The 123,741-nt window shown below is 44.5% G+C and overlaps 1 protein-coding gene and 1 pseudogene across 11 annotated transcripts; one reads left to right on the top strand and one right to left on the bottom strand.

Annotated features, from left to right (window-relative positions):
* Nucleotides 1-6,576: 6,576 nt before the first annotated feature.
* Nucleotides 6,577-83,298, bottom strand: LOC110489591 (RAB11-binding protein RELCH homolog). Of its 11 annotated transcripts, none has more exons than XM_036943713.2 (30): nucleotides 82,667-83,298; nucleotides 65,490-65,579; nucleotides 57,717-57,788; nucleotides 57,529-57,581; nucleotides 57,279-57,392; nucleotides 57,003-57,185; nucleotides 56,797-56,891; nucleotides 55,686-55,958; nucleotides 55,465-55,540; nucleotides 55,203-55,298; nucleotides 54,955-54,978; nucleotides 47,346-47,458; nucleotides 43,194-43,284; nucleotides 31,422-31,493; nucleotides 31,089-31,229; nucleotides 30,824-30,988; nucleotides 30,462-30,609; nucleotides 29,914-30,070; nucleotides 27,559-27,682; nucleotides 27,404-27,452; nucleotides 27,086-27,165; nucleotides 25,999-26,105; nucleotides 23,772-23,871; nucleotides 21,753-21,835; nucleotides 20,344-20,407; nucleotides 17,888-18,026; nucleotides 17,672-17,788; nucleotides 15,632-15,720; nucleotides 15,353-15,423; nucleotides 6,577-7,508 (listed from the first exon to the last, which is right to left on the bottom strand). In XM_036943713.2, the coding sequence occupies exons 1-30, from the start codon at nucleotides 83,121-83,123 to the stop codon at nucleotides 7,388-7,390; spliced, it is 3,564 nt and encodes a 1,187-aa protein (XP_036799608.2). In that variant the 5' UTR covers nucleotides 83,124-83,298; the 3' UTR covers nucleotides 6,577-7,387. The 11 variants fall into 11 exon arrangements, 10 of the variants coding, with proteins under 10 accessions (XP_036799608.2, XP_036799609.2, XP_036799610.2 ...); XM_036943714.2 differs by having other exon boundaries at nucleotides 30,462-30,606; XM_036943715.2 differs by having other exon boundaries at nucleotides 56,797-56,888; nucleotides 82,667-83,295.
* A 17,472-nt stretch (nucleotides 83,299-100,770) lies between these two features.
* LOC149977386 (putative G protein-coupled receptor 141) overlaps nucleotides 100,771-123,741 on the top strand; it is a 35,427-nt pseudogene continuing 12,456 nt past the window's right edge.

Genomic DNA, 123,741 nt, shown 5'->3' with positions numbered 1-123,741 from the left:
AAAAGAAGACGCTGACATCATCTCAGAAAATGAGGAAAAAGTCAAGGAGGGAGATGGAGAAAAGCAGACCCCAATGGTCTCTGTGACCCAGCAGGAAGCCCTCAACGTCCCTTTACCTACCTCACCTGCAGCAGACAGAGTCAAGGACATGACAATTTCAATAAGAACACCTGCTATGCAACGTTTCCACAACACCCTCTCTCTAGTCGAAGCAGAGGTCATAGAACTCAGAGAGAAGAAGCTTCAAGAGGAGGACACTGTCCAGAAACTCAAAGAAGAGATGAAACAGTTCAGGGAGGAGAGCAGAGCATCCATAGCTAAATTAGAAAGCAGAATGGACAAGCTGAGTCAGACAAATGATGACCTCAGAGACCATCTGAGCACAACTAGAAAGGAGCTCGAACAAAAAGAGAGGTACATTGACACCCTCAACCGGCAGAGAGTCATTGTGTCCTCTGCATCTAGAAAACATGTCCACCAGCTTGGTACAACACAAGCAGAACCTGAGACCAGCATGGCCTCCACTACACAGCCGGATGACACTGCACCAGCCTACCAGTCTGCTCCAGCCCAGGTCAACCTACCAGCCTCTCAGTCTGCTCCAGCCCAGGTCAACCTACCAGCCTCCCAGTCTGCTCCAGCCCAGGTCAGAATACCAGCCTCCCAGTCTGCTCCAGCCCAGGTTAACCTACCAGCCTCCCAGTCTGCTCCAGCCCAGGTCAACCTACCAGCCTCCCAGTCTGCTCCAGCCCAGGTCAGAATACCAGCCTCCCAGTCTGCTCCAGCCCAGGTTAACCTACCAGCCTCCCAGTCTGCTCCAGCCCAGGTCAGAATACCAGCCTCCCAGTCTGCTCCACCCAGACAATCACCCACAACTGCAATTCTAATTGATTCAAATGGGAAGTTCTTAGTCCAGGAAAGATTATTCCCTAGACACCAGGTGTATAAGTTCTGGTGTCCTACAACTGAGAGTGCAATGCAGCTACTCAGTCAGACCAGGATTGACACCCCTGACAACATCATCATCCACACTGGCACAAACGACCTTCATGCCAAAGGTGAAAATGTATCTGGGGCAGTGAGAAGAGTGGCAGAACGGGCACAGGCTATGTTCCCAACAACCAATATAGTTGTGTCCACCCTCCTACCAAGAAAAGACTTCCCAGAAAAGTTGATCGACAAAATAAATCAACAGATCACTGTGGACTGTGCCTCACTGCTCAACGTCAGAACGGCTCACCACCCCACTCTGACATGTCAACACTTATATGATAATATACATCTTGATCAGGACAGTATCAGAACCTTTGCCAAGGACCTAAAAGATGCAACACTTGGCAGGGACCCACACACCCATCACCCCAGCAACAAAGGTCCCACGCCCCACCTTCTGAAACAACAGTACCTCCACCATCCCGAGGAGAAAAGAGCCAGACATGGCTTATTACAGCACAGCTCTACTAGACCAGGCCCAACACAGCACAGCTCTACTAGACCAGGCCCAACACAGCACAGCTCTACTAGACCCGGCCCATCACAACACAGCTCTACTAGACCTGGCCCATCACAACAAAGCTCTACTAGACCTGGCCCATCACAACACAGCTCTACTAGACCTGGCCCATCACAACACAGCTCTACTAGACCTGGCCCATCACAACAAAGCTCTACTAGACCCGGCCCATCACAACACAGCTCTACTAGACCCGGCCCATCACAACACAGCTCTACTAGACCCGGCCCATCACAACGCAGCTCTACTAGACCCGGCCCATCACAACACAGCTCTACTAGACCTGTCCCATCACAACACAGCTCTACTAGACCCAGCCCATCACAACACAGCTCTGACCACTACTCCAGGGTCGGTCAGAACACTGCCCTTCAGGGAAGTAGACCACATGATGCAGTCCACACCATGTATCAATTAGATCGTCAGCCTACATATGCTGAGGTAACCTCTGGCAGAAGACCCCTAGAACAATCAGAGATAGGAGAGGTGCGCCAACTATTGCAACTAATATGCAGACTACTGAGCTAGACAGTCCCTTTAATTCACACACGGGCACGCACGCGCACACACACACACACAAACACACAGGGTTGCAGATTGCACATAACATAAGTACAATGCAATCTTATTCCATTCTTATTCATTTGTTTACAAATATTCCTAAATGTATTGACACCGGTATTATAATAATTATTATATGTAATGGTGTGTGTGTGTGTGTGTGTGTGTGTGCGCGTGTGTGTGTATGTATGTATGTATGTGTGTATATGTGTATGTGCATGTATGTGTGTATATATATATATATATATATATATATGTATGTGTATGTGTATATATATGTATATATATATGTATGTATGTATGTGTGTGTGTGTGTATGTATGTGTGTGTGTGTGTGTGTATGTATGTATGTATGTATGTGTGTATATGTATGTGTATGTATATATGTATGTGTATGTATATATATATGTATATATATATGTATGTGTATGTATATATGTATGTATATGTGTATATATGTATGTATATATATGTATGTGTGTATATGTGTATGTATATATATGTATATATACATATTTTATTTTTTTTGTTTTTTTCGATGTACTTTACTCAAACCAGTGAATATCACTTATTATAAATGAGATCATTAACTATCAGCTCTTGGAATATCCAGGGCCTATACTCTTCACATTTTGGTTATAAAACAACTAATCCAGAATTGATTAAAAACATCAAGGGACAGGACATCATAATCCTACTGGAAACATGGTGTCGTGGAGACATAGATACTCAGTGTCCCTCAGGCTATAGAGAAAGTTTACTACCATCAATCAAACATAAAAATGTTAAACGGGGCCGAGACTCAGGTGGAATCATCATTTGGCATAAGCAGGACTTAGCACTGAATGAAATGAAAAAAGGTACCACTCACATTTGGCTAAAACTTAACAAAGGTACAATCTATTGTGACAATGATGTATACATATGTGCAGCTTATGCTCCTCCTTCAGATTCATCATATTATGATGATCAGTTTTTTGACAATCTCCAGACAGAAATCATTACATTTCAGGCGCAGGGTAAAGTGCTTCTTTGTGGAGATTTCAATGCAAGAACAGGTTCTGAGCCTGACTACACTGATGCGGGAGGTAACCACCACATATTTGGACACCCCTCCTTGTACAGTAGCCCTATTATAAATAATAGAAACAGTCCTGACCAAATACTGAACAAAAATGGAAAAGAGTTAGTACATCTCTGTCGAGCCTTAGGCCTGTACATGCTTAATGGTAGAATCAGAGGGGACTCTTTAGGTCAGTTTACTTACTGCTCAGCTCTTGGGACAAGTGTAGTCGATTATGCCATCACTGACATTGACCCCTCCTCCATTAGTGCATTCACTGTCAGACCACAGACACCATTGTCAGATCACAGTCAGATCAACGTGTTTCTGAAGAAATTAACCGGCAATATTCATTCAAAAAAACAGCCCAATAAACTTTACAACATAAACCAATCGTTCAGATGGGCTCCAAACAGTGCAGAGGCATTCATTGAAACATTGAACTCAAATGAAATGATGAACTCTATACAGTTTTTCAATAACTCACAGTACCAAAACAATAAAGATGGTGTCAATTCAGCTACCCAAAACATCAACTGCATATTCCAAAAAGCAGCATCGAAAGCAAATTTGAGAAAACCAAAGCAATGCAACATCAGAAGCAAAAATCAAAATGTTTCTGACAAATGGTTTGATAATGAATGTAAAACAATTAGAAAACACCTAAGACAAATGTCAAACAAAAAACATAAGCAGCAAAACAACCCAGAGCTACGATATGAATACTTTGAAACTCTGAAACAGTATAAACAAACACTGAAATGCAAGAAATTGAATTATACCAACAAGACACTTGATGAAATTGAAAACGCAATTGACCAAAATCAGTTCTGGGACATGTGGAACAATTTAAGCACAACAAAGCCACAAGAATTAGCCATACAAGATGTAGGAATTTGGAAAACTTACTTTGATAATCTATACAAAAACATCCCACAAAAAGACTTAAACCAGAACCAATTAGAAATTAAAGAAAAATTGAACATCCTGGAATCAGTCATTAAAAACAACCAAAATCCATTAGATTACCCAATAACCCAACAAGAACTAAATGAAAAGCTAAAATCTATTAAATCAAAAAAGGCTTGTGGTGTAGACAACATCAGAAATGAAATGCTGAAAAACAGCACACCTGAGTTGCAAAATGCTGTGCTTAAATTGTTCAACATGGTTTTAACTTCTGGCTGCTTCCCTGATGTCTGGAACCAGGGGCTCATCTCCCCTATCCACAAAAGTGGAGACAAATCAGACCCCAATAATTACAGGGGAATTTGCGTCAACAGTAACTTGGGAAAGATTTTCTGTAGCATTTTGAATTCAAGAATTCAAACCTTTCTTCAAGAAAAAAATGTAATAAGTAAATGTCAAATTGGCTTTCTCCCTAACCATCGCACTACTGACCATATATACACCTTACACACACTAATTAATAAACACGTCCACCAAAAAAAAGAGGGCAAAATCTTTGCTTGCTTTATTGACTTTAAAAAAGCATTTGATTCGATTTGGCACGAAGGGCTATTCTACAAAATTCTACAAAGTGGGCTTGGTGGTAAGGTGTATGACTTAATAAAATGTATGTACACAGAAAATAAGTGTGCAATAAAAATCAAAAACCAAAGAACAGAATTTTTTTCACAATGTCGAGGTGTGAGACAAGGCTGCAATTTGAGTCCAAATCTTTTCAACATTTATATCAATGAATTAGCAGACATGTTGGACCAATCTCCAGCCCCAGGACTCACACTATTTGACACAGAGGTGAAATACCTGCTATATGCTGATGACTTGGTACTTCTATCACCAACCAAAGAAGGTCTTCAACAAAACATTAATATTCTGGAGCAATATTGCCATAATTGGGCCCTGGCAGTAAATTTCCAAAAAACTAAAATCATGATTTTCCAAAAAAAACCCAGATGTCAGAAACAAAAATGTAAATTCACCCTGAACAACACCTTAATTGAACACACAAAAAATTACACCTACCTTGGTCTGACCATATCTGCATCGGGAAACTTTAATATGGCAGTGAAGGCACTCAAAGAAAAAGCCCGCAGAGCAATGTATGCAATAAAAATGAAATTATTCAAAATCAACATCCCAATTAGAATTTGGACTAAAATATTTGACAGTGTAATCCTACCAATAGCACTTTATGGAAGTGAGGTTTGGGGGCCACTCAATAAACTGGATTTTAAAATGTGGGACAAACATCCAATTGAAACCCTACATGCAGAATTCTGTCGGAAAATTCTACAAGTCCAGAGAAATACACCAACTAATGCATGTAGGGCAGAATTGGGCCGTTTTCCAGTAATAATGAAAATACAGAAAAGATCATTAAAATTTTGGCTACATCTAAATTCAAGTCCAAATTCGAGTCTGCAATTTAAAGCACTTCAAGCCCAAGAGCTGAGCCCAGAAACGAGCCCTCTCAGTCAGCTGGTGTTGGACCTCACCAATCAAGCTGACACCAGCACTGCTTCAAAAGAAAGAATTCCAATAAACAAAATCATGAACCAATCAAAGGAATCATACTTACAATACTGGAAAAACGAAACAAAATCCCAAAGCCGACTAAATTGCTATCTGACCCTAAACAGAGAATATGAATTGGCTGATTATCTCTACTCTGTCAGAGATACGAAGCAGAGACAGATCCTTACCAAGTACAGGCTGAGTGACCACCGATTGGCAATAGAAACCGGCAGACATAAAAAGACATGGCTACCCAAAGAAGAGCGTGTATGTGGTCACTGCATGACAGGGGAGGTAGAGACAGAGATGCACTTTCTCCTTTACTGTGATAAATATTCCTCACAAAGAGATTCATTATTCACAGAAATGACTACATATATTCCACATTTTTACAAATTGAACCCAGAGGAAAAACTAAGAATACTCAAATATGTATTTTCCTGCCATAGCCTGAGGGACACTGAATAATAACATCTGCATAGTAAACAGTAACTTACTTATTATTACTATTATTGTTATTACTATAATTATTAATGTTTACTGTGACTGTTACCATTTTATTGTATTTATTTTTGTATTTAATTTTGTATTATTATTTACTACCATTTTATATTATTATTTGCTATCATTTATAATTTTGTTACAATGTATATTGTATACATTGTTGCTTTGGCAATATTGACACAATGTTTTTCATGCCAATAAAGCAGCTTGAATTTGAATTTGAGAGAGAGAGAGAGAGAGAGAGAGACAGAGAGAGAGAGAGAGAGAGAGAGAGAGAGAGAGAGAGAGAGAGAGAGGGAGGGAGAGAGAGACAGAGAGAGAGAGAGAGACAGAGAGAGAGAGAGAGAGAGAGAGAGAGAGAGAGAGAGAGAGAGAGAGAGAGGGAGAGAGAGAGAGACAGAGAGAGAGAAAGAGAGAGAGAAAGAGAGAGAGAGAAAGAGAGAGAGAGAGAGACAGAGAGAGAGAAAGAGAAAGAGAGAGAGAAAGAGAGAGAGAGAGAAAGAGAGAGAGAGATGGATGCATGGATTAAGTAAGACAATCAGTGTTCTTCTCTTTTCCAACAGAAATACAACAAATCCAATGAAAGGTAGTGATGTGGATGTACATCCTCTATAATAAGACTCTGAAATCAAAACAGAATAAAGAGAAAGTAATAAAGTGAAGTGCAGATTTCTTTGGAGGAAGTAAGTCTTAAATCATTCATAAAATATCAAAACAACGAGAGACGTGATTAAATAAAAGGCAGACGATTTTGACTTCAAGTAGGCAATTTGCCAGAGCCATGAACATACAGACGTCAGTTAGTTAGCTACTCCTCTCCATGTTGACACAAAGGTTCGGGAACAATCACATTCTGACAAAGAACGCCACTAAAATTCTAACTGGACTGGAATGTTCAGAAAGCTTTTGGTGACATTGCATCTGTAAAAATTCTAGAACAAACCCAGTTGGCCAAATCTTAGTGGCTGCATTTCAATAGTATAATAATTCATTTCTCTCCTTGAGACGAGGAGAGGAAACCACTTCAGACTATTGACATACACCCTGGACCTGATCAAATATGTAAAAAAGGGCACCCTTCCTTCCTAGGGCTCAGTGCTGTCCCCTGTCCAGTCAGGGAGGAGTGAAGGATGCATTCAGAAGGCGTTCGAGCAGAGACCCTGACCTGGCCCATCGTTGGAGCCTGGGCTGACGCTCCCAGACAATGGAGGCTCATGGGATATGTAGTATGCTTGCTGCTAGGAGGTTCGGCGGTGGAAGAAGGATCACTTCTTTCTCTGGAAAACGTTGGCCAGCATGGCGCCGGACGTGGTCAGCTGACCCATCTTACTCAGGAACTTGGTCTTGGCGTCTTCCCCAACCAGACTGGCAGCGATGGACACAGATCTACAGCAACACACAGTTTGAACACATGTAAATATGTATTAGCGGTTAAACATAGCATCATCATTGGTCCACAGATACACAATATGGTTATATTGATGATAGCCTGTACAATGGGATATATAATATAGTGTACACGTGGATATAGATTATATTATATAGTGTACACTGGGATATAGATTATATTATATAGTGTACACGTGGATATAGATGTTATTATATAGTGTACACTGGGATATAGATTTTATTATATAGTGTACACTGGGATATAGATTATATTATATAGTGTACACGTGGATATAGATTACATTATATAGTGTACACTGGGATATAGATGTTATTATATAGTGTACACTGGGATATAGATTATATTATATACTGCACACTGGTATATACTGTAGATTACAAACTAAGCAAAAAATAAATGTACATTTTTCAGGACCCTGTCTTTCAAAGATAATTCGTAAAAATCCAAATAACTTCACAGATCTTCATTATAAAGGGTTTAAACACTGTGTCCCATGCTTGTTCAATGAACCATAAACAATTAATGTACATGCATCTGTGGAACGGTCATTAAGACACTAACAGCTTACAGACGGTAGGCAATTAAGGTCACAGTTATGAAAAGTTAGGACACTAAAGAGGCCTTTCTACTGACTCTGAAAAACACCAAAAGAAAGTTGCGCAGGGTCCCTGCTCATCTGTGTGAATGTGCCTTAGTCATGCTGCAAGGAGGCATGAGGACTGCAGATGTGGCCAGGTTAATAAATTGCAATGTCCGTACTGTGAGATGCCTAAGACAGCGCTACAGGGAGACAGGACGGACAGCTAATCGTCCTCGCAGCGCCAGACCACGTGTAACAACACCTGCACAGGATCGGTACATCCAAACACCACACCTGCGGGACAGGTACAGGATGGCAACAACAACTGCCCGAGTTACCCCCCTGAACACACAACCCCTCCATCAGCGCTCAGACTGTCCGCAAAAGGCTGAGAGAGGCTGGACTGAGGGCTTGTAGGCCTGTTGTAAGGTAGGTCCTCACCAGACATCACCGGCAGCAACGTCGCATATGGGCACAAACCCACCGTCGCTGGACCAGACAGGACTGGCAAAAAGTGCTCTTCACTGACGAGTCACGGTTTTGTCTCACCAGGGGAGATGGTCAGATTCGCGTTTATCATCAAAGGAATGAGCGTTACACCGAGGCCTGTACTCTGGAGAGGGATCGATTTGGAGGTGGAGGGTCCGTCATGGACCCTCCACCATGACGGTCTGGGGCGGTGTGTCACAGCATCATCGGACTGAGCTTGTTGTCATTGCAGGCAATATCACCGCTGTGCGTTACAGGGAAGACATCCTCCTCCCTCATGTGGTACCCTTCCTGCAGGCTCATCCTGACATGACTCTCCAGCATGACAATGCCACCAGCCATACTGCTCATTCTGTGCGTGATTTACTGCAAGACAGGAATGTCAGTGTTCTGCCATGGCCAGTGAAGAGCCCGGATCTCAATCCCACAGAGCACGTCTGGGACCTGTTGGATTCGAGGGTGAGTAGAAAGGCCTCTTTAGTGTCCTAAGTTTTCATAACTGTGACCTTAATTGCCTAACGTCTGTAAACTATTAGTGTCTTAATGACCGTTCCACAGGTGCATGAATTGTTTATGGTTCATTGTACAAGCATGGGAAACAGTGTTTAAACACTTTACAATGAAGATCTGTGAAGTTATTTGGATTTTTACGAATTATCTTTGAAAGACAGGGTCCTGAAAAAGGGCTGTTAATGTTTTTGCTGAGTTTAGATGATATAGTGCACAATGGGATAGATTATGCATGGCGTATACCAAACATTAAGAACACATTCCTAATATTGAGGACCCCCCACTCTTTTTTTCCTCTCGGAAGAGCCTCAATTCGTCGGGGCATCGACTCTACAAGATGTCGAAAGCGTTCCATAGGGATGCTGGCACCTGTTGAATCCAATGCTTCCCACAGTTGTGTCAAATTGGCTGGATTGGGTGGACCTTTTTTGATACACACGGGAAACTGTTGAGTTTAAAAATCCCAGCAGCGTTGCAGTTCTTGACACACCCCATTCAAAAGGTACTTAAATCTCTTGTCTCGCCCATTCACCCTCTGAATGGCACTCGTACACAATCCATGTCTCAAGGCTTAAAAATCCATATTTAACCCGTCTCCTCCGCTTCATCTACACGAATTGAAGTGGATTTAACAAGTGACATCAATAAGGGATCACAGTTTCCACCTGGATTCACCTGGTCAGTCTGTCATGGAAGGAGCAGGTGTTCCTAATGTTTTGTATGAGAAAGTTAGACGCACAAATATCCTACCCCAAATACATGCTAACCTCTCACCATTACAATAACAGGGGAGGTTAGCATTTTATAATCACACCCTAAATACATGCTAACCTCTCACCATTACAATTACAGGGGAGGTTAGCATTTTATAATCACACCCCAAATACATGCTAACCTCTCACCATTACAATAACAGGGGAGGTTAGCATTTTATAATCACACCCCAAATACATGCTAACCTCTCACCATTACAATTACAGGGGAGGTTAGCATTTTATAATCACACCACAAATACATGCTAACCTCTCACCATTACAATAACAGGGGAGGTTAGCATTTTATAATCACACCCCAAATACATGCTAACCTCTCACCATTACAATAACAGGGGAGGTTAGCATTTTATAATCACACCCCAAATACATGCTAACCTCTCACCATTACAATAACAGGGGAGGTTAGCATTTTATAATCACACCCCAAATACATGCTAACCTCTCACCATTACAATAACAGGGGAGGTTAGCATTTTATAAACACACCCCAAATACATGCTAACCTCTCACCATTACAATTACAGGGGAGGTCAGCATGTCTTGGGGGGTATGATATTTGTGGGTCTAACTTTCTCACTCATTATTCAGGACTATCCGTAATCATGGTACCATCCACATTAAATGTAAAAGTGTTAAGAAACATATTTCATTCTTATTTACAATAAAAGTGACTCCAAAATAATGTAATCATTGCACTCTAGGAGGAATATGGGAACAAAGACTTAACTTTTGACAACTTTCATACACAAGTGAATTTGTCCCAATACTTTTGGACCCCTGAAATGGGGGGGCCTGTGTACAAAAAGTTCTGTAATTTCTACATTTTTCACCCGATATGGATGAAAATACCCTCGAATTAAAGCTGCTAGTCCGCACTTCAACCTCATAGTCAATGTATCACTTCAGAGTACCAAAACAATATATTTGGAGCTGACTGTAGATAGCCTGAAGAATGGGAAATTATTACATAGGTACACTGAATGGTTTTTACAGGCTATCATTCATCTAGAATGTTTTGTATATAATCTCAATATTCTTGGTCTCCCTAAACATCCAATTCAGAGATGTGTTGCTGTTAACTGTCCGATTATAAAACTCTAATTTCTTTGCCTTGACCATGTGACCATATAACTAGACTGGGAAAAGCAGTCGCTTGAGTGTTAACGATAAAAGTTCCTTCTGTTCTCTACTGACTGACAGTTAAGAGAGTTCCTCTTTTTCTCCCTCTCTGCCTAACTGGGGTTGAACAACAGCAGATAGGACGCAGTAACAACATCACAACGACATATGGTCAATACTGGAATGAAAGTTATGAGCCACCGTAAAATGCTGGAGTTGAGCTGCTTAGTCGTAACATGCTTGTTGAGAGACGTGATAACACAAGCCCATATCGGGGATGGATCCTGTCATTAGACTTCAGTGTTGTCTCTGACACTGTGCATTATGATCACAGAGATTCTAGTTATAACTGTTGTCTCTGACACTGTGCATTATGATGACAGAGATTCTAGTTATAACTGTTGTCTTTGACACTGTGCATTACAATGACAGAGATTCTAGTTATAACTGTTGTCTCTGACACTGTGCATTACAATGACAGAGATTCTAGTTATAACTTGTCTTTGACACTGTGCATTACAATGACAGAGATTCTAGTTATAACTGTTGTCTTTGACACTGTGCATTACAATGACAGAGATTCTAGTTATAACTGTTGTCTTTGACACTGTGCATTACAATGACAGAGATTCTAGTTATAACTGTTGTCTCTGACACTGTGCATTATGATGACAGAGATTCTAGTTATAACTGTTGTCTTTGACACTGTGCATTATGATGACAGAGATTCTAGTTATAACTGTTGTCTCTGACACTGTGCATTATGATGACAGAGATTCTAGTTATAACTGTTGTCTCTGACACTGTGCATTATGATGACAGAGATTCTAGTTATAACTGTTGTCTCTGACACTGTGCATTATGATGACAGAGATTCTAGTTATAACTGTTGTCTCTGACACTGTGCATTACAATGACAGAGATTCTAGTTATAACTGTTGTCTCTGACACTGTGCATTATGACAGAGATTCTAGTTATAACTGTTGTCTCTGACACTGTGCATTACAATGACAGAGATTCTAGTTATAACTGTTGTCTCTGACACGGTGCATTACAATGACAGAGATTCTAGTTATAACTGTTGTCTTTGACACTGTGCATTATGATGACAGAGATTCTAGTTATAACTGTTGTCTCTGACACTGTGCATTATGATGACAGAGATTCTAGTTATAACTGTTGTCTCTGACACTGTGCATTATGATGACAGAGATTCTAGTTATAACTGTTGTCTCTGACACTGTGCATTATGATGACAGAGATTCTAGTTATAACTGTTGTCTTTGACACTGTGCATTACAATGACAGAGATTCTAGTTATAACTGTTGTCTCTGACACTGTGCATTACAATGACAGAGATTCTAGTTATAACTGTTGTCTTTGACACTGTGCATTACAATGACAGAGATTCTAGTTATAACTGTTGTCTTTGACACTGTGCATTACAATGACAGAGATTCTAGTTATAACTGTTGTCTTTGACACTGTGCATTACAATGACAGAGATTCTAGTTATAACTGTTGTCTCTGACACTGTGCATTATGATGACAGAGATTCTAGTTATAACTGTTGTCTTTGACACTGTGCATTATGATGACAGAGATTCTAGTTATAACTGTTGTCTCTGACACTGTGCATTATGATGACAGAGATTCTAGTTATAACTGTTGTCTCTGACACTGTGCATTATGATGACAGAGATTCTAGTTATAACTGTTGTCTCTGACACTGTGCATTATGATGACAGAGATTCTAGTTATAACTGTTGTCTCTGACACTGTGCATTACAATGACAGAGATTGTAGTTATAACTGTTGTCTCTGACACTGTGCATTATGACAGAGATTCTAGTTATAACTGTTGTCTCTGACACTGTGCATTACGATGACAGAGATTCTAGTTATAACTGTTGTCTCTGACACTGTGCATTACAATGACAGAGATTCTAGTTATAACTGTTGTCTCTGACACGGTGCATTACAATGACAGAGATTCTAGTTATAACTGTTGTCTTTGACACTGTGCATTACGATGACAGAGATTCTAGTTATAACTGTTGTCTCTGACACTGTGCATTACAATGACAGAGATTGTAGTTATAACTGTTGTCTCTGACACTGTGCATTATGACAGAGATTCTAGTTATAACTGTTGTCTCTGACACTGTGCATTACGATGACAGAGATTCTAGTTATAACTGTTGTCTCTGACACTGTGCATTACAATGACAGAGATTCTAGTTATAACTGTTGTCTCTGACACGGTGCATTACAATGACAGAGATTCTAGTTATAACTGTTGTCTTTGACACTGTGCATTACGATGACAGAGATTCTAGTTATAACTGTTGTCTCTGACACTGTGCATTATGATGACAGAGATTCTAGTTATAACTGTTGTCTCTGACACTGTGCATTATGATGACAGAGATTCTAGTTATAACTGTTGTCTCTGACACTGTGCATTATGATGACAGAGATTCTAGTTATAACTGTTGTCTCTGACACTGTGCATTATGATGACAGAGATTCTAGTTATAACTGTTGTCTCTGACACTGTGCATTATGATGACAGAGATTCTAGTTATAACTGTTGTCTCTGACACTGTGCATTATGACAGAGATTCTAGTTATAACTGTTGTCTCTGACACTGTGCATTATGATGACAGAGATTCTAGTTATAACTGTTGTCTCTGACACTGTGCATTACAATGACAGAGATTCTAGTTATAACTGTTGTCTCTGACACTGCATTATGACATGATGATGACATTCTTTGAAGAGAAAAACAGCCTAAAAACAATTAAGGCAGAAAACTATTGTGTGTGTGTTGCTAGGCTACAGCCTCAGAGTTCAAATGTTGAAATGTTGATGCACACACATCCCTCCTCCTCTCACCCACACTACGGCTGTACTCCTCCCTAAACTCCCCTCTTATCACCCACACTACGGCTGTACTCCTCCCTAAACTCCCCTCTTATCACCCACACTACGGCTGTACTCCTCCCTAAACTCCCCTCCTATCACCCACACTACGGCTGTACTCCTCCCTAAACTCCCCTCTTATCACCCACACTACGGCTGTACTCCTCCCTAAACTCCCCTCCTCCTATCACCCACACTACGGCTGTACTCCTCCCTAAACTCCCCTCCTATCACCCACACTACGGCTGTACTCCTCCCTAAACTCCCCTCTTATCACCCACACTACGGCTGTACTCCTCCCTAAACTCCCCTCCTCCTATCACCCACACTACAGCTGTACTCCTCCCTAAACTCCCCTCCTCCCCTCACCACGGCTGTACACCTCCCTAAACTCCCCTCCTCCTATCACCCACACTACAGCTGTACTCCTCCCTAAACTCCCCTCCTCCTATCACCCACACTACGGCTGTACTCCTCCCTAAACTCCTCTCCTCCTATCACCCACACTACGGCTGTACTACTCCCTAAACTCCCCTCCTCCTATCACCCACACTACGGCTGTACTCCTCCACACTACGGCTGTACTCCTCCCTAAACTCCTCTCCTCCTATCACCCACACTACGGATGTACTCATCCCTAAACTCCCCTCCTCCTCTCACCCACACTACGGCTGTACTCCTCCCTAAACTCCTCTCCTCCTATCACCCACACTACGGCTGTACTACTCCCTAAACTCCCCTCCTCCTATCACCCACACTACGGCTGTACTCCTCCACACTACGGCTGTACTCCTCCCTAAACTCCCCTCTTCCTCTCACCCACACTACGGCTGTACTCCTCCCTAAACTCCCCTCCTCCTATCACCCACACTACGACTGTACTCCTCCCTAAACTCCCCTCCTCCTATCACCCACACTACGGCTGTACTCCTCCCTAAACTCCCCTCCTCCTATCACCCACACTACGGCTGTACTCCTCCCTAAACTCCCCTCCTCCTATCACCCACACTACGGCTGGGTCCCAATGCTCTTTGAAAGCTTTCTGCCCTCCTCCCTCACCATGGTTTCTCTACCTGTTTTCTGAAGCCAGGAAACCAGAGGGTCATGTGACTGTGACCCGGCAAGTCCCGCGTAGCTCAGTTGGTAGAGCAAGGCGCTTGCAGCGCCAGGGTGGTGGGTTTGATTCGCCAGGGGGGACCAGTACGGAAAACATTAACAAATGTATGCAGTCACTACAGTAAGTCGCTTTGGATAAGAGCCTCTGCTAAATGACAAAATAAATAAAATAAAAAGACTCATGTTTGGGATCAAAACCAGCAGGCTAGGAAAGTGTGTGTGTGTGTGTGTGTGTTTTGAATGCTCTGACATAGCACACAGACACATGGGCGCTGTTTTAATGGTGTGTGTTAGTACTCACCCCTCAGCCTGTCCGATCCCTCTGTTCTCTACCTTGGTTTCCCCCTCCTTGATCATGGAGCTCAGGATCACCTGCAACAAGACACACAGTGGAAAATATGCCAGATTGCTGTGCTGTGGAAAGTATGCCTGGTGAGTCTCCCTTCTGGAGACAACATCACGCTGTGTGGTGAGTGGTCTGGGACAGGGAATCAGCTGGTCTTTAGCTGGCATGGGAAACAGGTCAGTTGATGGAGTTTGGAAGAGCTACTGTATGGTCAATGTGAGAGTGCGTGTGTACCTCGTGTTCAGGAGATAGCTGTTCCATGTCCGCCCTCAGACACCTCAGTCCAGGCAGGAAGTGATTCACCATAACCTCCTCTGAGATGACTGGAACAGGAAGTCAAGGAGAGGACAACCAAACACTAACAGAGTTGAAAAAAACTTACCAGACATCTAAATACTAACACAGGGGTTTAACAACACATATTGGACAACCAAACACTAACAGAGTTTAAATAAATGTTTTACTAGACAACTGATGACTAACACAGAGTTGAACTACACTAATATTGGACAACCAAACACTAACAGAGTTTAAATAAATGTTTTACTAGACAACTGATGACTAACACAGAGTTGAACTACACTAATATTGGACAACCAAACACTAACAGAGTTTAAATAAATGTTTTACTAGACTGATGACTAACACAGAGTTGAACTACACTAATATTGGACAACCAGACACCAACACAGTTTTACAAAACCTACTGACCAACTGAACACTTACAGCACACAGAGTTTAACAACAGTGAACACTTGACCACCACACACTAACACAAGTAGGTAAGATTCGTGAGGATGGTACATGACTACATTACCCAGAGGGCCACAGTACTTCCACTGGCTCGTCGCACACTGATGATGTCACAGCCGCAGACTCTGATAGTGAGCGATCTGTCAGGGGTTTTGCCACTGTGACCAAAGCTACATGAGACCCCCAGTATAACCTGCTATAATCACACAGTACCAAGCCTCAGACAGCTGGTTGAGGCTTGGTACCAAGCCTCAGCCAGCTGGGTGGGTAGTGGGTGGGTGTGGGTGTATGAAGGTCACCAGGTGGTGGGTTTGTGATGGGTGGGTGGTGGGTAAGGGTGTATGAAAGTCACCAAAGAGGAGGTTAGGGAGGTCTCTGAGCTGTGAAATATGCCCTTGTGGAACCACACCATTTTGGGAACACATTCAGGGAAGGACATGCATGCATGCCCACGCACTGAGCCCTATGCTGGGAACTCTGACCAAAGGCTTGGAGCCAGCTCTCCCTCTCTCATTTTCTCTCCTGGCTTCTCCCTCTCTAAGGTGGGCTGTGGTCTCTTTCTCTCTCTCGCGCTCCTTCTCTCTGTGGGCTGTGGTCTGTCTCTAACTCCCTCCCTCTCTCTCAGTCAACCCTGTAATTAGCCTACAGTGCCAAAACAGAGAGAGTTTATGTTCCTTTTTCCACTCACCAACGGGATAGGCTACCACCACACACACACACACACACACACACCTCTGTCACACATATACAAAGATCAAAGCTGATGCCAAAGACTAAAGACCTTTAGCATAGATAAAATGGTTGACATCAGCTAGAAAAGTTTGAAGGCACACAAACATAGAAATAATTTTCTATTATAGCTGTATGTTTGTGTGCCTTCAAACTTTTCTAGCTGATGTCAACCATATATTTATATATATATATAAATAACAAAACAGGGCAGGGTAAGTTAAGCCCAGAACCACAAATAGTGAACTTTTAACCCCCTGTCGCATAGGACCCACTGACTACAGCAACCTAGGCTGACTACAGCAACCTAGTCTGACTACAGCAACCTAGTCTGACTACAGCAACCTAGTCTGACTACAGCAACCTAGTCTGACTACAGCAACCTAGTCTGACTACAGTAACCTAGTCTGACTACAGCAACCTAGTCTGACTACAGCAACCTAGTCTGACTACAGCAACCTAGTCTGACTACAGCAACCTAGTCTGACTACAGCAACCTAGTCTGACTACAGCAACCTAGTCTGACTACAGTAACCTAGTCTGACTACAGTAACCTAGTCTGACTACAGTAACCTAGTCTGACTACAGTAACCTAGTCTTGACCTAGGTCGTGTTATTCCAAAGACAGAATCTGAGAAACGGCTCTAAAAAAGTTACATTAAAAAAGGTTACTCAACTTGGTACATGTAGCTGTTTGCCTAAACAATGAATAAAGGGTGAGCTAAGTTTTGAACACACCGTAGCAGGACACACACACACACACACGTTGGTGGTACAGAAGGTGAAGGACACAGCAGCATGAGAGAGCGCTGTAGGCCTCAAACAGCTGAGTAGCGATGTCTATCCTCTTCCTCTCTGTAGTCTGGGCGTTGTTATCCAACGCCAGCTTGTGGAGGTGGGGGAGCACAACTGAAAGATGAAAAACACACTATTACTCTGTGTGTGTGTGTGTGTGTGAGAGCCACTTTTTTTGCGTGTGCCTTTGCATTAGTGTGTGACAGTACTGACACTCGTCTCTGAAGCGTGGCTCAGTGTTGGGTCCGACCCGGCCAAAGGTCCTGATGATCTCCATGTGTAGAGAGTGTTGGTCCTGGTACTGTGGGTCCTCCAGGAAGGACGCCAGCTGCATCTTCACACGCTCCAATAGCTGGTACATACAAACACATGAATATACACACAGTCATGTATATATATATATACAGTGCCTTGCGAAAGTATTCGGCCCCCTTGAACTTTGCGACCTTTTGCCACATTTCAGGCTTCAAACATAAAGATATAAAACTGTATTTTTTTGTGAAGAATCAACAAACAACAAGTGGGACACAATCATGAAGTGGAACGACATTTATTGGATATTTCAAACTTTTTTAACAAATCAAAAACTGAAAAATTGGGCGTGCAAAATTATTCAGCCCCTTTACTTTCAGTGCAGCAAACTCTCTCCAGAAGTTCAGTGAGGATCTCTGAATGATCCAATGTTGACCTAAATGACTAATGATGATAAATACAATCCACCTGTGTGTAATCAAGTCTCCGTATAAATGCACCTGCACTGTGATAGTCTCAGAGGTCCGTCAAAAGCGCAGAGAGCATCATGAAGAACAAGGAACACACCAGGCAGGTCCGAGATACTGTTGTGAAGAAGTTTAAAGCCGGATTTGGATACAAAAATATTTCCCAAGCTTTAAACATCCCAAGGAGCACTGTGCAAGCGATAATATTGAAATGGAAGGAGTATCAGACCACTGCAAATCTACCAAGACCTGGCCGTCCCTCTAAACTTTCAGCTCATACAAGGTGAAGACTGATCAGAGATGCAGCCAAGAGGCCCACGATCACTCTGGATGAACTGCAGAGATCTACAGCTGAGGTGGGAGACTCTGTCCATAGGACAACAATCAGTCGTATATTGCACAAATCTGGCCTTTATGGAAGAGTGGCAAGAAGAAAGCCATTTCTTAAAGATATCCATAAAAAGTGTTGTTTAAAGTTTGCCACAAGCCACCTGGGAGACACACCAACCATGTGGAAGAAGGTGCTCTGGTCAGATGAAACCAAAATTGAACTTTTTGGCAACAATGCAAAACGTTATGTTTGGCGTAAAAGCAACACAGCTCATCACCCTGAACACACCATGCCCACTGTCAAACATGGTGGTGGCAGCATCATGGTTTGGGCCTGCTTTTCTTCAGCAGGGACAGGGAAGATGGTTAAAATGGGAAGATGGGAAGATGGATGGAGCCAAATACAGGACCATTCTGGAAGAAAACCTGATGGAGTCTGCAAAAGACCTGAGACTGGGACGGAGATTTGTCTTCCAACAAGACAATGATCCAAAACATAAAGCAAAATCTACAATGGAATGGTTCAAAAATAAACATATCCAGGTGTTAGAATGGCCAAGTCAAAGTCCAGACCTGAATTGGGAAAAAATGTCAGTCTCTCGATGTGCAAACTGATAGAGACATACCCCAAGCGACTTACAGCTGTAATCGCTTGCTGGACTTTTTGGGGCGCCCTGAAGCATTCTTCACAACATTTGAACCGCTCTCCTTGAAGTTCTCGATGATCCGATAAATGGTTGATTTAGGTGCAATCTTACTGGCAGCAATATCCTTGCCTGTGAAGCCCTTTTGTGCAAAGCAATGATGACGGCACGTGTTTCCTTGCAGGTAACCATGGTTGACAGAGGAAGAACAATGATTCCAAGCACCACCCTCCTTTTGAAGCTTGGGGCAGCAGGGTAGCCTAGAGCGTTGGGCTAGTAACCGAAAGGTTGCAAGTTCCAATCCCCGAGCTGACAAGGTACAAATCTGTCGTTCTTCCCCTGAACAAGGCAGTTAACCCACTGTTCCTAGGCTGTCATTGAAAATAAGAATTTGTTCTTAACTGACTAGCCTAGTTAAATAAAAAATAAAAAATAAATACAACTCAATCAGCATGACAGAGTGATCTCCAGCCTTGTCCTCGTCAACACTCACACCTGTGTTCACGAGAGAGTCACTGACATGTCAGCTGGTCCTTTTGTGGCAGGGCTGAAATGCAGTGGACATGTTTTTGGGGGATTCAGTTAATTTGCATGGCAAAGAGGGACTTTGCAATTAATTGCAATTCATCTGATCACTCTTCATAACATTCTGGAGTGTATGCAAATTGCCATCATACAAACTGAGGCAGCAGACTTGGTGAAAATTAATATTTGTGTCATTCTCAAAACTTCTGGCCACGACTGTATGTAAACTTCTGACCCACTGGGAATGTTATGAAAGAAATAAAAGCTGAAATAAATCATTCTCTCTACTATTATTCTGACATTTCACATTCTTAAAATAATTTGGCTAAGGTGTATGTAAACTTCCGACTTCAACTGTACACACACACACACACACACACACACACACACACGTTCATGCATGTGTGTAGTATGTACATGTATATCTGTTTGTAAATATCGACGTTGGTACCTCTTTGTGTGTGACCATCTCCATGATGGTACCAAAGGCAGGGATAGTAGAGATCCTAACTGACCTGTAAACCAGACAGGAGTTACAATAGAGACAGCTCTCAGCTTTATAAACACTACAAGGTGCAGCTCTGACAATAACAATATAAAACTGACCAACACCAACCAAGAGGATACGAGAGAGAGAGAGAGAGGGGAGGAAGAGGTTACGAGAGAGAGAGAGAGAGGGAGGAAGAGGTTACGAGAGAGAGAGAGAGAGAGGGGAGGAAGAGGTTACGAGAGAGAGAGGGAGGAAGAGGTTACGAGAGAGAGAGGGAGGAAGAGGTTACGAGAGAGAGAGGGAGGAAGAGGTTACGAGAGAGAGAGGGAGGAAGAGGTTACGAGAGAGAGAGGGAGGAAGAGGTTACGAGAGAGAGAGGGAGGAAGAGGTTACGAGAGAGAGAGGGAGGAAGAGGTTAGGAGTGAAGGTTAGGAGGGAGAGAGGAAGGAAGAGGTTAGGAGGGAGAGAGGAAGAGGGGAGGTTAGGAGGGAGAGAGAGGTGAAGACAATCAGGACCTGAGGGTTGGAGGAGGGATCTGCTAAAAAGTGGGTGAGGAGGAAAGGGGTTAAGATATTACAGCTGAGCATGCTGGGATACCTCGAAATGCAGCCAATCAGAGAACGGGTTGAGTTAGTGTTGCAGACAGATGATGCGACGAACATGATTGGGTAGTTACTAGATGGTTATGCCAGAAAGGACAAAATCACCTATATCTTCAGTACATTAGATATTGTATATTAATTAACTATAGTTAAGCTTTGGGCTTATGAAATGGTTTAGGTTAGAGGTAAGAATTTGGGTTAGTGCTTAAAATCACATTTTATATTTAGAACGCATCCTACTTCCGTCCTTTCACGGTTATATAGTGATGACCGGCTTGTGGTTTAGTGACGCAGGCTGGTGACCCAATAATAACTTGTGATGGGTAATGTCGCACACTGATGATGCGTGGTGTTAGTGACAGTCAACATTAACGTCACAGAACCGGTCGACCGCACCTTAACCTCTACAGGAATAAACCCCAAAGAAGAGTTTTTTTTTTTTACCCAGAGTCAGACAGACTTGAAACCATCTGACAGAGCAAAGAAAATATGCATTTTTAGAGAGAGCACCTACTACTTTGTACTGGGTTCATGCTGTGGTGCCTCAGTGTCTCTATCCCTGAGTTTGAGACACAATTTAGTTCAATTCAGTCAAGTTCACGTTATTTACCTTTGAGTCGTATTTGTTTCGCATTCTGAGCTCTTTGATTGTCTGCCCCAATCAAATCAACTATTAAACAAATCAAAATCTCCTGATGATGTGGGGTTCTTCCTGTGAGGTGGAGGTAGGGTCAAGGTGGCCAGACCAGGCAGCAGGGGGAAACTTACATTTCAGGGTCGCTGGAGAGAGTGATGAGAGCGGGCACCACCCTCTGAGCCACCAGCGTCTCATTCACCCCCTTCACCAGCAGCTGAATGGACAACACAGCCGAAAGGTCACAGTGATGTCACAGCCCAGGGCATGGACAGAGCCAGCAGTGTCATGGCAACACGCCGAAATAGAGGGAGGAGGGGATTAAGAAAAACAGAAAGAAAGTGATAAACAACAAGAAGTAGCAGCATGGCACACACACTATGAGATGGTGGGAGGGGGGAGAGGGGTGTCTATACCAAAATGACAGTGAAGGGGGGTGTCTATACCACAATGACAGTGAAGGGGGGTGTCTATTCCACAATGACAGTGAAGGGGGGTGTCTATTCCACAATGACAGTGAAGGGGGTGTCTATACCACTATGACAGTGAAGGGGGGTGTCTATACCACTATGACAGTGAAGGGGGGTGTCTATACCACTATGACAGTGACGGGGGGTGTCTATACCACTATGACAGTGACGGGGGGTGTCTATACCACTATGACAGTGAAGGGGGGTATCTATACCACTATGACAGTGAAGGGGGGTGTCTATACCACTATGACAGTGAAGGGGGGTGTCTATACCACTATGACAGTGACGGGGGGTGTCTATACCACTATGACAGTGAAGGGGGGTGTCTATACCACTATGACAGTGAAGGGGGGGGGGGGGGGTCTATACCACTATGACAGTGGAGGGGGGGGGGGGTCTATACCACTATGACAGTGAAGGGGGGGGGGGGGGGGGGGTATCTATACCACTACGACAGTGAAGGGGGGGGGGGGGGTCTATACCACTATGACAGTGAAGGGGGGGGGGGGTCTATACCACTATGACAGTGAAGGGGGGGGGGGGGTCTATACCACTATGACAGTGAAGGGGGGGGGGGGGGGGGGTCTATACCACTATGACAGTGAAGGGGGGGGGGGGGGGGTCTATACCACTATGACAGTAAAGGGGGGGGGGGTCTATACCACTATGACAGTGAAGGGGGGGGGGTCTATACCACTATGACAGTGAAGGGGGGGGGGGTCTATACCACTATGACAGTGAAGGGGGGGGGGGGGGGGGGTCTATACCACTATGACAGTGAAGGGGGGGGGGGGGTCTATACCACTATGACAGTGAAGGGGGGGGGGGGTCTATACCACTATGACAGTGAAGGGGGGGGGGGGTCTATACCACTATGACAGTGAAGGGGGGGGGGGGGTCTATACCACTATGACAGTGAAGGGGGGGGGGGGGGGGGGTCTATACCACTATGACAGTGAAGGGGGGGGGGGGGGGGGTCTATACCACTATGACAGTAAAGGGGGGGGGGGTCTATACCACTATGACAGTGAAGGGGGGGGGGTCTATACCACTATGACAGTGAAGGGGGGGGGGGTCTATACCACTATGACAGTGAAGGGGGGGGGGGGGGGGGGTCTATACCACTATGACAGTGAAGGGGGGGGGGGGTCTATACCACTATGACAGTGAAGGGGGGGGGGGGGGGGTCTATACCACTATGACAGTGAAGGGGGGGGGGGGGGTCTATACCACTATGACAGTGAAGGGGGGGGGGGGTCTATACCACTATGACAGTGAAGGGGGGGGGTCTATACCACTATGACAGTGAAGGGGGGGGGTCTATACCACTATGACAGTGAAGGGGGGGGAATGCTACATCTCTTCACCAAGAGTGTATTTTATCTAGGTCTTATTCCATTTCAGTCCTAGGCTTTTCCCTAGCTCCTACCTCTTATGTGTTCACAAGGCTGGCTCTGGGATGGGGTTAAATCTAAATCAGGCCATTAAAGGGAAGGCAATAACAAGCAGAGGCTGCTGCAGGGGAAATACACAGGGAGGAAAACCAGTATAGTTCTGTTTGCATAATGCAACTGAAAACCCTTTAGAATCCATGGTCTGACATTAGCCACTAGAATATAAAGCTTTTTGTTCAGTGAGTTAACGTGTGTGTGTGTGGTGTGTCGCGGCAGGGTGTCATACCTCAAACATGCATGCAGCGGTACAGCGGACCAGAGCCGAGGTGTGGACCACACCATACCACAGTACTGTCAGTAACAATTCATGGTACACTGGGTTAGCTCTAAGAGAGAGAGATGCGGGAGAGGAGGAGTGGAAAAGAGAGGGAGAGTGGAAAGAGGAGAAGGGAGAGAGATGGAGAGAGGAGGAGAGGAGAAGGGAGAGAGATGGAGAGAGGAAAGAGGAGAAGGGAGAGAGATGTGGGAGAGGAGTGGAAAAGAGAGGGAGAGGAAAGAGGGTGGAGACAGATATATGGAAGGAGGGGAGAGAGGAGAGGAGGGAGAGAGGAAGAAGGGAGGAGGGAGAGAGAGGAGGGAGAGAGAGAGGAGGCAGAGAAAGGAGAGTGGAGGGAGAGAGGAAGGAGAGTGGGAGGGAGGAAGGAGAGTGGAGGGAGGAAGGAGAGTGAGAGGAGGGAGGGAGAGTGAGAGAGAGTTAGAAAGAGAGGGGAAGAAGATAGAGACAGAGGGAGATCAAAGTAAATAATACACATTGCATATTTCAAAGGTATTACCCATCATGCCGGTCGGGTCGGGTCTGTCCTGGTCTGTCTGTCTGTCTGTCTGTCTGTCTGTCTGTCTGTCTGTCTGTCTGTCTGTCTGTCTGTCTGTCTGTCTGTCCTGGTCTGTCTGTCTGTCCTGGTCTGTCTGTCTGTCCTGGTCTGTCTGTCTGTCTGTCTGTCCTGGTCTGTCTGTCTGTCCTGGTCTGTCTGTCTGTCTGTCCTGGTCTGTCTGTCTGTCCTGGTCTGTCTGTCTGTCTGTCCTGGTCTGTCTGTCTGTCTGTCTGTCTGTCCTGGTCTGTCTGTCTGTCCTGGTCTGTCTGTCTGTCTGTCTGTCTGTCTGTCCTGGTCTGTCTGTCTGTCCTGGTCTGTCTGTCTGTCTGTCCTGGTCTGTCTGTCTGTCTGTCCTGGTCTGTCTGTCTGTCCTGGTCTGTCTGTCTGTCTGTCTGTCCTGGTCTGTCTGTCTGTCCTGGTCTGTCTGTCTGTCTGTCCTGGTCTGTCTGTCTGTCTGTCCTGGTCTGTCTGTCTGTCCTGGTCTGTCTGTCTGTCTGTCTGTCCTGGTCTGTCTGTCTGTCTGTCCTGGTCTGTCTGTCTGTCTGTCCTGGTCTGTCTGTCTGTCTGTCCTGGTCTGTCTGTCTGTCCTGGTCTGTCTGTCTGTCTGTCTGTCCTGGTCTGTCTGTCTGTCTGTCTGTCCTGGTCTGTCTGTCTGTCCTGGTCTGTCTGTCTGTCTGTCCTGGTCTGTCTGTCTGTCCTGGTCTGTCTGTCTGTCTGTCCTGGTCTGTCTGTCTGTCTGTCTGTCCTGGTCTGTCTGTCTGTCTGTCTGTCCTGGTCTGTCTGTCTGTCTGTCTGTCCTGGTCTGTCTGTCTGTCTGTCTGTCCTGGTCTGTCTGTCTGTCCTGGTCTGTCTGTCTGTCTGTCCTGGTCTGTCTGTCTGTCTGTCCTGGTCTGTCTGTCTGTCTGTCTGTCCTGGTCTGTCTGTCTGTCTGTCTGTCCTGGTCTGTCTGTCTGTCTGTCCTGGTCTGTCTGTCCTGGTCTGTCTGTCTGTCTGTCTGTCTGTCCTGGTCTGTCTGTCTGTCTGTCCTGGTCTGTCTGTCTTGGTCTGTCTGTCTGTCCTGGTCTGTCTGTCTGTCTGTCTGTCCGTCTGTCCGTCTGTCCGTCTGTGCGTCTGTGCCTCTGTGCGTCTGTGCGTCTGTCCGTCCGTCCTCTCGCGCGCGCAGGCCGGTCAGTGTCCGTCCTCGCGCGCGCGCGCCGGTCAGTGTCCGTCCTCGCGCGCGCGCGCGCCGGTCAGTGTCCGTCCTCGCGCGCGCGCGCGCCGGTCAGTGTCCGTCCTCGCGCGCGCGCGCCGGTCAGTGTCCGTCCTCGCGCGCGCGCGCCGGTCAGTGTCCGTCCTCGCGCGCGCCGGTCAGTGTCCGTCCTCGCGCGCGCGCGCCGGTCAGTGTCCGTCCTCTCGCGCGCGCGCCGGTCAGTGTCCGTCCTCTCGCGCGCAGGCCGGTCAGTGTCCGTCCTCGCGCGCGCGCCGGTCAGTGTCCGTCCTCGCGCGCGCGCCGGTCAGTGTCCGTCCTCGCGCGCGCGCCGGTCAGTGTCCGTCCTCGCGCGCGCGCCGGTCAGTGTCCGTCCTCGCGCGCGCGCCGGTCAGTGTCCGTCCATCCACCCGTGCGTCTGTCCGTGTGCGTCCGTATGTCTGAGTGTGTATTACCCCAGCTCTATGAAGGAGGCTTTGAGGCTGTCCAGAGGGGCGTGGGAGAGAGACAGGGTTGTCATGACGTCCTCTAGAAAACCAACCAGCAGCTTACGATCCTCATCCTGGTGGAACACACACGTACGTTGCACGTTACACACACACACACACACACACACACACACACAGACGTTACACACACAGACGTTACACACACAGACGTTACACACACAGACGTTACACACACAGACTATGCTGAGTGTCAGTTGTTTTTTTGTTGTTGTTTATTTCAACAAAATGTAACATTCATGAAGAGCTCATGTTCATCTGAATAAACAAACATGTTTACCAACATCACAAGGTTAAATCACTATTGAAGATTTCATCTTAAAATCAGCCAGGGGAAATGGAACTTGTTTTGTGCAACAGGGAGTGGCAATTGAACACGAGCGTCACATTAATTGTATTGGACAAACATTTCTGTCCTGTCGATCTAACAGTGTTGATGTGTTATACTGGACTCACTCAGTTTTCCACCATAAAGCAGAAATCGGACAAAAAGAGTAGAACCAGATCACCTTCTTTTACACTATGATTTGACTATTAGATGTTCAATGTCTCTTTAAAATAAAATAAAAAAGAAATAGTTTCACCTTATTAAAAGGAGAATTCAGTTTAAGCAACAAGGTTGACCTTAGAATGAGGGACAGCTAGAGGGATTAATAACATAAATAAAAAAACTATCCTGTTCAGAAACGACTTTGTCAAAGCAACAAAATAACTAGGGCCTGACAACGATGGTGAAACATGGAGAGATGTTGTGGTTGAGTGGGTTACATTCTTCCTAGACGTAACAGAGGATTCACGCAGGTGTCATAATGCACTGTTAGCATTTTAGCAAGTCTCCCAAGTCTCCCTTCATATAGAAGCACCTGATTCATTGAATTTTCCATGTGGTCTATACTAAAGAGCACTTAATTTAATATAACAGGCTTTTTAAAAATTCTATTTTGGGCACAATTTCTACCTAAAATATGAAAGTGGAACGACCAAGTTATTAGAAAGATGGATCACTGTCCCGATGCACAAAACCCCACTTGTTTACCTGATTGTAGCATGTCAGTACACCTGTAGCATAGACTGGAACTGTAGCCTTGGTGAGAATAGCATTCCCGGTTAAAGCATCTAGGAGAGAGAGAACAAACACTGGAGAAAGTGACATACGACCGTGTAATTTATTTCCACTTCAGTAGGTTTACAAGACAAGACCCAAACAAAAACACACGGCAGAGGTATTGGCACCACGCGCTCGTTTAAACTTCGGAAATAGTCAGAGGATGAGGAGAGACAAGGAAACACCCAATCCTACTAATCCCAATAAAACAGATTGTTTACGAAAGGTGTGTGTGTGTCTTCCACTTACCAACATTCTCTTCAGAGAGCCGTAGGATCTCCTGGAACTGTGGTTTTACCTGAAAGAGAGAGGACACCCCGCTATAGTCAGCACCAATGTAATGAATCGGAAAGTGCAGATTGTGTCCAGCACGAGGCCAACAGCAGACCAGTACACATTCTTACCTTGGTGTTCGTGAAGATCTTGCCAAACGTACGGCAGAGTCTCCAGAAGAAGCGCGAGAACTCATGGACACACGTAGTGGAGGTTACAGTAATACCACCTACTATCTCTATCAGCTGGGGAAGACTGGAGACAGGGGGGGGTCAGGATTATGTGTGCGTGCCAGCATACATGTGTGTATCTGTGTGTGTGCTTTTGTATATACACTACATGACCAAAAGTATGTGGACACCTGCTCGTCAAACATCTTATTCCGAAATCATGGGCATCAATATGGAGTTGGTCCCCCCATTGCTGATATAACAGCCTCCACTCTCCTGGGAAGGCTTTCCACTAGATGTTGGAACATTGCTGCTATAACAGCCTCTACTCTTCTGGGAAGGCTTTCCACTAGATGTTGGAACATTGCTGCTATAACAGCCTCCACTCTCCTGGGAAGGCTTTCCACTAGATGTTGGAACATTGCTGATATAACAGCCTCCACTCTCCTGGGAAGGCTTTCCACTAGATGTTGGAACATTGCTGCTATAACAGCCTCCACTCTTCTGGGAAGGCTTTCCACTAGATGTTGGAACATTGCTGCTATAACAGCCTCCACTCTTCTGGGAAGGCTTTCCACTAGATGTTGGAACATTGCTGCTATAACAGCCTCCACTCTCCTGGGAAGGCTTTCCACTAGATGTTGGAACATTGCTGCTATAACAGCCTCCACTCTCCTGCGAAGGCTTTCCACTAGATGTTGGAACATTGCTTCCATTCAGCCACAAGAGCATTAGTGAGGTCAGGCACTGATGTTGGGTGATTAGGCCTGGCTAGCAGTCTGCATTCCAATTCATCCCAAAGGTGTTCAATGGGGTTGAGGTTAGGGCTCTGTGCAGGCCAGTCAAGTTCTTCCACACCAATCTAGACAAACCATTTTTGTATGAACCTTGCTTTGTGCATGGGGGCATTGTCATGCTGAAACAGGAAAGGGCCTTCCCCAAACTGTTGCCACAAAGTTGGAAGCACAGAATCATCTAGAATGACATTATATGCTGTAGCATTAAGATTTATTTTACTGGAACTAAGTTGCCCGAACAATGAAAAATAACCCCGGACCATTATTCCTCCTCCACCAAACTTTACAGTTGGCACTATGCATTGGGGCAGGTAGCGTTCTACTGGCATCCACCAAACCCAGGTCTGTTCGCCGGACTGCCAGATGGTGAAGAGTGATTCATCACTCCAGACAATGTGTTTTCACTGCTCCAGAGTCCAATGGCAGCGAGCTTTACATCACTCCAGTCGACGCTTCACATTGCGCATGGGGATCTTAGGCTCGTGTGCGGCTGCTCAGTCATAGAAAACCATTTCATGAATCTCCCGATGAACAGTCATTGTGCTGACGTTGCTTCAAGAGGAAGTTTGGAACTCGGTAGTGAGCGTTGGAACTGAGGACAGATGATATTTACGTGCTACGTGCTTCAGCCTTTGGCGGTCCCGTTCTGTGGGCTTGTGTGGCCTACCACTTTGTGGCTGAGCCATTGTTTCTCCTAGATGTTTCCACTTCACAATAACAGCACTTACAGTTGACCAGGGCAGCTCTAGCAGGGCAGAATAACAGCACCAAGGCAGCTCTAGCAGGGCAGAATAACAGAACCAGGGCAGCTCTAGCAGGGCAGAACAACAGCACCAGGGCAGCTCTAGCAGGGCAGAACAACAGCACCAGGGCAGCTCTAGCAGGGAAGAACAACAGCACCAGGGCAGCTCTAGCAGGGCAGAACAACAGCACCAGGGCAGCTCTAGCAGGGCAGAACAACAGCACCAGGGCAGCTCTAGCAGGGCAGAACAACAGCACCAGGGCAGCTCTAGCAGGGCAGAAATTTGACGAACTGACTTGTGGGAAAGGTGGCATCCTATGACGGAGTGACGTTGAAAGTCACGGAGGCCTTCAGTCAGGCCATTCTACTGCTAATGTTTGTTGGCTGGAGTGCCTTTGGGTGGTGGACTATTCTTGATACACATGGGAAATGAGCGTGAAAAACCCAGCAGCGTTGCAGTTCTTGACACAAACCGGTGAGCCTGGCAACTACCACCATAGCCCGTTCAACGGCACTTACATCTTTTGTGTTGCCTATTCACCCACTAAAATGGCACCCACACACACAATATATGCTTTAATTATCTTACTGCTTAAAAATCCTTCTTTAACCCGTCTCCTCCCATTCATCTACACTGGTTGAAGTGGATTTAACATCAATAAGGGATTATTGCTTTCACCTGGATTCACCTGGTCAGTCTGTCATGGAAAGATCCGGTGTGTTCCTAATGTTTTGTCCACTCAGTGTACATGTGTGTGTAGTGTATAGACCACTCACAGTTGATTGACCACCCACAGCAGACTGTCCCAGCCCGTAGTGCCCTCATGTTCTAGCTGGTAATCGTAGAGGATGAGGAGGCCGCTCAGCATCTCCCGGCTGCCCACGACAGTCGCTACATCCTGAAGAGGAGACGCTGGCCGAGGGAACCGCGTCACTGAGGGGTCAAACAGGAGTCATAGGTTAGGGGTCAGAATATGGTAGTCAGAACATAGCAAGGTTACTGGCTTCCAACTTCCTGTGTGTTTCCTACCCTCTATGGGGGGGATGTCTCCCTGCAGGGTGAGCCTGTGTGTTTCCTACCCTCTATGGGGGGGATGTCTCCCTGCAGGGTGAGCCTGTGTTTCCTACCCTCTATGGGGGGGGATGTCTCCCTGCAGGGTGAGCCTGTGTGTTTCCTTCCCTCTATGGGGGGGATGTCTCCCTGCAGGGTGAGCCTGTGTTTCCTACCCTCTATGGGGGGGGGATGTCTCCCTGCAGGGTGAGCCTGTGTTTCCTACCCTCTATGGGGGGGATGTCTCCCTGCAGGGTGAGCCTGTTTTTCCTACCCTCTATGGGGGGGATGTCTCCCTGCAGTGTGAGCCTGTGTGTGAAGGGAGCGTTCTGGAGCACCACAGAAAACAGAGGAGGGATGAGAGACTGGAGGGCCGACAGGAACATGTGGAGCTTGTGTTCATCAAGACCATGTTCACCCTGCTTGGGGGTTGCGGGGTGGGTAGAGAGAGTAAAATTGGAGAGAGAGAAAGAGGGAGCAAGAGAGAGAGACAGAGAAATGAAGAGCGACAGAGAGAGAGACAGAGGAGAGTTAGAGCTTCTCCATCTAGACTGATCAACCTTATTGATCCATTGAGATCAAAAGCACATTTTTCTTACACATGTCAAATAACCAAAGCCCTGTGGGACTACCTACCTTGAGAAGTTTCTCTATGCGGGCCAGCAGAGAGGGGATGAGAGTGGTCTGGAGGATTCCCAGCTCTGTGGTCCAGGCAGCGAATGCTGGGATGAACACCTGGTGGATAGCACTGACCACCCTCTCCGATGGGTCACCGAGGGACAACAACATCAACTCAAAACCCTGACCGCAACATGAACACAACACAACCACAGTTCATTTAACCAAACACAAGACCGGTTATAAAAGCCTTTTTCTAACGCACGTATACACACACACACACCTGGGAGTACTTGTCAGGGTCGTCGATGTATCCCATGATGATAGCGAGGCTTTTGACCACGGCCTCTCTGACCATGTCTGCCTTGTCTTCAGCCAGCATCTGCTGCAGCATGGACAACACCAGGGAACTACGGATCTCCTTCTGTTAACACAAACACATAGGCAGAGTGAGAACACACACTCAGCTACACGTGTGTGTGTGTCTAACAGGCAGATAAGCTGTGTGATAACATGAGTTTAAGTACCGGTGTGTGTGTATGTATGCGACAGAGAGAGACAGATCGTGTATGTATGTGACAGAGGGAGACAGATCGTGTGTGTGCGCGAGTCTTACAGGCAGGTAAGATGCTAAGGCTCCACAGGCCTCTGCTACCAACAACCTCCTCTCTGAATACTTATGGTTGATCTGGAGGGAGAGGGAGAGGGAGAGGGAGAGAGAGAGAGAGAGAGAGTGTCTGATCACAGCTAAACTACATTGATCCTCAAAAGAATAGACATGGAAACAACCACACATTCACAGCCCAGTAAGATGTACAACATCAACAATGAATACAGCATGCAGACCTGATGGCATCCTAAATGAGATTCTCAAACACACTAGATCAAAATTTCTACTGGCTATATTAAAACGGTTTAATTTGATCCTGAGTGTAGGTTATTTCCCTGACATCTGGAATCAAGGCCTCATAACCCCAATCTTTAAGAACGGAGACAAATTTGACCCCGACAATTACAGAGGCATTTGTGTGAACAGTAACCTGGGGAAGGTTTTCTGTAGTATTATAAATGTAAGAGTTCTAAAATTCCTTAATCAGCACAATGTCTTGAGTAAAAGCCCAACTGGATTAATACCAAAACATTGCACGACTGATCATATTTACACCCTACACACCCTGATAGATAAACATGTCCACCAAAATAATACCAAAATATACACTTGCTTTATCGACTTCCAAAAAGCATTTGATTCTATTTGGCATACAGAACTGTTCTACAAAGTTATTGAAAGTGGTGTAGGAGGTAAAACATGACATAATTAAATCAATGTATACTGGCAATATTGGCAAGAAAATAACATAATTCTTTAACCAGGGGTGGGGCCTTCGTCAGGGTTGCAATCTGAGCCCTGCACTCTTCAATATTTACATCAACGAATCGGACACTATTCTAGAAAAATCCTCAGCCCCTGGTGTTAGTCTCCACAATTCAGAGGTTAAATGCCTACTCTTCACAGATGACCTATGCCTTCTGTCACCCACAGCACATGGCCTACAGCAGAGCCTGGACCTGCTAGAGCAGTACTGCCAGACCTGGGCCTTGGCAGTAAACCCCCACAGCACATGGCCTACAGCAGAGCCTGGACCTTCTATAGCAGTACTGTCAGACCTGGGCCTTGGCAGTAAACCCCCACAGCACATGGCCTACAGCAGAGCCTGGACCTGCTATAGCAGTACTGTCAGACCTGGGCCTTGGCAGTAAACCCCCACAGCGCATGGCCTACAGCAGAGCCTGGACCTTCTATAGCAGTACTGTCAGACCTGGGCCCTGGCAGTAAACCCCCACAGCACATGGCCTACAGCAGAGCCTGGACCTGCTATAGCAGTACTGCCAGACCTGGGCCTTGGCAGTAAACCCCCACAGCACATGGCCTACAGCAGAGCCTGGGCCTGCTATAGCAGTACTGTCAGACCTGGGCCCTGGCAGTAAACCCCCACAGCACATGGCCTACAGCAAAGCCTGGACCTGCTATAGCAGTACTGTCAGACCTGGGCCCTGGCAGTAAACCCCCACAGCACATGGCCTACAGCAAAGCCTGGACCTGCAATAGCAGTACTGTCAGACCTGGGCCTTGGCAGTAAACCCCCACAGCACATGGCCTACAGCAGAGCCTGGGCCTGCTATAGCAGTACTGTCAGACCTGGGCCTTGGCAGTAAACCCCCACAGCACATGGCCTACAGCAGAGCCTGGGCCTGCTATAGCAGTACTGTCAGACCTGGGCCTTGGCAGTAAACCCCCACAGCACATGGCCTACAGCAGAGCCTGGGCCTGCTATAGCAGTACTGTCAGACCTGGGCCCTGGCAGTAAACCCCCACAGCACATGGCCTACAGCAGAGCCTGGACCTGCTATAGCAGTACTGTCAGACCTGGGCCTTGGCAGTAAACCCCCACAGCACATGGCCTACAGCAGAGCCTGGACCTGCTATAGCAGTACTGTCAGACCTGGGCCCTGGCAGTAAACCCCCACAGCACATGGCCTACAGCAGAGCCTGGACCTGCTATAGCAGTACTGTCAGACCTGGGCCCTGGCAGTAAACCCCAAAAATACTAAAATAATGATTTTCCAGAGAAGATCCAGATCCCAGGGAATTAGACCAAAGTTCACAATTGGTACAAAATATATAGAGTACTGCGCACACTACAATTACTGAGGTTTAAAAATAAGCTCAACTGGACACCTTAATGAGGCAGTGAATGAATTGAGAGAGAAAGCATGCAGGGCATTCAAATACCAAACAAATTCAAATACCTGTGGGGTCCAAATGCAAAACAAGATTTCATCAAATGGGACAAACACCCCATTGAAACCTGCATGCAGAGTTCTGTAAGATTCTCCAACCCTCCCCTGGGCACAGTGCTATATTAACACAGACCCTCCCCTGGGCACAGTGCTATATTAACACAGACCCTCCCCTGGGCACCCTCCCCTGGGCACAGTGCTATATTAACACAGACCCTCCCCTGGGCACAGTGCTATATTAACACAGACCCTCCCCTGGGCACAGTGCTATATTAACACAGACCCTCCCCTGGGCACAGTGCTATATTAACACAGACCCTCCCCTGGGCACAGTGCTATATTAACACAGACCCTCCCCTGGGCACAGTGCTATATTAACACAGACCCTCCCCTGGGCACAGTGCTATATTAACACAGACCCTCCCCTGGGCACAGTGCTATATTAACACAGACCCTCCCCTGGGCACAGTGCTATATTAACACAGACCCTCCCCTGGGCACAGTGCTATATTAACACAGACCCTCCCCTGGGCACAGTGCTATATTAACACAGACCCTCCCCTGGGCATGGAACAGTGCTATAAGAGCACACTTCCCCAATGTCAAGAGAGAGGGTATTGGCCCAGGGTGGAAACTCAGAATACTAGACATTGAAGAAATAGAAACAACCTCTCAACGTGTACAAGTCTGGAACAGTAATGGTGCAGGGCCTCCTCTAGCAGATCCAGCAGGACTTTTACGGGATCAAAGACAGAGCACAGCAGGACAATATCTCTCTCTGTGACGAATCCACCATCAGTCTGATCAACTCATCAAACAGTCCTGTATACGAGGATAGTCTCCCCCCTGCACTGAACACACCTCTTCAAACTGTCCTGCAGACGAGGATAGTCTCTCCCTGTAGACGAGGATAGTCCCCCCCCCCAGCACTGAACAACACACCTCTTCAAACTGTCCTGCAGACGAGGATAGTCTCCCCCCTGCACTGAACACACCTCTTCAAACTGTCCTGCAGACGAGGATAGTCTCTCCCTGTAGACGAGGATAGTCCCCCCCCCCAGCACTGAACAACACACCTCTTCAAACTGTCCTGCAGACGAGGATAGTCTCTCCCTGTAGACGAGGATAGTCCCCCCCCCCCTAGCACTGAACAACACACCTCTTCAAACTGTCCTGCAGACGAGGATAGTCTCTCCCTGTAGACGAGGATAGTCTCTCCCTGTAGACGAGGATAGTCCCCCCCTGCACTGAACACACCTCTTCAAACTGTCCTGCAGACGAGGATAGTCTCTCCCTGTAGACGAGGATAGTCCCCCCCCCTAGCACTGAACACACCTCTTCAAACTGTCCTGCAGACGAGGATAGTCTCTCCCTGTAGACGAGGATAGTCTCCCCCCAGCACTGATGACACCTCTTCAAACTGTCCTGCAGACGAGGATAGTCTCTCCCTGTAGACGAGGATAGTCCCCCCCCCTAGCACTGAACAACACACCTCTTCAAACTGTCCTGCAGACGAGGATAGTCTCTCCCTGTAGACGAGGATAGTCCCCCCCCTGCACTGAACACACCTCTTCAAACTGTCCTGCAGACGAGGATAGTCTCTCCCTGTAGACGAGGATAGTCCCCCCCCCTAGCACTGAACAACACACCTCTTCAAACTGTCCTGCAGACGAGGATAGTCTCTCCCTGCAGACGAGGATAGTCTCCCCCCAGCACTGAACACACCTCTTCAAACTGTCCTGCAGACGAGGATAGTCTCTCCCTGTAGACGAGGATAGTCCCCCCCCCCAGCACTGAACAACACACCTCTTCAAACTGTCCTGCAGACGAGGATAGTCTCTCCCTGTAGACGAGGATAGTCCCCCCCCCTAGCACTGAACAACACACCTCTTCAAACTGTCCTGCAGACGAGGATAGTCTCTCCCTGCAGACGAGGATAGTCTCTCCCTGTAGACGAGGATAGTCCCCCCCTGCACTGAACACACCTCTTCAAACTGTCCTGCAGACGAGGATAGTCTCTCCCTGCAGACGAGGATAGTCTCCCCCCAGCACTGAACACACCTCTTCAAACTGTCCTGCAGACGAGGATGGTCTCTCCCTGCAGACGAGGATAGTCTCCCCCCAGCACTGAACACACCTCTTCAAACTGTCCTGCAGACGAGGATAGTCTCTCCCTGCAGACGAGGATAGTCCCCCCCCCCTAGCACTGAACAACACACCTCTTCAAACTGTCCTGTAGACGAGGATAGTCTCTCCCTGCAGACGAGGATAGTCTCCCCCCAGCACTGATGACACCTCTTCAAACTGTCCTGCAGACGAGGATAGTCTCTCCCTGCAGACGAGGATAGTCTCCCCCCAGCACTGAACACACCTCTTCAAACTGTCCTGTAGACGAGGATAGTCTCTCCCTGCAGACGAGGATAGTCTCCCCCCAGCACTGATGACACCTCTTCAAACTGTCCTGTAGACGAGGATAGTCTCTCCCTGCAGACGAGGATAGTCTCCCCCCAGCACTGATGACACCTCTTCAAACTGTCCTGTAGACGAGGATAGTCTCTCCCTGTAGACGAGGATAGTCTCCCCCCTAGCACTGATGACACCTCTTCAAACTGTCCTGTAGACGAGGATAGTCTCTCCCTGCAGACGAGGATAGTCCCGTCCCGTCCCCCCCCAGCACTGATGACACCTCTTCAAACTGTCCCGTAGACGAGGATAGTCTCCCCCAGCACTGAACACCACACCTCTTCAAACTGTCCTGCAGACGAGGATAGTCCCCCCCAGCACTGAACACACCACACTGAGAGGGATACATTCACAGAGCTGGAGAGAGACATGGTGGAGCTCAGAGAGCTAGTCCACACAATCCAGATAGAACAAACCCACAAAACAGACCAGCACAACAACACCCCCCCCCCCCCCCCCCCCCCCCCCACAAGACCCAGAGGGCAGAAGGTGGAGATGGACGACTGTCTAAGAGAGTTGGCTGCTCTACGGACTGAGGTGAAAGAACTTAAAGAGGAGCTAGAGGAACACACGGCCCAGCAAAACAGCAGTGAAGGAGAAGGGAGAGGAACACACGGCACAGCTAACAGCAGTGAAGGAGAAGGGAGAGGAACACACGGCCCAGCTAACAGCAGTGAAGGAGAAGGGAGAGGAACACACGGCACAGCTAACAGCAGTGAAGGAGAAGGGAGAGGAACACACGGCCCAGCTAAATGTAGTGAAGGAGAAGGGAGAGGAACACACGGCACAGCTAACAGCAGTGAAGGAGAAGGGAGAGGAGCACACGGCCCAGCTAAATGTAGTGAAGGAGAAGGGAGAGGAACACACGGCACAGCTAAATGTAGTGAAGGAGAAGGGAGAGGAGCACACGGCACAGCTAAATGTAGTGAAGAAGAAGGGAGAAGAGCACACAGCACAGCTAAATGTAGTGAAGGAGAAGGGAGAGGAACACACGGCACAGCTAAATGTAGTGAAGGAGAAGGGAGAGGAGCACACGGCACAGCTAAATGTAGTGAAGGAGAAGGGAGAGGAGCACACGGCACAGCTAAATGTAGTGAAGGAGAAGGGAGAGGAACACATGGCACAGCTAAATGTAGTGAAGGAGAAGGGAGAGGAGCACACGGCACAGCTAAATGTAGTGAAGGAGAAGGAACACACGGCACAGCTAAATGTAGTGAAGGAGAAGGGAGGGGAACACACGGCACAGCTAAATGTAGTGAAGGAGAAGGGAGAGGAACACATGGCACAGCTAAATGTAGTGAAGGAGAAGGGAGAGGAACACATGGCACAGCTAAATGTAGTGAAGGAGAAGGGAGAGGAACACACGGCACAGCTAAATGTAGTGAAGGAGAAGGGAGAGGAACACATGGCACAGCTAAATGTAGTGAAGGAGAAGGGAGAGGAACACATGGCACAGCTAAATGTAGTGAAGGAGAAGGGAGAGGAACACACGGCACAGCTAAATGTAGTGAAGGAGAAGGGAGAGGAACACACGGCACAGCTAAATGTAGTGAAGGAGAAGGGAGAGGAACACATGGCACAGCTAACATCAGTGGAGGAGAAGGGAGAGAAAGCTGACGTGACAGAGAGCAGGACACTCCCCAAGAGAAGCGGAACTAGAAATTGTGCTCCTCATTGACTCAAATGGCAAAAACATTCAAGAAAATTTTTTCTTGAAACTTTTTCCCAAACACAAAGTGGCTCAGCTCTGGTGCCCAAACACTAGGCATGCCCTGGAGCTGTTGACAGGACAGACTAGGGGCCCACAGCCACATCATAACTCACACAGGCACAAATGACCTGAAGGCCCAGCAGGAAAGAGTGGCCACAGCACTCAAGGGAGTGATTTAAAAAGCTTCTTCCACTTTCCCCAAAGAACAAGTGGTTCCACCACCATGAAAATACATTCACCTTGCCACCATACAGTGGGAGAATGCAAGCATTTCCAAGGTCTGTACCTCAAAACCTAATGTATACCTGCCCACCACTCCACCCTGGACTTGAACAGCTTTTATGACCAGGTCCACCTCTACAAGGCAGCAATCCCAACTTTTGCCAAGACCCTGAAGGACGTCACCCTCAACCGCAGCCCCAGCACCTCACACAGGAGCAACAGAGCAACGGACACCCCACCCAGACCAGCAAGACACCCTCCCAGACCTGCAAGACCCACTCCCGAAGGACCTGCACCGAGAGAACCGATGCCAAGAGGACCTACAGCCAGACCAAAGCTTCACTCGGGCTCCTGAGTGGCGCAGTGGTCTAAGGCACTGCATCTCAGTGCTAGATTCATCACTACAGAGCCTGGTTCGATTCCAGGCTGTACCACAACCTGCCATGATTGAGAGTCCCATAGGGCAGCGCACAATTAGCCCAGCGTCATCTGGGTTAGGGGAGGGTTTGGCCGGGGTAGGCCGTTTGTAAATAAGAATTTGTTCTTAACTGACTTGCCTAGTTAAATAAAGGTTAAATAAAATAAATAAAAATTCAGCCACACCCCAATCAGCTGAGACCACCCCAAACAAACCCCAGCCACACCCTATATAGGCCCCCCCAGATGAGACCTATGCCCCTTCTGTCCCCCCTGCAGCAAGGACCTCAACATGACAGCAGGACATATGCCCAGGCCGTGAGCAGAGCAACAGGCCCAACCCCCACTAATACACCCCCCCCCCCCAAGCCTCATCCTGCGACCTAAGAGGTCTGTATCAGATGCTCAACGTGCTCTGCTCACACCTACTGTGACCTAACCCACTCTATTAAATTAATCAAAACAGGAACATTTTACATCTGGCTAGAAATTAATCAGGAAATGATACCAACAGAGAAAAATGTCCTCCTGTGTGATACCTATATCCCCTCATTAGAATACCCATACTTTATTGAAGACAGCTTCTCCATCCTAGAGGGGGAGATCAATAATTTCCAGACCCAGGGACATGATCTAGTCTGTGGCGACATAAATGCCAGAACTGAACAAGAACCCGACACCCTCAGCACACAGGAGGACAAACGCCTACCTGGAGGTGACAGCATTCCCAGCATTCCCTAACCAACAAAAATGGGTCACAACTCCTGCAGCTCTGTTGCATGCTGGGTATGTACATAGTTCATGGTAGGCTTCGAGGGGACTCCTACGGAAGGTACACCTACAGCTCATCCCTTGGCAGTAGTACTGATTACTTTATCACTGACCTCAACCCAGAGTCTATTAGAGCGTTCATAGTCAGCCCACTAACACACCTATCAGAGCACAGCAAAATCACAGTCTACCTGAACAGAGCAATACTCAATTTTGAGGCATCAAAGCCAAAGAAACTGCACAAAATGAAGGACAGTAGCGTAGAAACCTACCAAAAAAACTATTAGGCAATAACAAATTCAAAGAGAAAACAAGACACTCACAGCCAACGTAAAAATACACCATTCCAACATGGATACTCAGGGAAAACAGGGCGATGAAGGAGACGCTACTAGACATACAAAGTTGTAGTATGTGTGAAAATATTTTTTTTTCTGGTATTCCTGAGGACGCATCCAATAATCCAGAGGGCGCGATCAGAGAATTCATGAAATTCGCATTGAAACTTCCTATATAGACTCTAAACAAGGTGGCTTTCCAACGGGTACACAGACTTGGAGCTCGGAGCAACATGACCAATGGTCCCCGACCTATCATCGCCAAATTTGAACACTACCAATAAAAGGAGCTGATCAAGAGCAGAGGAAGGGAGCTTAAAGGGACCAAATTCAGTCTCAATGACCAAGGGAGATAAACAAACGTTGTAATAGACTGTATCCGGTACAAAGACCGCAATGGATGGATGGTAGGCGTGCCTTTCTCATTGTGGACTAACTCTTTATAGATGGACAGCTATTCCCGAGACAGCTCCACAACACTGTGGCTGTACTAAATTCTACAGGGACTTCAGGTTACAAAAAACTGTTTAAAATATGTGAACACTATGAAGTGGATATGAACACACACGTACTCAACTACATGCTTGCTTACACATGTGGACTTATACATACACACACCTGACCTCGCTCTCTTCTCTCTCTAATGTCGAGAACTGTTTTATAATTTAATGTGTTTATTTTTTGTTTATCTTTTTTATATATTTGTCTACAAGTTTATAACAAGCAAGGGGAAGATATCAGAATAGGGGCATTGGGGAATAATAACATATTGTACGGAATACATTTGTCCTGTAGTGAAGCCGTCTCTAGAGTAATGCAAGGTCTCTTTCGATCATGTGAAACGTCAATTCCTATGGAAATGCTGAGGTGTGTTTTTCAATTATGTTAAAGGTAATTATGATGCAACTATGATGGTGATACGATATTGATTATAATTATGAATATTAATGCTATACGCACTACATGTCACACGCATAGACACTCAAACATGCAAACTGGCAGTTAATATTCATTTGGACATCACACATTATAGTCTTACTCTTATACAGACATCATACACACTCTCATTATATCATATCCAATATCATACACAGCAACCTACTCAGATTTGTTACACACATAATTTGTCTCAATTTTCTAACATCTGTGCATTGACTCACAGGCAAACAGGCAAGGGAATAAAACAAATATTGCTAGAACCTATTTCTTGAACTATCAGACATTTGAAAGCTCTAATTTTGACCTTCATAATACCTCTGATGGCAGTAACTTTACAAGCACTAATTATGGTCAATTTAGCCTGAGAATAGTATCTAGTTATGGTAAGGGGTGAAATAAGTATAGCTAGTTATAATTGTAACGGTTTGGCAGATTATAAAAAAAGATGATCAGTCTTTACATGGCTAAAAGAAAAGGAATATAACATTTACTGTTTACAGGAAACTCAATAAATCCTTAGATGAAGCTGCGTTTAAAAAGGAAAGGGGTGGTGAAATACTCTTCTGTCATGGACAAAGGAACTCAAAGGGTGTGATGATATTAATTAACAAACATTTTGATCTGAACGTGCAAATAATCAGGAATGATTCACAAGGAAGGTGGATTCTTTTGAATATGAAAGTGGACGGAGAAGAGATTTGGCCCATTAATCTATATGGTCCAAATCAGCATGATCCACACTTCTTCGAAAACATTTATACCAATTTATTGAACTTACAGGCAACAAATTATCTAATCATTATGGTAGGAGACTATAACAGTGTTAAGTACCTCAATGGACCGTAAAGGTAATCAGTTTGTAGAGTATCATCACCGTGCCCTTAAGGAAATCACAAATAGTATGGACACATTAGAAATAGTGGATATTTGGAGACTAAAAAACCCAGACCTAGTGAGATATACATGGAGGAAACTTAATCAAGCTAGTCGTCTTGACTACTTTCTTGTCTCTTTCAAAGGTTAAAAAAGTTAATAGGAGAAAGACAGAATGCGATCGGATCATCATCTAATTGGTATTCACATAACTCTTATAGATTTTCCACGTGGACGGGGATATTGGACATTTAATCGAAGTTTACTGGAGGACAACTTATTTTTAACTAAGACAAAATATCTAATAACTGAATTTTTCCAGTATAATATAGGTTCAGAAAACCCCCTTAATGTTTGGGATATGTTTAAATGTACCTTCAGGGGTCATTCAATTCAATATTCATCAATAATAAGAAAGCAGTTTCTGGCTAAAGAGACAAGACTAACAAGGGAAATCCATGAACTAATAGTACAGGTAGATAGAAATAAAAACAATACTACAGAGATACAAAATAAGTTGGAAGAAAAACAAAAAGAACTGGAGGAACTTATTCAAGAACGATCTAATGTAATCTATTACAAAAATAAAGCAAACTGGATGGAATATGGAGAAAAATGCCCAACATTCTTCCTGAATCTCCACTACAGGAACGCTAACAAAAATAATTTCCAGAAACTCGTTACTGAAGACGGAGTCATCTATGATTTTCCAAATGATATTTTAAGAGGAAGCTAATTATTTCAGGTAGATGTTCTCTTTTTCGTCTCATCCTCTCCCACTGAATGAAGATTACGGTAAGGAATTATTTTCAAATAATATAAAAAATGGAAAATTAACAAAATGTACAGAAAGATCAGTGTGAAGGCCAAATTACAGAGGAAGAACTTTGAGGCTATTAAATCGTTTCAGTCTGGAAAAACCCCAGGGCTTGATGGCGTACCGGTAGAGGTATATCAAGTATTTTTTAATATACTAAAAGCTCCATTATTAGATTGTTTTAACTACTCCTATAGAAATTGTAATCTGTCAGGTACTCAGCAGGAAGGTCTGATTTCTCTATTATTTAAACAAGACCCAGATGGCAAATATAAAGACCCGGTCTATCTAAAAAACTGGAGGCCCCTACCACTTCAATGTTGTGATGCAAAAATACTAGCAAAATGCATAGCACTCAGAATTAAAAGGGTTTTTACCAGGTATTGTTCATCCTGATCAGACAGGTTTTTTACATGGACGATACAGTGGAGATAATATACGACAACTACTAGAAATAATAGAACATCATGAAACATATAAGAAGCCAGGACTGGTATTTATAGCAGATTTTGAAAAGGCAATTCTTAAAGTAATACTGGATTTGATTTATAAATGCCTGGATTTTTTTGATTTCAGTAATTCACTTATTAAATGGGTCAAATGTATAGCACAGGTGTAAAATAGTAAATAACAGCTACTTCTCAGAGAGTTTTGAATTGTCAAGGTGTTAAACAAGGGTGTCCGCAGTCACCATATCTATTCGTTATGGCCATAGAAATGCTAGCTATTAAAATCAGATCCAATAACAACATTAGAGGATTAGAAATCCAAGGCTTAAAAACAAAGGTGTCCATGTATGCCGATGACTCCAGTTTTATATTAAGTCCTCAAGCTAGATCCCTGCAATGTCTCATTAAAGATCTAGATAACATTTCTGTACTCTCTGGACTAAACCTAATTATGATAAGTGTACAGTATTACATATTGGATCCGTAAAAAAAAAAAAACTTTTACATTACCTTGCAGCTAACCTATAAAATGGGCTGATGGTGAAGTAGGAGAGAAAGAGAGAGAAAGGGAGGAAGGAGTAGATACCTGTTCCCAGCATTGTGGTAGGAGTTCAGCCTCAACTCTGGTAGGACCAACATGTCTGGCAAACGCCACACAACCTGTTAGGATCATCCGCCTATAGACATACATACACAACCTGTTAGGATCACCTACCTACAGACACAACCTGTTAGGATCCTCTACCTATATACATACAGACACAACCTGTTAGGATCCTCTACCTATATACATACAGACACAACCTGTTAGGATCACCTACCTATATACATACAGACACAACCTGTTAGGATCACCTACCTATATACATACAGACACAACCTGTTAGGATCACCTACCTATATACATACAGACACAACCTGTTAGGATCATCTACCTATAGACACAACCTGTTAGGATCACCTACCTATAGACACAACCTGTTAGGATCACCTACCTATAGACACAACCTGTTAGGATCACCTACCTATAGACACAACCTGTTAGGATCATCTACCTATAGACATACAGACACAACCTGTTAGGATCACCTACCTATAGACACAACCTGTTAGGATCACCTACCTATAGACACAACCTGTTAGGATCACCTACCTATAGACACAACCTGTTAGGATCATCTACCTATAGACATACAGACACAACCTGTTAGGATCACCTACCTATAGACACAACCTGTTAGGATCACCTACCTATAGACACAACCTGTTAGGATCATCTACCTATAGACACAACCTGTTAGGATCACCTACCTATAGACATATAGACACGACCTGTTAGGATAACCTACCTATAGACACAACATGTTAGGATCATCTACCTATAGACATACAGACACAACCTGTTAGGATCACCTACCTATAGACATACAGACACAACCTGTTAGGATCACCTACCTATAGACACAACCTGTTAGGATCACCTACCTATAGACACAACCTGTTAGGATCACCTACCTATAGACACAACCTGTTAGGATCACCTACCTATAGACACAACCTGTTAGGATCACCTACCTATAGACACAACCTGTTAGGATCACCTACCTATAGACACAACCTGTTAGGATCACCTACCTATAGACACAACCTGTTAGGATCACCTACCTATAGACACAACCTGTTAGGATCACCTACCTATAGACACAACCTGTTAGGATCACCTACCTATAGACACAACCTGTTAGGATCACCTACCTATAGACATACAGACACAACCTGTTAGGATCACCTACCTATAGACATACAGACACAACCTGTTAGGATCACCTACCTATAGACATACAGACACAACCTGTTAGGATCACCTACCTATAGACACAACCTGTTAGGATCACCTACCTATAGACACAACCTGTTAGGATCACCTACCTATAGACATACAGACACAACCTGTTAGGATCACCTACCTATAGACATACAGACACAACCTGTTAGGATCACCTACCTATAGACACAACCTGTTAGGATCACCTACCTATAGACACAACCTGTTAGGATCACCTACCTATAGACACAACCTGTTAGGATCACCTACCTATAGACACAACCTGTTAGGATCATCTACCTATAGACATACAGACACAACCTGTTAGGATCACCTACCTATAGACACAACCTGTTAGGATCACCTACCTATAGACACAACCTGTTAGGATCACCTACCTATAGACACAACCTGTTAGGATCACCTACCTATAGACACAACCTGTTAGGATCACCTACCTATAGACACAACCTGTTAGGATCACCTACCTATAGACACAACCTGTTAGGATCACCTACCTATAGACACAACCTGTTAGGATCACCTACCTATAGACACAACCTGTTAGGATCACCTACCTATAGACACAACCTGTTAGGATCATCTACCTATAGACATACAGACACAACCTGTTAGGATCACCTACCTATAGACACAACCTGTTAGGATCACCTACCTATAGACACAACCTGTTAGGATCACCTACCTATAGACACAACCTGTTAGGATCACCTACCTATAGACACAACCTGTTAGGATCACCTACCTATAGACACAACCTGTTAGGATCACCTACCTATAGACACAACCTGTTAGGATCATCTACCTATAGACATACAGACACAACCTGTTAGGATCACCTACCTATAGACACAACCTGTTAGGATCACCTACCTATAGACACAACCTGTTAGGATCACCTACCTATAGACACAACCTGTTAGGATCACCTACCTATAGAAACAACCTGTTAGGATCACCTACCTATAGACACAACCTGTTAGGATCACCTACCTATAGACACAACCTGTTAGGATCATCTACCTATAGACACAACCTGTTAGGATCACCTACCTATAGACACAACCTGTTAGGATCATCTACCTATAGACATACAGACACAACCTGTTAGGATCACCTGCCTATAGAAACAACCTGTTAGGATCACCTACCTATAGACACAACCTGTTAGGATCACCTACCTATAGACACAACCTGTTAGGATCACCTACCTATAGACACAACCTGTTAGGATCACCTACCTATAGACACAACCTGTTAGGATCACCTACCTATAGACACAACCTGTTAGGATCATCTACCTATAGACATACAGACACAACCTGTTAGGATCACCTGCCTATAGAAACAACCTGTTAGGATCACCTACCTATAGACACAACCTGTTAGGATCACCTACCTATAGACACAACCTGTTAGGATCACCTACCTATAGACACAACCTGTTAGGATCACCTACCTATAGACACAACCTGTTAGGATCATCTACCTATAGACACAACCTGTTAGGATCACCTACCTATAGACACAACCTGTTAGGATCACCTACCTATAGACACAGCCTGTTAGGATCACCTACCTATAGACACAACCTGTTAGGATCACCTACCTATAGACACAACCTGTTAGGATCACCTACCTATAGACACAACCTGTTAGGATCACCTACCTATAGACACAACCTGTTAGGATCACCTACCTATAGACACAACCTGTTAGGATCACCTACCTATAGACACAACCTGTTAGGATCACCTACCTATAGACACAACCTGTTAGGATCACCTACCTATAGACACAACCTGTTAGGATCACCTACCTATAGACACAACCTGTTAGGATCACCTACCTATAGACACAACCTGTTAGGATCACCTACCTATAGACACAACCTGTTAGGATCACCTACCTATAGACACAACCTGTTAGGATCACCTACCTATAGACACAACCTGTTAGGATCACCTACCTATAGACACAACCTGTTAGGATCACCTACCTATAGACACAACCTGTTAGGATCACCTACCTATAGACACAACCTGTTAGGATCACCTACCTATAGACACAACCTGTTAGGATCACCTACCTATAGACACAACCTGTTAGGATCACCTACCTATAGACACAACCTGTTAGGATCACCTACCTATAGACACAACCTGTTAGGATCACCTACCTATAGACACAACCTGTTAGGATCACCTACCTATAGACACAACCTGTTAGGATCACCTACCTATAGACACAACCTGTTAGGATCACCTACCTATAGACACAACCTGTTAGGATCACCTACCTATAGACACAACCTGTTAGGATCACCTACCTATAGACACAACCTGTTAGGATCACCTACCTATAGACACAACCTGTTAGGATCACCTACCTATAGACACAACCTGTTAGGATCACCTACCTATAGACACAACCTGTTAGGATCACCTACCTATAGACACAACCTGTTAGGATCACCTACCTATAGACACAACCTGTTAGGATCACCTACCTATAGACACAACCTGTTAGGATCACCTACCTATAGACACAACCTGTTAGGATCACCTACCTATAGACACAACCTGTTAGGATCACCTACCTATAGACACAACCTGTTAGGATCACCTACCTATAGACACAACCTGTTAGGATCACCTACCTATAGACACAACCTGTTAGGATCACCTACCTATAGACACAACCTGTTAGGATCACCTACCTATAGACACAACCTGTTAGGTAGATGATCCTATAGACACAACCTGTTAGGATCATCTACCTATAGACACACAGACACAACCTGTAGTTAATAAACACACACACACCATCAAGATCATCTATGATCATCAGTCTAGAAACACAGAGATAACAGCTAGGTATAAAAACCGACACCTCTGTTCGTCGTCAGGTCTCTTGATGAGGTTGAAGAGGATGTGAAGGAGCTGGTCTCTCTCTTTAGGCTCCGGGTGGAGACATGCTGTACACAGGATGAGAGGAATCAACTCCTAGAGAGACAGAGGGATGGAGAGAGAGAGAGAGCGGGATTAGAGAGGTATATGAGAGAGAGAGAGAGAGAGAGAGGGATGGAGAGAGAGACAGATGGAGAGAGAAAGAGGGATAGAGAGAGAGAGATGGAGAGAGAAAGAGGGATGGAGAAAGAGAGAGAACAGGATTAGAGCGGTATATGAGAGAGAGAGAGAGAGAGAGAGAGAGAGAGACAGACAAGAGAGAGAGAGGGATGAGAGAGAGAGGGATATTAGAGAGGGATGGAGAGAGAGAGAGAGAGGGATAGAGAGAGAGAGAGAGAGAGAGGGATTAGAGAGGTATATGAGAGAGAGAGAGAGAGAGAGAGAGAGAGAGAGAGGGATTAGAGAGGTATATGAGAGAGAGAGAGAGAGACGAGAGAGAGAGACGAGAGAGAGAGAGGGATGGAGAGGGATATGAGAGAGGGATGGAGAGAGAGGGGGATTAGAGAGGGCTATAGAGAGAGAGAGAGAGAGCTGGAGAGAGGGATGGAGAGAGAGGAATAGAGAGAGAGGAATAGAGAGAGAGAGAGGGATGGAGAGAGAGAGAGGAATGGAGAGAGAGAGGGATGGAGAGAGAGAGAGAGAGAGAGATGAGAGAGAGAGAAAGGGATGGAGAGAGAGATTGATGGAGAAAGAGGGGAATGGATAGAGATCAGCTTGGAGTTGTGGCTCTTTGGTTTAAGCAGGGGGCGGGGCAGTCAAACAGCACAGAAAGGGTTTGCAGGCCAGGGGTGGGTGTGGGGGGCAAAGGTTAAGAGAGAGGGAGTTTAACAACAACACTGTAATCCTCAACAGAAACAGAACGATGGTCAAATGAACTGGAAAAGATGTGCAGTTATGTACATCCATGTATCAATGTCTCATGGTTTTATAATATGAATGACTGGTACCCCTTGGTTTAGACCAAGTTACTACTGAACAGTAAAGGTCGTGTGAAGTTCATAGGAGAACCAGCCTGGAGAGAGAGAGAACAAAAACTAAAGCATAGTTCCAGGATGGGACGGGCAGACAGCACTGCCTCATGGTCAAACTGTGGTTAGCTCTACTTTCCTGCCGCACACACAACCAAATTAGAGAGAGAGGATACACTGTTAAAAACACAGTTCAAAATATTGATTTTCTTTTTTGAAACCAGCAGGGTTTTCCAGCAAGGTTTCATATTTTTCCTGCTGAGTGTTGGCAGAACAACCAAATGAAACTAAAGACGGTCTATAGTGAGAGGGGCTGGGGAATGGAGGGGGAGACCTGAAATGATTCCCTCAGCGTACACTGGATGTCTGTAGATGCTGAGTACAACTGTCATTCATTCAAATACATATATGATGTGCTTCACACTCAACACAAGCCCCAGAGACAGATTAACAACTGTTGTGATGTGTGTTCACCAACTGTTAGAGAACATTCTAATTTGAATTTGAGCGAGACAGTTAACCCCAGAACAACTTCTCCCTGGGCGACTATTAAGGCAGCCCACCGGGAGGGGGGGGGGTTGGGTAAAATGTGGAAGACACATTTCGGTTGAATGCATTCAGTTGTGCAACTGACTAGATATCCCTTTCCCCACTTCAACCTTGTTCTATTCCAGAACCAGTGAACCCTATATGACATTGTTCTATTCCAGAACCAGTGAAGTCAAACCTATATTTAAACCAGGGGTGGCCAACTACAACCTATCGCAGAGCAACACCATGGTAACATATTTAAACCAGGGGTGGCCAGCTAGGACCTATCGCAGAGTGACACCATGGTAACATATTTAAACCAGGGGTGGCCAACTAGGACCTATTGCAGAGCGACACCATGGTAACATATTTAAACCAGGGGTGGCCAACTAGGACCTATTGCAGAGTGACACCATGGTAACATATTTAAACCAGGGGTGGCCAACTAGGACCTATTGCAGAGCGACACCATGGTAACATATTTAAACCAGGGGTGGCCAACTACGACCTATCGCAGAGCGACACCATGGTAACATATATAAACCAGGGGTGGCCAACTACGACCTATTGCAGAGTGACACCATGGTAACATATTTAAACCAGGGGTGGCCAACTACAACCTATTGCAGAGTGACACCATGGTAACATATTTAAACCAGGGGTGGCCAAATAGGACTTATTGCAGAATGACACTATGGTAACATATTTAAACCAGGGGTGGCCAACTACGACCTATTGCAGAGTGACACCATGTTCAGTGCAAATTAAGTCATTTTAGACTATTGAGATGCAGCCCAGTCACTTTAATAATGTTTACATTACTCATATCACATCTACAGTGAGGAGAACAAGTATTTGATAACCTGCAAAATCGACAGTGTTTCCTACTTACAACGCATGTAGAGGTCTGTCATTTTTATCATAGGAACACTTCAACAGTGAGAGACGGAATCTAAAACAAAAATCCAGAAAATCACATTGTATGATTTTTAAGTAATTCATTTGCATTTTATTGCATGACATAAGTATTTGATACATCAGTAAAGCAGAACTTAATATTTGTTACAGAAATCTTTGTTTGTAATTACAGAGATCATATGTTTCCTGTAGTTCTTGACCAGGTTTGCACACACTGCAGCAGGGATTTTGGCCCACTCCTCCATACAGACCTTCTCCAGATCCTTCAGGTTTCGGGGCTGTCGCTGGGCAATACGGACTTTCAGCTACCTCCAAAGATTTTCTAATGGGTTCAGGTCTAGAGACTGGCTAGGCCACTCCAGGACCTTGAGATGCTTCTTACGGAGCCACTCCTTAGTTGCCCTTGCTGTGTGTTTCGGGTCATTGTCATGCTGGAAGACCCAGCCACAACCCATCTTCAATGCTCTTACTGAGGGAAGGAGGTTGTTGGCCATGATCTTGCGATACATGGCCCCATTCATCCTCCCCTCAATACGGTGCAGTCGTTCTGTCCCCTTTGCAGAAAAGCATCCCCAAAGAATGTCGTTTCCACCTCCATGCTTCACGGTTGGGATGGTGTTCTTGGGGTTGTACTCATCCTTCTTCCTCCAAACACGGCGAGTGGAGTTTAGACAAAAAAGCTATTTTTGTCTCATCAGACCACATGACCTTCACCCATTCCTCCTCTGGATCATCCAGATGGTCATTGGCAAACTTCAGACGGGCATGGACATGCGCTGCCTTGAGCAGGGGGACCTTGCGTGCGCTGCAGGATGTTTGAGACTGTGGTCCCAGCTCTCTTCAGGTCATTGACCAGGTCCTGCCGTGTAGTTCTGGGCTGATCCCTCACCTTCCTCATGATCATTGATGCCCCACAAGGTGGGATCTTGCATGGAGCCCCAGACCGAGGGTGATTGACCGTCATCTTGAACTTTTTCCATTTTCTAATAATTGTTGTTGCAACAGTTGTTGCCTTCTCACCAAGCGGATTGCCTATTGTCCTGTAGCCCATCCAAACCTTGTGCAGGTCTACAATTTTATCCCTGATGTCCTTACACACTCTGGTCTTAGCCATTGTGGAGAGGTTGGAGTCTGTTTGATTGAGTGTGTGGACAGGTGTATTTTATACAGGTATAGAGTTCAAACAGGTGCAGTTAATACAGGTATTGAGTGGAGAACAGGAGGGCTTCTTAAAGAAAAACTAACAGGTCTGTGAGAGCCGGAATTCTTACTGGTTGGTAGGTGATCAAATACTTATGTCATGCAAAGGGTATATAACAAAGTATTGAGATAAGTATTTGGTCAATAACAAAAGTTTATTTTCCACCATAATTTGCAAATAAATTCATTAAAAATCCTACAATGTGATTTTCTGGATTTTTTTCTCCCTCATTGTCTGTCATACTTGAAGTGTACCTATGATGAAAATTACAGGCCTCTCATCTTTTTAAGTGGGAGAACTTGCACAATTGGTGGCTGACTAAATACTTTTTTGCCCCACTGTATAAGTATTGATTGTAAAGAGAACAGGTGGCAGGCAGTTTTACTGTTACACTAATTCAGTCAGTCATCAAAGTCAAGCGTCTTTTGTTCCTAGTCACGTGTCCATGGTGTGGAGAGTGTAGAACTTAAAAGGTGTGTCTTTGAGCTGGCAGTGGGAGGCCTACAAACAGTAGGAGCACAAAGGTGTGTGTGTGTTGATTCTGGCTGTCTAACGGACACAGAACAAAGTCCATACCCCCTGCCACCGAGGCAGAACAATCTCTTTTCTTCATCTTGTTTTTCCTACATTTTTGGTGGGAAGCCAGATTCTTCATAACTGTCAGTAGATCAGTAAAACAACAACTGTGATATGCAAATCACATGGACTGTGTGGTGAGCCCACCTGACTCCACCAACCATTCCTCCGCACACACCACAGTGTCACACACAAACACACCACAGTGTCATACACAAACACACCATAGTGTCACACACAAACACACCACAGTGTCACACACACCACAGTGTCACACACACCACAGTGTCACACACAAACACACCACAGTGTCACACACAAACACACCACAGTGTCACACACAAACACACCACAGTGTCGCACACAAACACACCACAGTGTCGCACACAAACACACCAGTGTCGCACACAAACACACCACAGTGCCACACACAAACACACCACAGTGCCATACACAAACACACCACAGTGCCACACACAAACACACCACAGTGTCACACACAAACACACCACAGTGTCGCACACAAACACACCATAGTGTCACACACAAACACACCATAGTGTCACACAAACTCACACACCACAATCTCATAGATGAGTCGAACCATAGCGGACTTCAACAAGCAATAGACTAAAGGTGTCCACATGCTCCCAGTCAAAACGGTTTGGTAGAGTTTGTGCGTACAGTTGACGTTGGAAGTTTACATACACCTTAGCCAAATACATTTAAACTCAGTTTTTCACAATCCCTGACATTTAATCCTAGTAAAAATTCCCTGTCTTAGGTCAGTTAGGATCACCACTTTATTTTAAGAATGTGAAATGTCAGAATAATAGTAGAGAGAATGATTTATTTCAGCTTTTATTTCTTTCATCACATTCCCAGTGCGTCAGAAGTTTACATACACTCAATTTGTATTTGGTAGCATTGCCTTTATACATTTGTTTAACTTGGGTCAAACGTTTCAGGTAGCTTTCAACAAGCTTCCCACAATAAGTTGGGTGAATTTCGGCCCATTCCTCATGACAGAGCTGGTGTAACAGTCTGGTTTGTAGGCCTCCTTGCTCGCACATGCTTTTTCAGTTCTGCCCACAAGTTTTCTGTAGGGTTGAGGTCAGGACTTTGTGATGGCCACCCCAATACCTTGACTTAGTTGTCCTTAAACCATTTTGTCATAACTTTGGAAGTATGCTTGGGGTCAATGTCCATTTGGAAGACCCATTTGCGACCAACATTTAACTTCCTGACTGATGTCTTAAGATGTTGCTTCAATATATCTACATAATTTTCCTCCCTCATAATGCCATCTATTTGTGAAGTGCACCAGTCCCTCCTGCAGCAAAGCATCCCCACAACATGATGCTGCCACCCCCATGCTTCACAGTTGGGATGGTGTTCTTCGGCTTGCAAGCATTCCCCTTTTTCCTCCAAAGATAATGATGGTCACTATGGCCAATCAGTTTCATCAGACCAGAGGACATTTCTCCAAAAAGTATGATCTTGGTCCCCATGTGCAGTTGCAAACCGTAGTCTGGCATTTTTATGGCGGTTTTAGAGCAGTGGCTTCTTCCTTGCTGAGCGGCCTTTCAGGTTATGTCGATATAGGACATGTTTTACTGTGGATATAGATACTTATGTACCTGTTTCCTGCAGCATCTTCACAAGGTCCTTTGCTGTTGTTCTGGGATTGATTTGCACTTTTCACACCAAAATACATTCATCTCTAGGAGACAGAACGTGTCTCCTTCCTGAGTGGTATGACAGCTGCGTGGTCCCATGGTGTTTATACTTGCATACTATTGTTTGTACAGATGAACGTGGTACCTTCAGGCATTTGGAAATTGCTCCCAAGGACGAACCAGACTTGGAGGTCTACAATTTTTTTCTGAGGTCTTGACTGATTTCTTTTGATTTTCCCATGATGTCAAGCAAAGAGGTACTGAGTTTGAAGGTAGGCCTTGAAATACATCCACAGGTACACCTCCAATTGACTCAAATGATGTCAATTAGCCTATCATCAGAAGCTTCTAAAGCCATGACATCCTTTTCTGGAATTTTCCAAGCTGTTTAAAAGGCACAGTCAACTTAGTGTATGTAAACTTCTGACCCACTGGAATTGTAATACAGTGAATTATACGTGAAATAATGTGTCTAAACAATTATTGGAAAAATGACTTGTGTCACGCACAAAGTAGATGTCCTAACCGACTTGCCAAAACTATAGCTTGTTAGCAAGAAATGTGTGGAGTGGTTAAAGAACTAGTTTTAATGACTCCAACCTAAGCGAAGGTAAACTTCTCACTTCAACTGTATATTATGATGACATTTTGTGAGGGTTCTGTTCGTTTTGGACATCGGTGGTTTTTTTTGGGGCTGTTCGGACACATACATTTTTTTCTGGATACAAGCTAAAGTTCAGAACCGAAGTCCACCTCCACTCGTCAGTGATTGGTCAACAGTAGGGATTCTTCAATAAAGTATTTGTTGTCATTCCACAAGGAGCGACTCATTTTTCATGCACATTTTTTTCTTTGAGAAATACTGCACCAAACATCTTAGTTAGATGGAAAATTACACAACTAAGATCTCCTCTGCAAAAACATCCAAATGAATGACAACTCCAGAAATCTATCTTAGATTAATTCAGACTATTTTAAGGAAGTGTTTACTGGCTACTGCACATCAAGATGGACAAACAGTACTATTGCCTCTTTTTCGGTGGTGGAAGTTGGAGTCTTGTTTTAAAGTGTAATGCAGTTGATTGTTGATGTCATGAACATGTAAAGGGGCTGATATCCATAACAGTATATTCCTTTTTTTTTTTTACCTCAACATAGTGTGAAATACATACAAACAGTAGCCTAAATGTAGGATCATTTTGCTGCGGGAGATTCTGGATCTATCCCCCACGGGCATTACAATTACAATGGCGTTTTCATTGATTTGGTCGAGTTCGATTGATCCCTTTACCGCATAAATCTTAATTACTGAAACTAGCCATTACCCCTAACGGCAGGTAGCCTAGTGGTTAGAGCGTTGGACTAGTAACCGAAAGGTCGAATCCCCGACCTGACAAGGTAAAAATCTGTCGTTCTGCCCCTGAACAAGGCAGTTAACCCACTGAATTTGTTCTTAACTAGTTAAATAAAAATAAATAAATAAAAACAAATTTTAAAAAACATAAGCTTTTTCATACATTATCAAAATACTAGCATGGCTTTGTCCTGCTCGACTTTCAGATGAGACTGATGTGTGTTTGTAGCCAGTGACGTGGGCCTGTGTTACACTTGGATGTGAGGTCAGGTGAGGTCATGCAAATGTGGGCGTGTCCAACTCACCTGGCACAGGTGTGCAACCATTCTCTAGGAGCAGAGAGGCATGCACAGAGCGAGACAAAGAGTGAGAGAGTGAAAGAAAGACAAAAGAGAAAGCAAGAGGACAAAAAAAGTGGAAGAGAGGGGGAAGGAGAGATGAGAATTTGTGAAAAACAGTGGAGACAGACGTTGAATTCCAAACTAAAGACAGAAAGAAGCCCGTGTTGATGGGAGGATGGGGGAGGGGGGGGGGGGGGGGGTGAGGGCGGTACCTCTCGTTTGGCCAGGAGGACATTGGGGACGATGTGAGGGAGACAGCGACCCAACATCAGCATCACACTCTCCTCATTGTCTGCCATCCTCGACACCTAAGCGGGGGGAGAGAAGGCTAATATTAAAGAGCGAAATACACATTTTGATATTTCACTGCTCTGAGGACTACATAGTTCAATGGATTCAATAGTAATATAATATACTCTTAAACATAGAAAGCTGACACTATGGTCATGTGACTGATTAGGGGTGACCTCTGACCTCTTCCCCCAGACGACTGTCAGCTGACATCTTACAAAAGGACAACAGGGCCTGCTGGAACGCTGGTGACAACTCCCTGTCAATGAACACAAGGCGAAAAGACGAGAGTGAACGACAATCAAGCTCATTCCAGTCGAGAGAAATAGAATGAGTGTTTATTAAAGGCCACTGGCTCCATCTACAGGTCACACTGAGAAACTACACTATATCTTCAGACTAACCTGTTGGGCTGGTCAAACACCACCGTCCCTCGGCACTTCAGCTTGGCATGGGGTTGTGTAGAGGTGTGTGTAGGGGAACTGACGGTCTGAGTGGGGGGGTTGCCCTCAGTGTGGGGTTTGTCAGGTTCTGAGGCTCTCCTGACGTCCAGGTACTGACCGTTGTCCAGGGGGGACCGGGGAGGGGGAGGTGTGGATGAGGAGGAGAGGGAGTTGAGATGTGAGCCCTGGTCAGGAGGAGGGGGGGACACAGTCCTTCTCAGGCTTTGGATCTCACTGGAGGAGAGAGAAAATAAATCAGAATAGCTGTAAAGTTGTAAGGATTGCAGCCTCCTGAATAGGAGCGGCAGGTAGCCTAGTGGTTAGAGGCAGGTAGCCTAGTGGTTAGAGGCAGGTAGCCTAGTGGTTAGAGGCAGGGTAGCCTAGTGGTTAGAGGCAGGGTAGCCTAGTGGTTAGAGGCAGGGTAGCCTAGTGGTTAGAGGCAGGGTAGCCTAGTGGTTAGAGGCAGGGTAGCCTAGTGGTTAGAGGCAAGGTAGCCTAGTGGTTAGAGGCAGGGTAGCCTAGTGGTTAGAGACAGGGTAGCCTAGTGGTTAGAGGCAGGGTAGCCTAGTGGTTAGAGGCAGGGTAGCCTAGTGGTTAGAGGCAGGGTAGCCTAGTGGTTAGAGGCAGGTAGCCTAGTGGTTAGAGGCAGGTAGCCTAGTGGTTAGAGGCAGGGAGCCTAGTGGTTAGAGGCAGGGTAGCCTAGTGGTTAGAGGCAGGGTAGCCTAGTGGTTAGAGCGTTGGGACAGTAACTGAAAGGTTGCTAGATCGAATCCCCGAGCTGACAAGTTAAAAATCTGTCGCTCTGCCCCTGAACAAGGCGGCTAACCCACTGTTCCTAGGCTGTCATTGTAAATAAGAATTTGTTCTTAACTGACCTGGCTAGTTAAATAAAAATTAAATAATAATAATAAATAAATAGGCCCTGGGTGGACAGAGAGCTGATTGCTGAAATGCCAGTTCAAAGTTCAAGGGATAAAGGTCACATGCTGTGGCAGTGACATTTTCAAATCTAGCATCTGTGACCACATAGGGTGGAGTGTAGAGCCATTACCCATCCTCTCTCAACACACACCTCTGTAGTTTCTTGATCTGGTCAGCCAGACTCTGTTTTTCCTCGTTCAGTAGACTGATCTGATACTCGAACTCCTCAACCATCTCAGTGTGCTGCTGAAAGAGAGACAGAGAAGAGGATTTAGTAAACATTGTGAATGGAGAGAAGGTGTATAGACTAAATCAGTCTGAGTGGATTGTTTAGAGCTCTCCATCTCGCTCTCCTACCTGCTGCAAGAGATCAGGTTTCTGGACAATGTAGTTCCCAGTGAGCTCGCCTGCCTCCACCCCCACGGATACATCCACTGTATCCCGCGGCGACGGAAGGGCGGAGCCACAGTTCCTGTAGATCTGTAATAGATCGGGAGGCTTCGGAATGTTCAGGCCCACGTCGTCCCACAACTCAAAGTCCTGAACGACCGTACAAGATGGGCTGATATGTTTATATACTGTATAGAGTCTTAAATGGCACATTAAATACTTGAGCGACAAATCAAACATTACCTGGTCATCATTTTCATCAGAGAATGTGATGGCCGACAGTTTGTACTCATTCTTTAATAAATATTCATTCACAAGAAAATTTAAGGCTCGCTTCTCCAGTGGGCGGATAGGTTCCTAAGAATATAGAGACAGATGGAACATCAATCAACTCGAAAAGTCACGTTTTTCAACAAACTGTAGTTTTGAAGAAACATTGTGTTCGCTGCAGTGGTACAGTGACTAACGACGTGTAGGAGAGAGTCCGGCCTACCTGAATCTCAGGATTTGATTTGTAGTTCTTGTTTCTCTCCCGAGTGTCGCTCTCTAGAAAGACAAAGCAACAGAACAGATGAACCCTTCCATCCCAGTGAAAGAGGGGAGGAGCTAGAGAGAAGCTCCATAAAAAGAGAGAGATGATAGAGGGATGACATGGAGGAGTAGAAGTGTTAAGTACGCCACCTGCTGCCTGAGTCAAGTTGGCGCGTAGAGCCTGAATGGTCTCCTTGGCTTTCCGTAGCTCAAACTCCAGCACTGGACAGGAAGTGACATCACAACACACAGGAAGGAAGTGCATCCAACCAAGGAGCAGGAACAAACAAACAAAAAGATGGCCATGAAAAAAAAATTGAACAAAAAAATGACCAAAAGAACAACATGTATTGTAAGAAGCTGAGGCAAAAAAATAAATAAAGAGATTGATAAAAAATAAAAACAGGAGACAAACTATGGGGTCTAATGAACGCATGCAGCAGAGGATCCTGGGATAGCTGACTAATGGAGAGTCCTTCAATCTATATGAGTGTCTAAGGCTGCATCCCAATAGTCTAGTGGCTTCCTCTCCTCGTCTCCTTTACTTCATCTGCACTGATCTGAATACACAGGACAGGTGAAAGCAACATGGAGGATACCTTCTGGGAATCTGCTTTCACCTATCGTGAGACAGGGAGAGGAAACCACTCTTCTCTATTGGGATGCAGACTATAGAATATGCTAATAGCTGTCTGACCAGGGATTTTACAATCAATAGATAAAAAAGAGAGTTTGGAGTGGCGCTTCTGGCATTGTGGTTGGTCAAACAATTAGTGTTTTAATAGGATATAATATTAGGCCTATGCATGGGAGTGGATACGATAGCCGCTAATTACCCTATGCATTAACAATACTAACAGGAGAAAAATACATGTATATGAATTGTAATTACATACGCTACATTGAGAGGCGTCTAAAACCTCAAGTCATTTCCCAGTTCAAGTTTGTCTTTAGACAGGAAGAAATCCACACGGGAGGAAGAGAAGCAATGGAGACCAGAGAGGACATGTTGCATGGCTGTGAACCAAAGAACTGCCGCTTCAGTAGGTCAAGTCTGTCCCAGTTCAACAGGAAGCGGTCCAGACAAATGTTCCCACTGCTGATCAAGAGCGCACAGGATGCAACAAAACGGAAACAAGATGAAGAACAAAAGTGACGAAGTAAAAAATGAAAGCTAAGCTAAGAAAGAAGAAAGCAGAGAGCTGCTAGCCTAGAGGAGTGTTGTCCAGTATTGGAGCCACTGGGATGGGATCATAACAGACACAACACCCAGAGTCAGACAGCTGGGGGAGACATGTTGGGACGAGGGATGGAGGTGGTGGTTTAGGGGGGAGATGCCAAACCACAGGGAGGAAGGGATGGAGGAAGGGCAGGGGTGGAGGAGTAGAGGGTATGTGGTTGTGGAGAAGGGACCACAGGGAGGGAGGGCAGGGGTGGAGGAGTAGAGGGTATGTGGTGGTGAAGAAGGGACCACAGGGACGGAGGGCAGGGGTGGAGGAGAGAGGGTATGTGGTTGTGAAGAAGGGACCACAGGGACGGAGGGCAGGGGTGGAGGAGAGAGGGTATGTGGTTGTGAAGAAGGGACCACAGGGAGGAAGGGCAGGGGTGGAGGAGTAGAGGGTATGTGGTTGTGGAGAAGGGACCACAGGGAGGGAGGGCAGGGGTGGAGGAGTAGAGGGTATGTGGTGGTGAAGAAGGGACCACAGGGACGGAGGGCAGGGGTGGAGGAGAGAGGGTATGTGGTTGTGAAGAAGGGACCACAGGGAGGGAGGGCAGGGGTGGAGGAGAGAGGGTATGTGGTTGTGAAGAAGGGACCACAGGGACGGAGGGCAGGGGTGGAGGAGTAGAGGGTATGTGGTTGTGAAGAAGGGACCACAGGGAGGGAGGGCAGGGGTGGAGGAGAGAGGGTATGTGGTTGTGAAGAAGGGACCACAGGGAGGGAGGGCAGGGGTGGAGGAGTAGAGGGTATGTGGTTGTGAAGAAGGGACCACAGGCTTGCTCTGCTGCATGGTTACTGGAGAATCCTCCAGAACTCTCATCTTACAAAGCTAAAGGGTTGGAATTGACATTTGGCACTTTGCCATTCAGAAAAGGAAAGATAACAGGCCAATTATAAGTCACATAAAGAGATGAGTTTAGATGTGGAGCTCATGGTCCTGTTATCAGCCACATATAAACAATAAGACAGAACAAATTCTGAAGAAATAAAATCCCAATAGTACTTTGCATTTTATTCACAGTACTTTCTAGTCATCATATATGTTCTGAGGTGAGGAGAACAAACACTAGAATAGGCTAGGCTATATCAGCCTACATCATAACACAGGTCTGTGTAGTGGACAGACACATTGCTCCTCTGCCTCCTCTACTAGTCAGTGTATCCTCTCTGCTCGTATTCAGTTCACCCTCTCTGCTCTTTAACGTATTCAGTTCATCCTCTCTGCTCTTTAACGTATTCAGTTCACCCTCTCTGCTCTTTAACGTATTCAGTTCATCCTCTCTGCTCTTTAACGTATTCAGTTCATCCTCTCTGCTCTTTAACGTATTCAGTTCACCCTCTCTGCTCTTTAACGTATTCAGTTCATCCTCTCTGACCTTTAACCTATTCAGTTCATCCTCTCTGCTCTTTAACGTATTCAGTTCACCCTCTCTGCTCTTTAACGTATTCAGTTCATCCTCTCTGCTCTTTAACGTATTCAGTTCACCCTCTCTGCTCTTTAACGTATTCAGTTCATCCTCTCTGACGTTTAACCTATTCAGTTCATCCTCTCTGCTCTTTAACGTATTCAGTTCATCCTCTCTGACCTTTAACGTATTCAGTTCATCCTCTCTGACCTTTAACGTATTCAGTTCATCCTCTCTGCTCTTTAACGTATTCAGTTCATCCTCTCTGCTCTTTAACGTATTCAGTTCATCCTCTCTGACCTTTAACCTATTCAGTTCATCCTCTCTGCTCTTTAACGTATTCAGTTCATCCTCTCTGCTCTTTAACGTATTCAGTTCATCCTCTCTGCTCTTTAACCTATTCAGATCATCCTCTCTGCTCTTTAACCTATTCAGTTCATCCTCTCTGCTCTTTAACGTATTCAGCTCATCCTCTCTGCTCTTTAACGTATTCAGTTCATCCTCTCTGCTCTTTAACCTATTCAGTTCATCCTCTCTGCTCTTTAACCTATTCAGTTCATCCTCTCTGACCTTTAACGTATTCAGTTCATCCTCTCTGCTCTTTAACGTATTCAGTTCATCCTCTCTGCTCTTTAACCTATTCAGTTCATCCTCTCTGCTCTTTAACCTATTCAGTTCATCCTCTCTGCTCTTTAACGTATTCAGTTCATCCTCTCTGCTCTTTAACGTATTCAGTTCATCCTCTCTGCTCTAATGTATTCAGTTCATCCTCTCTGCTCTTTAACCTATTCAGTTCATCCTCTCTGCTCTTTAACGTATTCAGTTCATCCTCTCTGCTCTTTAACCTATTCAGTTCATCCTCTCTGCTCTTTAACGTATTCAGTTCATCCTCTCTGCTCTTTAACGTATTCAGTTCATCCTCTCTGCTCTAATGTATTCAGTTCATCCTCTCTGCTCTTTAACCTATTCAGTTCATCCTCTCTGCTCTTTAACGTATTCAGTTCATCCTCTCTGCTCTTTAACGTATTCAGTTCATCCTCTCTGCTCTTTAACGTATTCAGTTCATCCTCTCTGCTCTTTAACGTATTCAGTTCATCCTCTCTGCTCTTTAACGTATTCAGTTCATCCTCTCTGCTCTTTAACGTATTCAGTTCATCCTCTCTGACCTTTAACCTATTCAGTTCATCCTCTCTGCTCTTTAACCTATTCAGTTCATCCTCTCTGCTCTTTAACCTATTCAGTTCATCCTCTCTGCTCTTTAACGTATTCAGTTCATCCTCTCTGACCTTTAACCTATTCAGTTCATCCTCTCTGCTCTTTAACCTATTCAGTTCATCCTCTCTGCTCTTTAACGTATTCAGTTCATCCTCTCTGCTCTAACGTATTCAGTTCATCCTCTCTGACCTTTAACCTATTCAGTGCATCCTCTCTGCTCTTTAACGTATTCAGTTCATCCTCTCTGCTCTTTAACGTATTCAGTTCATCCTCTCTGCTCTTTAACGTATTCAGTTCATCCTCTCTGCTCTTTAACGTATTCAGTTCATCCTCTCTGCTCTTTAACCTATTCAGTTCATCCTCTCTGACCTTTAACCTATTCAGTTCATCCTCTCTGACCTTTAACCTATTCAGTTCATCCTCTCTGACCTTTAACCTATTCAGTTCATCCTCTCTGCTCTTTAACCTATTCAGTTCATCCTCTCTGACCTTTAACCTATTCAGTTCATCCTCTCTGCTCTTTAACGTATTCAGTTCATCCTCTCTGACCTTTAACCTATTCAGTTCATCCTCTCTGACCTTTAACGTATTCAGTTCATCCTCTCTGCTCTAACGTATTCAGTTCATCCTCTCTGCTCTTTAACCTATTCGGTTCATCCTCTCTGACCTTTAACCTATTCAGTTCATCCTCTCTGCTCTTTAACGTATTCAGCTCATCCTCTCTGCTCTAACGTATTCAGTTCATCCTCTCTGCTCTTTAACGTATTCAGTTCATCCTCTCTGCTCTTTAACGTATTCAGTTCATCCTCTCTGCTCTAACGTATTCAGTTCATCCTCTCTGCTCTAACGTATTCAGTTCATCCTCTCTGCTCTAACGTATTCAGTTCATCCTCTCTGCTCTTTAACCTATTCAGTTCATCCTCTCTGCTCTTTAACGTATTCAGTCCATCCTCTCTGACCTTTAACGTATTCAGTTCATCCTCTCTGCTCTTTAACGTATTCAGTTCATCCTCTCTGCTCTTTAACGTATTCAGTTCATCCTCTCTGACCTTTAACCTATTCAGTTCATCCTCTCTGCTCTTTAACGTATTCAGTTCATCCTCTCTGCTCTTTAACCTATTCAGTTCATCCTCTCTGACCTTTAACCTATTCAGTTCATCCTCTCTGCTCTAACGTATTCAGTTCATCCTCTCTGCTCTTTAACCTATTCAGTTCATCCTCTCTGCTCTTTAACGTATTCAGTTCATCCTCTCTGCTCTTTAACGTATTCAGTTCATCCTCTCTGCTCTTTAACGTATTCAGTTCATCCTCTCTGACCTTTAACCTATTCAGTTCATCCTCTCTGCTCTTTAACGTATTCAGTTCATCCTCTCTGCTCTTTAACCTATTCAGTTCATCCTCTCTGCTCTTTAACGTATTCAGTTCATCCTCTCTGCTCTTTAACGTATTCAGTTCATCCTCTCTGCTCGTAGTCAGTTCATCCTCTCTGCTCTTTAACCTATTCAGTTCATCCTCTCTGCTCTTTAACGTATTCAGTTCATCCTCTCTGCTCTTTAACGTATTCAGTTCATCCTCTCTGCTCTTTAACGTATTCAGTTCATCCTCTCTGCTCTTTAACGTATTCAGTTCATCCTCTCTGCTCTTTAACGTATTCAGTTCATCCTCTCTGACCTTTAACCTATTCAGTTCATCCTCTCTGCTCTTTAACATATTCAGTTCATCCTCTCTGCTCTTTAACGTATTCAGTTCATCCTCTCTGACCTTTAACCTATTCAGTTCATCCTCTCTGCTCTTTAACGTATTCAGTTCATCCTCTCTGCTCTTTAACGTATTCAGTTCATCCTCTCTGCTCTTTAACGTATTCAGTTCATCCTCTCGGCTCTTTAACGTATTCAGTTCATCCTCTCTGCTCTTTAACGTATTCAGTTCATCCTCTCTGCTCTTTAACGTATTCAGTTCATCCTCTCTGACCTTTAACGTATTCAGTTCATCCTCTCTGACCTTTAACGTATTCAGTTCATCCTCTCTGCTCTTTAACGTATTCAGTTCATCCTCTCTGACCTTTAACCTATTCAGTTCATCCTCTCTGCTCTTTAACGTATTCAGTTCATCCTCTCTGCTCTTTAACGTATTCAGTTCATCCTCTCTGCTCTTTAACGTATTCAGTTCATCCTCTCTGACCTTTAACCTATTCAGTTCATCCTCTCTGACCTTTAACCTATTCAGTTCATCCTCTCTGCTCTTTAACCTATTCAGTTCATCCTCTCTGACCTTTAACCTATTCAGTTCATCCTCTCTGCTCTTTAACCTATTCAGTTCATCCTCTCTGACCTTTAACGTATTCAGTTCATCCTCTCTGCTCTAACGTATTCAGTTCATCCTCTCTGCTCTTTAACGTATTCAGTTCATCCTCTCTGCTCTTTAACGTATTCAGTTCATCCTCTCTGACCTTTAACCTATTCAGTTCATCCTCTCTGCTCTTTAACCTATTCAGTTCATCCTCTCTGACCTTTAACCTATTCAGTTCATCCTCTCTGCTCTTTAACCTATTCAGTTCATCCTCTCTGCTCTAACGTATTCAGTTCATCCTCTCTGCTCTTTAACGTATTCAGTTCATCCTCTCTGCTCTTTAACGTATTCAGTTCATCCTCTCTGCTCTTTAACGTATTCAGTTCATCCTCTCTGCTCTTTAACGTATTCAGTTCATCCTCTCTGCTCTTTAACCTATTCAGTTCATCCTCTCTGCTCTTTAACGTATTCAGTTCATCCTCTCTGCTCTTTAACGTATTCAGTTCATCCTCTCTGCTCTTTAACGTATTCAGTTCATCCTCTCTGACCTTTAACGTATTCAGTTCATCCTCTCTGCTCTTTAACGTATTCAGTTCATCCTCTCTGCTCTTTAACGTATTCAGTTCATCCTCTCTGCTCTTTAACGTATTCAGTTCATCCTCTCTGCTCTTTAACCTATTCAGTTCATCCTCTCTGCTCTTTAACGTATTCAGTTCATCCTCTCTGCTCTTTAACGTATTCAGTTCATCCTCTCTGCTCTTTAACGTATTCAGTTCATCCTCTCTGCTCTTTAACCTATTCAGTTCATCCTCTCTGCTCTTTAACGTATTCAGTTCATCCTCTCTGACCTTTAACCTATTCAGAGAAGATTAGCTGGTGGGGGTTGTGAGAAAAGCTCAGGAAAAAAAGTGTGAATTTTACAACATCCAGTGACATCGACAGCTCCTGTGAGAGAAAATAACACGGTTTCAATTACATTTGAAGAACATGGAGGTAAATCTCTCTAACGCTGTAGCCTCACTAGACAGGCCCATTGAAAGCTATGTAGGTTACTGACAGGGATATTTGAATGGGTAGGTAAATCTGGAATGGAACCATAGTGACGTCATCCTCAGTGAGCTCTACTGGGCTGGTGTGGCCTTATGATGCCACATCATACACGGCTGGAGTACTACTATGATGTCATAAATGGCTGGAGTGCTACTATGACATCATAAAAGGCTTTAGTTACACCGAGACACCATACAGGGCTGTAGTTACACCGAGACACCATACAGGGCTGTAGTTACACCGTGACACCATACAGGGCTGCAGTTATACCGTGACACCATACAGGGCTGTAGTTATACCGTGACACCATACAGGGCTGTAGTTATACCGTGACACCATACAGAGCTGTAGTTATACCGTGACACCATACAGAGCTGTAGTTACAACGTGACACCATACAGGGCTGCAGTTATACCGTGACACCATACAGGGCTGTAGTTATACCGTGACATCATACAGGGCTGTAGTTATACCATGACATCATACAGGGCTGTAGTTATACCATGACATCATACAGGGCTGTAGTTATACCGTGACATCATACAGGGCTGTAGTTATACCGTGACATCATACAGGGCTGTAGTTATACCGTGACATCATACAGGGCAAGGAAAGGTCCAGTATACTCTGTCTGTATTTCTATCCCTTCCCCTGCTCTTTTTTGTCTGTTGTCTGTTTTGTCTCTCCTTCTTCATGTCCGTCTCTCGATCTCTGCCCGGTCAGGACAGGTACAGCTTGTCTTACCTGCCACCCTCTCATCCGACTCCCGGTTCCCGTCGTCAGAGTAACGGGCGAAGTCCAGAGAGTCCAACGTGCTGATGCTGCCCGCTCGGTCTGTCAGGAGAAAGGCACAGAGAAAGCAATCAAATCATTCAGCCCATTCATATAGTGATCATTACAGTATTCACCACATCACCCTGGCTATAAACAACAGCTTGGGAGAAATCACAACAGACAACATAACACTATATGTGGAGAGTGGACAGGAGAGGACATGGTAGTAGACAACACCTAAACAGGTTTGTTTTCTGGGTTATACATCGTCCTGAGGGGTTTCCTACCAAGCAGGGTTGAGGAATTAGCGAGGTACAGTGGGGCAAAAAAGTATTTAGTCAGCCACCAATTGTGCAAGTTCTCCCACTTAAAAAGATGAGAGGCCTGTAATTTTCATCATAGGTACACTTCAACTATGACAGACAAAATGAGATAATTTTTTTTTTTTTTAATGAATTTATTTGCAAATTATGGTGGAAAATAAGTATTTGGTCAATAACAAAAGTTTCTCAATACTTTGTTATATACCCTTTGTTGGCAATGACAGAGGTCAAACGTTTTCTGTAAGTCTTCACAAGGTTTTCACACACTGTTGCTGGCATTTTGGCCCATTCCTCCATGCAGATCTCCTTTAGAGCAGTGATGTTTGGGGCTGTTGCTGGGCAACACGGACTTTCAACTCCCTCCAAAGATTTTCTATGGGGTTAAAAATCTGGAGTCTGGCTTGGCCACTCCAGGACCTTGAAATGCTTCTTTGTGTCAAGAAGCAGTGCGGCTTGGCAGGGTCGTGTTTTGGAGGACGAATGGCTCTCGACCTTCGCCACTCCAGAGTCCGTTAGGGAGTTGCAGTGATGGGACAAGACTAACTACCAATTGGATATCACAAAAATTGGTAGAAAAGCAGGGTTCAAAAATTTAATTAAAAAAAATACACATTAGTGAATACACATTAGACGTAGTAAAATGTATAGATTTGCAAGAATATTTCCTTTAAAACCGCTTTATTTTCTTTGCACCTCAAGACAAAAAAATTCAGGAAATAAGCATTAAACCTGAAAAAGCGGCAATAGTACCATTTGTCCATTTTGAGACGCCGTAGCCGGTATACACTTCCTCAAAATAGTCTGAATTCATCCAAGATAATTCAAGAACTCTGTCATTAATTTTGACATTTTTGTAGAGATCTTAGTGGCACACTTTTACATCTAACTATGATGTTTGGTGCAGTATTTCTCAAGTGAAAACATGTACATGAGGACCAGTCATTTCTCGTTGAATGACAACAGACATTTCACGGAAGAATTCCTAATGTTGACCAATCGCCGACAAGGGGGGAGTAGACTTTGGCTACCGGCTTCCTTCGAGAGAAAAAAATCTTGTGTGCCCGAACAGCCCAAAAAAAGCCTTGCTGAAGTCCAAAACGAACAACAACGTCAAACCGGATGTGATGCTACAGTAATGAATGTGAGTCACATGGTCAGATCTGTGGCCACACAAAGCACACACACTCAGTCCTGTGACTGCCAAGGGAGGGTGTGTGAGAGTGTGTCACTGCCAACTTGTTTGGAACTCTGTATGTGTGTGTGTGTGTGTGTGTGTGCGCGCGCTCAGGTCTGTGCCCATGGCTTATATTGTCCTCTCTTGTGTTTGAAAACCGACAGCCTGAGGTTTCATATGGCCCCATCTTTCCAGTGTGCTCCCTCCCAATCAATGAGCGCAGTACGTTGTGGGACTCTAATTGCAACAACATTCTCAGTGTCTATTTGGCTGGGGGGTGTTGAGGACACTCTGGTGCTTCAGACAGATCTCAGAATGTCTGGAATCTGTAGGGGATGACAGGATCTTTCACAAAGGAAAGGAGAGAGAGACAGTGAGAGAGGGGAGTGAGAGCGAGAGGCACAACAAGTGTCTGACTGTCATCTCCACAGTGACCGTACGTACATATCCCAACCAGAAGCCATGGATTACAGGCAACATCCGCTCCGAGCCAAAGGCTAGATGCTCCTTATAGGACACATCACTGCACTCGATACGCTTCTGTAAACTGATCATCTCTGTATACCCGTCACAAGACCCACTGGTTGTTGCTCATTTATAAAACCCTCTTAGGCCTCACTCCCCCTATCTGAGATATCTACTGCAGCCCTCATCCTCCACATACCAAACACCCAGTCACATTCTGTTAAAGATCCCCAAAGCACACACATCCATGCAGCTAGCGACTGGAACGAGCTGCAACAAACACTCAAACTGGACAGTTTTATCTCAATCTCTTCATTCAAAGACCTTATCAGGGACACTCTTACTGACAGTTGTGGCTGCTTTGCGTAATGTATTGTTGTCTCTACCTTCTTGCCCTTTGTGCTGTTTTCTATGCCCAACAATGTTTGTACACTTTTGTGCTGCTGCCATGTTGTTGTCATGTGCTGCTGCCATGTTGTCATGTGCTGCTGCCATGTTGTTGTCAAGTGTTGCTACCATGTTGTTGTCATGTGTTGCTACCATGTTGTTGTCATGTGTTGCTGCCATGTTGTTGTCATGTGTTGCTGCCATGCTGTGTTATCGCCTTAGGTCTCTCGTTATGTAGTGTTGTCTCTGGTTGTGATTTGTCCTATATTTTTTGTTTATTTATTATTAATCCTGCAGGAGGCCTTTTGCCTTTAGGTAGGTCATCATTGTAAATAAGAATGTGTTCTTAACTGACTAGTTAAATAAAGGTTAAATAAAAATCTTAACTAAATAGAGCTGCCGCCTTAAAGGAGCGGGAGACTTATAAGAACTACTGCTATGCTCTCAGACGATCCATCAAACAGGAAAAGCACCAATACAGGACAAAGATGGAATCGTACCATACTGGCTGTGACGCTCGTCGGATGTGGCAAGGCTTGAAAAATATTATTGACTAAAGGGAAGCACAGCCACAAGCTTCCCAGTGACACGAGCCTACCAGACGAGCTAAATGCCTTTTATGCTCACTTCGAGCTAAGAAACACTGAAGCACGCATGAGAGCACCAGCTGTTCCAGACAACTGTGTGATCACGCTCTCCGTAGCCGATGTGAGCAAAACCTTTAAAAACAGGTCAACATTCACAAAGCCGCGGGGCCAGGCGGATTACCAGGACGTGTACTGCAAGCATGACCGGACCAACTGGCTAGTGTCTTCACTGACATTTTCAACCTCTCCCTGATTGAAACATGTTGGTATTACAGACTCAAACAGATCACCATAGTGATCTGAAAGTTCTGTAGCACTCGCGTCGGATAGCCATGAAGTGCTTTGAAAGGCTCACATCAACACCATCATGCCGGAAACCGTAGACCCACTCAAATCTGCATACCGCCCAAACAGATCCACAGATGATGCAATCTCTATTGCACTCCACACTGCCCTTTCCCACCTGGACAAAAGGAACACCTATGTGAGAATGCTGTTCAGTGACTACAGCTCAGCGTTCAACACCATTGTGCCCACAAAGCTTATCACTAAGCTAAGGACCCTGAGCCTAAACACCTCCCTCTGCAACTGGATCCTGGACTTCCTGACAGGCCGCACCCAGGTGGTAAGGTAAGGCAGCAACATATCTGCCACGCTGATCCTCAACACTGGGGCTCCTCAGGGGTGCATGCCCCTCCTGTACTCCCTGTTCACCCACAACTGCGTGGCCAAGCACAACTCCAACACCATCATTAAGTTTGCTGATGACACAACAGTGGTAGGCCTGATTACCGACAACGATGAGACAGCCTATTGGGAGGTCAGAGACCTGGCAGTGTGGTGCCAAGACAACAACCTCTCCCTCAATGTGAGAAAGACAAAGGAGATGATTGTGGACTACAGGAAAAAGAGGGCTGGATAGGCCCTCATTAACATCGACGGGACTGAAGTGGAGCAGGTTGAGAGTTAAGTTCCTTGGTGTCCACATCACCAACAAACTATCATGGTCCAAACACACCAAGACAGCTGTGAAGAGGGCAGGACAACACCTTTCCCTCCTCAGGAGACTGAAAAGATTTGGCATGGGTCCCCAGATCCTCAAAAAGTTCTACAGCTGTACCCTCGTGAGCATCCTGACTGGTTGCATCACTGCCTGGTAAGGCAACTGCCCGGCATCTGAACGTAAGGCACTACAGAGGGTAGTGCGTAGGGCCCAGTACATCACTGGGGCCAAGTCTCCTGACATCCAGAAATTCTGTACCAGGCAGTGTCAGAGGAAGGACCTACAAATTGTCAAAGACTCCAGTCATAAACTGTTCTCTCTGCTACCGCATGGGAAGCGGTACCAGAGCGCCAAGTCTAGGACCAAAAGGCTCCTTAACAGCTTCTACCTCCAAGCCATAAGACTGCTGAACAATTAATCAAATGGTCACCCATATTGACCCCCACCGTCCCTTAGCAGAAGTGTAAAAACAATTTGTTGTTTATCATCTATGCATAGTCACTTTACAAATGACCTGGACTCACCTGTATCCCTGCACATGGACTTGGTACCGGTGCCCCCTGTATGTAGCCTCGTGATTGTTATGTACATGCACATGGTACCGGTGCCCCCTGTATGTCGCCTCGTTATTGTTATGTACATGGACTTGGTACCGGTGCCCCCTGTATGTCGTAATACGTTATTGTTATGTACATGGACTTGGTACCGGTGCCCCCTGTATGTCGCCTCGTTATTGTTATGTACATGGACTTGGTACCGGTGCCCCCTGTATGTCGCCTCGTTATTGTTATGCACATGGACTTGGTACCGGTGCCCCCTGTATGTAGTAATACGTTATCGTTATGCACATGGACTTGGTACCGGTGCCCCCTGTATGTAGTAATACGTTATCGTTATGTACATGGACTTGGTACCGGTGCCCCCTGTATGTCGCCTCGTTATGTACATGGACTTGGTGCCCCCTGTATGTCGCCTCGTTGTTATGTACATGGACTTGGTGCCCCCTGTATGTAGCCTCGTTATCGTTATGCACATGGACTTGGTACCGGTGCCCCCTGTATGTCGCCTCGTTATGTACATGGACTTGGTGCCCCCTGTATGTCGCCTCGTTGTTATGTACATGGACTTGGTACCGGTGCCCCCTGTATGTAGTAATACGTTATCGTTATGCACATGGACTTGGTACCGGTGCCCCCTGTATGTAGTAATACGTTATCGTTATGCACATGGACTTGGTACCGGTGCCCCCTGTATGTAGTAATACGTTATCGTTATGTACATGGACTTGGTACCGGTGCCCCCTGTATGTAGTAATACGTTATCGTTATGTACATGGACTTGGTACCGGTGCCCCCTGTATGTCGCCTCGTTGTTATGTACATGGACTTGGTGCCCCCTGTATGTCGCCTCGTTGTTATGTACATGGACTTGGTGCCCCCTGTATGTCGCCTCGTTGTTATGTACATGGACTTGGTGCCCCCTGTATGTAGCCTCGTTATCGTTATGCACATGGACTTGGTACCGGTGCCCCCTGTATGTCGCCTCGTTATGTACATGGACTTGGTGCCCCCTGTATGTCGCCTCGTTGTTATGTACATGGACTTGGTACCGGTGCCCCCTGTATGTAGTAATACGTTATCGTTATGCACATGGACTTGGTACCGGTGCCCCCTGTTTGTCGCCTCGTTGTTATGTACATGGACTTGGTACCGGTGCCCCCTGTATGTAGTAATACGTTATCGTTATGTACATGGACTTGGTACCGGTGCCCAATGTATGTAGTAATACGCTATCGTTATGCACATGGACTTGGTACCGGTGCCCCCTGTATGTAGTAATACGTTATTGTTATGTACATGGACTTGGTACCGGTGCCCCCTGTATGTCGCCTCGTTGTTATGTACATGGACTTGGTGCCCCCTGTATGTCGCCTCGTTGTTATGTACATGGACTTGGTGCCCCCTGTATGTCGCCTCGTTGTTATGTACATGGACTTGGTGCCCCCTGTATGTCGCCTCGTTGTTATGTACATGTACTTGGTACCGGTGCCCCCTGTATGTAGTAATACGTTATTATGTACATGGACTTGGTACCGGTGCCCCCTGTATGTAGTAATACGTTATTATGTACATGGACTTGGTACCGGTGCCCCCTGTATGTAGTAATACGTTATCGTTATATACATGGACTTGGTACCGGTGCCCCCTGTATGTAGTAATACGTTATTGTTATGTACATGGACTTGGTACCGGTGCCCCCTGTATGTAGTAATACGCTATTGTTATGTACATGGACTTGGTACCGGTGCCCCCTGTATGTAGTAATACGTTATCGTTATGTACATGGACTTGGTACCGGTGCCCCCTGTTTGTCGCCTCGTTGTTATGTACATGGACTTGGTACCGGTGCCCCCTGTTTGTCGCCTCGTTATTATGTACATGGACTTGGTACCGGTGCCCCCTGTATGTAGTAATACGTTATTGTTATGTACATGGACTTGGTACCGGTGCCCCCTGTATGTCGCCTCGTTGTTATGTACATGGACTTGGTGCCCCCTGTATGTCGCCTCGTTGTTATGTACATGGACTTGGTACCGGTGCCCCCTGTATGTAGTAATACGCTATTGTTATGTACATGGACTTGGTACCGGTGCCCCCTGTATGTAGTAATACGTTATCGTTATGTACATGGACTTGGTACCGGTGCCCCCTGTTTGTCGCCTCGTTGTTATGTACATGGACTTGGTACCGGTGCCCCCTGTATGTCGCCTCGTTATCGTTATGTACATGGACTTGGTACCGGTGCCCCCTGTATGTAGCCTCGTTGTTATGTACATGGACTTGGTACCGGTGCCCCCTGTATGTAGTAATACGTTATTGTTATGTACATGGACTTGGTACCGGTGCCCCCTGTATGTCGCCTCGTTGTTATGTACATGGACTTGGTACCGGTGCCCCCTGTATGTCGCCTCGTTGTTATGTACATGGACTTGGTACCGGTGCCCCCTGTATGTCGCCTCGTTGTTATGTACATGGACTTGGTACCGGTGCCCCCTGTTTGTCGCCTCGTTGTTATGTACATGGACTTGGTACCGGTGCCCCCTGTATGTCGCCTCGTTATGTACATGGACTTGGTACCGGTGCCCCCTGTATGTCGCCTCGTTGTTATGTACATGGACTTGGTGCCCCCTGTATGTCGCCTCGTTGTTATGTACATGGACTTGGTGCCCCCTGTATGTCGCCTCGTTGTTATGTACATGGACTTGGTGCCCCCTGTATGTCGCCTCGTTGTTATGTACATGGACTTGGTGCCCCCTGTATGTCGCCTCGTTGTTATGTACATGGACTTGGTACCGGTGCCCCCTGTATGTAGCCTCGTTGTTATGTACATGGACTTGGTACCGGTGCCCCCTGTATGTAGCCTCGTTGTTATGTACATGGACTTGGTACCGGTGCCCCCTGTATGTCGCCTCGTTGTTATGTACACGGACTTGGTGCCCCCTGTATGTCGCCTCGTTGTTATGTACATGGACTTGGTACCGGTGCCCCCTGTATGTAGTAATACGTTATTGTTATGCACATGGACTTGGTGCCCCCTGTATGTCGCCTCGTTGTTATGTACTTTTATGTTACTTTTTTGATTATTATTATTTTTTATTTGACTTTATTTAGTAAATATTTCATTAACTCTATTTCTTGAACTGCATTGTTGGTTAAGGGCTTGGAAGTAAACATTTCACAGTAAGTTCTACACCTGTTGTATTCAGCATTTCACAGTAAGTTCTACACCTGTTGTAATCGACACATGAGACAAATAAAATTGGTTTTGATTTGACTGACAGGTAGGGCATTAGGGTGACGATTAGGGAATTTGGGGTATTAATTAATTGTCCTGCAAATAGCCACGGTTATTGTCATAAATTGTCATTTTAATTTAAAAAAAATATATGTTTTGAGCTTGTAATGCATCTTAGAAAAGTCGCTACGAAACACCTAATGAATACAACACAGCTCTGGTGATGCCCAGCTCCAAAACTAATGGTTCTGTCTGCCGGGAACTGTTGGAAATGAAGGTTCTCCTCCCAACCGTGCCCATCTGCTCCTAATATGATTACCAACTCTGCCCAATTCATGTCAAACTTAAAACTGCTTTGGGTAAACTTTATCTACTTGAATATTAAGTTGAATCCCTCCTTCCTCTGAAAATGTATGTTTTAAGACAGTTATTACAATCAGTTCACGATTATTGTCCGTAATTGTCGGTTACATAATTATACAATAATTGTGCCAGTCCTACTGACAGTAAATCAGAGTCAATATTATGATAGATCTATTCTACAGCATGATAGCTGAATTATCAAGTACAGACAGTGCAGGCCTATTGACTGAGATGCACACACACAGAACAGAAACAGGTGGAGCAGACCCAAATGTCCCACAGTGTGATTAAATCAGCCTCTCCCAGCCCTGCAGCAAATCTGTGTCTGTGTGTGCTTTTTTCTTACTGTGTGCATGTTTATGTGTGTTATTTCTTCTTACCTATTAAGTGTGTGTGTGTTATTCTTGCTCTGAGTGAGCAAGTGTGTGCTTGACTGCGTGTTCCTAGCGCCCAAGAAAGCAGGGTAGTAGGCTAGGCCTTGGCTAAGTCTTTTCAACGAACAGAATGGCTAGCTAAAACAGAGCGCTAATGCTAACAGCTTAGTCTCTGATTGAACTGGGCGTTGAGCAAGCAGATTGTAGCGAGATGCTAATCAGCTAGCCACTGAGGAGAAAACAATGAGCTGGGTAGAGAGGGAGAGTGGGCAAGAGGAACATTGTGCAAATGGGTGGAGGGGCTCATCCAGCTCAATGAGCAGCCTAACCTGAGAACTTGTATTAACTCCTGGAATTAGGCCTAAATGTTTAGGCTTCAGCTCAGTGGGCTATGGTGTTGAGTTGTGCAGTGGCCTGCTGCAGCAAGTGAACAGAGCACCATGCTAGCTGCTAAGTCTGTTAAATTAGCAGGGTGGTGGTGACCGAGAGCTAGCCAGATCATAGTGTTAACAGCAACAAGTGACCCTTTTGATGCCTAGCCTATGAGACGGTTTCTTTACTCTGACCGTTTCCTACATGGTTTTCCACGTGGTGCAGGACACCTCTGTTAGGTCTACATGATGTGCCACCAATGGAGCAGCTAATGCACAACGTTAGAACATAATACAACCATTTCTAGATTTTTATGGGCCCTAAAACTCCTCTCTCATTCTAGTTGTTCAGCCTGCTTGAAACCTGGAAAGAGTGAGCAGAGGCGGCAAGGGAAACCCTCCCCTGGGCTGGGTGTAGGCCCCGTTGACCCTAGGGGCAGACCCTCAAGCTGTCCCCCTCTCGGTCTTCTCTCGCCTCCTGTTTATCAGTGAAGTAAACACAATAGAGGACAGGTGGAGTTCCTCTCAGCATCCTGTTCCTAACCATAACACTGTGGGGTGAAATGCTAAGCTGACCATAGATCAGTGTCTCAGAGCAACTTCATCCAAGCCCTCACCCATCCTTAGAGATCAAATTTTTAAAAATCCAATCAAATTGTATTTGTCACATGCTTTGTAAACAGACTAACAGTGAATAATAACTTACAGGCCCTTCTCAACAATGGAGAGAGAAAAAATAAAATAATAACAACACAAGCAATGCCCCCTGGGATACCTCAGTCCTCCAGCTCCACGGCAACCAGCGAGGCGCCACAGACAGAGGCCATTAGGCTTAGCCATGAGCTGAACAATGTCTGCTATACATAGAGGCTAGTAGGCTATCATGACAAGCATCCTTACGTCCTCCCTCCCAAGACAGCCTAATAAGCACTGATTTCACATGGCTGTACAGGTGCAAGCTGTATAGTGGAACCCCTGCTTTCACCTATCCAGTTGTGTTAGATCGGGAAGGACTAAGTACGGCGAGTGGGAGGCACATAACACAATCATGGAAATGCAGTTTACACAGCTCAGGCTTCTATTCTTATCGTAGCTCTTATCAGTAGAAAGGGATGGAAATAAGGTCACCAGCCTTGATTGTTGCTAAAACAGTACGACACAGAATACAGATCAGAACTAGGAATGCATTCCTGTGTTCATTGGTGCAACATGTCGAAGAACCCATGCCCCTAAGATTTGGGGCAGTTGAATGTTTGGTTTGCTGATGTAGAAGCAGTCCATTTGTGTCAGCATACCATTGTGTTGTGTGTGTGTGTGTGTGTGTGTGTGTGTCAAATCTATTCTAGAAAATGGGGGAAGGGGACTAATACCACAGAAGGAGACAACCATCTTCCTACCCATCTACTCCACTTTCCTCTTCAGCTTTTAGGCATGTAGGCCATGTGAATTATCCTGGTCCCATACACTATGTATTTCTCTTCTATCGTTGTCATGCCGAGGGGACACAGAGAGGAGTTATAATAGAGCGATAGAGACAGTCAGAAACAGCAAGAAACCGCTACAGGCAGCAAGACACCGCTACAGCTACAGACAGCTTGAGAGAGTTGAAGGCAGTAAGAGACAGCTACAGACAGCTTGAGACAGTTGAAGGCAGTAAGAGACAGCTACAGACAGCTTGAGAGAGTTGAAGGCAGTAAGAGACAGCTACAGACAGCAAGAGACCGCGACAGCTAGAGACAGCCAGACAGCTTGAGACAGTTGAAGGCAGTAAGAGACAGCTTGAGAGAGTTGAAGGCAGTAAGAGACAGCTACAGACAGCTTGAGACAGTTGAAGGCAGTAAGAGACAGCTTGAGAGAGTTGAAGACAGTAAGAGACAGCTACAGACAGCTTGAGAGAGTTGAAGGCAGTAAGAGACAGCTACAGACAGCTTGAGACAGTTGAAGGCAGTAAGAGACAGCTACAGACAGCTTGAGACAGTTGAAGGCAGTAAGAGACAGCTTGAGAGAGTTGAAGGCAGTAAGAGACAGCTAGACTGCTACACAGACAGCTATAGACTGCTACACAGACAGCTACACAGACAGCTACAATGACTTCAGAAATTATTCACACCCCTTGACTTTTTCCACATTTTGTGCTGTTACAGCCTGAATTTAAAATGGATTAAATGTAGTTGTCACTGGCCTACATACAAGAGCCCATACTGTCAAAGTGGATTTTTTTTTATGTTTTATTTTCCCCCACCTTTATTTAACCAGGTCGGCTAGTGGAGAACAAGTTCTCATTTACAACTGCAACCTGGCCAAGATAAAGCAAAACAGTGCAACAAACAACAACACAGAGTTACACATGGACTAAACAAAAGTGCAGTCAATAACACAATATATATTTAAATAAGTATATATACAGTGTGTGCAAATGGCGTGAGGTGGTAAGGCAATAAATAGGCCATAGTAGCGAAGTAATTACAATTTAGCAAATTAACACTGGAGTGATAGATGTGCAGATGATGTGCAAGTAGAAATACTGTTGTGCAAAAGAGCAGAAAAGTAAATAAAAAGCAATATGGGGATGAGGTAGGTAGATTGGATGGGCTATTCACAGATGGACTATGTACAGCTGCAGCGATTGGTAAGCTGCTCAGATAGCTGATGTTTAAAGTTAGTGAGAGAAATATAAGTCTCCAACTTCAGCAAATCTTGCAATTTGTTCCAGTCACTGGCAGCAGAGAACTGGAAGGAAAGGCAGACAAAAGGAGGTGTTGGCTTTGGGGATGACCAGTGAGATATACCTGCTGGAGTGAGTGCTACGGGTGGGTGTTGTTATGGTGACCAGTGAGCTGAGAAAAGGCAGAGCTTTACCTAGCAAAGATGACCTGGAGCCAGTGGGTCTGGCAACGGATATGTAGCAAGGGCCAGCCAATGAGAGCATACAGGTCGCAGTGGTGGGTGGTATATGGGGCTTTGGTGGCAAAACGGATGGCACTGTGATAGACTGCATTCAGTTTGCTGAGTAGAGTTTGAGGCTATTTTGTAAATTACATCGCCGAAGTCTAGGATCGGTAGGATAGTCAGTTTTACGAGGGTATGTTTGGCGGCGTAAGTGAAGGAGGCTTTGTTGCAAAATAGGAAGCAGATTCTAGATGTAATTTTGGATTGGAGATGTTTAATATGAGTCTGGAAGGAGAGTTTACAGTCTAGTCAGACACCTAGGTATTTGTTGTTGTCCACATATTCTAAGTCAGAGCCATCCAGAGTATTGATGCTAGTCTGACAGTGAAAAGGTTGAAAAGCATTTAAGAGCAGTTGGAGGCACCGGAAGGAGTGTTGTATGGCATTGAAGCTCGTTTGGAGGTTTGTTAACACAGTGTCTAAAGGGGCAAATGTATACAGAATGGTGTCGTCTACGTAGAGGTGGATCAGAGAATCACCTGCAGCGAGAGCAACATCATTGATATATACAGAGAAAAGAGTTGGCTCGAGAATTGAACCCTGTGGTACCCCATAGAGACTGCCAGAGGTCCGGACAACAGGCCCTCCGATTTGACACACTGAACTCTGTCTGAGAAGTAGTTGGTGAACCAGGCGAGGCAGTCATATGAGAAACCAAGGCTGTTGAGTATGCCGATAAGAATACTGTGATTTACAAAGTCGAAAGCCTTGGCCAGGTTGATGAAGACGGCTGCACAGTACGGTCTTTTATCAATGGCAGTTATGATATTGTTTAGTACCTTGAGCGTGGCCCGTGACCAGCTTGGATTGCACAGCGGAGAAGGTACGGTGGGATTCGAAATGGTCAGTAATCTGTTTATTAACTTGGCTTTCGAAGACTTTAGAAAGGCAGGGCAGGATAGATGTGGGTCTATAACAGTTTGGGTCTAGAGTGTAATCCCCCTTTGAAGAGGGGGATGACCACGGCAGCTTTCCAATCTTTAGGGATCTCGGACGATACGAAAGAGAGGTTGAACAGACTGGTAATAGGGGTTGCAACAATGGCGGCGGATAATTTTAGAAAGAGAGGGAATTTTGTTTGAAATTATTACAAATTAGTTCATGAAAAGCTGAAATGTCTTGAGTCAATAAGTATTCAACCCCTTTGTTATGGCAAACCTAAATAAGTTAAGGAGTAAATATGTACTTAAGAAGTCACATAATAAGATGCATGGATTGTGTGCAATAATGGTGTTTAACATGATTTATGAATGACTGCCTCATCTCTGTACCCCATGCATACAATTATCTGGAAGGTCACTCAGTTGAGCAGTGCATTTCAAACACAGACTTAACCACAAAGACTAAGGATCTTTTCCAATGCCCCAAAGGAAGCATTGAATATCCCTTTGAGCATGGTAAAGTTATTAATTACACTTGACTATAAAGATACAGGCATCCTTCCTAACACAGTTGCTGGAGAAAAAGGAAACCACTCAGGTATTTCACAATGAGGCCAATGATGACTATAAAACAGTTGCAGAGTTTAATGGCTGTGATATGAGAAAACATAGGATGGATCAACAACATTGTAGTTACTCCACAATACTAACCTAATTGACCAAGTGTAAATAAGGAAGTGTGCATCCTGTTTGCAACAAGGTATTAAAGTAATACTGCAAAAAACTATTTGTCCTGAAAACAAAGTGTTGTATTGGATTTGCCCCAAACATAACACATTAGAGTACCACTCTCCATATTTTCAAGAATAGTGGTGGCTGCATCATGTTATGGGTATGCTTGTAATCATTCAGGACTGGGGAAGTTTTCAGGATAAAAAAAATACATGTAATGGTGCTAAACACAGGCAATTTCAGTCTGCTTATCACCAGACACTGGGAGATTAAATGACTTTTCAGCAGGTGAATAACCTAAAACACAAGGCCAAATCGACAAAGAAGTTGCTTACAAGAAGACAGTGAATGTTGCTGGGTGGCCAAGTTACAGTGTGGACTTAAATCTGCTTGAAAATCTATGGCACGACCTGTCTAGCAATGATCAAAAACCAATTAGACAGAGCTTGAACATTTTGAAACAAATAAAAAAAATGGGCAAATGTTGCACAATCCAGGTGTGGAAAACTCAGAGACTTACACAGAAAAACTGAATGCTGTAATTGCTACCGAAGGTGCTTCTACAAAGTATTGACTCAGGGGTGTGAATACTTACAGTACCAGTCAAAAGTTTGACACACCTACTCACTCAAGGGTTTTTCTTTATTTGGACTATTTTCTACACAGTAGAATAATAGTGAAGACATCAACACTATGAAATAACACATATGGAACCATGTAGTAACCAAAAAAAGAAAAAAAAAGTGTTCAACAAGTCAAAATATATTTTAGATTCTACAAAATAGACACCCTTTGCCTTTGACAGCTTTGCACACTTGGCATTCTTTCAACCAGCTTCATCTGGAAAACTTTTCCAACAGTCTTTAAGGAGTTCCCACATATGCTGAGCACTTGTTGGCTGCTTTTCCATCACTGTGCGGTCCAACTCATCCAAAACCATCTCAATTGGGTTGAGGTCAGGTGATTGTGGAGGCCAGGTCATCTGATGCAGTACTCCATTACTCACCATCTTGGTCAAATAGTCCTTACACATCATGGAGGTGTGTTGGGTCATTGTCCTGTTGAAAAACAAATGATAGTCCCACTAAGTACAAACTAGATAGGATGGTCGTTCTCGCTGCAGAATGCTGTAGTAGCCATGCTGGTTAAGTGTGCCTTGAATTCTAAATAATCCATCACTGACAGTGTCACCAGCAACGCAGCCCCACACCATCACACCTCCTCCTCCTCCATGCTTCACGGTGGGGTTCAAACCAAAAATCTCAAATTTGGACTCATCAGACTAAAAGACAGATTTCAACCGGTCTAATGTCCATTGCTCGTGTTTCTTAGATCAAGCAAGTCTCTTTTTATTATTGGTGTCCTTTAGTAGTGGTTTCTTTGCAGCAATTCGACCATGAAGGCCTGATTCACGCAATCTCCTCTGAACAGTTGATGTTGAGATGTGTCTGTTACTTGAACTCTGAATCATTTATTTGGGCTGCAATTTCTGAGGCTGGTAACTAATGAACTTATCCTCTGCAGCAGAGGTAACTCTGGGTCTTCCTTTCCTGTGGTGGTCCTCATGAGAGCCAGTTTCATCAGAGCTCGACTGCGCTTGAAACTTTCAAAGTTCTTGAAATGTTCCGTTTTGACTGACCTTCATGTCTTAAAGTAATGACGGACTGTTGTTTCTCTTTGCTTATTTGAGCTGTTTTTGTCATAATATGGACTTGGTTTTTTACCAAATAGGGCTAATGTATTTTCTGTATACCCTCCTTACCTTGTCACAACACAACTGATTGGCTCAAACGCATTAAGGAAAGAAATTCCACAAATTAACTTTTAACAAGGCACACCTGTTAATTGAAATGCAATCCATGTGACTACCTCATGAAGCTGGTTGAGAGAATGCCAAGAGTGTGCAAAGCTGTCATCAAGAATCACAAATATAAAATATTTATTTAACCATTTTTTGGTTACTACATGATTCCATGTGTTATTTCACAGTTTTGATGTCTTCACTAATATTCTACAATGTAGAAAATAGCAAAAATAAATTAAACCTCTTGAATTAGTAGGTGTGTCCAAACCTTTGACTGGTACTGTATGTAAATTTGATATTTCTGTATTTAATTTTTCACTAAATATGCAAAAATGTCTAAAAACATGTTTTTACTTTGCCATTATGTGGTATTGAGTGATGGGTGAAAATGTGTTTTATTTATTTATTTTGAATTTAGTCTATAAAACAAATAAAATGTGGAATGAATCAAGGGGTATGAATAGTTTCTGAAGGCACTGTATAGGCAGATAATGACAGCTACAGGCAGTTAGAGATAGACAGAAGAAAGATAGGCCTAGTTAGTGTTTGAGTAGCCTGTATAGCCATCTTCAGCAGCAGCCTACATGACGCCAAGATGCAAATATCTCAATTACTAGACTGGTATAAAGAAGGTTGTCTGATAGGCCTTTTCAGGTCGCCAGCTAGCTGTTCATAGTCACTACTATTCTGGTTCGTGAACTCCAGGAAATGGAGTGCCAAGCACGTCTCCATTCACATCGACAGGCTGTAGAGGAACGGGTCACAGGCTTCATGGTCCTCTGTGTCTACGTCACTAAGGATTTATCATGGTCCAAACACACCAACACAGTAGTGAAGAGGGCACGACAACGCCTCTACCCCCTCAGGAGGCTGAAATTATTTTGCATGAGCCCTCAGATCCTCAAAGAGTTCAACAGCTGCACAATCAAGAACATGCTGACTGGCTGCATCACCGCTTGGTATGGCAACTGCTTGGCGCTACAGGGTAGTGGGTACAGACCCATACCTCACTGGAGCCAAGCTCCCTACCATCCAGGACCTCTATACCAGGCGGTGTCAGATGAAGGACCAAAAAAAACTGTCAAAGACTCCAGCCACAGACTGTTCTCTTTGCTACCACAGGGCAAGTGGAACCAACAGGAACCTGAACAGCTTCTACCCCCACGCCATAAGTATTCTAAACAAGACTGCTAGTTAGCAAATCAAATGGCTACCTGGACAGCCTGCATGTACCTTTTTAAGCACAAACTCTCTTGCATTGACTATGCACACACTGGACACCCCAACACACACACAACATGCACACACATGCATACTGAAGCCACACACACGTTCACACACACTGCTGCTAGTCCCTTTAGCCCTACCTATATGTACAGTACATAACTACCTCAGTTGCCTTGCTCCCCTGCACATCGATGTATTTATTTGTCTTCTACTCCCTATTTACAGCCATGTTATTTTTACTCGTTATTCACCGTGTCACTATTTCTATTCTTAATTCAAATGTTTTGTATTATCTTTAACTCTGCATTGTTGGAAAAGGACCCATAAGTAAGTATTCCACTGTTAGCTTTCACCTGTTGTCTACGAAGCATGTTTTATTTGATTTGGTTCCATCTGTTCCAAGCCAGCTGGCACCTAGGGGAGAAACTCTTCTCACAGACTAACACGGGTAGGTGAGATAACTCTGTATGGTTAGTAAATTATCCGTTGTTTCCACTGCTATTGTCTAATCCAGTTAGCTAACGAGAGAGAAAAACAGGTGTCGTATCGAATTTCGTTTATTCTACATAGCCAGAGCAATGTTGGCTGACAAGCACAGTGCCAACATTGTTTCCCCATTGAATAACAGGCTGTCTGCTAACTAGCTAGCACATAAAGCCATCTAAATTATAATTCATTTAGGTTATACATGAGCAAATAGCTATTTACTTACTTAGCGGTCCACCTGGCCCCAGTCCTTGGTCTTTACAAGCTGGTGGAGTGCCGCTTTGCCTCTCGAAATTGCCCGGGTTGGAGAAATAGTCCCGCAACCGGGGAAGCTCCCTCCCTGACTCCAACAATTCGGTATGAAATTCAAGAGCGGTGAGGATGTATTGATCCCGTATTAGTTGAGCAGCAATCACATCTACAGATACCCGAGTCTCTGCCAAGCCGCTTGGCATTGCTGCGGCTGCTACCGAGATGCCTTCCACACTTGGGCTGGTCCGGGTGCTGGACAGCAGAAGGGCCGGGGGCTCGGCGTCCGCCTGCGGGGAGAAGGGGTTGTTGGACGGGAGCCCTGGCGCTCCATCGCTAAGGCTCCTTTCGGCATCAACCCCGTCCTCTGCTCTCTGCTCTGCCTCATCTTCAGAATCGCTCAGATTAAACGGGTTGACGCTATCCGCCGCCATTTTTCTAATATGAAGATTTAACCTGTTTCTAGCTAGCTAGAAAGCCATCCGTCCAGGAAGAGGGGTCCAATTTTAAGCTATCTGCCCGTCTTTCCCCGATCAGCTGAAATGGGTTGAATGCAGGGAAGGGTTTGGTTGAATGTCATTCCAGCGCCCGCCTCTGCCATTGAATAGTGGGATTAGATTGGATACGGGAGAGGTTAGGAAGAAACTACGAGAAGGGTGGGCGGCAATTCGGGGCGTTCCTGCATGTGGTCATTTCTGCGTCTGCAGGAACACCTCGTTATACTTGCATTGAACCCTCATTATGAAAACATTTTATTTAACCTTTATTTAACTTGGCAAGTCAGTTGAGAACAAATTCTTATTTTATATTGATGGTATACCCCGGCTAAACCCTCCCCTAATAATTTAAAGCTGCAATATGTCACTTTTTGGGTGACCCGATCAAATTCACATAGGAATTTGAGTTATCGATCAGTCATTCTCATTGAAAGTAAGTCTAAGAGGGTGTAGATCTGTTCTATGTTCTCTATTTAAGTGATAATGTCAGAGAAGCTGGTGTTTGGAGGATATATTGGCACTGGTGTTGTTCATCTCCAGCAAGTAAATTGTGCCAATACAGTGAGGGAAAAAAGTATTTGATCCCCTGCTGATTTTGTATGTTTGCCCACTGACAAAGAAATGATCAGTCTAGAATTTTAATGGTAGGTTTATTTGAACAGTGAGAGACAGAATATCAACAAAAAACTGAAAAATGCATGTAAAAAATGTTATACATTGATTTGCATTTTAATGAGGGAAATTGTCCTCGTCAACACTCACACCTGTGTTAACGAGAGAATCACTGACATGATGTCAGCTGGTCCTTTTGTGGCAGGGCTGAAATGCAGTGGACATGTTTTTTAGGGATTCAGTTCATTTGCATGGCAAAGAGGGACTTTGCAATTAATTGCAATTCATCTGATCACTCTTCATAACATTCTGGAGTATATGCAAATTTCCATCATACAAACTGAGGCAGCAGACTTTGTGAAAATTAATATTTGTGTCATTCTCAAAACTTTTGGCCACAACTGTAGTTCTCAGCCCCTTCCTCTTCGATGTGCACAACTCTGAAAAGACTGGATACGTGCAAGCAATATGGCAAGAGTACGAAGCACTGTAAAATGTAAATGTGTCATCTCTCTCTCTCTCTCTCTCGTCGGTGAGCTGGGTCGTTTGTTTCTGGCCACGTTTCCCATGATGCCACTTGTGGGGAGAGAACCCAACGTTCACATGGTGTAAGTATTCTAACCTCCCTACGACATTACACTAATGCTTCATGGCACTCTTTCTAAATCAGCATTCTATCCATCTATCCATCCATCCATTCATCCATCCATCTATCTATCCATCCATCCATCTCTCTCGTTCCTGTGCAGGTGTTCTCTCCCTGTTCATCTCTGTCTTTTACCTCTGGTCGGCAATGAAACAGACTACACTACACCTGACTGACCTTTACCTCTTCATCTCCCAGGTAAAGTGTGTATGTGTCTGGATGCCTGTGTGTGTTAATTAGTCTTGTTCCTCCTATATCTCTAGATGCTTCATGTAACAGTGTGTGTGCCTATGTACCGACCAGCATACACTCCAGTCTGCAGCTGAAACAGGGTCTGCCTCTCATCAGCTGGACTAAACTGGGTGGGTACCATCTCTCTCTCTCAGCCACCTTCCCTACTACTGAGTACTGGGTAATAGAGAGTCACCCCTCACAGCCACCTTCCTACTACTGAGTACTGGGTAAGAGAGAGTCACCCCTCACAGTCACCTTCCTACTACTGAGTACTGGGTAATAGAGAGTCACCCCTCACAGTCACCATCCTACTACTGAGTACGGGGTAATAGAGAGTCACCCCTCACAGCCACATTCCTACTACTGAGTACTGGGTAAGAGAGAGTCACCCCTCACAGTCACCATCCTACTACTGAGTACTGGGTAAGAGAGAGTCACCCCTCACAGTCACCATCCTACTACTGAGTACTGGGTAAGAGAGAGTCACCCCTCACAGCCACCTTCCTACTACTGAGTACTGGGTAAGAGAGAGTCACCCCTCACAGTCACCATCCTACTACTGAGTACTGGGTAAGAGAGAGTCACCCCTCAGTCACCTTCCTACTACTAAGTACTGGGTAAGAGAGAGTCACCCCTCACAGTCACCTTCCTACTACTGAGTACTGGGTAATAGAGAGTCACCCCTCACAGTCACCATCCTACTACTGAGTACGGGGTAATAGAGAGTCACCCCTCACAGCCACCTTCCTACTACTGAGTACTGGGTAAGAGAGAGTCACCCCTCACAGTCACCTTCCTACTACTGAGTACTGGGTAATAGAGAGTCACCCCTCACAGTCACCATCCTACTACTGAGTACGGGGTAATAGAGAGTCACCCCTCACAGCCACCTTCCTACTACTGAGTACTGGGTAAGAGAGAGTCACCCCTCACAGTCACCATCCTACTACTGGGTAAGAGAGAGTCACCCCTCACAGTCACCATCCTACTACTGAGTACTGGGTAAGAGAGAGTCACCCCTCACAGTCACCTTCCTACTACTGAGTACTGGGTAATAGAGAGTCACCCCTCACAGTCACCATCCTACTACTGAGTACGGGGTAATAGAGAGTCACCCCTCACAGCCACCTTCCTACTACTGAGTACTGGGTAAGAGAGAGTCACCCCTCACAGTCACCATCCTACTACTGAGTACTGGGTAAGAAAGAGTCACCCCTCACAGTCACCATCCTACTACTGAGTACTGGGTAAGAGAGAGTCACCCCTCACAGCCACCTTCCTACTACTGAGTACTGGGTAAGAGAGAGTCACCCCTCACAGTCACCATCCTACTACTGAGTACTGGGTAAGAGAGAGTCACCCCTCAGTCACCTTCCTACTACTAAGTACTGGGTAAGAGAGAGTCACCCCTCACAGTCACCTTCCTACTACTGAGTACTGGGTAATAGAGAGTCACCCCTCACAGTCACCATCCTACTACTGAGTACGGGGTAATAGAGAGTCACCCCTCACAGCCACCTTCCTACTACTGAGTACTGGGTAAGAGAGAGTCACCCCTCACAGTCACCTTCCTACTACTGAGTACTGGGTAATAGAGAGTCACCCCTCACAGTCACCATCCTACTACTGAGTACGGGGTAATAGAGAGTCACCCCTCACAGCCACCTTCCTACTACTGAGTACTGGGTAAGAGAGAGTCACCCCTCACAGTCACCATCCTACTACTGAGTACTGGGTAAGAGAGAGTCACCCCTCACAGTCACCATCCTACTACTGAGTACTGGGTAAGAGAGAGTCACCCCTCACAGTCACCTTCCTACTACTGAGTACTGGGTAATAGAGAGTCACCCCTCACAGTCACCATCCTACTACTGAGTACGGGGTAATAGAGAGTCACCCCTCACAGCCACCTTCCTACTACTGAGTACTGGGTAAGAGAGAGTCACCCCTCACAGTCACCATCCTACTACTGAGTACTGGGTAAGAGAGAGTCACCCCTCACAGTCACCATCCTACTACTGAGTACTGGGTAAGAGAGAGTCACCCCTCACAGCCACCTTCCTACTACTGAGTACTGGGTAAGAGAGAGTCACCCCTCACAGTCACCATCCTACTACTGAGTACTGGGTAAGAGAGAGTCACCCCTCAGTCACCTTCCTACTACTAAGTACTGGGTAAGAGAGAGTCACCCCTCATTACAGTTGTCACACCCTGTTTCACCTGTGTTGTGCTTGTCTACACCCCCCACCAGGTGTCTCCCATTTTCCCCATTATCCCATGTGTATTTATACCTGCGTTTTGTGTTTGTCTGTTGCCAGTTTGTCTTGTCTTATCGTATCAGTGTCTCCAGTTTGTCTTGTCGTACCAGAGTGTTTCAAGTTTGTCTTGTCGTATCAGAGTGTTTCCAGTTTGTCTTATAGTACCAGAGTGTTTCCAGTTTGTCTTATAGTACCAGAGTGTTTCCAGTTTGTCTTGTCTTATCGTACCAGAGTGTTTCCAGTTTGTCTTGTCGTACCAGAGTGTTTCCAGTTTGTCTTGTCGTACCAGAGTGTTTCCAGTTTGTCTTGTCTTGTCGTATCAGAGTGTTTCCAGTTTGTCTTGTCTTGTCGTATCAGAGTGTTTCCAGTTTGTCTTGTCGTACCAGAGTGTTTCCAGTTTGTCTTATCGTACCAGAGTGTTTCCAGTTTGTCTTGTCTTGTCGTACCAGAGTGTTTCCAGTTTGTCTTGTCGTACCAGAGTGTTTCCAGTTTGTCTTGTCTTGTCGTACCAGAGTGTTTCCAGTTTGTCTTGTCGTATCAGAGTGTTTCCAGTTTGTCTTGTCGTATCAGAGTGTTTCCAGTTTGTCTTGTCGTACCAGAGTGTTTCCAGTTTGTCTTGTCTTGTCTTGTCGTACCAGAGTGTTTCCAGTTTGTCTTGTCGTATCAGTGTTTCCAGTTTGTCTTGTCGTATCAGTGTTTCCAGTTTGTCTTGTCGTATCAGAGTGTCTCCAGTTTGTCTTGTCTTATCGTATCAGGGTGTTTCCAGTTTGTCTTGTCGTATCAGTGTTTCCAGTTTGTCTTGTCGTATCAGAGTGTCTCCAGTTTGTCTTGTCTTATCGTATCAGGGTGTTTCCAGTTTGTCTTGTCGTATCAGAGTGTCTCCAGTTTGTCTTGTCTTATCGTATCAGGGTGTTTCCAGTTTGTCTTGTCGTATCAGTGTTTCCAGTTTGTCTTGTCGTATCAGAGTGTCTCCAGTTTGTCTTGTCTTATCGTATCAGGGTGTTTCCAGTTTGTCTTGTCGTATCAGAGTGTTTCCAGTTTGTCTTGTCGTACCAGAGTGTTTCCAGTTTGTCTTGTCTTGTCGTACCAGTGTTTCCAGTTTGTCTTGTCGTACCAGAGTGTTTCCAGTTTGTCTTGTCGTACCAGAGTGTTTCCAGTTTGTCTTGTCTTACCAGAGTGTCTCCAGTTTGTCTTGTCTTGTCGTACCAGAGTGTCTCCAGTTTGTCTTGTCGTATCAGTGTTTCCAGTTTGTCTTGTCTTGTCGTACCAGAGTGTTTCCAGTTTGTCTTGTCGTACCAGTGTTTCCAGTTTGTCTTGTCGTACCAGAGTGTTTCCAGTTTGTCTTGTCTTGTCGTACCAGAGTGTTTCCAGTTTGTCTTGTCTTGTCGTACCAGTGTTTCCAGTTTGTCTTGTCGTACCAGAGTGTTTCCAGTTTGTCTTGTCGTACCAGAGTGTTTCCAGTTTGTCTTGTCTTGTCGTACCAGAGTGTTTCCAGTTTGTCTTGTCTTGTCGTACCAGAGTGTTTCCAGTTTGTCTTGTCTTGTCGTACCAGTGTTTCCAGTTTGTCTTGTCTTGTCGTACCAGAGTGTTTCCAGTTTGTCTTGTCGTACCAGAGTGTTTCCAGTTTGTCTTGTCTTGTCGTACCAGAGTGTTTCCAGTTTGTCTTGTCTTGTCGTACCAGAGTGTTTCCAGATTGTCTTGTCTTGTCGTACCAGAGTGTTTCCAGTTTGTCTTGTCGTACCAGAGTGTTTCCAGTTTGTCTTGTCGTACCAGTGTTTCCAGTTTGTCTTGTCGTATCAGAGTGTTTCCAGTTTGTCTTGTCGTACCAGAGTGTCTCCAGTTTGTCTTGTCTTGTCGTAACAGTGTTTCCAGTTTGTCTTGTCGTACCAGAGTGTCTCCAGTTTGTCTTGTCGTACCAGAGTGTTTCCAGTTTGTCTTGTCGTATCAGAGTGTTTCCAGTTTGTCTTGTCGTACCAGAGTGTTTCCAGTTTGTCTTGTCGTTCAGTGTTTCCAGTTTGTCTTGTCGTACCAGAGTGTTTCCAGTTTGTCTTGTCTTGTCGTACCAGAGTGTTTCCAGTTTGTCTTGTCTTGTCGTACCAGTGTTTCCAGTTTGTCTTGTCGTATCAGTGTTTCCAGTTTGTCGTGTCGTATCAGTGTTTCCAGTTTGTCTTGTCGTATCAGTGTTTCCAGTTTGTCTTGTCGTATCAGTGTTTCCAGTTTGTCTTGTCGTATCAGAGTGTTTCCAGTTTGTCTTGTCGTACCAGAGTGTTTCCAGTTTGTCTTGTCGTACCAGAGTGTTTCCAGTTTGTCTTGTCGTACCAGAGTGTTTCCAGTTTGTCTTGTCTTGTCGTACCAGAGTGTTTCCAGTTTGTCTTGTCTTGTCGTACCAGAGTGTTTCCAGTTTGTCTTGTCTTGTCGTACCAGTGTTTCCAGTTTGTCTTGTCTTGTCGTACCAGTGTTTCCAGTTTGTCTTGTCTTGTCGTACCAGAGTGTTTCCAGTTTGTCTTGTCTTGTCGTACCAGAGTGTTTCCAGATTGTCTTGTCTTGTCGTACCAGAGTGTTTCCAGTTTGTCTTGTCGTACCAGAGTGTTTCCAGTTTGTCTTGTCGTACCAGTGTTTCCAGTTTGTCTTGTCGTATCAGAGTGTTTCCAGTTTGTCTTGTCGTACCAGAGTGTCTCCAGTTTGTCTTGTCTTGTCGTAACAGTGTTTCCAGTTTGTCTTGTCGTACCAGAGTGTCTCCAGTTTGTCTTGTCGTACCAGAGTGTTTCCAGTTTGTCTTGTCGTATCAGAGTGTTTCCAGTTTGTCTTGTCGTACCAGAGTGTTTCCAGTTTGTCTTGTCGTTCAGTGTTTCCAGTTTGTCTTGTCGTACCAGAGTGTTTCCAGTTTGTCTTGTCTTATCAGTGTCTCCAGTTTGTCTTGTCGTACCAGAGTGTTTCCAGTTTGTCTTGTCGTATCAGTGTCTCCAGTTTGTCTTGTCGTACCAGAGTGTTTCCAGTTTGTCTTGTCGTACCAGAGTGTTTCCAGTTTGTCTTGTCGTACCAGAGTGTTTCCAGTTTGTCTTGTCGTATCAGAGTGTTTCCAGTTTGTCTTGTCTTATCAGTGTCTCCAGTTTGTCTTGTCGTACCAGAGTGTTTCCAGTTTGTCTTGTCGTATCAGTGTTTCCAGTTTGTCGTGTCGTATCAGTGTTTCCAGTTTGTCTTGTCGTATCAGTGTTTCCAGTTTGTCTTGTCGTATCAGTGTTTCCAGTTTGTCTTGTCGTATCAGAGTGTTTCCAGTTTGTCTTGTCGTACCAGAGTGTTTCCAGTTTGTCTTGTCGTACCAGAGTGTTTCCAGTTTGTCTTGTCGTACCAGAGTGTTTCCAGTTTGTCTTGTCGTATCAGAGTGTTTCCAGTTTGTCTTGTCGTACCAGAGTGTTTCCAGTTTGTCTTGTCGTATCAGTGTTTCCAGTTTGTCTTGTCGTATCAGAGTGTTTCCAGTTTGTCTTGTCGTACCAGAGTGTTTCCAGTTTGTCTTGTCGTACCAGAGTGTTTCCAGTTTGTCTTGTCGTACCAGAGTGTTTCCAGTTTGTCTTGTCGTACCAGAGTGTTTCCAGTTTGTCTTGTCGTATCAGTGTTTCCAGTTTGTCTTGTCGTATCAGTGTTTCCAGTTTGTCTTGTCGTATCAGTGTTTCCAGTTTGTCTTGTCGTATCAGTGTTTCCAGTTTGTCTTGTCGTATCAGAGTGTTTCCAGTTTGTCTTGTCGTATCAGTGTTTCCAGTTTGTCTTGTCTTGTCGTACCAGAGTGTTTCCAGTTTGTCTTGTCGTACCAGAGTGTTTCCAGTTTGTCTTGTCTTGTCGTACCAGTGTTTCCAGTTTGTCTTGTCGTACCAGTGTTTCCAGTTTGTCTTGTCGTACCAGAGTGTTTCCAGTTTGTCTTGTCGTATCAGAGTGTTTCCAGTTTGTCTTGTCGTACCAGAGTGTTTCCAGTTTGTCTTGTCGTACCAGAGTGTTTCCAGTTTGTCTTGTCGTACCAGAGTGTTTCCAGTTTGTCTTGTCGTACCAGTGTTTCCAGTTTGTCTTGTCTTGTCGTACCAGTGTTTCCAGTTTGTCTTGTCTTGTCGTACCAGAGTGTTTCCAGTTTGTCTTGTCGTACCAGAGTGTCTCCAGTTTGTCTTGTCTTGTCGTACCAGTGTTTCCAGTTTGTCTTGTCGTATCAGAGTGTTTCCAGTTTGTCTTGTCGTACCAGAGTGTCTCCAGTTTGTCTTGTCTTGTCGTACCAGAGTGTCTCCAGTTTGTCGTGTCTTGTCGTAACAGTGTTTCCAGTTTGTCTTGTCGTACCAGAGTGTCTCCAGTTTGTCTTGTCGTACCAGAGTGTTTCCAGTTTGTCTTGTCGTATCAGAGTGTTTCCAGTTTGTCTTGTCGTACCAGAGTGTTTCCAGTTTGTCTTGTCGTATCAGTGTTTCCAGTTTGTCTTGTCGTATCAGTGTCTCCAGTTTGTCTTGTCGTACCAGAGTGTTTCCAGTTTGTCTTGTCGTACCAGAGTGTTTCCAGTTTGTCTTGTCGTACCAGAGTGTTTCCAATTTGTCTTGTCGTACCAGAGTGTTTCCAGTTTGTCTTGTCGTACCAGAGTGTTTCCAGTTTGTCTTGTCGTACCAGAGTGTTTCCAGTTTGTCTTGTCGTACCAGAGTGTTTCCAGTTTGTCTTGTCGTATCAGTGTTTCCAGTTTGTCTTGTCGTACCAGAGTGTTTCCAGTTTGTCTTGTCGTATCAGAGTGTTTCCAGTTTGTCTTGTCGTACCAGAGTGTTTCCAGTTTGTCTTGTCGTACCAGAGTGTTTCCAGTTTGTCTTGTCGTACCAGAGTGTTTCCAGTTTGTCTTGTCGTACCAGTGTTTCCAGTTTGTCTTGTCTTGTTGTACCAGTGTTTCCAGTTTGTCTTGTCTTGTCGTACCAGAGTGTTTCCAGTTTGTCTTGTCGTACCAGAGTGTCTCCAGTTTGTCTTGTCTTGTCGTACCAGTGTTTCCAGTTTGTCTTGTCGTATCAGAGTGTTTCCAGTTTGTCTTTTGTACCAGAGTGTCTCCAGTTTGTCTTGTCTTGTCGTACCAGAGTGTTTCCAGTTTGTCTTGTCGTATCAGAGTGTTTCCAGTTTGTCTTGTCGTACCAGAGTGTTTCCAGTTTGTCTTGTCGTACCAGAGTGTTTCCAGTTTGTCTTGTCGTACCAGAGTGTTTCCAGTTTGTCTTGTCGTACCAGAGTGTTTCCAGTTTGTCTTGTCGTACCAGTGTTTCCAGTTTGTCTTGTCTTGTTGTACCAGTGTTTCCAGTTTGTCTTGTCTTGTCGTACCAGAGTGTTTCCAGTTTGTCTTGTCGTACCAGAGTGTCTCCAGTTTGTCTTGTCTTGTCGTACCAGTGTTTCCAGTTTGTCTTGTCGTATCAGAGTGTTTCCAGTTTGTCTTGTCGTACCAGAGTGTTTCCAGTTTGTCTTGTCTTGTCGTACCAGAGTGTTTCCAGTTTGTCTTGTCTTGTCGTACCAGTGTTTCCAGTTTGTCTTGTCGTACCAGAGTGTTTCCAGTTTGTCTTGTCGTACCAGAGTGTTTCCAGTTTGTCTTGTCTTGTCGTACCAGTGTTTCCAGTTTGTCTTGTCGTACCAGAGTGTTTCCAGTTTGTCTTGTCGTACCAGAGTGTTTCCAGTTTGTCTTGTCTTGTCGTACCAGAGTGTTTCCAGTTTGTCTTGTCTTGTCGTACCAGAGTGTTTCCAGTTTGTCTTGTCTTGTCGTACCAGTGTTTCCAGTTTGTCTTGTCTTGTCGTACCAGTGTTTCCAGTTTGTCTTGTCTTGTCGTACCAGAGTGTTTCCAGTTTGTCTTGTCTTGTCGTACCAGAGTGTTTCCAGTTTGTCTTGTCTTGTCGTACCAGAGTGTTTCCAGATTGTCTTGTCTTGTCGTACCAGAGTGTTTCCAGTTTGTCTTGTCGTACCAGAGTGTTTCCAGTTTGTCTTGTCGTACCAGTGTTTCCAGTTTGTCTTGTCGTACCAGAGTGTTTCCAGTTTGTCTTGTCGTACCAGAGTGTCTCCAGTTTGTCTTGTCTTGTCGTAACAGTGTTTCCAGTTTGTCTTGTCGTACCAGAGTGTCTCCAGTTTGTCTTGTCGTACCAGAGTGTTTCCAGTTTGTCTTGTCGTATCAGAGTGTTTCCAGTTTGTCTTGTCGTACCAGAGTGTTTCCAGTTTGTCTTGTCGTTCAGTGTTTCCAGTTTGTCTTGTCGTACCAGAGTGTTTCCAGTTTGTCTTGTCTTATCAGTGTCTCCAGTTTGTCTTGTCGTACCAGAGTGTTTCCAGTTTGTCTTGTCGTATCAGTGTCTCCAGTTTGTCTTGTCGTACCAGAGTGTTTCCAGTTTGTCTTGTCGTACCAGAGTGTTTCCAGTTTGTCTTGTCGTACCAGAGTGTTTCCAGTTTGTCTTGTCGTATCAGAGTGTTTCCAGTTTGTCTTGTCTTATCAGTGTCTCCAGTTTGTCTTGTCGTACCAGAGTGTTTCCAGTTTGTCTTGTCGTATCAGTGTTTCCAGTTTGTCTTGTCGTATCAGTGTTTCCAGTTTGTCTTGTCGTACCAGAGTGTTTCCAGTTTGTCTTGTCGTACCAGAGTGTTTCCAGTTTGTCTTGTCGTATCAGTGTTTCCAGTTTGTCTTGTCTTATCAGTGTTTCCAGTTTGTCTTGTCGTATCAGTGTTTCCAGTTTGTCTTGTCGTATCAGTGTTTCCAGTTTGTCTTGTCGTATCAGAGTGTTTCCAGTTTGTCTTGTCGTACCAGAGTGTTTCCAGTTTGTCTTGTCGTACCAGAGTGTTTCCAGTTTGTCTTGTCGTACCAGAGTGTTTCCAGTTTGTCTTGTCGTATCAGTGTTTCCAGTTTGTCTTGTCGTATCAGTGTTTCCAGTTTGTCTTGTCGTATCAGTGTTTCCAGTTTGTCTTGTCGTATCAGTGTTTCCAGTTTGTCTTGTCGTATCAGAGTGTTTCCAGTTTGTCTTGTCGTATCAGTGTTTCCAGTTTGTCTTGTCTTGTCGTACCAGAGTGTTTCCAGTTTGTCTTGTCGTACCAGAGTGTTTCCAGTTTGTCTTGTCTTGTCGTACCAGTGTTTCCAGTTTGTCTTGTCTTGTCGTACCAGTGTTTCCAGTTTGTCTTGTCGTACCAGAGTGTTTCCAGTTTGTCTTGTCGTATCAGAGTGTTTCCAGTTTGTCTTGTCGTACCAGAGTGTTTCCAGTTTGTCTTGTCGTACCAGAGTGTTTCCAGTTTGTCTTGTCGTACCAGAGTGTTTCCAGTTTGTCTTGTCGTACCAGTGTTTCCAGTTTGTCTTGTCTTGTTGTACCAGTGTTTCCAGTTTGTCTTGTCTTGTCGTACCAGAGTGTTTCCAGTTTGTCTTGTCGTACCAGAGTGTCTCCAGTTTGTCTTGTCTTGTCGTACCAGTGTTTCCAGTTTGTCTTGTCGTATCAGAGTGTTTCCAGTTTGTCTTGTCGTACCAGAGTGTCTCCAGTTTGTCTTGTCTTGTCGTACCAGAGTGTCTCCAGTTTGTCGTGTCTTGTCGTAACAGTGTTTCCAGTTTGTCTTGTCGTACCAGAGTGTCTCCAGTTTGTCTTGTCGTACCAGAGTGTTTCCAGTTTGTCTTGTCGTATCAGAGTGTTTCCAGTTTGTCTTGTCGTACCAGAGTGTTTCCAGTTTGTCTTGTCGTATCAGTGTTTCCAGTTTGTCTTGTCGTATCAGTGTCTCCAGTTTGTCTTGTCGTACCAGAGTGTTTCCAGTTTGTCTTGTCGTACCAGAGTGTTTCCAGTTTGTCTTGTCGTACCAGAGTGTTTCCAGTTTGTCTTGTCGTACCAGAGTGTTTCCAGTTTGTCTTGTCGTACCAGAGTGTTTCCAGTTTGTCTTGTCGTACCAGAGTGTTTCCAGTTTGTCTTGTCGTACCAGAGTGTTTCCAGTTTGTCTTGTCGTACCAGAGTGTTTCCAGTTTGTCTTGTCGTATCAGTGTTTCCAGTTTGTCTTGTCGTACCAGAGTGTTTCCAGTTTGTCTTGTCGTATCAGAGTGTTTCCAGTTTGTCTTGTCGTACCAGAGTGTTTCCAGTTTGTCTTGTCGTACCAGAGTGTTTCCAGTTTGTCTTGTCGTACCAGAGTGTTTCCAGTTTGTCTTGTCGTACCAGTGTTTCCAGTTTGTCTTGTCTTGTTGTACCAGTGTTTCCAGTTTGTCTTGTCTTGTCGTACCAGAGTGTTTCCAGTTTGTCTTGTCGTACCAGAGTGTCTCCAGTTTGTCTTGTCTTGTCGTACCAGTGTTTCCAGTTTGTCTTGTCGTATCAGAATGTTTCCAGTTTGTCTTGTCGTACCAGAGTGTCTCCAGTTTGTCTTGTCTTGTCGTACCAGTGTCTCCAGTTTGTCGTGTCTTGTCGTAACAGTGTTTCCAGTTTGTCTTGTCGTACCAGAGTGTCTCCAGTTTGTCTTGTCGTACCAGAGTGTTTCCAGTTTGTCTTGTCGTATCAGAGTGTTTCCAGTTTGTCTTGTCGTACCAGAGTGTTTCCAGTTTGTCTTGTCGTATCAGTGTTTCCAGTTTGTCTTGTCGTATCAGTGTCTCCAGTTTGTCTTGTCGTACCAGAGTGTTTCCAGTTTGTCTTGTCGTACCAGAGTGTTTCCAGTTTGTCTTGTCGTACCAGAGTGTTTCCAGTTTGTCTTGTCGTACCAGAGTGTTTCCAGTTTGTCTTGTCGTACCAGAGTGTTTCCAGTTTGTCTTGTCGTACCAGAGTGTTTCCAGTTTGTCTTGTCGTACCAGAGTGTTTCCAGTTTGTCTTGTCGTATCAGTGTTTCCAGTTTGTCTTGTCGTACCAGAGTGTTTCCAGTTTGTCTTGTCGTATCAGTGTTTCCAGTTTGTCTTGTCGTATCAGTGTTTCCAGTTTGTCTTGTCGTACCAGAGTGTTTCCAGTTTGTCTTGTCGTACCAGAGTGTTTCCAGTTTGTCTTGTCGTACCGGAGTGTTTCCAGTTTGTCTTGTCGTACCAGAGTGTTTCCAGTTTGTCTTGTCGTATCAGTGTTTCCAGTGTGTCTTGTCGTATCAGTGTTTCCAGTTTGTCTTGTCGTATCAGAGTGTTTCCAGTTTGTCTTGTCGTACCAGAGTGTTTCCAGTTTGTCTTGTCGTATCAGTGTTTCCAGTTTGTCTTGTCGTACCAGAGTGTTTCCAGTTTGTCTTGTCGTACCAGAGTGTTTCCAGTTTGTCTTGTCTTGTCGTACCAGAGTGTTTCCAGTTTGTCTTGTCGTATCAGTGTTTCCAGTTTGTCTTGTCGTACCAGAGTGTTTCCAGTTTGTCTTGTCGTACCAGAGTGTTTCCAGTTTGTCTTGTCGTACCAGAGTGTTTCCAGTTTGTCTTGTCTTGTCGTACCAGAGTGTTTCCAGTTTGTCTTGTCTTGTCGTACCAGAGTGTTTCCAGTTTGTCTTGTCGTATCAGAGTGTTTCCAGTTTGTCTTGTCGTGTCAGTGTTTCCAGTTTGTCTTGTCGTATCAGTGTTTCCAGTTTGTCTTGTCGTACCAGAGTGTTTCCAGTTTGTCTTGTCGTACCAGAGTGTTTCCAGTTTGCCTGTTCTCAAGTTTTGTTTCTAGTCTTCTTGGTTCTGACCTTTTTGCCTGTCCTGAGCCTGCCTGTCCTGATCCTGCCTGTCCTGACTCTGAGTCCGCCTGAGCCAGCTTGCAATCCTGAGTGCCGTCTGGTACCTGCCTGACTTTGCCCTGGATTACCATCCTCTGCCTGCCCTCAACCTGCTGTTTGCCTGCCCCTTGTGTTTATAATAAATGTCTGAGATTCAAACTATCCGCCTCTTGTGTCTGCATCTGGGTCTCATCCTGATCCATGATAGCAGTGGTGTAAAAAGTTCTCAATTGTCATTCTTGAGTAAAAGTAAAGATAACCTTAATAGAAAATGACTCAAGTAAAAGTTAAAGTCACCCAGTAAAATACTACTTGAGTAAAAGTCTACAAGTATTTGGTTTTAAATATACCTAAGTATCAAAATTAAATGTAAAAGCTAAAAAAAAGGAAAAGTATAAATCATTTCTTATTTTAAGCAAACCAGACGGCATCGTTTATTGTTTTTAAAATGTATGGATAGCAAACACTCAGACATGATATACAAAGGAAGCGTTTGTGTTTGAGTCCTCCAGATCAGAGGAAGAAGGGATAACCAGGGATGTTCTCTGTTTAGGGAGTCCACCAGATAAGAGGAAGACGGGATAAACAGGGATGTTCTCTGTTTAGTGATTCCACCAGATAAGAGGAAGAAGGGATAACCAGGGATGTTCTCTGTTTAGTGAGTCTACCAGATCAGAGGAAGAAGGGATAACCAGGGATGTTCTCTGTTTAGTGAGTCCATCAGACCAGAGGAAGAAGGGATGACCAGGGATGTTCTCTGTTTAGTGAGTCTACCAGATCAGAGGAAGAAGGGATGACCAGGGATGTTCTCTGTTTAGTGAGTCCACCAGATCGGAGGAAGAAGGGATGACCAGGGTTTACTCTTGATAAGTATGTTCATTTAACAATTTTCCTGTCCTGCTAAGCATTCAAAATGTAACGAGTACTTTTGGGTGTCAGGGGAAATGTATGGGGTAAAAAGTACATCATTATATTTAGGAATACATTGAAGTAAAAGTAAAAATTGTCAAAAATATAAAATAGTAGAGTACATATACCCAAAATGTACTTAAGTAAAAATACTTTAAAGCAATACTTAAGTACTTTACACCACTGTCTCACAGCCACCTACCTACTACTGAGTACTGGGTAAGAGATTTACTCTACACACTAACCCTTACATTCTACATACTCCAGACGTCAATATGTTCTCTAGCTAGGTCCATAGCTAGCCATAAACGCTTTTCAAAGATCCAGTATCAAGTCGAGCACCATACTAATTCTGTGTATGGTTTGCGTGTACATGTGCCTGTGTGTGTGTGTGAGTCCGGTCTGAGGCTGTGGATCAACATAAAGCAGGAAGCCATGGACTCTCAGGGCATCTCTGGGAGACAGGAGATACTTACCTTTACACTGTTGACTGTTTAGTACTGTTTTGTTCTTCACTTTACTTGAATGTTCCTATTGCAAGTTGATCTGGATAAGACTGAGTGCTAAATGACTGAAATACGCCTGAAACATAAACGTGAATCTACATGTATATCAAATCAAATCAAATGTTATTGGTCACATACACATGGTTAGCAGATGTTATTGCGATTGTAGCGAAATGCTTGTAAAAGTATCCAATAGTTCTTCCCGGCTGTATGTAATAACACTGAAGATTTTCTGGGCTAACAATGTAAGAAATAATACATGAAAAATCTAAATACTGCAAAGTTTCCAAAGGACTAGAAGTGAGGCCGCCCTCTCTGTCGGCGCCATCTTGTCCTTTCAGAATCGTTGCAAACAGAAATGTGACTATACTGTACACAACAACCTCTATGCACTGCCACATTATCAAGTGTCAGTATCATGTTAATCACCCCATCTAATACAGCTACTTCCTGGTAAACAAGGTAACCACTAGTTCCTCTGCTCGGCATAATGCCATGGTTTATCCTCTGAGTGTAGGGAAAAACCCTATTGGTGTAGAATGTCTGGTCTAGCCTTTTACGGTGCAGTGTTACACTGCATTACATCAATGTGGCTTTATTATTATTATGAAATGAATGTATGTCATTGTCTTTCAGCTGTCCACCCTTGACTTCAGACAACTGAAGCTGGATGACATCAGAAGATCCAACTTCTCTGAGTCTTTTTCCCAGGTGACACTGCTATGTCTGTTAATAACCTGTAACCTGTTAGGTGATGCTAGTTTAATCCTGGTGATAGTCAACTCATCCATTCTTAATAGTATTTGTCACGTAGACAACAGGTGTAGACTAACAGTTAAACGTTTACTTATGGGTCCTTTTCCAACTATGCAGGGTTAAAGATGACAAAATAAATATAAAATAGGGACATGAGAAATAAATACACAGTGAATAACAATAACGAGTAAAAAATAAATAAATTATTATTTCCAAATGATGCAGAAAAATAATCCATGCTTTTGTTACTTGTAGGTTAGACTACTGCAATGCTCTACTTTCTGGCTACCCGCATAAAGCACTAAATAAACTTCAGTTAGTGCTAAATACGGCTGCTAGAATCCTGTATCATATTACTCCAGTGTGAGCCAGTGTGAGCCTTCCTACACTGGCTTCCTGTTAAGGCAAGGGCTGATTTCAAGGTTTTACTGCTAACCTATAATGCATTACATGGGCTTGCTCCTACCTATCTCTCTGATTTGGTCCTGCCGTACATACCTACACGTACGCTACGGTCACAAGACGCAGGCCTCTTAATCGTCCCTAGAATTTCTAAGCAAACAGCTGGAGGCAGGGCTTTCTCCTATAGAGCTCAATTTTTATGGAATGGTCTGTCTACCCGTGTGAGAGACGCAGACTCGGTCTCAACCTTTTAAGTCTTTACTGAAGACTCATCTCTTCAGTGGGTCATATGATTGAGTGTAGTCTGGCCCAGGAGTGTGAAGGTGAACGGAAAGGCGCTGGAGCAACAAACAGCCCTTGCTGTCTCTGCCTAGCCGGTTCCCCTCTCTCCACTGGGATTCTCTGCCTATAACCTTATTACAGGCGCTGAGAAACTGGCTTACTGGTGCTCTTCCATGCCATCCCTAGGAGGGGTGCGTCACTTGAGTGGGTTGAGTCACTGACGTGGTCTTCCTGTCTGGGTTGATGCCTCCCCTTGGGTTGTGCCGTGGCGGAGATCTTTGTGGGCTATACTCGGCCTTGTCTCAGGATGGTAAGTTGGTGGTTGAAGATATCCCTCTAGTGGTGTGGTGGCTGTGCTTTGGCAAAGTGGGTGGGGTTATATCCTGCCTGTTTGGCCCTGTCTGGGGGTGTCAGACTGGGGCCACAGTGTCTCCTGACCCCTCCTGTCTCAGCCTCCAGTATTTATGCTGCAGTAGTTCATGTTTTGGGGGCTAGGGTCAGTCTGTTATATCTGGAGTATTTCTCCTGTCTTATCCGGTGTCCTGTGTGAATTTAACTATGCTCTCTCTAATTCTCTCTTTCTCTCTTTCTTTCTTTCTCTCTCTCAAAGGACCTAAGCCTTAGGACCATGCCTCAGGACTACCTGGCATGATGACTCCTTGCTGTTTATGAACATTTGAACATCTTGGCCATGTTCTGTTATAATCTCCACCCGGCACAGCCAGAAGAGGACTGGCCACCCCTCATAGCCTGGTTCCTCTCTATGTTTCTTCCTAGGTTTTGGCCTTTCTATGGAGTTTTTCCTATCCACCGTGCTTCTACACCTGCATTGCTTGCTGTTTGGGGTTTTAGGCTGGGTTTCTGTACAGCACTTTGATATATCAGCTGATGTAAGAAGGGCTATATAAATACATTTGATTTGATTTGATTCATGCTGAGGATGGGAGTCATTGAGGATTCCACACAGAAAATGGTGCAGGGGGTGAACAACATAAGTTTGTTCGACTCCTACCCCATGCCGAGAGTGGACGAGCTCATCAACCGGTTGGGAAAGGCCTGGTACATCCGCACCCTGGACCTGACCAAGGGATATTGGCAGGTACCCTTCTCCGCTTGGGAGACGATGGCATTCTCGACACCGGACGGCTAATATCAATACCAAGTCCTCCCGTTCGGTCTACTTGGAGCCCCACCCACGTTGCAGCTCCTGATGGACCGAGTCCTCCGACCCCACCAACAGTTCCAGTGGCCTATTTGGATGACATCATCCTCCACAGCCAAGGTTGGGAAAGCCACTGACGCCAGGCAGTACTGGACATGCAAGCCAGGTTGACAGCAAACTCCAAGAAATGCAAGCTGGACGGGGGAACATCAATCCCCAGGAGAGGAAGGTCCAGGCGGTTCGTGACGTCCTCACGGTCTGCTCGAACAGATGTGCTCTGTGTTCTACCCCAGTGGAGACAGCATTCCCCGGCGGTAACCCGGAAGAGGTCTCCTGGAGGAGACCTGTTTCTTTTCCTTTATCGCTTTAAATAAACACTCTTGAAACTGAGTTATCACACTTGTGTCCATGTCTGATCTGTGTAAAAGTCTAGATCAAACCCCCTGGTCTGCCACAACAGGCATAAGCCATGGACAGCAAACACAATTGCATTTTATCAATGGAAATTTGAAAACACAGAGATACCGTGACTAGATCCTGAGGCCCATTGTGATGCCATTCACCAGTACATCACCTCATGTTTCAGCATGATGAGGTAGAGGTAGTTAACTGTGTTCTACAGGTAGTTAACCACCTTCTAGAGGTAGTTAACTGTGTTCTACAGGTATTTAACCACCTTCTGGAGGTAGTTAACTGTGTTCTACAGGTATTTAACCACCTTCTGGAGGTAGTTAACTGTGTTCTACAGGTAGTTAACCACCTTCTAAAGGTATTTAACCACCTTCTAGAGGTAGTTAACTGTGTTCTACAGGTAGTTAACCACCTTCTGGAGGTAGTTAACTGTGTTCTACAGGTAGTTAACCACCTTCTGGAGGTAGTTAACTGTGTTCTACAGGTAGTCAACCACCTTCTAGAGGTAGTTAACTGTGTTCTACAGGTAGTTAACTGTGTTCTACTGGTAGTTAACCACCTTCTAGAGGTAATTAACTGGGTTCTAAAGGTAGATAACCACCTTCTAGAGGTAGTTAACTGTGTTCTACAGGTAGTTAACCACCTTCTAGAGGTAGTTAACTGGGTTCTAAAGGTAGTTAACCACCTTCTAGAGGTAGTTAACTGTGTTCTACAGGTATTTAACCACCTTCTAGAGGTAGTTAACTGTGTTCTACAGGTAGTTAACTCTGTTCAGAAGTAGTTTACTCTGTTCCACAGGTAGGTAACCATGTTCTAGAGGTAGTTAACTGTGTTTTACAGGTAGTTAACCATGTTCTAGAAGTAGTTAACTGTGTTTTACAGGTGGTTAACCATGTTCTATAGGTAGCTAACTGTGTTCAGAGGTAGTTAACTGTGTACTCTAGGTGGATCACGATGTTCTAGAGGTAGTTAACTGTGTTGTACAGGTAGTTAGCCATGTTCTACAGGCAGTTATACAATTGGTCGGTATAATCCTGGATACTGATTGGTGAAAACCCGATTCCAGTCGGTGTCTATTCCACAAGTTACCACCGGCTAAAGCTATGATTTTGAAATGCCTACTTACTCTGTTCCATCTCATTGCACAATCTACTGTCTCATCAGCCCAGACAGACTATTTATCAACTTGATCTCCACTGTAAACCGCATCTAGACATCACCCCCCATTTCTTTTAGACTAGCAATTGGTTTTCAATAGCAGAGATTTGTATAAGCCTTGCTGTCTGGGGCTCTGACATTTGCAACATTGTTTCAATATTGAAATTCAATCTCCAGGTGTCCCATAGTAATGAAGGCGAGGGGTGGGAGTCGGGAGGAGACAGACAAGCAGTCAGCTTTTCTCAGCCAGTCAAAATCATGAATCAGCATAATCTTTATGGATATATACAGACTAGCTCCTCTGAACAACAGTGTACTGACGAGAGAGCACATTTTCTATGCCAGGCGAAATCACTCATCATTAGCCCATTGTTATCCAAATAAATGTCACGAGAAAACAGCTTAAACAAATGCAAATCCAGCTACTTTGCTATTATTCTGGCTGCACTGTTTGATGTGACTGTGTTAACAAAAGCTGGCTAGCTACCAAGCAAGGGATAGATTCAGAACAAAAAGACTTAACGACTGGGTCGTGTCTCTGGCAACCGAACCGATAAAACGAACGACCAGCTGGCTTGGGTAGCAACCCTTGATTTGTGTCGGGACTATATCTTGTGGAAGGATGAAATAGTAAGAATAAATTCACCAAAATATTTTTTTTTTAATGAAAATGTCAATCATTATTTGAATATGTTGATAACCTGTTGTCTCAGGCCTAGCAACACCCTTGCCAATACACTGCATTTGGAAAACAGTCAGACCCATTCAAAATAACCACATTTTGTTACGTTACAGCCTTATTCTAAAATGGATTAAATCAATGATAAAAAAATTGGGCAATTTGATTTTGGAATGTAGTTACCCTTTAGTTCCCCTTGGCATGCACCTAGCACTGTTGGTTGGCTTGCAGTGTTTGTGTAGCACATGAGATGGAGTTTGCAAAAACAAATGGCTGCTGGATTGATGCAAATAATCATGATATCATTCTGACAGGAAGAAATAGGCTACTTTGTAGCTAGTTTATTGATAGAGAAGGTTTTTGGGCTCGATGCCCAGTCTTTCCATCTACCAGAAGACGGTTAGGTCTGTCATTAGCATCACTATATTTTTCCTGTTCCTGAATTGTTTGAAACCTGGACGTTTTACTTCATATTATGAGGTATGTCTTACCTTGATTCAAAGTAGCCTATAGCCACAATCCCACCATAGAAACAGTGGATTTGTATATATATATATAAAGACGTATTCAGATGCATTCCCCTGTTCTATTGGTTTTCTTTCCACTTTGGTTAATTGTCTAGCAGCCAAATGCATTATCCTAATCATATTAGCAAGCATTGATATTTGTTGCATCTTCAAATCCCCCCTCTTTCTAGCAGATGTTTCCATCTCTGTCCAGAAACCCACTTACCTGTGCGGTGCTCATTTTAGAACTGTGTTTTCGCACAAATTGCATTGAGAGACATTGAAGCGTACGGCCTACTGCCGTGTATACATTTCTGCACCTAAAAAGTTAAGAAATAATATTTTATCAACATTCCGATCTGTTCCATCAACCCTGTTAATTTATGCGGCCACTACTTTGATACTTATCAGTGGGTTATAAGAAGTAGTAGAAGTATACACAATGCCCACTACAAAAGAAGTGGTTATACGATATATACTGGCGTATACCCTCCATTACACCACTGGCTGTGACCATCATAGCATTCAATGATCAATGAATTGCATTCATTCTTGCACCATGCCATCAATAATCAGTTGTAAACATGCCTGCAGCGTGATCGATTTTGCCTGCGTGCATTCAGCACCTTCGGAAAGGACTCAGACCTCTTGACTTTTCTTCATTTTGTTACGTTACAGCCTTATTCTAAAACGGATTATATAAATGTTTTTCCACATCAATCCACACACAGTACCACATAATGAATAAGCAAAAACACATTTTTAGAAATGTTTGCAAAATTATAAAAAATAAACAGAAATACCTTTTTTTCACGGTGGCTTGCAAAAGTATTCACCCCCTTGGCATTTTTTATATTTTGTTGCCTTACAACCTGGAATTAAAATAGATTTTTGGGGGGTTTATATCATTTGATTTCTAGAACATGCCTACCCCCTTGAAAATACAATGTTTACATATGTAAATTGTGAAGCAAACAAGAAATAAGACAGAAAAACTGAAAACTTGAGTGTGTATAACTATTCATCTCCTCAAAGTCAATACTTTATAGAGCCACCTTTTGGAGCAATTACAGCTGCAAGTCTCTTGGGGTATGTCTCTATAAGCTTGGCAAATCTAGCCACTGGGTTCTTTTCCCATTCTTCAAGGCAAAACTGCTCCAGCTCCTTCAAGTTAGATGGGTTCCTCTGGTGTACAGACATCTTTAAATCTTAACACAGATTCTCATTTGGATTGAGGTCTGAGCTTTGACTAGGCATTTCCAAGACATTTAACTGTTTCCCCTTTAACCACTTCAGTGTTGCTTTAGCAGTATACTTAGTGTCATTGTCCTGCTGGAAGGTGAACCTCCGTCCCAGTCTCAAATCTCTGGAAGACTGAAACAGGTTTCTCTCAAGATTTTCCCTGTATTTAGCGCCATCCATCATTCCTTCAATTCTGACCAGTTTCTCAGTCCATGCCGATGAAAAACTTCCCCAGGTTGATGAGAGTTATTGGGTTTGTGCCAGACATAGCGTTCTCCTTGATGGCCAAAAAGCTCAATTTTTGTCTAATCTGACCAGAGTACCTTCTTCCATATGTTTGGGGAGTCCCACATGCCTTTTGGTGAACACCAAATGTATTTGCTTATTTTTTTCTTTAAGCAATTGCTTTTTTTCTGGCCACTCTTCTGTTAAGCCCAGCTCTGTGGAGTGTACGGCCTAAAGTGGTCCTATGGACAGATACTCCAATCTCCGCTGTAGAGCTTTGCAGCTCCTTCAGGGTTATCTTTGGTCTCTTTGTTGCCTCTCTGATTAATACCCTCCTTACCCGGTCCGTGAGTTATGGTGGGCGGCCCTCTCTTGGCATGTTTTTTGTGGCGCCATATTCTTTCAAAATGTTTCTAATGGATTTAATGGTGCTCCGTGGGATGTTCAAGGTTTCTGATATTTTTTTATAACCCAAACCTGATCTGTACTTCTCCACAACTTTGTCCTTGACCTGTTTGGCGAGCTACTTGGTCTTCACGGTGCCGCTTGCTTGGTGGTGCCTCTTGCTTAGTGGTGTTGCAGACTCTGGGGCCTTTCAGAACAGATGTATATATACGGAGATCATGTGACAGATCATGTGACACTTAGATTGCACACAGGTGGACTTTATTTAACTAATTATGTGACTTCTGAAGGTAATTGGTTGCACCAAATCTTATTTAGGGGCTTCACAGCAAAAGGGGTAAATACATATGCACGCACCACTTTTCAGTTGTACATTTTTTTTGAATTTTTTCATTTAATAACTTCACCAATTTAGACTATTTTGTGTATGTCCATTACATGAAATCCAAATAAAAATATATTTAAATATATGTAATGCAGCAAAACTGGAAAAATGCCAAGGGGGATGAATACTTTTGCAAGGCATTGTACATAAGTATTCAGACCCTTTGCTATGAGACTCGAAATATAGCTCAGGTGCATGCTGTTTCAATTTCTCATCCTTTAGATGTTTCTACAACATGATTGGAGTCCACCTGTGGTAAATTCAATTTACTGGACATTATTTGGAAAGGCACAAACCAAGGTCATGTGATCGAAGAAATTCTCTGTCGAGCTACGAGACAGGAGTGTGTCGAGGCGCAGATCTGGGGAAGGGTACCAACATATTTCTGCAGCATTGAGGATGGAACAAGAACATTGTTAAATGGAAGAAGTTTGGAACTCCCAAGGCTCTGTCTATATCTGGTCAACCGGACAAACTAATGTTCAAACATAGACATCAAACAGTATCAAGGTTCTGATCTAATGCTTAGGCATAACCATGTTAATGGAAAATAATAATGGTAAAGTGGCTGTCCTATATTTAGGAGATATAAGAAGTCTCAGGAAATATTTAAGTTTTTTTGTAAACATATTTGACCCTTTATTTTTGTTGGCACAACACTACCTCCATTCGTTAGTATGGGTTACCTTCAGACGGGTCCTAAACTACCTCCATTCGTTAGTATGGGTTACCTTCAGACGAGTCCTAAACTACCTCCATTCGTTAGTATGGGTTACCTTCAGACGAGTCCTAAACTACCTCCATTCGTTAGTATGGGTTACCTTCAGACGAGTCCTAAACTACCTCCATTCGTTAGTATGGGTTACCTTCAGACGAGTCCTAAACTACCTCCATTCGTTAGTATGGGTTACCTTCAGACGAGTCCTAAACTACCTCCATTCGTTAGTATGGGTTACCTTCAGACGAGTCCTAAACTACCTCCATTCGTTAGTATGGGTTACCTTCAGACGAGTCCTAAACTACCTCCATTCGTTAGTATGGGTTACCTTCAGACGAGTCCTAAACTACCTCCATTCGTTAGTATGGGTTACCTTCAGACGAGTCCTAAACTACCTCCATTCGTTAGTATGGGTTACCTTCAGACGAGTCCTAAACTACCTCCATTCGTTAGTATGGGTTACCGTCAGACGAGTCCTAAACTACCTCCATTCGTTAGTATGGGTTACCGTCAGACGAGTCCTAAACTACCTCCATTCGTTAGTATGGGTTACCTTCAGACGAGTCCTAAACTACCTCCATTCGTTAGTATGGGTTACCTTCAGACGAGTCCTAAACTACCTCTATTCGTTAGTATGGGTTACCTTCAGACGAGTCCTAAACTACCTCCATTCGTTAGTATGGGTTACCTTCAGACGAGTCCAAAACTACCTCCATTCGTTAGTATGGGTTACCTTCAGACGAGTCCAAAACTACCTCCATTCGTTAGTATGGGTTACCTTCAGATGGGTCCTAAACTACCTCCATTCGTTAGTATGGGTTACCTTCAGACGAGTCCAAAACTACCTCCATTCGTTAGTATGGGTTACCTTCAGACGAGTCCAAAACTACCTCCATTCGTTAGTATGGGTTACCTTCAGACGAGTCCTAAACTACCTCCATTCGTTAGTATGGGTTACCGTCAGACGAGTCCTAAACTACCTCTATTCGTTAGTATGGGTTACCTTCAGACGAGTCCTAAACTACCTCCATTCGTTAGTATGGGTTACCTTCAGACGAGTCCTAAACTACCTCCAGTCGTTAGTATGGGTTACCTTCAGACGAGTCCTAAACTACCTCCATTCGTTAGTATGGGTTACCTTCAGACGAGTCCAAAACTACCTCCATTCGTTAGTATGGGTTACCTTCAGACGAGTCCTAAACTACCTCTATTCGTTAGTATGGGTTACCTTCAGACGAGTCCTAAACTACCTCCATTCGTTAGTATGGGTTACCTTCAGACGAGTCCTAAACTACCTCCATTCGTTAGTATGGGTTACATTCAGACGAGTCCAAAACTACCTCTATTCGTTAGTATGGGTTACCTTCAGACGAGTCCTAAACTACCTCCATTCGTTAGTATGGGTTACCTTCAGACGAGTCCAAAACTACCTCCATTCGTTAGTATGGGTTACCTTCAGACGAGTCCTAAACTACCTCCATTCGTTAGTATGGGTTACCTTCAGACGAGTCCAAAACTACCTCCATTCGTTAGTATGGGTTACCTTCAGAAGATTCCTAAACTACCTCCATTCGTTAGTATGGGTTACATTCAGACGAGTCCTAAACTACCTCCATTCGTTAGTATGGGTTACCTTCAGACGAGTCCTAAACTACCTCCATTCGTTAGTATGGGTTACCTTCAGACGAGTCCTAAACTACCTCCATTCGTTAGTATGGGTTACCTTCAGACGGGTCCTAAACTACCTCCATTCGTTAGTATGGGTTACCTTCAGACGAGTCCAAAACTACCTCCATTCGTTAGTATGGGTTACCTTCAGAAGAGTCCTAAACTACCTCCATTCGTTAGTATGGGTTACCTTCAGACGAGTCCAAAACTACCTCCATTCGTTAGTATGGGTTACCTTCAGAAGAGTCCTAAACTACCTCCATTCGTTAGTATGGGTTACATTCAGACGAGTCCTAAACTACCTCCATTCGTTAGTATGGGTTACCTTCAGACGAGTCCTAAACTACCTCCATTCGTTAGTATGGGTTACATTCAGACGAGTCCTAAACTACCTCCATTCGTTAGTATGGGTTACCTTCAGACGAGTCCAAAACTACCTCCATTCGTTAGTATGGGTTACCTTCAGAAGAGTCCTAAACTACCTCCATTCGTTAGTATGGGTTACCTTCAGACGAGTCCAAAACTACCTCCATTCGTTAGTATGGGTTACCTTCAGACGAGTCCAAAACTACCTCCATTCGTTAGTATGGGTTACCTTCAGACGAGTCCTAAACTACCTCCATTCGTTAGTATGGGTTACCTTCAGACGAGTCCTAAACTACCTCCATTCGTTAGTATGGGTTACATTCAGACGAGTCCAAAACTACTTCCATTCGTTAGTATGGGTTACCTTCAGACGAGTCCTAAACTACCTCCATTCGTTAGTATGGGTTACCTTCAGACGAGTCCAAAACTACCTCCATTCGTTAGTATGGGTTACCTTCAGACGAGTCCAAAACTACCTCCATTCGTTAGTATGGGTTACCTTCAGACGAGTCCTAAACTACCTCCATTCGTTAGTATGGGTTACCTTCAGACGGGTCCTAAACTACCTCCATTCGTTAGTATGGGTTACCTTCAGACGAGTCCAAAACTACCTCCATTCGTTAGTATGGGTTACCTTCAGAAGAGTCCTAAACTACCTCCATTCGTTAGTATGGGTTACCTTCAGACGAGTCCAAAACTACCTCCATTCGTTAGTATGGGTTACCTTCAGAAGAGTCCTAAACTACCTCCATTCGTTAGTATGGGTTACATTCAGACGAGTCCTAAACTACCTCCATTCGTTAGTATGGGTTACCTTCAGACGAGTCCTAAACTACCTCCATTCGTTAGTATGGGTTACATTCAGACGAGTCCTAAACTACCTCCATTCGTTAGTATGGGTTACCTTCAGACGAGTCCAAAACTACCTCCATTCGTTAGTATGGGTTACCTTCAGAAGAGTCCTAAACTACCTCCATTCGTTAGTATGGGTTACCTTCAGACGAGTCCAAAACTACCTCCATTCGTTAGTATGGGTTACCTTCAGACGAGTCCAAAACTACCTCCATTCGTTAGTATGGGTTACCTTCAGACGAGTCCTAAACTACCTCCATTCGTTAGTATGGGTTACCTTCAGACGAGTCCTAAACTACCTCCATTCGTTAGTATGGGTTACATTCAGACGAGTCCAAAACTACTTCCATTCGTTAGTATGGGTTACCTTCAGACGAGTCCTAAACTACCTCCATTCGTTAGTATGGGTTACCTTCAGACGAGTCCAAAACTACCTCCATTCGTTAGTATGGGTTACCTTCAGACGAGTCCAAAACTACCTCCATTCGTTAGTATGGGTTACCTTCAGACGAGTCCTAAACTACCTCCATTCGTTAGTATGGGTTACCTTCAGACGAGTCCTAAACTACCTCCATTCGTTAGTATGGGTTACCTTCAGACGAGTCCTAAACTACCTCCATTCGTTAGTATGGGTTACCTTCAGACGAGTCCTAAACTACCTCCATTCGTTAGTATGGGTTACCTTCAGAAGAGTCCTAAACTACCTCCATTCGTTAGTATGGGTTACCTTCAGACGAGTCCTAAACTACCTCCATTCGTTAGTATGGGTTACCTTCAGACGAGTCCTAAACTACCTCCATTCGTTAGTATGGGTTACCTTCAGACGAGTCCAAAACTACCTCCATTCGTTAGTAGGGGTTACCTTCAGACGAGTCCAAAACTACCTCCATTCGTTAGTATGGGTTACCTTCAGACGAGTCCAAAACTACCTCCTTTCGTTAGTATGGGTTACCTTCAGACGAGTCCAAAACTACCTCCATTCGTTAGTATGGGTTACCTTCAGACGAGTCCAAAACTACCTCCATTCGTTAGTATGGGTTACCTTCAGACGAGTCCTAAACTACCTCCATTCGTTAGTATGGGTTACCTTCAGACGAGTCCAAAACTACCTCCATTCGTTAGTATGGGTTACCTTCAGACGAGTCCTAAACTACCTCCATTCGTTAGTATGGGTTACCTTCAGACGAGTCCTAAACTACCTCCATTCGTTAGTATGGGTTACCTTCAGACGAGTCCAAAACTACCTCCATTCTTTAGTATGGGTTACCTTCAGACGAGTCCAAAACTACCTCTATTCGTTAGTATGGGTTACCTTCAGACGAGTCCAAAACTACCTCCATTCGTTAGTATGGGTTACCTTCAGACGAGTCCAAAACTACCTCCATTCGTTAGTATGGGTTACCTTCAGACGAGTCCTAAACTACCTCCATTCGTTAGTATGGGTTACCTTCAGACGAGTCCTAAACTACCTCCATTCGTTAGTATGGGTTACCTTCAGACGAGTCCAAAACTACCTCCATTCGTTAGTATGGGTTACCTTCAGATGAGTCCAAAACTACCTCCATTCGTTAGTATGGGTTACCTTCAGACGAGTTCTAAACTACCTCCATTCGTTAGTATGGGTTACCTTCAGACGAGTCCAAAACTACCTCCATTCGTTAGTATGGGTTACCTTCAGACGAGTCCTAAACTACCTCCATTCGTTAGTATGGGTTACCTTCAGACGAGTCCTAAACTACCTCCATTCGTTAGTATGGGTTACCTTCAGACGAGTCCAAAACTACCCCCATTTGTTAGTATGGGTTACCTTCAGACGAGTCCTAAACTACCTCCATTCGTTAGTATGGGTTACCTTCAGACGAGACCAAAACTACCTCCATTCGTTAGTATGGGTTACCTTCAGACGAGTCCAAAACTACCTCCATTCGTTAGAATGGGTTACCTTCAGACGAGTCCAAAACTACCTCCATTCGTTAGTATGGGTTACCTTCAGACGAGTCCAAAACTACCTCCATTCGTTAGTATGGGTTACCTTCAGACGAGTCCTAAACTACCTCCATTCGTTAGTATGGGTTACCTTCAGACGAGTCCTAAACTACCTCCATTCGTTAGTATGGGTTACCTTCAGACGAGTCCAAAACTACCTCCATTCGTTAGTATGGGTTACCTTCAGACGAGTCCAAAACTACCTCCATTCGTTAGTATGGGTTACCTTCAGACGAGTCCTAAACTACCTCCATTCGTTAGTATGGGTTACATTCAGACGAGTCCAAAACTACCTCCATTCGTTAGTATGGGTTACCTTCAGAAGAGTCCTAAACTACCTCCATTCGTTAGTATGGTTACCTTCAGACGAGTCCTAAACTACCTCCATTCGTTAGTATGGGTTACCTTCAGACGAGTCCTAAACTACCTCCATTCGTTAGTATGGGTTACCTTCAGACGAGTCCTAAACTACCTCCATTCGTTAGTATGGGTTACCTTCAGACGAGTCCTAAACTACCTCCATTCGTTAGTATGGGTTACCTTCAGACGAGTCCTAAACTACCTCCATTCGTTAGTATGGGTTACCTTCAGACGAGTCCAAAACTACCTCCATTCGTTAGTATGGGTTACCTTCAGACGAGTCCAAAACTACCTCCATTCGTTAGAATGGGTTACCTTCAGACGAGTCCAAAACTACCTCCATTCGTTAGTATGGGTTACCTTCAGACGAGTCCTAAACTACCTCCATTCGTTAGTATGGGTTACCTTCAGACGAGTCCTAAACTACCTCCATTCGTTAGTATGGGTTACCTTCAGACGAGTCCAAAACTACCTCCATTCGTTAGTATGGGTTACCTTCAGACGAGTCCAAAACTACCTCCATTCGTTAGTATGGGTTACCTTCAGACGAGTCCTAAACTACCTCCATTCGTTAGTATGGGTTACATTCAGACGAGTCCAAAACTACCTCCATTCGTTAGTATGGGTTACCTTCAGAAGAGTCCTAAACTACCTCCATTCGTTAGTATGGTTACCTTCAGACGAGTCCTAAACTACCTCCATTCGTTAGTATGGGTTACCTTCAGACGAGTCCTAAACTACCTCCATTCGTTAGTATGGGTTACCTTCAGACGAGTCCTAAACTACCTCCATTCGTTAGTATGGGTTACCTTCAGACGAGTCCTAAACTACCTCCATTCGTTAGTATGGGTTACCTTCAGACGAGTCCTAAACTACCTCCATTCGTTAGTATGGGTTACCTTCAGACGAGTCCAAAACTACCTCCATTCGTTAGTATGGGTTACCTTCAGACGAGTCCTAAACTACCTCCATTCGTTAGTATGGGTTACCTTCAGACGAGTCCAAAACTACCTCCATTCGTTAGTATGGGTTACCTTCAGACGAGTCCTAAACTACCTCCATTCGTTAGTATGGGTTACCTTCAGACGAGTCCTAAACTACCTCCATTCGTTAGTATGGGTTACCTTCAGACGAGTCCTAAACTACCTCCATTCGTTAGTATGGGTTACCTTCAGACGAGTCCTAAACTACCTCCATTCGTTAGTATGGGTTACCTTCAGACGAGTCCAAAACTACCTCCATTCGTTAGTATGGGTTACCTTCAGACGAGTACTAAACTACCTCCATTCGTTAGTATGGGTTACCTTCAGACGAGTCCTAGACTACCTCCATTCGTTAGTATGGGTTACATTCAGACGAGTCCAAAACTACCTCCATTCGTTAGTATGGGTTACCTTCAGACGAGTCCTAAACTACCTCCATTCGTTAGTATGGTTACCTTCAGACGAGTCCTAAACTACCTCCATTCGTTAGTATGGGTTACCTTCAGACGAGTCCTAAACTACCTCCATTCGTTAGTATGGGTTACCTTCAGACGAGTCCTAAACTACCTCCATTCGTTAGTATGGGTTACCTTCAGACGAGTCCTAAACTACCTCCATTCGTTAGTATGGGTTACCTTCAGACGAGTCCTAAACTACCTCCATTCGTTAGTATGGGTTACCTTCAGACGAGTCCAAAACTACCTCCATTCGTTAGTATGGGTTACCTTCAGACGAGTCCTAAACTACCTCCATTCGTTAGTATGGGTTACATTCAGACGAGTCCAAAACTACCTCCATTCGTTAGTATGGGTTACCTTCAGACGAGTCCAAAACTACCTCCATTCGTTAGTATGGGTTACCTTCAGACGAGTCCTAAACTACCTCCATTCGTTAGTATGGGTTACCTTCAGACGAGTCCAAAACTACCTCCATTCGTTAGTATGGGTTACCTTCAGACGAGTCCAAAACTACCTCCATTGGTTAGTATGGGTTACCTTCAGACGAGTCCTAAACTACCTCCATTCGTTAGTATGGGTTACCTTCAGACGAGTCCTAAACTACCTCCATTCGTTAGTATGGGTTACCTTCAGACGAGTCCAAAACTACCTCTATTCGTTAGTATGGGTTACCTTCAGACGAGTCCTAAACTACCTCCATTCGTTAGTATGGGTTACCTTCAGACGAGTCCTAAACTACCTCCATTCGTTAGTATGGGTTACCTTCAGACGAGTCCTAAACTACCTCCATTCGTTAGTATGGGTTACCTTCAGACGAGTCCTAAACTACCTCCATTCGTTAGTATGGGTTACCTTCAGACGAGTCCTAAACTACCTCCATTCGTTAGTATGGGTTACCTTCAGACGAGTCCTAAACTACCTCCATTCGTTAGTATGGGTTACCTTCAGACGAGTCCAAAACTACCTCCATTCGTTAGTATGGGTTACCTTCAGACGAGTCCTAAACTACCTCCATTCGTTAGTATGGGTTACCTTCAGACGAGTCCTAGACTACCTCCATTCGTTAGTATGGGTTACATTCAGACGAGTCCAAAACTACCTCCATTCGTTAGTATGGGTTACCTTCAGACGAGTCCTAAACTACCTCCATTCGTTAGTATGGTTACCTTCAGACGAGTCCTAAACTACCTCCATTCGTTAGTATGGGTTACCTTCAGACGAGTCCTAAACTACCTCCATTCGTTAGTATGGGTTACCTTCAGACGAGTCCTAAACTACCTCCATTCGTTAGTATGGGTTACCTTCAGACGAGTCCTAAACTACCTCCATTCGTTAGTATGGGTTACCTTCAGACGAGTCCTAAACTACCTCCATTCGTTAGTATGGGTTACCTTCAGACGAGTCCAAAACTACCTCCATTCGTTAGTATGGGTTACCTTCAGACGAGTCCTAAACTACCTCCATTCGTTAGTATGGGTTACATTCAGACGAGTCCAAAACTACCTCCATTCGTTAGTATGGGTTACCTTCAGACGAGTCCAAAACTACCTCCATTCGTTAGTATGGGTTACCTTCAGACGAGTCCTAAACTACCTCCATTCGTTAGTATGGGTTACCTTCAGACGAGTCCAAAACTACCTCCATTCGTTAGTATGGGTTACCTTCAGACGAGTCCAAAACTACCTCCATTGGTTAGTATGGGTTACCTTCAGACGAGTCCTAAACTACCTCCATTCGTTAGTATGGGTTACCTTCAGACGAGTCCTAAACTACCTCCATTCGTTAGTATGGGTTACCTTCAGACGAGTCCAAAACTACCTCTATTCGTTAGTATGGGTTACCTTCAGACGAGTCCTAAACTACCTCCATTCGTTAGTATGGGTTACCTTCAGACGAGTCCTAAACTACCTCCATTCGTTAGTATGGGTTACCTTCAGACGAGTCCTAAACTACCTCCATTCGTTAGTATGGGTTACCTTCAGACGAGTCCTAAACTACCTCCATTCGTTAGTATGGGTTACCTTCAGACGAGTCCTAAACTACCTCCATTCGTTAGTATGGGTTACCTTCAGACGAGTCCTAAACTACCTCCATTTGTTAGTATGGGTTACCTTCAGACGAGTCCAAAACTACCTCCATTCGTTAGTATGGGTTACCTTCAGACGAGTCCTAAACTACCTCCATTCGTTAGTATGGGTTACCTTCAGACGAGTCCAAAACTACCTCCATTCGTTAGTATGGGTTACCTTCAGACGAGTCCTAAACTACCTCCATTCGTTAGTATGGGTTACCTTCAGACGAGTCCTAAACTACCTCCATTCGTTAGTATGGGTTACCTTCAGACGAGTCCTAAACTACCTCCATTCGTTAGTATGGGTTACCTTCAGACGAGTCCTAAACTACCTCCATTCGTTAGTATGGGTTACCTTCAGACGAGTCCAAAACTACCTCCATTCGTTAGTATGGGTTACCTTCAGACGAGTACTAAACTACCTCCATTCGTTAGTATGGGTTACCTTCAGACGAGTCCTAGACTACCTCCATTCGTTAGTATGGGTTACATTCAGACGAGTCCAAAACTACCTCCATTCGTTAGTATGGGTTACCTTCAGACGAGTCCTAAACTACCTCCATTCGTTAGTATGGTTACCTTCAGACGAGTCCTAAACTACCTCCATTCGTTAGTATGGGTTACCTTCAGACGAGTCCTAAACTACCTCCATTCGTTAGTATGGGTTACCTTCAGACGAGTCCTAAACTACCTCCATTCGTTAGTATGGGTTACCTTCAGACGAGTCCTAAACTACCTCCATTCGTTAGTATGGGTTACCTTCAGACGAGTCCTAAACTACCTCCATTCGTTAGTATGGGTTACCTTCAGACGAGTCCAAAACTACCTCCATTCGTTAGTATGGGTTACCTTCAGACGAGTCCTAAACTACCTCCATTCGTTAGTATGGGTTACATTCAGACGAGTCCAAAACTACCTCCATTCGTTAGTATGGGTTACCTTCAGACGAGTCCAAAACTACCTCCATTCGTTAGTATGGGTTACCTTCAGACGAGTCCTAAACTACCTCCATTCGTTAGTATGGGTTACCTTCAGACGAGTCCAAAACTACCTCCATTCGTTAGTATGGGTTACCTTCAGACGAGTCCAAAACTACCTCCATTGGTTAGTATGGGTTACCTTCAGACGAGTCCTAAACTACCTCCATTCGTTAGTATGGGTTACCTTCAGACGAGTCCTAAACTACCTCCATTCGTTAGTATGGGTTACCTTCAGACGAGTCCAAAACTACCTCTATTCGTTAGTATGGGTTACCTTCAGACGAGTCCTAAACTACCTCCATTCGTTAGTATGGGTTACCTTCAGACGAGTCCTAAACTACCTCCATTCGTTAGTATGGGTTACATTCAGACGAGTCCAAAACTACCTCCATTCGTTAGTATGGGTTACCTTCAGAAGAGTCCTAAACTACCTCCATTCGTTAGTATGGTTACCTTCAGACGAGTCCTAAACTACCTCCATTCGTTAGTATGGGTTACCTTCAGACGAGTCCTAAACTACCTCCATTCGTTAGTATGGGTTACCTTCAGACGAGTCCTAAACTACCTCCATTCGTTAGTATGGGTTACCTTCAGACGAGTCCTAAACTACCTCCATTCGTTAGTATGGGTTACCTTCAGACGAGTCCTAAACTACCTCCATTCGTTAGTATGGGTTACCTTCAGACGAGTCCAAAACTACCTCCATTCGTTAGTATGGGTTACCTTCAGACGAGTCCAAAACTACCTCCATTTGTTAGAATGGGTTACCTTCAGACGAGTCCAAAACTACCTCCATTCGTTAGTATGGGTTACCTTCAGACGAGTCCTAAACTACCTCCATTCGTTAGTATGGGTTACCTTCAGACGAGTCCTAAACTACCTCCATTCGTTAGTATGGGTTACCTTCAGACGAGTCCAAAACTACCTCCATTCGTTAGTATGGGTTACCTTCAGACGAGTCCAAAACTACCTCCATTCGTTAGTATGGGTTACCTTCAGACGAGTCCTAAACTACCTCCATTCGTTAGTATGGGTTACCTTCAGACGAGTCCTAAACTACCTCCATTCGTTAGTATGGGTTACCTTCAGACGAGTCCTAAACTACCTCCATTCGTTAGTATGGGTTACCTTCAGACGAGTCCAAAACTACCTCCATTCGTTAGTATGGGTTACCTTCAGACGAGTCCTAAACTACCTCCATTCGTTAGTATGGGTTACCTTCAGACGAGTCCTAGACTACCTCCATTCGTTAGTATGGGTTACATTCAGACGAGTCCAAAACTACCTCCATTCGTTAGTATGGGTTACCTTCAGACGAGTCCTAAACTACCTCCATTCGTTAGTATGGTTACCTTCAGACGAGTCCTAAACTACCTCCATTCGTTAGTATGGGTTACCTTCAGACGAGTCCTAAACTACCTCCATTCGTTAGTATGGGTTACCTTCAGACGAGTCCTAAACTACCTCCATTCGTTAGTATGGGTTACCTTCAGACGAGTCCTAAACTACCTCCATTCGTTAGTATGGGTTACCTTCAGACGAGTCCTAAACTACCTCCATTCGTTAGTATGGGTTACCTTCAGACGAGTCCAAAACTACCTCCATTCGTTAGTATGGGTTACCTTCAGACGAGTCCTAAACTACCTCCATTCGTTAGTATGGGTTACATTCAGACGAGTCCAAAACTACCTCCATTCGTTAGTATGGGTTACCTTCAGACGAGTCCAAAACTACCTCCATTCGTTAGTATGGGTTACCTTCAGACGAGTCCTAAACTACCTCCATTCGTTAGTATGGGTTACCTTCAGACGAGTCCAAAACTACCTCCATTCGTTAGTATGGGTTACCTTCAGACGAGTCCAAAACTACCTCCATTGGTTAGTATGGGTTACCTTCAGACGAGTCCTAAACTACCTCCATTCGTTAGTATGGGTTACCTTCAGACGAGTCCTAAACTACCTCCATTCGTTAGTATGGGTTACCTTCAGACGAGTCCAAAACTACCTCTATTCGTTAGTATGGGTTACCTTCAGACGAGTCCTAAACTACCTCCATTCGTTAGTATGGGTTACCTTCAGACGAGTCCTAAACTACCTCCATTCGTTAGTATGGGTTACCTTCAGACGAGTCCTAAACTACCTCCATTCGTTAGTATGGGTTACCTTCAGACGAGTCCTAAACTACCTCCATTCGTTAGTATGGGTTACCTTCAGACGAGTCCTAAACTACCTCCATTCGTTAGTATGGGTTACCTTCAGACGAGTCCTAAACTACCTCCATTTGTTAGTATGGGTTACCTTCAGACGAGTCCAAAACTACCTCCATTCGTTAGTATGGGTTACCTTCAGACGAGTCCTAAACTACCTCCATTCGTTAGTATGGGTTACCTTCAGACGAGTCCAAAACTACCTCCATTCGTTAGTATGGGTTACCTTCAGACGAGTCCTAAACTACCTCCATTCGTTAGTATGGGTTACCTTCAGACGAGTCCTAAACTACCTCCATTCGTTAGTATGGGTTACCTTCAGACGAGTCCTAAACTACCTCCATTCGTTAGTATGGGTTACCTTCAGACGAGTCCTAAACTACCTCCATTCGTTAGTATGGGTTACCTTCAGACGAGTCCAAAACTACCTCCATTCGTTAGTATGGGTTACCTTCAGACGAGTACTAAACTACCTCCATTCGTTAGTATGGGTTACCTTCAGACGAGTCCTAGACTACCTCCATTCGTTAGTATGGGTTACATTCAGACGAGTCCAAAACTACCTCCATTCGTTAGTATGGGTTACCTTCAGACGAGTCCTAAACTACCTCCATTCGTTAGTATGGTTACCTTCAGACGAGTCCTAAACTACCTCCATTCGTTAGTATGGGTTACCTTCAGACGAGTCCTAAACTACCTCCATTCGTTAGTATGGGTTACCTTCAGACGAGTCCTAAACTACCTCCATTCGTTAGTATGGGTTACCTTCAGACGAGTCCTAAACTACCTCCATTCGTTAGTATGGGTTACCTTCAGACGAGTCCTAAACTACCTCCATTCGTTAGTATGGGTTACCTTCAGACGAGTCCAAAACTACCTCCATTCGTTAGTATGGGTTACCTTCAGACGAGTCCTAAACTACCTCCATTCGTTAGTATGGGTTACATTCAGACGAGTCCAAAACTACCTCCATTCGTTAGTATGGGTTACCTTCAGACGAGTCCAAAACTACCTCCATTCGTTAGTATGGGTTACCTTCAGACGAGTCCTAAACTACCTCCATTCGTTAGTATGGGTTACCTTCAGACGAGTCCAAAACTACCTCCATTCGTTAGTATGGGTTACCTTCAGACGAGTCCAAAACTACCTCCATTGGTTAGTATGGGTTACCTTCAGACGAGTCCTAAACTACCTCCATTCGTTAGTATGGGTTACCTTCAGACGAGTCCTAAACTACCTCCATTCGTTAGTATGGGTTACCTTCAGACGAGTCCAAAACTACCTCTATTCGTTAGTATGGGTTACCTTCAGACGAGTCCTAAACTACCTCCATTCGTTAGTATGGGTTACCTTCAGACGAGTCCTAAACTACCTCCATTCGTTAGTATGGGTTACATTCAGACGAGTCCAAAACTACCTCCATTCGTTAGTATGGGTTACCTTCAGAAGAGTCCTAAACTACCTCCATTCGTTAGTATGGTTACCTTCAGACGAGTCCTAAACTACCTCCATTCGTTAGTATGGGTTACCTTCAGACGAGTCCTAAACTACCTCCATTCGTTAGTATGGGTTACCTTCAGACGAGTCCTAAACTACCTCCATTCGTTAGTATGGGTTACCTTCAGACGAGTCCTAAACTACCTCCATTCGTTAGTATGGGTTACCTTCAGACGAGTCCTAAACTACCTCCATTCGTTAGTATGGGTTACCTTCAGACGAGTCCAAAACTACCTCCATTCGTTAGTATGGGTTACCTTCAGACGAGTCCAAAACTACCTCCATTTGTTAGAATGGGTTACCTTCAGACGAGTCCAAAACTACCTCCATTCGTTAGTATGGGTTACCTTCAGACGAGTCCTAAACTACCTCCATTCGTTAGTATGGGTTACCTTCAGACGAGTCCTAAACTACCTCCATTCGTTAGTATGGGTTACCTTCAGACGAGTCCAAAACTACCTCCATTCGTTAGTATGGGTTACCTTCAGACGAGTCCAAAACTACCTCCATTCGTTAGTATGGGTTACCTTCAGACGAGTCCTAAACTACCTCCATTCGTTAGTATGGGTTACATTCAGACGAGTCCAAAACTACCTCCATTCGTTAGTATGGGTTACCTTCAGAAGAGTCCTAAACTACCTCCATTCGTTAGTATGGTTACCTTCAGACGAGTCCTAAACTACCTCCATTCGTTAGTATGGGTTACCTTCAGACGAGTCCTAAACTACCTCCATTCGTTAGTATGGGTTACCTTCAGACGAGTCCTAAACTACCTCCATTCGTTAGTATGGGTTACCTTCAGACGAGTCCTAAACTACCTCCATTCGTTAGTATGGGTTACCTTCAGACGAGTCCTAAACTACCTCCATTCGTTAGTATGGGTTACCTTCAGACGAGTCCAAAACTACCTCCATTCGTTAGTATGGGTTACCTTCAGACGAGTCCTAAACTACCTCCATTCGTTAGTATGGGTTACCTTCAGACGAGTCCAAAACTACCTCCATTCGTTAGTATGGGTTACCTTCAGACGAGTCCTAAACTACCTCCATTCGTTAGTATGGGTTACCTTCAGACGAGTCCTAAACTACCTCCATTCGTTAGTATGGGTTACCTTCAGACGAGTCCTAAACTACCTCCATTCGTTAGTATGGGTTACCTTCAGACGAGTCCTAAACTACCTCCATTCGTTAGTATGGGTTACCTTCAGACGAGTCCAAAACTACCTCCATTCGTTAGTATGGGTTACCTTCAGACGAGTACTAAACTACCTCCATTCGTTAGTATGGGTTACCTTCAGACGAGTCCTAGACTACCTCCATTCGTTAGTATGGGTTACATTCAGACGAGTCCAAAACTACCTCCATTCGTTAGTATGGGTTACCTTCAGACGAGTCCTAAACTACCTCCATTCGTTAGTATGGTTACCTTCAGACGAGTCCTAAACTACCTCCATTCGTTAGTATGGGTTACCTTCAGACGAGTCCTAAACTACCTCCATTCGTTAGTATGGGTTACCTTCAGACGAGTCCTAAACTACCTCCATTCGTTAGTATGGGTTACCTTCAGACGAGTCCTAAACTACCTCCATTCGTTAGTATGGGTTACCTTCAGACGAGTCCTAAACTACCTCCATTCGTTAGTATGGGTTACCTTCAGACGAGTCCAAAACTACCTCCATTCGTTAGTATGGGTTACCTTCAGACGAGTCCTAAACTACCTCCATTCGTTAGTATGGGTTACATTCAGACGAGTCCAAAACTACCTCCATTCGTTAGTATGGGTTACCTTCAGACGAGTCCAAAACTACCTCCATTCGTTAGTATGGGTTACCTTCAGACGAGTCCTAAACTACCTCCATTCGTTAGTATGGGTTACCTTCAGACGAGTCCAAAACTACCTCCATTCGTTAGTATGGGTTACCTTCAGACGAGTCCAAAACTACCTCCATTGGTTAGTATGGGTTACCTTCAGACGAGTCCTAAACTACCTCCATTCGTTAGTATGGGTTACCTTCAGACGAGTCCTAAACTACCTCCATTCGTTAGTATGGGTTACCTTCAGACGAGTCCAAAACTACCTCTATTCGTTAGTATGGGTTACCTTCAGACGAGTCCTAAACTACCTCCATTCGTTAGTATGGGTTACCTTCAGACGAGTCCTAAACTACCTCCATTCGTTAGTATGGGTTACCTTCAGACGAGTCCTAAACTACCTCCATTCGTTAGTATGGGTTACCTTCAGACGAGTCCAAAACTACCTCCATTCGTTAGTATGGGTTACCTTCAGACGAGTCCTAAACTACCTCCATTCGTTAGTATGGGTTACCTTCAGACGAGTCCTAAACTACCTCCATTCGTTAGTATGGGTTACCTTCAGACGAGTCCTAAACTACCTCCATTCGTTAGTATGGGTTACCTTCAGACGAGTCCTAAACTACCTCCATTCGTTAGTATGGGTTACCTTCAGACGGGTCCTAAACTACCTCCATTCGTTAGTATGGGTTACCTTCAGACGAGTCCAAAACTACCTCCATTCGTTAGTATGGGTTACCTTCAGAAGAGTCCTAAACTACCTCCATTCGTTAGTATGGGTTACCTTCAGACGAGTCCAAAACTACCTCCATTCGTTAGTATGGGTTACCTTCAGAAGAGTCCTAAACTACCTCCATTCGTTAGTATGGGTTACATTCAGACGAGTCCTAAACTACCTCCATTCGTTAGTATGGGTTACCTTCAGACGAGTCCTAAACTACCTCCATTCGTTAGTATGGGTTACATTCAGACGAGTCCTAAACTACCTCCATTCGTTAGTATGGGTTACCTTCAGACGAGTCCAAAACTACCTCCATTCGTTAGTATGGGTTACCTTCAGAAGAGTCCTAAACTACCTCCATTCGTTAGTATGGGTTACCTTCAGACGAGTCCAAAACTACCTCCATTCGTTAGTATGGGTTACCTTCAGACGAGTCCAAAACTACCTCCATTCGTTAGTATGGGTTACCTTCAGACGAGTCCTAAACTACCTCCATTCGTTAGTATGGGTTACCTTCAGACGAGTCCTAAACTACCTCCATTCGTTAGTATGGGTTACATTCAGACGAGTCCAAAACTACTTCCATCCGTTAGTATGGGTTACCTTCAGACGAGTCCTAAACTACCTCCATTCGTTAGTATGGGTTACCTTCAGACGAGTCCAAAACTACCTCCATTCGTTAGTATGGGTTACCTTCAGACGAGTCCAAAACTACCTCCATTCGTTAGTATGGGTTACCTTCAGACGAGTCCTAAACTACCTCCATTCGTTAGTATGGGTTACCTTCAGACGAGTCCTAAACTACCTCCATTCGTTAGTATGGGTTACCTTCAGACGAGTCCTAAACTACCTCCATTCGTTAGTATGGGTTACCTTCAGACGAGTCCTACACTACCTCCATTCGTTAGTATGGGTTACCTTCAGAAGAGTCCTAAACTACCTCCATTCGTTAGTATGGGTTACCTTCAGACGAGTCCTAAACTACCTCCATTCGTTAGTATGGGTTACCTTCAGACGAGTCCTAAACTACCTCCATTCGTTAGTATGGGTTACCTTCAGACGAGTCCAAAACTACCTCCATTCGTTAGTAGGGGTTACCTTCAGACGAGTCCAAAACTACCTCCATTCGTTAGTATGGGTTACCTTCAGACGAGTCCAAAACTACCTCCTTTCGTTAGTATGGGTTACCTTCAGACGAGTCCAAAACTACCTCCATTCGTTAGTATGGGTTACCTTCAGACGAGTCCAAAACTACCTCCATTCGTTAGTATGGGTTACCTTCAGACGAGTCCTAAACTACCTCCATTCGTTAGTATGGGTTACCTTCAGACGAGTCCAAAACTACCTCCATTCGTTAGTATGGGTTACCTTCAGACGAGTCCTAAACTACCTCCATTCGTTAGTATGGGTTACCTTCAGACGAGTCCTAAACTACCTCCATTCGTTAGTATGGGTTACCTTCAGACGAGT

The sequence above is a fragment of the Oncorhynchus mykiss genome, chromosome 15 (assembly GCF_057628025.1).
Source record: "Oncorhynchus mykiss isolate SJ-2025 chromosome 15, ASM5762802v1, whole genome shotgun sequence".
Lineage (NCBI taxonomy): Eukaryota > Metazoa > Chordata > Actinopteri > Salmoniformes > Salmonidae > Oncorhynchus > Oncorhynchus mykiss.
Note: the sequence above shows the minus strand (reverse complement) of the source record. Positions and strands in the feature narration are given on the sequence as shown.

Bases quoted from the DNA above. Each gene is read 5' to 3' on its own strand.
- LOC110489591 (XM_036943713.2), bottom strand. From the start codon at position 83,123: ATGGCGGCGGATAGCGTCAACCCGTTTAATCTGAGCGATTCTGAAGAT. The intron at 57,789-65,489 runs GTAAGACAAGCT...CTTCCTGTCCAG, and splicing joins GTCGGATGAGAGGGTGGCAG to TGCTGGAGTTTGAGCTACGG. The intron at 27,683-29,913 runs GTGAGTGGTCTA...CCCTGTCTCCAG, and splicing joins CTGTGGGTGGTCAATCAACT to TCTTCCCCAGCTGATAGAGA.